General features: G+C 38.8%; 3 protein-coding genes across 7 annotated transcripts in view; 2 read left to right on the top strand and 1 right to left on the bottom strand.

Moving 5' to 3' along the window:
- Positions 1-488: 488 nt before the first annotated feature.
- tm6sf2b (transmembrane 6 superfamily member 2b) lies at positions 489-17,338 on the bottom strand. Its single transcript, XM_084722874.1, has 11 exons — positions 17,261-17,338; positions 16,901-17,028; positions 14,160-14,263; positions 9,058-9,155; positions 8,743-8,846; positions 7,267-7,349; positions 6,715-6,839; positions 6,240-6,341; positions 5,335-5,427; positions 2,468-2,587; positions 489-1,781 (listed from the first exon to the last, which is right to left on the bottom strand). Exons 2-11 carry the CDS (start codon positions 16,978-16,980, stop codon positions 1,545-1,547), a joined length of 1,146 nt encoding a protein of 381 aa, XP_084579000.1. The 5' UTR covers positions 16,981-17,028; positions 17,261-17,338; the 3' UTR covers positions 489-1,544.
- A 3,939-nt stretch (positions 17,339-21,277) lies between these two features.
- On the top strand, positions 21,278-101,115 carry sbno2b (strawberry notch homolog 2b). Of its 4 annotated transcripts, XM_084722870.1 has the most exons (32): positions 21,278-21,443; positions 37,730-37,956; positions 38,934-39,022; positions 49,734-49,851; positions 74,742-74,918; positions 77,183-77,269; positions 79,145-79,250; positions 79,398-79,558; positions 79,681-79,814; positions 79,975-80,065; positions 81,332-81,475; positions 81,577-81,694; positions 81,782-81,887; positions 82,078-82,231; positions 82,350-82,526; positions 83,439-83,536; positions 84,168-84,250; positions 84,587-84,769; positions 84,928-85,049; positions 85,685-85,816; positions 85,960-86,095; positions 87,598-87,710; positions 90,019-90,090; positions 90,256-90,364; positions 90,462-90,533; positions 90,651-90,794; positions 91,132-91,226; positions 92,802-92,894; positions 93,080-93,211; positions 94,452-94,528; positions 94,845-95,035; positions 96,054-101,115. In XM_084722870.1, the coding sequence occupies exons 2-32, from the start codon at positions 37,849-37,851 to the stop codon at positions 97,232-97,234; spliced, it is 4,803 nt and encodes a 1,600-aa protein (XP_084578996.1). In that variant the 5' UTR covers positions 21,278-21,443; positions 37,730-37,848; the 3' UTR covers positions 97,235-101,115. The 4 variants fall into 4 exon arrangements, with proteins under 4 accessions (XP_084578996.1, XP_084578997.1, XP_084578998.1 ...); XM_084722871.1 differs by lacking the exon at positions 77,183-77,269; XM_084722872.1 differs by lacking the exons at positions 21,278-21,443; positions 37,730-37,956; positions 38,934-39,022 and adding an exon at positions 47,454-47,571.
- Positions 101,116-107,235: 6,120 nt separating this feature from the next.
- The window catches only part of tjp3 (tight junction protein 3), a 20,265-nt gene continuing 14,485 nt past the window's right edge, over positions 107,236-113,015 (top strand). The window contains exons 1-2 of one of the 2 annotated variants that reach the window (XM_084722868.1): positions 107,236-107,348; positions 112,737-112,793. In XM_084722868.1, coding sequence (XP_084578994.1) covers positions 107,265-107,348; positions 112,737-112,793 — 141 coding nt within the window. In that variant the 5' untranslated portion in view covers positions 107,236-107,264. Of the gene's footprint in view, positions 107,349-108,808; positions 109,156-112,736; positions 112,794-113,015 lie in introns of those variants that run through there. The other variant, XM_084722869.1, reaches the window with a different exon arrangement.

Raw genomic sequence — 113,015 nt, 5'->3', positions numbered from 1 at the left:
CAGTGGAACTGGAAAAAAAAAGTCAAAGAGGCTGGTCATACCTTGTATTAAAGTCTCTGTAAAGGAAAAAGGGAGTTTTTCTTCTAAATAGATTATATATGTTAGAACACAGTTGCTGAAAATATGTGAAGAGATTGAGAACTCTATATTCAATTGTGGAGTTAGACAGGTAAAGTGTTCACGATTTCTATGTTCAGGATTTTTTGGGGGGCAGACCTGAGACATGGCTTGTTGACGTGCTGGAGCCATGGTCCCCCAGCACTATATTAGGTCAGCTCGCCTTAGTTGCAAGAACCCAACACAGAAGGGAAAAAAAAAAACTTCTGAAAAAAAAGTCTCTGTCTTCGGACTCTGGTGGCTCACACATGTCTGGACAAGTCCAATAAATCTGCTAGACTGAGCGTCCATGTGAGATAGCTGAGATAGCGGAGTGGGTACGCCCCCAGCGTTTCAGAGGAGAGAAAACTGCTCATTTTTTCATGACATAATTCTATATACTTTTTTTAATCATTCAAATTTAGCTGGGTGGTTAATAACACGTTTCTGTGGCGTGACAAACTTTTATTGTTGCTTTACAAGATCTTTAACATGCATCGTGAGGGATCCAGTCACAAGTGGACAACTTCTAGTTCATGAATTCACACCTTTTTTTAGTTCAGCCACACTCAACTCCTGTGTCAGCCTACATGAGATGTGCTGTCACCAAGAAAGTCTGCAATGACAGAGTCAGAACAAGTAAAAGTGTGCTTTCCAGTGCACCACAGAGAATCTCTATTGTCTGCTCTTCACAGCAACACAATGGGAAAAAGGAAAAAACTACTTAATATATTGCATTTGATCCCAACTTTACACTCTTTACGACTGATTAAGAATTTGCCCTAGCATTTTCACTTCCCGTTCAGTATGGATCACCCAGGATGTATGTTAATACCAGGTATAAATGGATTCAAATGATCATCAAACTCATAAGAATATGTGAATATCTACAACAATATGTGCCAAGTCATCCATTAGATATCGAGATATTGAGAAAGTGGGGATCCTAAAAGTCATTTGGGATTTATCTTCTTGGCTCTGTGGATATGTCTTCAATTTTGTGCCAATATTTCCAATAGATGTTGACATATAAGGAAAAGTAAAAACTTTGACCCACTTGTGGCCCTAGAGTAAAGGTCAAATGATAACCAAAGTCATTGGGATTCATTGTCAGAATCAAAATTCATGTCAATCTATAAAGTAGCTTTTTAGATATTTTAATTTGGATCAAAATGGTGGACCAACGTACCATCACCATCCCAAGATCCATGGCTAAAAATATTGTTATACAAACCAAATTCACTGACCAATCAGCTGTTTCGCTGTTTATACATCACATAATGAATCAAAGCACTGAAAGCAAACATTCAAATAACCACTAAACCAAAATATGTTGAGCAAAATAATTGTATTATGGCATCTTGAAATATGGCATTTGAAATAAAACAGCTCCTCATGAATCATCAGATAAGCAATTAACTTCAAAGGTCAGACAAGATTAAGAGTGACTATTTGTCTTTGTACTTGGTGTCTTTCTCCTCACTGTTTGGCAGACCTGTCTGCCCAGGGAAGGGGGCAATCTTCAGGAAGAAATAGGGGTTACTTTGAACCCGCAAGGCCACCAGGATGGGAGTGGCTGCGTAGAGCAAGTTAGCTGTCAGCACACACCAGAATGCATCATTTGGGATACGAAATGGAGCTGTGGTACGAGAGTGGAGGGACCCCCCGATGTGGGCCCACTGGCACTGGAAGGAGACACAGACAGCAAGACAGAATTCAGACTGTGTTGTCATAATACAGCATATCAGCACTGACACTTCCACTACTGTCTGTTTTGTTCTATTTTTACACTGATGGCAGGTCATTTGAAACCTGTTTCTTTCCACAAACTCTCCAGAGGAACGAGTTTCCTTGAATCGTTCTTCCATAGTCATTAGTCTGCTGTTAAAATATACAAAAAATGATCCTAAAAGAGAAGATAAAGCGCTGCACAGGAGATGCAAAGACACTGGCTGTTTAGAAAACAGGGAGGGTAGAATCTGCAACCTTTTATGAGCAGTAAAAGAAGGCTTTAATCAAGTGCTTCCTCATAGTTCGTGGTCCCAGTCCTTCTGTCTGATTAGTATGGAGAAAGCACCACCAGTTTGTTTATTACAGAAAATATGCTTCAAAGGATAAATGTGGTCCAGGTAATTATTAGCAGGATGAGAGCTCACTACAAGAAGTTTAATTGCAGTGACACGTGTCAGACCTCTTTGTTCTGAACCTAAACTGCTGATGAAAACTTTAATCAATCAGAGGCAGCAATTATCGCAACGACTTCATGAAACGCAACGAGCTGTCAGTGCAGCCTGCCTCGCTATACAACACCTGTATCCTGAACTATGAATTCAGAGCCAGTTTCACACACTGATTGTCTACGAGGTATTACCTGGATCACAGCGCCAGCGAAGAACATGGTCCAGTCCGACATCCATGTGCACCCGGGCTTGAGGAGTCCGTAAACAAATGCACCCAACAGAGGCAGGCCATAGAAGAACAAGTGCAGCATCTGTAAGAACAAAACATTACCTAAATGTTTGAACAGTTTTCCTCCACATTTTGTATGATCTGTATTTGATAGCATGCAGTAATTCAGTGGTTCCACAGTTGTATCTAGTAGGTGATTTGCTGGTGTACATTAGAGTTTACTCCAGTGAATAGGGATTATGGATCCAGAGTATAATGCAGAAAGACTCTCCCCTCCATCACTGTCAATCTGTGTTGTTGTTGGGTCCCGACCAACACTCCAGCAGACGATTAATACAGTACATCCTGATTTTCCTCTGGCCTACACTGCACTTCACCTACTCACGCTGAATACAGAAGAGGGCTGCTTTGAATGTGGAAACAGAAACACCCTCAGAATAATTTGCTGAATAAAGTTGCACTTTTTTTTGGAAAATCCTTGAAAAGTGTAGCAAAAGTAAAGAAAAGGTTAAAGGTACTGTGTGGAATTTTCAAAAAATCCTAGTTATTTATGGTACTCATGCAAGCCCGAGGAAGTGCACTGGACTTTAAAGGAAATTTGAAATAGTGGCCCAGAAAGACGTTTTCCCTTAATATTACACTGTAAAACAAGCGGCTATAAAAAGTTGGATAAAAAGGGTCACAACCCCTGCGAAATGACTTGTTTCTGTGTCAGGATGTGATGCATTATGTCCCGCAATATTGGAAAAGTCTAGAAGAGCTGTGTGATAAAAAATCATTTTATCCACATGCAAGTTAACAACAGAGGGAGGAAGGAATGAGTTATCCTTCTTAACACATCCATGGCACTCGCATGTGTGCTTGCACTCCATAAGTACAAGGGGCATCGGCCATAAGAGTGACAACCCACGAGACTGAACGTGATGGTCTGGCATCACTTTGATAGATGAGGTAAATAAAGTTTAGCTCATATTGTGCTAGTTGTTTGGTGACGTTAGTGGACTCAGTTTGTTCTTCTAAATAGAAATCAGCCCACACACTGTTTTAGGCAACTGGAAGTTAGAAAGGTCTCATTTTTAAAGTTACTGTTGGCTCACATATCAGCAATACAGTGATTAAAACATGTGAACTGCTTCACATAGTGACTTTTATTAAGTAGTAATGGTAAAATATTGATAGTTTTCAAAAGTAAATGTACTCAGCTTTCCCCTTCTAGAGCATTAAATCATTAAAGTCTCCCGGCACTCAAAAATATGTTTCTCGTCCTGTTCCTACAGTTGGATATTTGAGCCTCAGAAACAGAATCAGAAATACTTTATTGATCCTCGGTGGAGATTGGGTTACTGCACAGAATGATGTATGTGCAGTGTATGGCAGCACCTGCATCTGCAGAGACCCCGCCCTCTGCTCGGGACATTTTACCAATCCAAAACATTGGTATTTCACCTTCTGGGTGTGAGACTCAACAGTCAAATCTCACTGGTGCATTTAAAATGCATCAATAACATCTTAAATGTCTGTAAGGGATCATTAAAGTTTTATGACCATTATTACTTTAGCATTTTGATGCTCCAGGTGTTCCTGAATCCAACAACATCTAGCTAACAGTAAATCAACGTCATCATATCAGCTTAATTTAATCTCATGTTGAATGAAGCAATTCATTCAGCAAAGTGACAAGTACCAGCAGTCATAAGATAAATGTAGTGGAGTAAAAAGTACAACATTCTCATCCGAAGAATGAGTTTTCACAAAATGGAAACTCTTGCATAGCCTCTGTGTCCCTAAATTGTTCCTAAGTGCACTGCTGGAGTATTTTGCTCAAATTTGCACCCTCAGCACAAATTACTACTTCCACACAAGGGTCATTATAGAGACCGTCTTGACCTTCAACTTAAAACATTTGGCGCATGAAAGCCAGTTTAAAACCCTCAAATTATACCACTGAACAGTTTCTTTTCATTCTCGGACTGAGGTCTAGATGAATTCTAATGAGTTCAGCCCAGGGCCTGAAAGCCAATCATATATGCCCTTCAGTCTTTTGTTGAAATGTCTTTTTAGTGCTGCCACAGTAATCTGCCACATATTATTCATCATCATCAATGAATAAAGAGGTCAGCCACTGCAGAAACAGTGTAACCCTGGTGCAACAAATCAAACTCATTTCATTTCTTCACACACACACACACACACACACACACACACACACTAGTACCCAACCCAACACACACACACAAACACAGATCTGTAAAGGACACAGAACGAGACATACTTTCACATGCTGCACACACACCCTCCTCCCACCCAGTGAGATGCTGATGGGGGGCTTTGGGCGAGGGATTAGCTTATCAAGTTCTCAGCATGCGGTTCGTCTGTCTGATCAATGACTCGCAATTGTGCCTGGACTGCAGCCCCGACAAGGTCTTTGGATAACCTATTGACAAAGCTGTGTACGCTGAACAAAACACAGCAAAACCCACAGCCACAAAGGGTCAGCGGGAGAAAATAAAAAGGAGAGCAGATCCTCCGCCAGTCACACTAATAATCTGTTATCCATCTTACACAAATGAAAGAGAGACAAAGATGCGCTGGCCTCTCAACCCTCGCTCATTGTGGCTGTAATGATGAAAAATGGCTCTGTAATCAGCCGTGAGCTGAAAGAGAGGAGGCGATAAGGGCAAGCTTCCAGCACACTCAGAGTGATATCCATGAAAGCAGAGGTCCATTATGTGGCTGGTTATTTAAAGCAGGCCGCAGAGCAGCGTTCAGGTGCTGCCGCAGCAGACACAGAAGCTGAGTGTGGAGGCAGACACAGACAAAAGTACTCGCCATGACTCTGGGGTAGCCCACAGGATCCTTCAGGTAGGGCTCATAGTGCCTCAGGTAGGTGGAGCAGGCTTCAAGTGGAGAATCCAGAGCCACCTAGGTGAACAAAATGACAAAAACACCTCATGAGTGTTAATTAGAATGACAGAAAATAGTTCAACATATTGGGAAACATGCTAATTTGCTTTCTTGCTGAGAGTTAGATGAGAAGATTAATACCTCTCTTATATCTGTACAGTGGATATATGAATAGCCAGCTGGCTAGCTTAGCTTAAATGCACAATATGTAAGTTATTCTATCAGGAAATAGGAAGAAGAAATAGTAACGCTGGATCCTGGGAGTTGGTGTCTCGTTGTTAAGATATCCACCATTACCATTGAAAAACTGTCTGAGTCAGGCAGACAGACATATAGCTTTAAAACAAAGACTGGATCAGAAGCAGTTTGCCTGGCTGTCTCCAAAGGTAACAAAATCTACTTACCTCCACCTCTAAAACCCTCTAAATGAACTAAAACATGTCTTTTTCACTCTTTGGCTTTTATATACATCAGTGTGTCAATTGGTGAGTTTTACCGTACAGATACAGTAGTATCAGCTCTTGGCAATGTTTCTCAAAGTCTTGAACTATTCCTTTATTTGAATATAAAATATATGCCACATTCATTATTATTAATCCAAATACACAATTCATATATCATTGCCCTCCAAAGCCAGAACCTTTTTAAAGCATAAATACTTAATGTTTCTCCTCAGGCTCAATTAAGTGAATGTATTGCTTGTTAAAGCAAAATAAGACATACCATTTACAACCTCAATACTCCCTGGACAAACTACTCTGCATGAGCACGATCACAGGCTACACGAGTCTCATAACTGCTATTAAACTCTGTCCGTGATGTTCACTCACTAAGCCTCTGAGGACAGTGAAGGCCATGGCTGCTAACAGGAGCACCACCAGGACCAGATCCAAGGGACGCCAGATCAGCTTCATGCTCTGAGCATGCTGGGCCTGTGGGGATATACCGACACAATGAAGCCCACAGTAAACTGCAGAGCTGGATGAGGCTGTGGTTTCACAGCATAATCTTACTCTCACTTTAATGAGTGTAGACCGAGTAGAATCAATAAATGTATGAATGAGGCTTCGCTCTGCAGATTTTCATGCAGCCTTAAAAACACTATATAAGGCAATTTAATCATATTTTCTAATGAGATAATCCAAAAGTAACGGAAAGGAATCAAGGTACATTACCTTAATATTGTGATATTTGGGTTTCATTACTGACTACATTTTTTAATTGGTAATTAATGACCGACACTATGACAACACTACTTCTCCAAACCTCTGCAATCATATCAAGATCTAACCATTCATGACTTACATTGTATCCACCAATTAGAGGTCTGTCCTTGGCCCTAGTGAATAGTGTGACTGCTCCAATTACAGGCATCAAAAGGAAGAGAAAGTTGAGCCAGAAGGCAGGGCGTATTTCTGACCCATATTTACCTGCCATGAAGAAAATGAGAGAGACATTTATCATTTTTTGTTCTAATCCATACAAAGACGCACTGTGAACATCTCGGTGTAAATCTGTAATTAAATCTGCAAATAAAACCTCCACAGGGCTCTCCAGGCAAAGGCATACAGTACAGTATGTCTATGATAAGACAACAGAGAGAACAACACTTTGCCTGTAGACGAGTCTGATCCTGTGACACTTATGTATGCAGTTTGAAATGCCAACAACAGATGCTTTAAGTCTGTTTTTCAGCTTTGTTCTGTGGGTTGTGACGGCAGGCGAGGCACGGGGCTTGTGTGCATTTTGTTGGCAGGCTGAACTGTGACACTGATGGTACACGGCAGTGCAGATGTTCTGTTGATTAAAGCTTGTCATCACCGAACCGGTGGAGGGGGAATAGAAGATGAGGTTCACCTGCCACTATGCCGACAATGAACACGCTCATGTTGGCACACAGAGAGCCAGCCCAGAACAAGCCCAGGGTACGGTACGCTTTCCTGGGGGAAAAAAAATGAAAGACAAGGGTGATTTTACTATATTGAAGAATTCTGATAAACCAAGAGTTGGTCAGCCACACGGCTCTGAAATGGTAGAACTTCTTACACATCTCCCAGCGGTAAAAAACTGACATTGTTTAAAAGAGGATTTCATTTCCATGATAGCACATGCCCCAAGGCAGTGCTCGCTCTGAACTCTTGAACTCACTGACTGCACTTTATGACTAACTCACTCTAGAGGACTCTCTGTATTCTAAAAATACTGTTTTATTCAGGTCATTGTGAGGATTTTATGTGATAAATGTACCTACTGAATCTGGATTTATTTTTTTTCTGAGAGAAAATCAAATATATATAAAAATAGCAGATATGAAGCCATATTATTGTTACATTCAAGATTTAGATGCAGCTTCCACATCCTCCAAAACAATCATAGAGGAAATACTCGAATCTTTTACTTAGGTACACTGTAAAAATAAATTATTTGTTTTAACTTTAAAACGTTAGTGTACAGGCTACCTTGATTATAAAAGAACTTTTCTACTGAAACAAACTTGATATTTGACATTTTCATCTCACTTTGAAGAGTCAGTTCTTCATTTCACCCTCAGGAGAGTTTTAAGTCTCAAACAGTGCATACTGGGAAGTTTGCTAATATGTTGATTATGTTTCTTTAGAAAATTAATTTGATGAGTTGATTGAACTCTGTACAGTACATTTATTCAACTCATCATTTCAAGTCAAAAGACCTCATCTTAGACAAACTTATGTTAATAATGAGTTAATAAGTTGATTCCACTAAATTCCTGCATGATGTTTTTTACAGTGTACCAGCACAGTACAAGTACTCCATTACAAATGAAGGTTATTCATTTACGTGAAAGTACAGACGTATTATAAGCAAAATGTACTTGCATCAAAAGTAAAAGTACTTGTTCTGTGTAATACTGATGAATTAATGCACCAGTAGCAGCCAGTGGAGCAAGTTTTATCTACCTCATACAGTGAAATTTAGTAGTTTAGCCCAGAGGTTCCCAACCTAGGGGTCAGGCCCTTCAAAAGGTCACAAGATAAATCTGAGGGGTTGTGACACAATTAAAGGGGTCAGGAAATAGAGTTCTGATACACATATTTCTGTTAAGATTTTGGACTTCTTTCTAATATTTTATTTGATATAATATTTGCTTTCCTTTGCCTCTTCAGAAAATACAAACCCCTATCAGTTTTTAATGTGAACATCTTGCTGACCTGTATGTTAATGTGGACTCCTAACTCATGACTCAGTGTCTTTCAGACGTCTTCCTCAGACCTAACTCATATTCTACTCTCTGTGTAGTCACTAAAGGCCAACATTTAGTGATGGAGAGCGACTTGACTCGATGACTTGACCCACCTGTCTGTTATCCTGCTGATCATCACCAGGTACATAATGAAGTGTGCTATTCCGTCCCAGTAACACATCATGATGGCATAGGCTGTTCCCAGGTAGGGCTCTCCCTAAAACACAAACATTACATGGTTGGTATACTAATGACAGACAGCAGGTTAAAATGAAGCTGCTTTGATTTAGTTTTGTTTATATTATTGTCTCCACTGTTGCCTGCAAACTCTTTGAGAAGTGTTTTAACGCCACAAACAGATATGGTTATGTTTGTGTACCAAGAACAAGTTATCATCCGCATTTTAGATGTGAGAATAATAAACTTACTGTCTTTTGGTAGAATTCCATGAAGCCAGAGAGAATGCCGTCATACTCCAAGGCACTCACCAGGTCAATGACACAAGTAAAGGAAAATTCAGCAAAAACTGCAAAGACGAGAAACAGTACAGGGAAATAAACACTTCTACCTGACACTGAACACGGTAAAAATGCCTAATTTTGAAAGTCATTTTGTTTTAAGGGGGTGTTTATGTAAACCCTTACATACATGGGTGGGGGCTGACAATATCAGCCCACCACGCTAAAGGTTCAGTAAGTGATTCTGGATGAAGATGGTTGATTGTTGAGTCTTATTCCCTGTTCACATACTGACATTTTGGGAATGAGACTCACCTGTGATCGGCCAAAGTCGACCGTCAGGGGCCTGAAAACAGAGCCAAGAGGAGGACCAGAAGTCTAGTTTTCTCTCAAGCAACTTGAATTACATTATGCTTAAAGGTTATTATTGAAGTTTAGCCCAATGACTCAAAAAAATAAACTGTCCTCCCCAGCTTTAAGCTTTGTCAGCTTTGAACAAACATCATTTAGAAGCTACTGTGATTCTGAAAGTTTTGTAATTACTCAGTCTGCTTTGTCTACATGGAATAATATAGTGAATTAGCAAAGAATGGTACAATGGAAAACCTTGTTTCTGCTAGACGTCAGTCTAACTTCCAGTCTTTTCCCAGCTTTTTGTTTCACTTTTTTTTGTGTTCAAAATACTTTCTTTCAACTGGCTGGTCATTGATTTATGGGGCAGCGTGGGGAGAAAATGAAGTCTAGAGCAGTAAGGTAGACTGGAGGCGTATTTATATTGAATCCATGGTGAACAGCCTTTTTCTATCCTCAGGTTAAAAGCCTGAAGTCCAAATTTTAAATGTGGAGTTACACAAACATACGTTGGCAGTGAACCATGCTAATATGCTTAACTAAAAACCCTGACCACACATGCTGTTATAGACCCTTTTATTAAAGGTTCACTGCGTGTTTCACTACAAAACAACTGTGGATATACCAGTAACCTCCTTTCCAAATTCAAAGACTTTCTTTACAAGTGACTGGCGTGATGTTACCCTTTGATAAGGGTGTCACTGTGTGTGCTAAGAGGGCAGGTGGTGAACAATACAAAGACCACAACACGTCTGCTTATCAAAAGCTTATCAAGCTCCAGCTTGTTGGAGACTTGAAGCAGATGATCATACGAGAGGCTGGGTGGCTCGGACCATAACAAGCCATCGTCGGTGTGCAGTACAGCATGAAATTCAACATCACATTATAATTGTGGAGTATAACAACCAGCTCGGGTACACACAGGCTGCCTATGATAAACTGCTAAAGGACATAACATGCCCATTTGACTGTTAATTGGACTCAGCATGTGTGGTAAACAAAATGAAGCAACGGACCTTTTCTCCGTGGTTACAGCTATGCACACCATTTGTGGAGGTATGACTGTTTGTGGACATTCAGTGAATACACTGACTGACTCTGCCGATTATTCTAGATGTCAAAATCTGTTGTTTGTATAGAAACAAAACATGGTTCTCTTCTGCTAATTTTGAAAGACCATTGTACAATCCTCAATTCTGTCTGTGCTTTATTATGGTGATGTTGTATATCTGCATGCTTCTCCCTCCAACTTAAAGCCTGATTTCCCAATAATTATGTAATTAATTTCTCAGCCACCATTTCATCTTACACATTTCATCTCCTTAACAAACAGAGGGGAGCAGGATTGCATGTTGTTTATTTATAAGACTCTAATGCAAAAAAAGTTACTGGACATTTAAAGATTAGCTGTACTTCTTGTTCACATTGAACTTGGAAAAAGTGGGTTCAAATACCATGCAGGATACAAATAGAATGAGCTCCAAACAATATTCAGTGACACTGTCTTATTTCATTGGAACATTTTTAAGGAGTGATAAGTGACACCTGAGCATTCAAAAATAAGTACTGCAGCTCAAATAGCGAGTTGGCGCCATAGACGATAGATTAACTAGGTTGAAGCCTATCGTTTCCCCCTCGTGCCCAAACTCGAAGTTCAGGCAGGTTGCAGGGACACAACTTACACAAGTCCAAAATGAGCACAAGACAAGTGATGATGAGAAGTTGATCGGTTGTTTATAACTGTCAATTGTCTGTCAATGTAAAGCTAAACCCGTCATTCTGAAAGCAAAAGCCCACTGCTCTGAAAATACAAACTCTGGAGCTTTAGTTCAATGACAGCCTGCTTTACGCCCACCAGACCCCATTAACATATTGCTCAATTTAACCATACTAAACATTAACTCCTTCTAAAAGATTATTAATGGTTTCTTATGACTCATAAATTAATACTAACTTATTTGGTGAACAATCAGCATTAATTTTAACTCTTTGTAAAGTGAATACAAGAGAAATAAAATGTGAAACAAAAACACTCATTCCACATCAGAATAGAAAGTGAAACATGTTTCCTTAATCTCTGATGATACATCATGGTAATTTTGTGATTTAGACAAGTAAATATATTGGTTTACATATTTGTCCTTTAAAAGGTTGTACCTTCGTACTTGCAAACACACTTGTAAATATTCTTCTCAACTGTATAATATGTATCTGTGAATTTAAATGCTTCTGTTTATGCTTAAATTATTTGTTTTTTGTACACAAGCCTCTCTTGAAAAGGGATCACAAGACTCTCTGTTCAGATAAAGGACTAAATAAAACTTTGAAAACAATTTGTGATGAACAGAAACAGAGATAAAGGAGCATCCACACGAGGATTGGACCAAGCACTGGCCTGCATCAGTGATTTACAGCTGGAATCAGTTCATAGGGAACAGCTGTAAAAGCCATTACAGTGATTTACTGTCCGGACTTTGCAGAATGTCATTATAAAGTGAATCACTGTGTGACACAGGCATCTCACTGCAGGTCCCACGGCTTAAAACTGCTGTTTCACATCCCTCCTATCTGTCCTTCACATACTCTTTAAACACGGATGCACTTATTACACGCGTACGCACACACTCACATTTTGTCTCTCCTGTGTACCAGTGTCTCTATAATCCTCAAGACAACCAGGTTTATCTCTAACATCTAACAGGTGAGATAGCAGGGGGATTACAGCTCTCTATTATTGAGAAGAGCCTGCTGCAGCATTGGCCCTCATTGTTGTGGTTCTCCTATACAACACTGGTACAGCCTTGGGCACTGACTACCGTATCACCTGGTTTCTGGCATAGCCCCTGGCATCAGCTGTGGGGATGTGTTTGCAGGGAAACCATTGGCTAGAAATGGAGAACATAATTTGACCGATAGCTATACACATAAAAGGAACAGTATGACACAAATCAATGCAGAAAAGCTAATTAACGGTGTGTGGAAGACGCACAAGCTGCTACTTTTAATGAATACAAACACTGCTGACTGGATTTTAAAAGGCATTTTGAGGTAACTTTGTAGTGATTCAAAACAAATAAACATTTCCAGTCAAACAAACTTGATATTAATTCAGGTGTACTTGAGAAAACATCGTCAATAAGCTTAAGATATTAAATTCAAACCAACAACTCCTCAGTCACTCTGACAAACATTTCAAACAAATTTCATTTTCTTTTGAATTTTCTTAGTTTGAAATGATTAAATTTTGGTCAGTTACTGAACTCAATACTAACCATCATGATTTTGCTGTTTTCCTTATTATGAAAACAAACAGCCACGACTTATCTTAAAGTGTTTTATCATCACCAAACTGTGTCATGCACTTTTTTATATTGGTGTAATAACACTGTATGTGTTGCACATTGAGACTTTTGCACTTTGTTGACATCTTGTTGAATCTATAGTTAACCAAAATAACATTTTGGTCCTTAATATGCATGTTGTCCAGATTTGTTTAGAGAAAAAGATTTAAATTATACAGTATATCAATAGTCTAGCTTTTTATGTAATTAATGCATGTGTTGGTCCAAAAACTGTGTGACTGTAAAAAAATAATAAAATAAAGTCTAAAAACATCAGTTTTGAGTCTTTTTCCCCCAGACAACTAAAAAATGTAATTGTTTGGAAAGTATTTTATTTCTATTTAATAACCACAAATGGCATACCTGGGTTACTATTTAAAAAACTACTTTTCCTGAAACTATACTGGCAGCATTTTACTTTTAGGTAAAGCAAATAATTGAGCTGGAAAATTGGAAACTCTTTGGTTGACTTGCCTTAAATTTAAGTTTCATTAATGCTAACTGCTGATTACTGATTACTTGTTGACTTGATCTGAAAAACTTAATTAATTTGTATGTTACCAACTGGTGTATATTTGTTGGTCCAACAATTCTCATTTTTCAGTGGAGACCCACTGCAAGTTTTTATCATATATGTTTTTTTAAACTATAACAAAGAAGGTCCTCGGGACAGTTTTATCCCTCAAACAATGTATCCTGGGAAGTCTGCTAATATGCTGATCATGTTTCTTGAGAAACTTAATTTAATGTATTGGATGAACTGTGCAGAACATTCATTCAACTCGTCATTTTAAGTAAAAAGGCTTCAAGTAAAAAATAAAACCTTCATGTTTTGTTCTGAAAATAAACTGTACATTTTAAGCTGAATTTAGCTGAGTAAATAAACCTTGTATGTTTATGTTAAGTTATTAAGAAATACCTGTGAGATGTTTTAAAGTGAATGTCCTTGTGGCGTTCACAGTGAGTCAGTAGGCGTATGAATGGTTTTACACAGCAGCAGTGACTGCGGAGTGATTTTGCTTCAAGGTCAATCAAGAACTCAAAGCTGAAAAGAATAACTAGAAGCGTACAAATGTCAAGAAGGTCCTTAGCTTGCAGAGGGTATAGGGTCAGTCATGCCTCAGAAAAGTCTGGTTAAGCTTTGCTCTGAGCCTGATCAGTCTAAGCTGCTTTCAACATATCAGGTGAAATCACATTCAGCACAGTTCATGTTTTCATTACGACGAGGCGTGTAGCAACTGAAAGTTCTGGAAACCCTTTTGTGGGATTTTGAATCGGCTCCGGCAAAATGCATTGTAGTGATTAACCTCTGTACGTAGTAAGTGTATGTGGAAACACATTGCAAGTGAGTTGGGAAATGCACATATTTGTGTTAATTACCAAAGAATAAGACATCTTTAGGCGGGTTGCCACGAGTGATGAGGAAGTAAAAAAGAAACACCACCACCAGCACAGCAACGCCGATCTCCAAGATCACATAAGGCCTGTGAGAGAAGAGAAATTCAACTGTTATCTAAGAAAATAACAACACATTGCCCAGGTTTTTAACACAGTCTCGCTGCTGACACTGCACTTTTAGACATCTCCCTCTGATTTTCTGCTTCATTCTCTTTGCTAATTAGTTTCTCCCGTGGAAGTTGTTTCCGCAGTGCTAAATTAGTAAACGATGATGAATGGGAAGTCAGCGAGAATGATAATCACACAGCACACCACAGTTAGCACTGAGAGAAATAATGCCGAAGTGTGAGGGGAGATCTGTGTGATAGATTCACTGCACCCAGAGAGAGAAAGGCCACTGCTGATGTGCAGGCTGGAGTTTCCTAGTAAGATAGTAGTGTCACGTTGAATGTACTCTACTGATATCCTGCCATCTCAGGTTGTTTGAAAAAAAAAAAAACAGCATAAACAGGAGCCTGATATTTTATTTAATCTCAGAGTGTTAGTGTACTCCTGACTTTGAGGAATCATTCTGTCCCGACATGAAAATTCAGATTCAGTGTTGCTGGTATTGATCTGAAAAAAAAAAACTCTGGAGCAAAAGTTCTCAAAATGAGATTAAGCCTCTTTTTCATTGTGTATGTATCGGATGACTTGTTTTTTCGAAATTCATAATTAGCATGCTAGTCTGATTGGATTGTCCTTTTTTCGCAAACAAAGTTACAGAACGATTTATTAAAGCTATATTGTTTACCAGCATATACATTACAGCAACTCTACAACTCAAATGAAACTATGGTTTAACTTTATTTTGCACCAAAATTATAAAATAACTTAAAGCTAGGAAAGATTACATTTATCTGTACTCTAAACCTATATTAAATTTAATTTTGTTGCAACAAATCTTTAAACTCCCACTTCAAATGTGATCCAGTGTTAACTTTAAACTTACACTTGATGAGGTTTAACTTTTAAATTGGCTGCATTTTGAGAAAAATAATTCTCTGTTGAGCTGTTGTGGGTCAGCTAACAAGGCTAACAGCTTTAGATAGCTAGCAAACAATGTCATGTTTTGTTCACTTTTTAGCTTGCCAGCAAACTTTTTTCATGTTTAGCTAGCTACCAATCACTCTAACATTTTAAATCATTATTAATATTATTATTATTATCATTATTATTATTAGCAAACAGTACATTTGTACAAACAGCACAATACGGAGGAAAGTTAACAGTATCCCAGTTCTTTTACTTACTAGGGCCCAACAGCACTCAAATTTGTTTTTGATTTATTTATTTCAAAATGTGTTAGCAAGCATCTCCATATTGATTCATTTTGGTTTGCATCACTAAACTTGAATTAAGTTCGAATTCTGCTTAATTTTAAGTCTTAAACTTAGTTTTGCTAAACTCTGATACGAACTTATCTTCAATTAAATTAATCGCTGTTGGGGCAACCCAGTGTAGAACTGCACTGCAATGTCCCACCTCTCACACCGCTATAATGGTGCCTACCAGAGGCTTAAAAGCAAAGCTTTACAAAGGCACAATCAATCATAGATAGAGGTGTGTGAAGCAGCAAGCTAAGGCCATGTTAGTTCAGCACTGCCCTCCATGTTTGCTGGTCAAAGGTACCGCTGCCTTGCACTGGAAAAGATTAATGTGCGTGGGGTATCTCCTAGTAAACAACATTACATCCTTGGAAAACTCACAATGTGTGCTCACAGAAGGAAAACAAATGCTGCAAGAGCAAAGGGAAGCTCCCTTGCTACCTCTCCAATTCAACAGTACAGGAAGATTTATGCACACAATACTGTTTGTTTGCAGAGTGGGAGAGCACAAGGCATATTGTATGTCAAGAGCAATTTATCAAACTCTTCTGCGCAGTCTTTATTGATTGTCAATGTCCACACGCTCAAAAAAAAAGGAGCCAGCAGAGATATTCACACAGGAGGAGTGTAAAAGTCTGTCGAAAATGAGAAATATCTTGTGGTAAAAAGTGTGAAGGGAGAGTGGAATGTTTATTTTACCACTAGCTCAGCTTTTAGTGTATGCAATCATCAGCTGTTTGCAGTACTATGAAGGGAGTATACCAATAAACAGGCAAAGCAGATAAGCCTTGAATAAGAAAATCAGCCCTTACAGCTTAGACAGTGATTATCTTCAGCATCATGACAGATTATCTCCAAAAATACTGCTCACATTGCCTCCTTTTTGCTCTCGGTTCATTCTCTTGCTCCTCCAAGAAATGCCGGGTTTAATATTTTTGACATTGCACACAACTAAAGATGCAACTGGCAAATACACTCTGAAAATCATGGAATTAGTGTTCAGCACGGTCAAGGATTTATGAGGTAGTCACAGACTAAATACAGACAGAAACATATCTTGAGTTTTAAGCTTACAGTGTGCTCTAGTGGCGGTAAAGTATACTGTCTGGTCTATTCAATGATACAGGATCAGCTGCAATATTACACATTTAAATTCTTGTAATTCTATTAGAATTACAATAAAAATTGTATGTGAACATATGCTATTATAGTCAATAACTGTATGTGTTATGGTGGTTGTAATATTGTTGTATAAAAGTTATTACAATTCTATAGCAATAAAAGAAAATCAAAAAAGTGTGAACCTGTATATAGGTCATGAGCAGAAATGCAATAAGAAATCGGTAAATGACTTACTCTTGAAAATCAGGAATGGTGTTCATGGCATAAAGAATGCCGAGGGCAGAAAATGAAAATAAAAAGACTAAGGTCTCCATCTCTTCAAAAGCTGTTCAACCTCCCTCCCTGCAGGATCCGCAACACTGCTGAAAACACAACACATGTATCAGTCCATACAATCCGCTCCAGCAACAGCAACACCAACATTTGATCAAATCGACTTTAAATGATATCAAGACATTAATGTATTTATGAGAAGTGGGTCAAATAAAAATAACGTAATAGTAAATAGTAAATGATATGAAAGTCATGAAATAAAACCTCAAACCAGATCTGTAATTTTGAATGGAAAGGAGAAGCAGCGGAGCAGGTTCTTACCGTCTGGCTACCCTTTCGGTGGATTAATCAAATTACAGCTGGCCTGAGGCACCCATGGCCTTTACTGGGAAAATAATGAAGTGGAGACAAAGAAGCTTTTGGGGGGAAAGTTACGCAATTTGGTTTTGTCAGAGATTTACATAAGTCGTATTACAGAATAGGCCTGCATTCCTTTTTATTCAGCAATACACTTTCAAGTTATACTCACTCCTGTTCTACTGAGCCCTTAATTTTGCGTCTTATGAAATGTGTGCATTGTGTGCTTTCTACCAACGTTTTACAATGTTGTGTGGATGTGACAGTATTACATTACCTTTATGGAGTTAGTTGCCATGAGTGAATTGCAAATTAATTGTTGTCATGAGGTCTTTCTTCCTCTAATTATTTAAAGTTATGGACACTTCTTGGCCTAATATGAATGCAGGGGTTCTCAAAGTGCAGCCCACCACCCAATGGCAGCCCTCAGAAACATTTTATGCAGCCCCCCAAACCTGACAAGAAAGGTATGCATTATATTTTAATCATCCCTGGTCCATCTTCAAGTACTGTGTCAAACTCTGACCCCCGAACAAGCGTTTGTCAGAATAACAATGATGAGTGACAACTTGTAGAAAGGTTCTGGTTGCAGGCAACTAGAGGAACCGTGTGAGTGAATTACAGTCTGTTGTCAAGACTAATGCGTTTAGGTAAAGTTAGCAAATCTGGGGGACAACTCAACTGTCTAATGTTGAAGTGAGATGAAAAGGTGACCCAAAAAAAGCCCTGTATGGTTGAGGAGAAAAGACGTTTGAGGGACCTCAGGTGACAGATAAAGTGATCTGCCTTATCTCCAAACAGGTGTATGTGGTAATCAAGGAATGAAATGTTGAAATCCATCATGAGATCTATATGTACAATAATTTGATGGGGGTTTTTTCCTGTGTGGTTTTCAGTCATGCTGGCACCCTAAACTGGTACTCAGTAATCATCACTGTGAGAACGGCTGGTCAAATTATTCCATCCAGCAAAAGTTATTAATACTTCCTAATACATGAAAATATCCATCAATCTAAAGACATTTCAGGAAACCCAGAAAGCCAACAAATGCAGATGGGTAACTTCCCCATAACTGAGACTGACCACCAGTCTGAATTTTATGACACAAATATTTTCGTTCTTCTAAAAAGGAAGTCTTCGACGTGCCTTTTGGCTTGTCCTAAGAACCCACAGTCCCTGAGCTGTACTATTCATAGTAACAAACTTATGACGAACAGCAGCTGAATAGGCAAAAAAAAAAATGTGTGAGTTGTAACATTCCTGTCGTTCTGTCAAGGACACAATTATTGTAGCTTTCTCAATCAACAGAATTGCTCAATTGGAGGCAAATCCTCATCGTAACGGCTCTACTTTGTGTGTTTTTTGTTCAGCTCCTGGAATTACAGCTTACTACTTATATTCTTCAATTACTTTGCTCAAACAGCCATGACTTCAAGGTCCAGTTCACTTCAAACCAAGTGTTTGCAGTATGATTCCAGCAGGGCGCGCCAAATTCAAACTAAAAGAACAGACTGCTTATCAATTGGGGGAAATGCAGCTGTGAAATGACAGTTTTGAGATATATGATTTTTTTTTTTTTTCTATAAAATATTATCAGAATTGTCACATTGTTTTAGAAATTAGTAAATCACAGGTACCTGCTGCCATTGAGTTGAACCCATTCTGATACAGCGAAGTGACTAAAGCTCAAGAACAATGTTGTCTCAAAGTGATGAGCTAATATGCATTATGAAGGTTCAACTAAAATGTGCCAGCATGCATTTATTCTGTTTTTACATCCTGTATCATCAACCAGCACCTTGCTGAGATGAGACAATACAACAATATCAAAACGGGGAAAACAATGCACAACCGAGCTGCCAGGGTCTGTCACGAACAGTACCTTGAATCTGAGCATAAACATCATGCACACACACACCGCCCCTTTGCTTCCCACCACCCTCCTTTGTTGGGAAAAGGGGGGACTGTTATACCAGGAAAGCAGTGGCAGTGTGAGTTTGCTGGAAACAACTGGAGCTCTTCCAGCTCTGTCGTTCAATAACGTGAAATGGACAGATGGATACCAAAATGAGACGGCGACCTGCAGGAGGAAAAAAAAAGAAATATGCTTTTATACAATATCTGTCTGCAGGGAAGTGCTCCAAGTGATTTGAATGAAATACCACATATGAAACAATAACAAAACATATCTGGTTTCAGTTGAGTAGAGACTCATACACTCGAATGATACAGAAGACAACAAATATTAGATTTAATATTTTAAAATGGACCACTTTTTTACAGTAATTGTAGCTTTGATTATTACTATGGTATATAGTTATTGCAGTAGCAGCAGCAGTAGTATTTCAAGTATTTTGGTCTAAATTTAGGCCCTGGTCTCTTAAAGGGAGAGAGAAACAATTGCAAAAAAGTCCAAAGATGATTAGTAAAAGAAGTTATATACTAATTAATTCATGACAATTAAGTTTTTCATTGGTTGATGTTTTTGAATGAATGAATCTGAGGAAAAGTTGTGAATCTGATGGTATTTCGCAGATTATTCATTTTACACCACCTCATATTCAGACTGAAACATTTAACTAAAGTAACTTAGAGTTTAAAAAGAAACAAACAAATGGACTTTCAACTTGAATAGTCAATTTTTCCTCTCTGTTGCAGCTTTATATGATCTATTAAGAAGTACACGGATATTAGTAATAATTAACGTGGAAAGAATGATTCAGATGTGATAGAGTTTACTGGTATAGTATGTCACAGAAACTTTACACAAGGCTGTATGGTATTAATCCATACTGTAAACCAGTGATACTCTACTGACCCCTGACAGAGGACCAAGTGGCCCTCTAAGCATTTTCTAACAAATTGATTCACACTGAAGGGACAGATATACTACTTTTGTTGGATGTAATAAATCAGGCTGTTTGTAATGGAGAAGGCTGATCATTGCACGATGGCCTTTCAGACTGTGCAAATGATGAGACACAAACTATGCAGGAGAAGACAGATATTAATTGAAAAAAATTAAAAATTCATACATATATATATTTTTTTATTCTATTAGATTAAAATGGCTATTAATTTAATTAATTACAATTCTTTAAAAAATATATTCAGTTGATTAAATAAAAGCAAGACAGAAGTGTGTATCTCACACTACCACAGTTTTAATATGCCATTCATTCTGTTCCTGGTTAGAGAAGTTTATATTTATGGTTCTGGGCTGGTTAAATGCATAGATCATACAGGCAGTCGCAGAGGAACCAAAACAAATTATCGTCTGGGTCAGCAAAATGACTTGTAAAATACATGGTTACATAAATCATTCCAATATTTCAGCAATTGCATGATGGAGGACGTTCCAGCCATGTTTAATGCTGTATTAGCACTTTCAAGTGTTACCAAAGCATTAACAATTAAAATACAGTTGTAGTTATTAAATGCATTAAAATATATAACCTGTCAATCCTTACATCAAGTTTAATTACTGGTTTAGTTTAAGTTAGTTAATCTTAAAATGAAGAATTTCATAAACAGTTGTGTTTATTTATTTAATCTGATAAATAACGTTATTATTAATGTTTGATTATTAACTGGCTCCTAGCTTCCTGTCCTTTTGCAAAAAGGACCCCTGACAGAAGCCAGGTGAGTATGTGGATACCAACCTAAACTGAGTTTGCCTTGAATTTTCGTTTGTAGAATAGATTTATCTTAAATATACAAACTGTCAACTACTAAATAAGTAGCATAAAGTATAAGAATTATATTTTACTAGGCAAATTATTACATTACTAATCAGACGTTTATAATCTTATTGTTATTATCAGGTTGTTATTTAGTGTGTTGACATCATTTGTATTTATTTATTCTAAACTGAAGCAGTTGCTCAGGTGTGTAACTGTGATGATGAACTATTTCAGGCCTGGCTGTTTTCTGCTTGCGATCATGAAGCGGCACTGTGCGTGACGACAGCGGCGGAAATATTTTTTCGCTATTCAAAATGGCACCGTCTCAATCAGGAAGTGGAGAAAACAACTAAGAAGAATAAGTTGGATAAAATTCCTTATTTCTGTTACTTTGACGCGAGTCTTCGTTCAAAAGCAGCCCCTTTGCCCGGGGTTTTGGATTGAGAATAAGTAACACGTTGACGGTAAGTGTAATTCGAGGATATTGTGAAAAGGCAGACGACACATCGGCAGTTAGAGCCTTATAACAAGATGCGTTCAGGGTAGCCTCTCCTAGGCGCGCACGTTTTTCACGACGGGCTATGCCGGTTCTGAGTCGGCTGTCTTGAGTTAAACGTTGTCAGAGGAGACCTTATCGGTAAACTTCGAATGAGTTCAGGCCAAATTAAGTTACGGTGTCCGGAACGAACAAAAAGAGACTAGTATCATCGATATCTCTGTATTCTTGACGAGTCACGTTACTTGCTGGTTAGCCAATATCAAATGAATAGCTTATTACCAAGTAAGGAGCTAGCTTTGTTAGCTACTGGCCTTTCTCACCGGTGGCAAAGTATAATATAATAATACATTTTAAGTGCTATACAGATTTTTTTAAAATCACTGTATTATACTTCGCCACCGTCAAGAAATGGCAGCAGCTAATGTTAACAAAGTTATCTGACCTAATTTCTTAGTAATAAGCTACTCCTTTGATATTAGCTAACCAACAAGTAGCCTTATGTGGCTGATCAAAAATTGTCATGCTAACGTTACATTTGAAAGAGTAACATGTTTCTTTATGTGCTTGCTACCCAAACTAAAATTAATCTTTTCCACTATAGAGCCAGAACATTGCCCAGGATTTTCTTCAGCAAGCCAGATAGCAACGTTATTCCATTAACATACGCAGGCAATGTACAAATCGAACATACCCAAAATGAGAAAACGACTGTGGCTATGCTAAGCTAGCTAGCACGATTAGCTATCCGAAGTATGTTTTCTATCAGCAATCCAGTGCCGGATCTCGCTATATTTTGCCGCCAGTTATGACTGACCGAGACATTAAGGTGGAAATGCTTTGTGGTTAGCGTTAGCTTTCTTGCTAGCGCTTGTTAAACGTATCGTTTGTCGTTCGGCAAGCTAACAGTAGTGGCACATACACTGTACGTAGAGCTTTGGCTGCCTTCCTTTGTGCTGTGCGGGGATCACTGTGCCCCTGTACCTTTCTTCAGAAGAAGCCACAACTCAGCTTACTGTGGTACTGATTGTGTGAAAACGTTGCACAAACTCCGCGTTTGTGCATATACCTGATGCATTTCATTGTAATGCATAAACATGCACACACGAGGAAATATTTGAAGATGAATGTAACGTGTTAGTATAATGTCAATGCTCCGTGAGTTAGTTGAAAATGAATGTAGTCTTCCAAAAACTTTCGGAGATTCCGCCCCAGTTTGTGCCTGCCAGTAATATTAGTTTCATAAAAGAGACAGGAAAAGTTCAAATCAGCGAAGTAGTTGTGGGCTTTTTCTTAGTAACTTAAACTTTGGTCGGTTACGCAGATAGTGACGTAATGTAAGCGTTGTACGTAATAAGCTGCATGTGTACCAGCTTATTAACTAAATGTTTATCAAGAAAGAAGTGACTACACTATGTGAAATTAAGTACTCTGCACTAAGCAACTGTACTACTACGATGTGACTTGTATGCAACAATCTGAATTAGCTTTTTTTGGCCAACTATGTAGACATAAACGGAATTAGACTCCAGTTTGTGGGCTGCAACAAATAATTACTGTCATAGTCGAGTAATCAGGCGATTATTTTCTTGACTAATAGTTGTTTGTTTTTAAATGTCAGAAAATGGTGAGAAATGTCAATCATTGTTTCCCAAAAGGTTAAGATCACACCCTCAAATGTCCTTTGTTTTGTTTTACTCACAACCCAAATATATCAAGTTTATTGTCATAGAGGAGTAAATAAACTAAAAAATATTAACATTTTAAAAGCTGAAATCAGAGAATTTTGACCCCTTTTTGGTCTTTTTCTTTCAATTAATTGATTATCAAAATAGTTGGGGATTCATTTAATGACTAAATGGAAAAATAGGTGTATTTATAAATATATATACAAAATGCACCAATGACCAACAGTATAAATGAAAAAAAAAACACTATATACAAGTCAAGTATTATGTAAGTAAACATACTGCAAAAGAAACAGCCTAAATATTGAATGCATATACTCATACTGGATGATTACAGTTTGTGCTGCCTATGTATACATGTCTGTATGTCTACATATAGTTTATACAGCATGCAGGATTTATTTTGACAGTGCATGGTGATATGCACACGTTAGGATTGTCACAAAATCAGATTTTCACTACATGATTATTGCAGCCCAAAAAGTCTGTAATTATGATATCTTAAGAAAATTTGAAAAGAAAAAAAAATCAGATGAATCACACTCAGGAGAGAGACTTGTGTGCCATCACTGTAACTGATTTATCGAGAATGCAGTATGTTGAAGACACAGTCAGTTATCTATAGGATATTATATATGTGTATTATTAACATGATGAATCAATATTTCATTATTTATTATATTTATCACAGTCATTGTCGATATAGGCATAGTGCAACATGCCTAGTACATCTTAAAAACAAAACAGTGCATTTTAACTGTAAAAATATAAGCTATAATGGAAGTAAGTGCCCGTTTTGGTGTGCTATGTGACTTATTTATCATCATAGTGATGGCCTATGTGACACTGTTCTTGTGTCTGGTTGAAGTATCAGTTTAGAATCAACATGTCACTGGTGTTTTCTGGAATTTCATAGCTTCTGTGATCTCAGATAGAAAATAAACATTCGATCTAAAATGTTTGCTTATTATGCGACAGAAGCCAAAGTTACTGGGATATTTAGGGGTGACTCAGAACACTGTACCAGTGCAGGAGGAAATGAAAATAGCTCTCATCAAGCTGTCCCCTCTAGTTCTTTTTCTTTCCTGCAATTTTCACTCTTTAGTTTCCAGTGTGTCTGATGCCTGCAGCTATTCAGGCTGCACGCAAGCCTTGACATAGTAAGTTGTAGTGGTGGCTGGTTAGTTTTCTAAATATGTCACTCCCAATATGTTGATGGATACCTTTTTGGTAACTATGAACTGAATGACATACTAAGTTCCTGTCTTATACTTGAGTGGCCTTTACCCAAGTGACATTCTCAATGGTCTGGGTGTCTCCCTCCCAAAGAAAGGTTTTAATTGCAAAGGTCAGGCTGGTGACCTATCTGATTGCCAATCCGAAATACAGGCTAACAACCACAAAATAAGCTACTTAACTTGGTGGTCAGCCATATGTGTGTGTTGCCCAGCTTCCCTTTTCTAAATTCCCACTGTGTGAGACAGTTGATGGCTGTCTGCCCTGCAGGGACTCTGAGGGTCTCAACACACCTGATCTGTTGATACTGTGTTCAGAGCCTAGAGGAACTGTAAGGATGATACACAGAGAACATGGGGGTGTTCCACAAAGCAGGATTAGCAAGTTGGTCAAATAACTTTGAAAGGTGTTAGGACATATCCTCAGGGATGTTCGTTTTCATGTGTAATGTCCAGGTTTTATTTAAAGGTCCAGTGTGTAAGATCTACGGGGATTTATTGATAGAATGTGACATAAATCAAATATATTTGTAAGTATGTTTTCATCAGTGTATAGTCCCCTAAAAATCAGAGTTGTTGTGTTTTCATTACCTTAGAATGAGCTGTTAATATCTACAGAGGGTGTCGGTTCTCTTTCATGGAGTCTGCCATGTTGCACTGCTGTGTTTCTTTCTACAGTAGCCCAGAACAAAGAAACCAAACACTGGTTTTAGACAGGGATGTTCCTAACAACGATAAAACTGAAATTTAAATTTAGACTAGTTGACTAATAGTAGGAAAACACTCAAGGTTGGTAAATAACATTTTGCCATATGTGGCTAATGTTAGCAGTGCTAGCAACAGCAGCCTGCTCTCCTTGCAGATTAACTTCCACATGCATGTGCAATAAATGGTTACACATTGCTGTGGTCCTGTGGTCTTATGCCAGTTTATTCTGACACAGCCTACATACACCTTACTTTTATTTTCTAGATCAAAATACAGCCAAACCACCCTGGTCTTTTTTTATGAGATGTCACCCCTCTCTCCACCATGCAGGTTAACAATCGAAGCAGTGGCAGGTGGCTGTATAAAATCTAAGACACAACAGATAACCAGTGTTGTACGTTAATGGAATAGTATGTTAAACTGCTATAATTAGTTTAACTGAGTAGTATTTCTGGTACAAACTGGTGAGGGTATCAACGTTTAATTGACTAGACGACTGATCACGGACATCCCTAGTCTTTCCCATAGGGCCCACAGAGCCTTTCATGTTGTTTTTGTGAGTTTCATGGCAAGTAGTTTCTCCTGCACACTGGGAAGGGAACTATGAGGCGATGTGTGTGTAATTAACACCAGGCATTGGCTTACTCTTTTGGGGGAGATTAGTATTTGAAAAGCTCCCTGGTTGAGTGAACTGTGATCCATGGTTCAACTGTGGCTCATACCCTCTGCTCTCTGACTTGGCCTCCATTCTCTGTCTGTCTTCATCTTTGCTAGCCCTTTTTTCTCCCCTCCCCAATTGGTGCCAGTGATAAATCTCATTTATGGCCCATGGGCTGATTAGAGTGAGAGTGAAAAATGTGGAGTGGAGGAGGGGAATCAGGCTAGGTAATACGTTTGATTCAGTCCCTGCTTTCCTGGAATCTGGCCTTCATTAGATAATAGTTCATGTATTAAACATAACATGAATGTTTGGTCAGAAGAGAGACAAAGAACAAGTGACAGTTGTTGGGAATATGTAGCCATACTGGCCACTTCTATACTGTGACAAGAAACAAATGGGTCCTTTATGCAGGGCTTTTTGAGTATCCCATGTCCCAACTAGTATCCAGACCTGTAGGCTATGTGGAGCTCTCCCAAGCCACATAAGAGCTGTGTAAGAGATGACTGAAATGCAGGAGAGCATGCCACACTCTGGAATTCCTCACTGTTTTGCCTTATGGTTTTCTGTGGAAAAACTGTGTCAACATCCTTCTTAGAAAAGCAAACAATGATTTCAAAATGGGACTCATCCAGGAAGGAAATATGAGAGAAATATTAGTGTCCATGCTGATAGATGGCTGAATACCTGGCGTGTCATTGTTTCTGTGATCAGCCTAGATTTACAACCAGCCCCATAAACAGGAAAGGAGAAAACAAACAGTTATTTTAAGGCTGATATACAACCTGGACTGTTTGGTGTAGCATAATGTGGTAGAGTGGTCATATATGACACATTTTACACCCAAAGACAACTACTGTTTCCCAAGACAGGGCTTCCCTGCTTGCGTGAAAATCTTACAGCAGACTTGATGACCCAAGATAAGAATGTTCAACGTGTCCTGTCCCATATTGACCCTATTTAATGCTTTGGTTACACTACATGACTTTAAAAGTCATCAGATCGTTGTGCTGTTCACACTACACAGCGTTCTGTCTTTAATCAGGAATGTTGAAGTCGTCATAGTCTGGTCAAGGTCCAGGAGGATCTGTCTGGTCTCCAACTATGTTTTGTCATGCAATCACACACTAGAAGGGACATAACATTATTAATACTAAGGCATCAGTGTGCAGCATCTTACTGTTGTTGATAGGGTTGGGACAAGTCATCAATCACTCTACCATTGTAACATTGTGAGTTAGAAGCCTTCTGTATTTGCGATAGGATAGATGTGTCTTCTTTCAGTCATGCTGCTATTGTTTTCATACCTTAGCTTCCTCAGTATAGCTAGCAGGCTAAATTTGTTTCAGTGTTAACACAACTAAGTTAGGACACGTGACACAGAGACGCAGACCCTTTTAAACCGGGCACGGGGATCTATCTCTCTGAGTAAGACAACTGGAGGTTGCCATGAGAGCAACAGTGGGATGTGGCAGTGACTACAGTGGTCAGTGGGTGAGCAAGACAGCTTTTTCGTTATGCAACAGCAAATGTCCTGCCTTTCCCAAAAAAACCCAAAACAGTAGACATTGGTAGACATTGCCCAACCATAATTGTTGACTGGCATAGCCAGGCCTATCTCCGCATTGCTGCTGTAGGTGGAGCTAGTTTGAAGTACTTGATAACTTTATAACAACTACTACTGTTGTATAACTAGGTTTTGTTCCAGTTTTTCTATATTTGGGCTTTTCTGGCTGCTGCTCTGGTGTTGTTCTGTCTCTCCTTCTTGATTCTGCGGTCAATGGCTGTAGTTGTTTCATGGCTCACTGACCTTTCCCTGACATGACCAGATATTAAACCCGGGCGATATCTTTTGGGCATTTGCACAGCATTAGAGAGGTCTCGCTCGTGGATTGCATCATTTAACAGTTCATATGTAGCAACTGTCACTCAAGGGAGCATGCACCACTTTGCCTGTGATCTGAAGGCTGAAAAATCAAGGCTAAAATTCTGTTGTGTGAACTTTTCTTAACTGGGCAACATGGGGCCCTTCTTCCCTGATGTTTAGCCCGTGTTCAGTGTTAAAGTATTAGAGGTATATTTATATATAGTGGAGATGATTTATGATCCATAACCTAACTTCAAAGTTTTTGTGCCAAACTTCTATACGAGTAAGATCAAGGTCAGAAATAAACTTTTTAAAATGTGAACATCCACTCAAAAACAAAAAAATCATCGTATTGTTTGTGAAATCTACCTGTCATGTACTTAACCAGCATTTTGGCTGGTGCCAATTTCTCACCCTGACAGTGACACATGTACCTTTCTCTGCTCTGAGCAGTGGAACAAAACACATAACCAGAGTGAGTTCTTTGTCATGTGGGTGCTTCAAAACTAGTCTGAAGCCCTCTGCTTGACCACAGATGTTGTGGAAATCAGTTTACTGTCACAACAGTTAAGTAGAGGTTAGAAGAAGTCACAGTAAAACTCAGACCACAGCCATATTATCACTACCCACTCATAGTCCCTGCTTGGTGTGAGGGCTGAGTGTCACCAGATATGATCAAATTACATAATACTATGGACAAACCAGGCTAACACTGAGGAAGATTCAAGTTTGCCAATTGATTTTCTTAACCTTTTTTTTCTTTGTGTTTCTTGGCATCTCCTGTCTTTGTCCGTTAGCCTGTTTTAATTTCGAAATGCTGTTCTAGATTGTCCATTCGCCAACGATGCAGGATACCCCAAGGCCTATGGTTTGGTCGTCAATTTTATTACGTTGTCAATATAATATGAGAAAATTTTTGCCACTGTTGTTTTCTAAAGGACTGACAATAAATTGACCCCCCAGGATATTTATTTTAAATGTGTATGTTAAGGAGAGAAAACATGTTGTCGTTAAAAGACCAGACACCAGGCAGCCCTCTGTCGATGAGCCTGAGTTTCTCCCAGCCCATGCAATGTCATTTCGACTGTAGCCCAAATCTTGACCTGCTTTGTCCTACTTTTATATGTATTTGCTCTGTTGGCAGCCAGGTTTATTTATTTATCTTAACTCACCTTTGTCCATAAAGAGTGGTTCAGTTATTCTGCCACAACATGGTCCAGTTGGATTTATGTGTGTGCGGGTTTTTCTCAAATGAGGTAACTGTCAGTTTTTTCCTCAACCCATCCCTCACAGTTAGTGAGACAGTTTTCAGATTTATGAGAAGATTAACTGTATTTGAAGAGTGCTCGCAAGCATTACCACACTTAATGGAATAGAATAATGCAGTACTACACTTATATTTCTTATTAAAGTTGTTTTGTTTGTCCTGTCATCCAGTGGGCATTATGTGTTTGTTGTTCTTTTACAGATTTTTTTTTTACATTTGCACTAATTGGTTTTTCAGCTCTTGTTGTTTTGTCGTCCGCCTAATTATTTTTGCATATTTTTCCAAGAATGGATTGTGTCTGTCTTACAAATTTTCTGCATGGCTTACTGGCTTGCAGTGGTGTTATTGGTTGAAGCGTACGATAGCAGCTTCAATCAATACCAGACAGATGAACTGAACTGAACTGAGCGGAAGTTAGCATAGCAGAGTGGCACAGACAGACAGACAGACACAGACAGGCTCCCTGACTCTGTGCATGTGGTGCAATATTCTTGTGCTTGCCAGAAAAAGTGAGGTCAATCTGAGTGGAGTAGAGTGCTGTCTGGATTTTAATAGCGGTAAGGCAGAGTTCAGAAAACTGAAACACTTGTATTGGCAACTTCTTTTACAAAATTTCACTCTCCTGTGTAATTTTTTTTTTCAGCAGAGGATACAATAATATGAGACTTTTGGAGACTTAAATTTGTAGAGCACGAGCTATGTAGATTTGGAGACAAAGGGTCCGCTTCAGTTTCCATTTCAGGATAAGCTTCAGTGCTTGAGAATGCCTCCTGTCTGTACACGATCATGATATTTGGACAGTTGGATGATGTAATTCCTGTTTGTAAGACCACAACAGTCATGAATACTATGTATCAAGCTCTCCAGGTCAGCAGTCCAAATTTTGCTTCCCTCTGCTAAGTTGTTTGCTTGTGACATGTGCATCTGATAGCTTTTGCCTGCTGTTATGACCGACTCTCTGAATAACCATGTCTGCGAGGGGTGGGGAGTGGGTGGAGATTAAGAGTTAGGGAGCCAACTGCACACAATCAGCAGCAGAGTCCATCTGAGGGTCACACTGGGTGAGAAGCAACAGCCACCGCCACCAGCCCGCTCTTACAGGAGGGAGGGAGGCAGAAGAATGAACATAAGGAAAATGGGGACATGGAGACACAGAATGGGCTACCACATGGCAAGAGAGGGATTGTGATGGAAATAGCAAAGCAAAAGGCTGTCACTAGAAAGAAGGAAGAAGCTGGTGTGGTGATGGAAATGGTGAAGTAGACAATATCATTGTGAGAACATGGGGTCGTGATGGAGACAGTATTGTGTGGGAGGGTGACAGAAATGGTCCACATTTTTAGAATCGAAAGGGTCGATATGAGTAGACTGCAGCGCAAAGGTGGGAAGTATCTGATGTAGTAAGATAAAGCAAACTCTACTACAAGAAAAGGAGGGGAATTGAGGAGCAGCGTTCTTGTGAGGGCTTTTGTTTCTTCATTTAAAGGCAACATTCCTTTTACTGAGCAGAAAAATGCATATTTTGTCATTTTGACATGTTTGTTTTTCTGACGCCACTTAAAACCAGGAGGGGTGATTATCGAGTACACAGCATATGTTTCCCCTTTGTAAGTTAGCACTGTCTTTTCAAAATACAAAAATATTAAATTATTTGTTATCTTACCAGTACTGACAATGAGAAAATATATACTTTTTACTTAAATTTTGCTATGCCCAGCTTTTTCCACTATACAAATTTGTTTAGGCAAACTCACTTATTGTCTGATCATCTAACTGGTTGAACCAGAGCAGTAAGGCGTAAAGAGTGCACACAGCTAGCATGTGTCATCATCCTTCTATCCTGAGGAAATGAGATGACAGAGGAAAACGGGCAAAAAGGCAGCTAAGTAGATCGCTCTCTCTCTGATCTAGTCAGTCTTTGATCTATTTCTGGTGGGTGCTGGTGGCAGAAGTAGAGGGATTTGCTCCTAAATGAGAGTCATGAAGCCACTGCAAACCATTGTTTATAATCGTTTTCTACTTCTCTGCTCTTTGCAACACTCTACTGTAGTGCCAAACTCTTGTCTGCCCTCACCTTTCTCTACTCTTTGCTCCCTGGCCCTCTCTCCCAGCCTGTCTCTTTCTTCATTTACCACAACAAAGGCATCCTCTGAACCGTGAGGGCTTGATTAAGTTCCCCCTTTATGGATAAATCACTTTAATGTCTCATTCAGCTGGTGTTTGTGGGCACAAAGATATTCATCATCATGGCAAAATGGTGCTGAATAGCCACTTGGAGTGGGTTGATGAGAATCTAATTAAGATTAATCGTTATCCCTTTGTAAGTAGCTAAATCTTTGAACTTATTTCAGTCAGACCAATACATTCAAATGACTGCCCGTTTGTTCAGCGTGTTCCTGTGTCCTGTCCCAGTCCAGAGAGCCTCTTTGATAAATATTTGAACGGGCGAAATGCAATAACAACAGGCTGTTAAAACCCAATTTGTTTCCATTTCCCGGCTTTTGATAAGACAGCAGATTCGGTTACACAGTCATTCGATCATTATTCTCTATCCAGTGTCCTACCCGCTCTCTGGGCTGTCCACGGCCCCTTTATGGCAATGTCTGTAATACTGAATGGAAATTCTGTTTGTGGGCAGGGGAACAGATTGGTAACTAATGTCTATGTCCTTCCATGTTTGTGCTTAAGGGTATGTGTCGTGTGTTTGTGCACGTGCGCACAGAGGCACATATAGGCCTTTTGTGTTGAAAAAGGTGCTAATTAATAATGTAGGCTGTTTTGAATGACGAAGCGCAGTGTTTCCCTGGGAAGTAACTTGTTCCTCTTATGAATATTTCATCACAGTAGCTAATGAATCCAGCCAGTCAAGGCAATCATAACCAACTAACAGCCCCCTTGCTGCTCTGGTGTAGGGCAGCTGGGCCGTGATCATTTCTAACCTGATTACTGGTGATGCTGATGGACTCAGATTGGTGATGAGTGAGTGTTGTGCATTGGACTGAATGATTGTCTTCAGCCAGCTTGTTAGCAGTGATGAGAGATACAAACTACAGCAGGAGAATGACAGATGCCAACAGATGGCTCTCACATGTAAAACTTTTGTGCACAAGGTATGGACTCTCACTGCACATGCAAGATCCAAAATTAAATTTTGGCTTACCTGCCAATGACCAGAAAAGTGCATCAGGCATTATGTACTAAAAAGAATTACCTTGTTTTGTTAAGATGCCAACACTCACAAAAAACGCAGACCCTAGTGACTTTTCTCTTTGTCTTTCTCTTTGTCTCCATGTTTTATTTTTTGGTGGCAGAACAAAATGTTATGTTATGAATGTGTTGTTGCATCTCTAATAACGTGTGACAATTTTGTTTCTTACAGAAAAACAGAGACAGACATTGTGTGGTCACAGTAGCCGGTACACACGAAAATCACGGCAATGTAAACCTACGTGACTCCAAATTATTTGCTGGATACCCAGTCATCTCCACCAAGCACAGAAGGTTCCTGCCTTTAGCTTGTGTTAATTTTTGACATATACATGCATGATATTCAGAACTTCATATTGTCTCTCCAACTCTTTTTTGTCCATGTTCCTTTATTCATGGCCTTTCCACTCATAGACTTGTCATAGATTCATACACAACTCAATGCGAAACATGCGGTCAATTCAGAAAGCTTCATTAGCCACTAAAATGCAGCTTTGCCACATGGAACCAGTTTTGAGAATGTAGATGAAGCAGAGCTGTTTGTTGAAGGATTTTCTCAGTGCCTTAAGAAGGATTTAGGACAGGGTCCAAAGAAAGGCAATGAGACGAGTGTGACTAGAAGTAAAGGAATGCATGTGAGAGGTGATGAGGCCACGTTTGTCAACAAGATAGAGAGATGAGGCTCCAATACTGGACCTTTTTTTTTTTGTAATACCACAAAACTGAAGTGTGGGGGGTACTTGATGATAAAATGATATGAAAATTTAATATCACAATTATAGTGAGCAAAATTATCACAATTATCAGTACTACTGCAGTGTTGTTAAAATGTTCTGAAAATGTTCAAAAAGTACTGATACACATAATGAAAACACGGTAATCAAGCACAGTTGTAATAATAAATTATAATATATAAATTCCCTAATTCTGGGGACACAAAAAAGTGGGATAGTGACCATGCTCCTATCTTGATCTTGGCAAAAAATATTTTTCACACTATCATACATTTCATTTTAGCAATACACTTTCCATTGCATTTAAAGGGACACGTGTCCATACCTGTATTTTATAGCTAGTGCATGCATGTTTTTATGATGTAAATGCCAACAATTACATGCCATGTGTACATATGCACAAATAATTTGGTGTGTGCTGATGGAAGTATGATTGTATATCAACACTCCACATGTGAGTGTGTGATGGCACACGCGCCAGGCAGTGTGGTGGGTCCCCTCGTGAGCGTTAATCGTGACTTAGCAGCTTAAGGAAGTCACACTTCCCTAGATGATCCCCATGTGCTCTGGCCGCCACTGATACTCACTGAAGGCCAGCAGTACACAACCAGGCAGCCCTTCCCACCACAGACTGCTTTTTACCTCCGACCTGACGTACTTGCAAGCAAATGCTGGATGCTATAACTAGCAACACACATAGTAAACACACATCTTGTGTTTTTGAAGTGACAGAGGCCTGCTGCCCGTTAACCTCTGTGTGTCTGGCTGACAGACAGGCACAGTGACTCACAAACAGAACCAAGTGGCCACATCACTGGAATTACAGTTTCTAACATGACTAAATCTCCATGTTTGCAGTCCTTCTGCATTGATTAATCAGTTTTTGTATTTTGGTATGTTTAGTGTATAGTGTATGGGCACGTCTCAGTTTGGAAAGATCTTACAAAATGCTGCCTTGAAATGGCCTAATCTCCCTTGTTGTGCGCTTTTGCACCAGGCCACCCACAGAGAGGGAGATGGAGGGCGAGGAGACACACATGGGAGGGGGGTTGTACAAAAACCAGCAGTAACCTTTGAAGTAATTAACAGATTTAACAGATTACACTGCAAAAGAGCTGTTCTCTTTCCGTCTGTTTGTCTGTAGTGCTTTGTAACAAAGATTTTGTGTGTTAGTTTGAAATAGCTTTATTCTCTTCAGCATACAGGACATACATGTTTTGTTTTCAAACAGACTATAAATCCAGATACTGTCAGTATAAACACATTTTAAAATAACCAAGCAGGGTTATAAAAATGACTTGTGTGTGTGCTTTTAATGAATGAACTCCTTGTGTCCTCTGTGCTGCTGTGGGCATGTTTTGTTCTTTTGGGTTTTTTCCCTCCCATATCTCCAACCCTTTTGTCCCTACTGCTTTTCTTCATCACCTCCCTCTTCCTCTCTGCAGTGGTTATGAGTGGTAGGGGGTTTCGCTGTTTTCCAGTAATGAGAGTCCTTACAGGAAGAAGATATCTGGGACTACTCTTAGAATGATCAGTATTGATTATCCTCAGAGGCTGCAGGAGGGGTGGGGGGTGAGGGAACAGGGGCCAGCAAAATACGGATATTTTTCTGTTGCTAAGAGACAGCAACTGGCACAGTACTGGTGGGTGACATGGCAGCGGGTGGTAGGGGAAATGGGGTATAAGGCATTATGGTAAGAAACTATGGACAATTTCTTCTATATAATTGTGATGTTGAACAATGTTTTTGTAGAGAGAAGAACATGTATTTGTGGTAAAGGTGATGACCTTTTTTTATTTTTGACATGAATCTTGAAAATAATCAGCTGATTAATTGATAATAAAAACAATTAATAGTTGCTGAACATGCAGTCAGACTGCTGGCACAGAATAATCTCTGGATGTACTCGTACAGAGACTTGACTCTATAACTGTAGTTTCATATACATCACTGCCAAACCACATGATTGAATAGAATAAAACAGAATTAAATTAAGTAAAGTAGCAAATTTAGTTTCAGTTTAGTTTCTCTCTATTGCTCACCCACTTACATGCACAATTTCTCTTTCTGTTGCTTTTGCTCTATTTTTCTTCCTCTCTGTGCTGTTTTTTATAGGCTATCAGTTAACATAAATACTGAGCAATGTTACACCCAGGTGAGCCCAGATCGATGGAGGGTTTCATACTACACATTGACCCTTCAAATTGAATGTGAATTTGACATGTGTCACCTGTGCCCTGCATGTTGGGCTGAAAGAAGTATAAGAATGTCAAGATCACTGACATATATAAAGATGGATTAACTTGACAGCTCCCCAAAAATGCAAACATCTTGACCGCTGCCTGGCGGCTGGCTGCAGTATAAGTCATAAATCCCTCCTTCCTCATGTTAGCCAAGGGAACACGGCCCAAATTAAAATATCATTTTTTTTTTCTCCAAAATGGTTTGTGTCATTTCAGGTAGTTCTTATCACACTGGTGTATGTTCAAGTGTCCATTTTACTGATAAAATTGTTTTAATGAGTTATTTGATGCTATAAAAAAATACATTTGGCTTCATTTTTCTACCAAGGGAGGAAGTAGAGACACATTGTCTGTATTTATTTAAAGTCAGTGGTCTAGACCTTTGACCCAGATGAACTGGCAAGATGCCTAAGAACTTTTGATGCATCCAAGGTTTCAGTGTCCTTAGGGTGTTGCATAGAGAACAATTCTGCAACACTAAAGGGGCCACACAGGGTCCTAATTCACACTCCCTGACTGCCCAGGGCTGCCTCGCTTATCCTTTCCCTGTCTTCATCTGGATCTCTGGAGGCTATCCACACATATTCAAAAAATATCTAATATCTTTTTGCCTGAGACCTCCTACCTAGAAAGTTTGCCAGCTGTTCTTTTGCGGCTTCCCCACATTTGCTTCACCCTTATCCAGACAGAATCACGATGGCAGCCTGCGGGTAAAATGGCTTCCCTTTGTGTGTATTGGCTATGCTAGTAGTGAATATGTTAGGTCAGGTCTCTGTCTTTCTCACAGACAGTCGCATGCACACACCCAGACACACAAAGGCCCCCTTATATAGACCCTCATAAACTCTATTAGGATTTATTACCTCAGTTTTGTCCCTAGTGAACACGTCTGCCCTGTGCCAGATTAGGGGCAAACTGGAGGAAGGGAGAGGGGAAAGAAGGTAACATTTTGATTAGTTTGGGGCAGAAAGGAGTGTTACTGACATTACACAGACACGCATTGTGGAGCACTGAGAGATGGGAATGATTCAGCAGTCAAAATTGGTCAGATTTGTGGGATAAGCGTTCAGTCTGGAAGCAACATAATTGAATTAGGCTTTTTTCTTACATAATGCATTTAGAACAAGTAGTTTACAAGTTGTATTTCCATGGACCCAAGAGAAGCAGATCTATTGTCTGAGCACGTGCGTAGGTGTGGGTGGGTGAGAGACAAGAAGAGGGAGATAGGAGCCGGGGGGAGAGACCTTCGGCCTGTGTCCATCCAGAGTCCAGACAGTCTGGTTTTGCTGGTCTCACCTGTCATTATATTGAACAGGAGAAGCTTGAGCTGTAAAACACACCAGGGTTTGACAGTAACCATGGCTCAATGGCCCATGGCCACAAAATGTTACTCTATGGCCTCCAAATATTTAATGTAGGTGACCCCTCGTGATCACCTAATTTTATCCTACACACTGCGAACCATCAGCAACACATTAAGTTTCACAAACATCCCAATTCCCTTGTGCCTTTTAGCTTACATTTGGACTACCTAAAATCTACTTTAGGAGCTTGGTGACCTGTGGGTCAGTACTTAAAAATAATATCTGTCCCTCCACACACTTACATAGCTGTGTGTGACAGAACGGTTCTTGTGCTGCCTGATTACACTTTATGAATGCAAAAAAATGAATAATTTTGTGCAACTTAAATGCATCAACATTTAGTCTAGGGTTTCAGCTTATAAACTAGCACAAAATAAAACAGTCAGTACCAAAAAGGAGTTAAGTGCTTGTCATAATATTGACTGGATATTATGCCAGATACCAACTTGACAATCAATTGCTATCCCCTCAAATAGATCTGTTCGGTCTGTTGAGGACCCCCTGCCATCATTTTAATTGGTCCTCAGTGAACCTTCAGCCATGTCAGATGACAACAAGTTAATGAGGGCTGTCAGTCAATAAATATAAGCCCACACTGAAGTATGAATAAGATATGGATTCAGTTTCTGTGGCGATGAAGGTAACTAGAATCCGTCTTCAAAAGCAAACAGCCAGTTGTTTGTCTAATTTGCTTCATTTGATAAAAGTTATTGATTTAATGAACACCGTAAAACATTTATTCTCATTTCATAATTTTTTTTATATAGTGTGAACTCTTTTGGAGTGAATGTGTTGTGAAATGAACTGTACCCATTTATATTTCTATGGTGAAATCATTTGCTGTGTTTTTGTTTGTTCTGTGTAAACTGTTGAAGTGCTGTACAACATTTTAAATTCAGCCTTTAATAGTTTATATAAAAAGGTAATGCTATCTACTTTTGATTTTAGGCCAAAGTTACAGTTCTTTGAATGTGTATTCTTTAAAGACTGCCGTGCAGGTGGAACATTTTGCAAAGTTTTAATGAGAATGTGCACTAAAAGAAGTGAGATTAGCCACGTTTTGATATTTATTGGTGCTGTTGCCTTTGTAGTTTCCCTTACTGATTTTCGATTAAATAAGTCATTGAAGTCTTGCCTTTGCCCAGACTTCAATGACTTATTTATTTTCTCCTCATGCTTTTATACACATCCAACATTTTGATGTGATATTGACCACCATGATTGCTGGAAAAATTATCTGCAATTCTTCTAATGTCTCCTTTCACTTCTCTCCCTTCCTCAGGCCATGGGGAGCATTTGCCCTTATTAGAAGTACTATCTCGGACGCAGCCAGCACGTGGGTGGCAGTCGGAGGGTACGTAGCCTAAGTCAGCTGGTGGTCATGTGTGAAGCTGTGGTCTGATGCCCATCCTCCCCTCAGCGTTGGCCATGGACGGGGAGAACTACCTGCATCCAGAGGGCCCTCAGCTGGACAGCAGCTTGTTCTCTGTGGCCTCCTCAAACATGGAGGTATGATCTGGAGTTTTATTTGCATTTATTTAGACCTCATTCGCAAATTCAATTCACTTACATGGGTCATTTTTTTCTTGTAGTTGTGTCCATGGGCCTGCACTATATCCAATTTTTTTCTTCTACAGAGGTCCACTAAATTTCTTAAGTGTTACTTTACTACTACTAATACTTTCCTCATGCTTTCTCTGCTATCTTATATCCTGCACACTCCACCTGTACCTAAACCAAAAGACATATATTTATATCTGAGCACTGCTGTATACAGCTTTTGCATGGCAAAACACTTATCTAGAAATTTGTGAGAAAGGAAGTGATCCTATCTGTGGTATTAATTTCCAGAATTCTAAGTTATTTGTGGATCCCATGTAGATGAGATCAAATGTTGTCACAAAGTTTTCTCATGTGATATCTTGGCATGTTTGGTTTGTGCCAGGTTTTTAAGTTATGCGCCCTTTGAAAAATGTTGTTTTTGATGATAAATTAAATTTGGACAAACCCAGTTTCAGTTTTAACTGGAAATAATCACTACCAAAGAAGTCCCATTAGTCTTCGAGCACCACCAATAAAATTCCATTCAACTTCACTGTAATGGGGTAGCTACAGAAATTCCAGGGAATTTCTCAAAACCTCAGTTCATAAAAGGGATACATAATGAAAATGTTTATCGTGATTTGGCTGAACTGACAATTTAAGGGCTTATCTAGTTACAATGAAACAAGATGAAGTTTTTGTACTCTGTCATCTGCACACCTCGTAGATCACATATAAGTTTGATGTTGATATGAGAATCCAATACTGAAATTTAAACATAAATAAAATTTGATACAGGTAAATTTTTGTGGATGAATGCAAAGATTCAATGTGGTTCATGTTTTTGCATTATGAGAAAGCTCTATTTCACTTAAGGTGTCCCTTGTATATTTCTGTATTTCTCTGCTTTTTTTGTAGTGTGATGATTTTTTGTTTTCTTTCAGAGTTCAATATACTCCTCCCCTGGTTCCTGGGGATCCTTCTCTCAGCAGGCTGGATACAGCATACACTGCCCTATGCAATCTGGAAACCAGTAAGTTCATACAGTACTGTGCATTATGATGAGTTGAAAATGACCATTTATCAACTGAAAACATCAGAAGTGAAGACAGTGTAACTTTTTGCATTGTGCACTAGTTAATGCATTGTGACTGAAGTTGCGACTGAGGGCTATAAACTGTCAAAATTAGGCAATAACTACCCACAGACATTTCACATGAGCTAACAAAATGTCCCATCAGCCCTGGGACTTTCAAGCATTATACACTTAATATGTTGTTATTATGAGTGCGGTATTTGTGTTGAGGGTGTCTTATGAATATTTTGCTAATGGTGTGTATATTTGACTAATCCATTATTGCCCAAGACAGCCACATCCACATGGCAAACAAATGTACTTCCCCTTTATTTGCAGATCTTTTTAATAGAGCATATACAAGACTGTGTAATAATTAAAATCATTAAAAGCAGGGATCTTCAGGGACAGTCTGTGACTATGAGCCTCCTCAGACAAAGCTTGGAAACAGGTGCCCCCTCACCCCCTGTTAATTTATTCGGTTAGTTTCATTCAATTCCTGCATGGCTGTAGGTTTATAATTATGTTATTTGATCCCATAAACCCTCAACAATTGAGCCAAGGTGGCCTAAGATTGCTATTGGACTTCAAACTACACCAAATGCATAAAAAAAACATCTGTTCAAAGTTTTTGTTAGTTTCTGATGCTGAAAGTGGGAAAAACTATAAAATCCCCTAAAACTACTGTATCTCTGGACTATCTCTTTAACCAAATCACATGATTTATTTTTGGTGACTAATTTCTCATTTCCATTCACTCAGCCCCTCTGAAACTGTTTGGAGCCCCTATGGAAAGGCTCATCCCCCGCTTTGAAAACCTCTGATTAAACAGAATATATAAGAATATATGTTATACAGGACAGATAACATAAATTCACTGTTGTGCATTATAAAATATAAAAGATTAAACAAAAATTAGTAGAGTCACTAAGTATTTATTTTTATTCTGAAATGTAATTCTGAAATAGAAGTATAACTGTGTGGGTTAGTGTTTGAACTGGAATGTGCGTGATCTTTCTTGACTCTTAATTGAGTACATTTGAGGACAGGGTTGTGTCCAGTAATTAATATATAAATGTGTTTAAATGTGTTTCAACAGGGCCTAAAGGATGTTTCAGACAATTATTTTCAAATCGTATGTGTAGTGATCGTGAATTATAAATTATTATTGGAGCCCATTATTGCATTCCTGACACCTGAAATGACTTAACATGCATCACTTTTAAAATGATGCTCCACAACCAGCTCAAGTCATTGGGTCTCCTTTATCAGGCCTTCATTTCCTGTAGTGGGTGGCCTGGTGTCAGCTGTGCTGGGGTGTTTAATCTCAACATCTTGCAACTCTGTTCTGTTGTTATGACCTCACCACTAAAGGAGAGGTGTTTGTGTCTTTCCTCTCCCATAAGGCGTGTGTGTTTGAGAATGTGTAATTCAGTGGCTGTGCAACACCTTGTCTACACCGGCTATTTACCGTAAGCAGCACCTCAACAGAGCAGAGGCAGCTGCAGTCCCCGGCGGTGTCTACACTACATCCGTTGAGCCACAGGATAGCTGTCACAAACCAATATACATTCAGTGTAGCTGAAATACACAGCTGAGCCATCTTTGTGATCAGCACACATTTTCTTGGATGGCTTTGGTGTAGCGGGACTTGCAGAATGTTGGTTTGACCTTTGCTCAGTTTCAGTGAACAGGTGTTTCTATTAAGGTTGGAAATGTATTTATTGTTATTGACATTTAAACAGCATGTCAGCAACTCCAAAACCCCACGTGCAGTGAATGGGATCAGGGATCAATATTCAAAATCTGTACCTTCAGCTTCCCTCCTCAGGACCTGTTAACATTTGAGGGGAAATGCCTCTATGGCTGTGATGTGAATGAAAGCAGAAACATTGCAGGGATAACTATGTAAAGTGTTACATCACAGTGCAGGGAGGACAGAAAGAGACCAGAGAAATATGACTATGTGGCTATATGGCAACATATTTCTGGTACTCACAGCTGAATTTACTGACACAGTGAAAAAAAAAAAAATTTTTTAACAGTATTATACAAATTTAGCTTTATAGTGAAAGAGCAGTTTCACTGGTCATTACTGAAGGCTCTATACTGCAGGAAATGACACTTCTAGATTATTTTTTTTGTGTCATACCTCCGCTTGCCTATCACTAAACTTGAACCTACACTTTTAACTATAATGAGGCACCCAGTATGACTGTCATCTACTGGACTGTCTCTTGCCTCTATTCCAGCATTGCCGTGGCATATGTATAAAAAGTTGCAAGGCTGAAATGTTTGGGAATAGAGATGCTTCGAACAAATGCCTCATAACCGGAACCAGATTGACCAGCCATGACTGATGACTTGCCAGTCATTTAACCATCCACTTGAGTTTTTTCACTGCAAAGCATTACAATAGCTAGCTGTTGTGCCACGTCAGTCAGCTACATTGTTTTGATTCCATCTGCTTCCACATGAGATCAGGTGGGATCACATTTCCGATGAGATCACAAGACACTGTACTCCTGGCACTATAATCTCAATAATATCCTTTGAGTGTGTGATGCACTATTATTTTCAAATTTTGGCATAGGGAAAGAAGCAAGGGACAAAAAGAGGAGAGGATGTAAGCACAGAGGCAAATAAAATGTGAGAGAAAACAGTAGGAGAGAAGAGGAGAGGTCAAAAGGTGGACAAAGGAAATGTTGAAGAGGGAGGGAGAAAAGAGGACAGGGCCTGGCATTAACCTGGGGCACTTTTGTAGAAAATGTAATTATTTAATAGACAATATTAGACTTAGACTTGCGGATTTAATTTTCCAATCAAGAAAAATAAAAAAAAAAGTTTGTGTCAATTATAGGCCAGGGAAAGAAAACGGAACGAACGAAATGAACGGAAATAATCTTATATCATTTTACTGGTATGCTTAGTCTCGTGTGATCAAAGTTGTGATTAAAGGTTTGAGTGGGCCGCAGAAGATTTTTAGATTGGGCTGTAGCATTCTTAAGTTTGGGGATGGAATCATTTTGATAATATGACGACACAGTTTTATCTCAGTTGTGTTTCTTTCCTTGCGTCAGAAAGTCCTTCCATGATAACTATCAGTGTCTTTAAAGATTGTTAACGTCAGCATGGTATTGTTTTCACCACTGCCGACATCTGTTTGCAAACATATTACCGCATGTGCACATGGGTTTGTATATCTACATAGAGTATGTGTTTTATAATTCAGTGGATAAGGACTTTGCAAAGATTTTAAAAATACAATTTCATGTTCTTAGTGGCCAAGCTTCTAAAATGACTTAAGGTTAGTCATCACCAAACCTGTGTTATATTACACAACTCAGAAACTGTTTGCTCAAGTCATCATGTTTCATATTGTTATTGCTGCTTGTGCAGCGTTTCGTTGAAAGTGTGCAAGTAAGATGACGTGAGAGTACCGTCTGTTGTTTTCAGTTCCACTCAGCGTAGAATCTTTTGACATCAAGATGGTTTTAAAACACCTGTGTCTCATTCTCGGTCTTACCATATACACATATCATGATAAAAATCATGATGTGTCTGTGGTTTATAGCAAGAATGGTGTCATTGAATGTTGTCTTTGGATTTCAAGGCCCTCATCCAGCCAAAGCAATGCCCTGTGGTTTGAAAAGGTGTTAATGCAACATTATTCTGTGTCAATACATATTTTAGTACATGGTTACAAAGAGTGACCTCATGGTGGTTCTTAAGAAGGACTCTGGAGTTTAATTCTTAAGAACAGGGACAGTAAGCATGAGTGTACTAGGTGTTTTTTGTCTGTGCTCTCAATTTTCTCAAGTAAACAGGACAGCTATCTAAAAGCTCCAGTGTTTGCATTTCTTCCTAGTCCTGTTTTCTTCACTCAGTTCAGTGCTTCTGATATTGAGTCAGGCTCTTTTTCACATGACCCTGTCTTCGCTCCTCTTTTCCTCAAAGATCTACAGGCCACAGAGCAGGCTGCTGCTCAGTATGATTGACTTGCACTCTATGGTCAGGATGTAATTGATTGAACTTGAAAGCCTTTAGTTGCCTGCTCACATGGCCATTGAGAACAAACAGAGGAGTGAATAGATCACACGGCACCAGTGAGGAAAAAATGTCAATGGTCCAGGGCCGTGATTGCACAGATCGATGCACTGACTGATGAGCATCACTCAGCTCAGCACAGCAGAAACTATTCTTATGAGTAGTGATAAAAATGTCACTGGGACTCTTAGCAGGGGCATAGACATCGTAACAGCATAGGCCTAGGTGATATAGCTGAAAAGTCTATCATGATAGTGACATTTCATATGTAGATAATTATTGATCATCTAGCTCCTGACTCACAACATGTCGTGTACTCCAAAGGATGGAAGCGGCTAAGGTGATAAAAGAAGTTTGTTGTATTACCGGTCTTAGTTGGGATTGTATTCCTGCAGTTTTCATATATCAGTGGTCTGATAGATGTCCATCCATCCATATCCTGGGGTTCTGGATGCAGTGGCATCTGGCCGAGCATGATATCAACATCAACTTTATTTTTTCAAGACACACTCATGTAAACCTCAAAATTCTTTATTCATGTTTTGGTCATCTTTCCACTTCCAATACTACTAATACACAGAGAAGAAATAGACTATAGTTTAATTCTGATGAGATGATTAATGCCAGTGAGACAAAATAAAGATTAATCAGTGATTATGACCCCATCTGTCATCTGTTGGCCTTTCCTTTACCTCAGTGACTCTTATTTCCAGCCACATGAAGGCAGCAGGTGTCTGTTCCATTTGTATTCTCTAATTCATGATGTGCACTGTCAAGCCACAGTCACACATGGCAGATCTGCTGGTTAAATTTTGGGTAACCGCCACCAAAATAACTCTGTGTGCTTATGTCAACATCAGACTTGGTGGTTATGATTAATTATGCTGTAGAGTTTGCACTGATTGCCAGCGTGAAAACAGTTCACACAGTTGCATCAATTACAACTTCTCTCCTCAGTAATAACCCCTTCAGGACCGTTTGTTCCTACCAGTCCTTCTCCTTGTGTCTCCATCCAAAAGCACAGCATAACCAGTGACAATTACATGGACCATCTTTCTTTTAAGAAGTCTGGCCAAAGTATCACCCTGAGCTCCCCATTTACAGCCCAATATAGACCACCAGATTACCAGAAGTGGCCTGGCTGCAAGTCACACAGTGCTGCTGGGTTCACAGAGCCCACAAAGAGGCCATAGTGTTAACATTTTTAGATTTTAAGCTTCACACAGGTTGTATTTGTTATAGGACCACAGAACTGAATACAACTGCATTAGGAAGTCTGTGTATATGACCATGGTGTATCAGGCTGCTGATATCATTATGTTGTAGTTGATTATTATTTACCCATACATGGATTATTTAGTTCATGAACTGTCTAAAATATGTTGAGGTTTCTTGTTATTCTCTAATTTGTTTTTGTTTGGGTTTTTTTTTTTGTTGTGTTTTGTTTTGTTTTGTTTTTTTTTTACAAGCAATTTAAAGAGAGAAACTGTTTTGAATCTTTTTTAGCAAACAGCAGTAATAGTTTGTGGTAATATGTGGTTAGGTCTGTCACACACAGCTGAGTCTGTGTTTGTTTACAGTTGAAAAATAAGAAACAGACTACTGATCTGCTGCTATTTTTATGTCTTGTTTATTTCTGATTGTCTATGAACAGCTCTTAAGTCATTAGTCTTGAGGACTCAGATTGTGGGCAGCTTTCATGGCTCTGTGAAGTAGGGCAATAATATCTTGCTTGATACTGGACATTATTTCCCTACTGTAGACCACATTTCAAAGACCACCCTTCTTTTACCATTTTCTTTTTGACGCAGTGATATCCAAACTTTAGACTCTGGTTTAACTTGCTCCCTCTTATTCACTGCCTTCACTCAGACTGGAGAATTTCCCCAGTGCAATGACTCCAAGTTCACTTACTGCCCAATGTTAATAGCATGAGAATTACATTTCATGACTGTACTGGCAGCATAGAGGAGTTCCTCCAAGGAATCTTAGCAGTTGGTTATTGTTGTTGTCATTGTTTACTGTATAGTCTCAGAGCGTCTTTGATAAACATCTGTGTCTTTCAGTGGAAGTAGCTCTCGGTCATCATTCCTTAGGGCGAAACTTGCTGAGCCTTTGTCTTTTAATAAATACTGTTAATTTCTGTTTAAATTATTTTAAAAAATGGCACAGTGTTGCTGCTAAGGATGGATATCAAGAGCCAGTACTAAATTGGTACAGGTACCCTGCATGGAGGTGATATAATCGTTATCATTGTTGTATAGACATGCTCAGGTTACAAAACTTTGGCATACAGGACACTGATGGGAAAAACTTTGCTGACACTGATTTAGGTGGTATTGGAGGCATTTCCAATACTGGTATTGGTATCAGAAAAACACTATTTGTTGGTGAATAAATGCTTCAGATCCCCTAGAATCAAGCCAAGTTCCCTGAAATCTGCTGAAGGGGTTAGCTCAGAAGTTGGCAACAACTGCAAACCAGGGTCATTTAAGGTGGATTGACCTTTAAGGTGGACCAGCTATTCTCGTTTTAATAGCAAGCCAACCCTCCAAATTTTAATTTTGCTGTGAATGTAGCAGTGCAGTGTGTCCACAGTTTAGACTGTTTGTTGGTGACAAAATGTTACAACCACTCAAGACCCAACTCAGTTAGCCCTGAAGTTAGCAACAACTTTGGTACAGGCTCCCTTAAAGTGGTCTGACCTTAAAGGTGGACCAGGCCAGCTAATCTCATTTTCGTAAGACGTCTCCTTTGCTCAGGAGATGACCACAGCCCTTAACAGTGGTTATCAGTTACCCCAGTTAAAAAACTGCCATATATTTATTTTTTGCATTACGGAAGGATGTATTGATAAGAGTATTTATTGGTATTGATAAGCAATGTTGGTACACCATTACTCATCCCTAGCTGTTGCATACTTGAATACAAGGACATTACAGCCATTAGTCTATATATTTATATTATATAAAAGACTTTGAGGTGTTACTGGTTGAAGCTTTTTTCACTTGTTTGTTGCTGTTTTCTAAATCAATAAAACTTTTTGCAAGTTCTACTGTGGTGGAGGTGTCAGTGTGTTGAAAGAATGCTGCCAAGTTGCTAGTTAAGTGTGCTTTGAAGAACAGTATGAACTGCAACATAAAACTTTTTTACTGACCAGCATTATGTTTGAAACATACAGTAGTTCAGATGCTTTAAGTTCTGATTATGAAGTTGCCAACAAATTAAGTTGTCAAATAAAGTCATTACAACACAATAATAAACAGCATTTTAGCCAGCTGTTAGAGAATATTTTTGTAGTGCAGTGTAGTGTAGTTTGTAGAGTGTCTAAATATGGCATTGCGGTGTGCCTGCCCAGTCTGTTTTAGCCTCAAATAAGACATTATTAAACAATAACATGGTTCAAATGATGTCCTGTACACTCTTACAGGCTGCGTAGTATGGGAAGGCTACATGTACAAACAGTAAGTCAATCAGCTTCTTTTGGCTTGGAGCCTCTAACCAGCTTTGTGTTGTTGGAAAGCAGCTGATGCCGGGCCTGCCAAGACTTCTGCTGTAATAATATCACTGTCATATCAGCGTTGGCTGAAGGGCCAGGAAGGGGATTTCCAGTGTGGATGATTGTTACCATTCACAGTGATCTTTCTGAGAACTGAACCAGTATGATCTCATTACCTTTTTTTTTCTAATTCAGGTTTACCACATATCATGATTATAATACTTAATTTGTTCTTTTTTTCCCAAACTATAGGGTTAAAGTTCACTGTCAACCTCTTATTTGTTTAATTACAGAAAACTGAGCCAAAGCAAATTTCATTAAAAAGTGATTTTTAACTTTCCAGCTGTGAAATTGTGATCCCTATTTCTTTTTTAACAGTAAAAACCCTAATAAGGCATGCAGTGTAAACCTCCACACAGTGATATTTGCTGAAAGATGACTTTGTAAACAGATATTTGCCAAAAATATTACTTTTGAACATGGACACTGTTAAATATTGAATTTTGCTCAAAATCACAGGAGCCATGTTTTTCATAGACTGGCTTCTCTACACTGGAAAAGGGCTGCCCTTTTATCCTCTTGGTGTGTTTTGAACTTAAATCAATCAGTCTCACTGATCTCTGGCCTGTGGTAGAGGACACCGAGCCAAATCCTGTGAATAGCTTTGGCCAAGCTCAATCCCTCTGAGCCTGAGCCCTGGCACATGATTGGATGAGAGTGACATGGGATGGTGCAGTTACAGTTCCACCTTAACAAAGATTTAGTTTTGCTTTCATTTTGACTGTGCGTCCACCACTATCAGAAGAGTTGTCTGTTGCGTTATGATGACTTATACTCAGCAAGAAACTGAAAACGTCTCATACTGGGAGTACAAGGTCTGTGGACGGCGTCTGATATTAACATTGGGCTGAGGGAGAATGGTTGGTTTAAATGAAAGTCAAACCTTGGATCTTCAGAGTGGGTAGGACCTGTTGTTATTCTCTGTTTCTTGATTTTCTGTAGATGTTTATCTCTTGCCCTCTCTCTCCCCCCCCCCCCACTGTACTTAAGCCTAGAACTCTGTCTGCCTGTGTGACTGAAGATATGTGTGTCTGTGTTCTTGTATCTTTGGCAGTATAAGTTACTACTTTGTCTTTGAGCACTTTAATGAAGATTTTTCAGTTAATTCAATCGTAGACACTTTGATTTTGAGATACAAGAGCACATAGCTTCACTCCATCTAGATCATTCCATGATTAAAAGTTCAGACTGTCGTTAACAAACAAAACTGAAGGTGTTTTCACCTTTTAAGTTTGTGTGATGTGTTGGAAGTGTGAAAAACAGGATGAATGCAGTAGTATGATGTTAGATATTCTATAGTATTATAGCGCTTGATTACTCTAAAGAGATCTAAAGAGAACTCTGTGTTCTGTTCTGTTCTGACTAGTACACTTGACCACTTGAACACATGAGGTTTCAGTGCCCCTTTCATTTCTCTACTGGAACTGCTTATCACACAGTAATACAAGACCGGTTGGACTTTGCAACTGTAAGAAGTAAATAAAGTTATCTCTATAAACTGTGATACAATGCTAGTATAAAGACGATACTCAGTACTTTCAATAAAATGACAAAAAGAAAAAAGTCCTAGGCACACAAAATAATAAAATAGATTTTTTTTTTTTTTTTTTTTTATTAACATCCTAAACACAGAGACTAAACTGAGGAACTGACTTTTATTTTTATAGCTTCGGTGCCTTCGAAACAGTCTAATGTTAGAACAGGTCAGGGCCATTTTTTTGGGAGTTAATTAAGATTAATTAAGTGGTTAAATTCAAAGTAAGGCAGTTAAATTCAAAATAAAGTGGTTAAATTCAACTTTTTATCTCTTTATTAAAAATAGGTCATTAAAAATTCTCAGTAATTATCAATGTAGATTGAAATGAAACATTTTATTTTGTAGCTATATGGCTCAGTACAAGTTCCTGCTGTTGTCAGCAAACAAAAATGAAAGTGTTTCCACCTGTTAAGTTTGTGTTTATGTGTTTGAATTAGGGTTGGGCCGGAATGATATCATCATACACAACCCTCTAGGAAAAAGAAAAGAAAATTAGAAGAAGCTTTTGCTGCTGTACATTGCACTACCACTCCATTTTGTGTTTATTATTTTTCTTTTTAACTTCAACTAAGTTACATACTGAGAGGAACATCTTTTCAGACCTAGCAATCATCGTCCATTACGATGTTTCGCTTTGGACACTATCATATGCCAGTTTGGTAGACATCACCCAACCCTAGTTATAATTGCTTAAAATATGATGTAATGCAGTAGTATAAGGTTAAATCTTAATGTTTTAGTATTATTTAAGTATTACAGTGTAACATTATCGTCTTTAGACCGTCTGTTCTGGCTGGTACATTTGACTACTTGATCTCATGAGGTTTCAGTGCCCCTTTCATTTCTCTATTGAAGCAGAGAAAATTTAAAATTGTCAGCACTTTTCTTAATCATTAGTAACATTAACAATTAATTAATCGATTAATTATTTAGAAAAAAACATAAATTTTGCTTATACCGAATAATAACAAATGCATTTTTCCCCCTAAATCAAAACTTTATTTCCACAGCAGTATATTACATATTGTCTGACAGCATCACATAGATAATGAAATTCAGAGCACCACATTCAGATCTTTATGTGGTAGTAGATCAATTAAATTATACTTGATTGATCAAATTCTTAAAGACAATTAATCAACCATTAAGTAATCGTTATTATGCCTAGCTTATATATATGTAATAAAAGACTGTATGGTTGTTCCTGGCAGCTGTAATGAGTAAGTTTGTGTAACTGAATGAGAGCGAACAAAACAGAAAAGCATGTGCAAGTTGTATTTGAATAAGCAGCAGTTAAAGAATAACTGTTACCAAGTAAACAAGGGCTGCATGATATAGTGAAAAAAAATCACATTGCAATTATTTTGACAGATATTGTGATTATGATATGATTCACAGTAGGTGGGAGTTAGTTTTTTGCATCACAGTTTTCATTTTCACTGAAAATGCATTTGGCTATATTGCAGCTGTGACAATATTTCAATAAATTGTGCAGCCCTAAACTAAACGCCTTCTTCTCCTTCCAGGCAATACCACTTGAACAGCAGCACTACCACCACCACTCCGGATGTGCACATGGACATGTACTCTGGATTCCCTGACGTGGACTTCCTCAACCTCCCTCGGAATGGAGATTTCTCCCAGGTTTGTTTCATATATATCTGCTGCACAAGTCAGCATACTTTTACATGCGTAAATAACTCTGAATTGTGCCTAGCTTTTGTCTGTCCCTGTCCTTCTTTTACTTGCTTATCAGAGGGAAGGACCGTGAATCCCACCCGCTTCTTTCATCCTGTGTTTCATGTGTATTCAGCTCTACCTAATTTACCATAGTGCAGCCTGATTAAAGGCCAGTGTTGTCTAGACAACTGCAGCAGGACCTGCCCCATTCCTGTCAAGGCATGTCATTAATAAGACACTGTAATTTAACGCTCCTCCACACGTCCACACTGCATCTTCAGAAATCACTGCTAGATAAACCCAGAATCTCTTTGTAATTTTCAGTTGTGCTTGAAATGAGTCCACAGAGTGTTCTTGTGAATGATTTGAGTGTCTTTGGGATTATCCCCAACCTGGGGAGATACAGTTTTAAGTATAAAGACATTCATTTCTTTGACGATGACGGTGAAGCAAAGGTGCAGGTTTCTACTCACCCATATATTTACCTCACCATTCCCCAGATGGTTACTATCCATCATTTGCATTTTCTATTTCTGTGCACTTTTGTGTCTATCCAGCCAATTCCTTATGGTTAGAATCCTATGAATAGGAGCCAATTGTACTGACACAGACCAGTGAGTTTCTAATCTGATGCCTATTTGGGTTGAGTTGATGAGTGCCATTATAGAACCATATTAAAAATATGCAATGATGATGAGTTCTAAAAAAGGGCAGTCATAGGTTACCGGGCAGACTAGTAGCATCCCCCTTATGATTAGTGTGTCTGACAGGAGAAAGTGCAGAGTTACCAGGGTTTGTCTTGGTTAAACAGGCCAAAGCAGTAAATAATAAGGGTTGAGGTAAGTGGCAAGAGCAATGGCAAGTGAAAATGCATTTCTTAATTTGACTGTGCATTTTTAAGGCTATTTACGGATTAGTACAATCATTCTATATCTGCTTAAACTGTTGTTGACGCCTATTTTATGTCTCCACGTGTCTCCTCGTGTATGTCTTGTTCAAAGCCCAGAGGTAGATTTAAATTAAACATTACTTACTGTGGTTTTAATAAACAATGTTGACAGTGAGGTCAGTGGATTATCCAAAGCCCATTGATTCTGGAAAAACAACTTTGTGTTAAGTTTTTCTGTTTTTGTTTGAGCACAACAAATTAAATTCCAAAAAACTAAGACAAATATCTTCTAATCTCAGTAGATAAAACCAAAACTACTACTACTGTATTTGCATAGTATGTGTTTTTGCACTTAGGGTGAGTTGGCCCTTCTAAATTGAAAAAAGAACTGAACTGACATCTTATACAATTACATTCGACACAAACCCAATCAGTATGTAGTTTATTTTCTATAAATAAATTGACTCATGCAAATTGCTAGATAATGAAACCCAGTAAATGGGGAGCAGAACTGAAAGCTCTGACAAATGATGAGAAAAATTATGTTGTTTCTTTCTGGTTGCTATATTATATTAATACATCTAATGCAGCATCACAAGACTACAATAAATTCTACTTTTAATTAATTTAAATACAGACGGGAATGGCACTTGTGAGGTAAAGTGCTTTAGGTACTACAAATGAGACAATTTGACATTGAGCAATGTGTTTTTCATAATCTGCTGTGCGCAGAAGATGAGTTGAGTTTGTCTCTCTGGAGGCTCTAGAGCCTTACAGCCTGGGGGCTGAGAAAAGCTCAAGGCTATATTTTACTCTTGAGTCAATTTGATGTTAAGTGAGATTCTGCCAAATTACAGGTGCACATTAACATGTGGCTGGCACAGGAACACTTGCGAGTTCTGTACAGTAGTGTTTGGAGATTGTTATCCTGCATCATCAGGACCTATGTTGGGAAATCAAATTTGGGTGACTGACAGAAATTTATGCAGCACTTGAATGGTTCTGATGCATCTATTTATATTCTTTGGTGTCACACACAGCTTGTGAACAAGTAGCTGATTTTAAGCATTGTGGGTATTATTAGACAGCAAATCAACCGCATGTTATGAATAATGACTAACAGGTGGGGACATGACGAAAAGGAAGCATCCTGTACATTAATGTGTCAGAGATTATAACTATGGGATCGCTGTCACACACTTTTTATTGGACTTAATGGGTTGTCAACGTACACAGAGTATGATAAAAGCAGCATTTGACTTATTAATCACAGAAAACACCTGCACCAATGTGCATACATTTTATGATGGTTATTAAATGATTTGCTTAAATATACATAGCCTATACCTGACTTATAAGATAAGATTGCTTCACAAGATATCTTAGAACTCGCAGGCAGTAAATGGATTTATTTGTAGTTAAGCTTTTGAAATCATCATTAAATCGCGTATCTGCTATCATACGATCCTGTGGCTGGTTAGTTTGCTTTCACATCACAAAAAACTGCACCAGTCCCATCTTTTCAAGCAGTCTCGATCCAGTTGTTTGATCCATGCCACAGATTTCACACCAGCTCAAACAAACCACACTAACTGGGCAAATGCTCCAGGGTCCATTTTAACCAGACCAAGCAAGTTAGGTGTGAAAGCACCCTAAATTTTGATTTAATTTTTTTTTTCATCAGTGATCACTTCAGTTAAAAATCATCATATTATTATCATATTAGTGGTTTGCAAGCTATTGTGTCCCTTTTGAGACCGTATGAGACTTGTTTGTAAATGTAATATGAAACTTCTTTCTACCACCTGGTGGTAATCTAACCATACATGTCTGTTAACATGTACTACAGTTGAAAACTACACAAACAGCTTAAAGAGAAACACAAGTAGACACAAAAATGACACACAAGAGTTTCACTTCCATGTTTTTGTCCAGGTGTGGTTGAATGAGTGTGATCTTTCTGTGGCAAATATGATGCTTGAAGTTATATGAAAATTATTTGTAGCAGTATTTTAAGCTGGGGGGATTTCAAGAGCAAAGTCTACACATATGAAGGCCTTTACAAACAAGAAAGTGATGTGTCATCCACGTCACGTGTGTTGCAGTGCGTGCATGGATTTTGTGATTCACGTGGGGTTTCCCTAGTTTTCCATCAGCGTGTGTTAGCCTGTCTGGCGATCGCTTTCCCCTTACAAGTAATTATGAGGGTTCGTGGTTATGTGATACATGTTAGATCTACATTTAGAAAATGTATAGCTGCACAGTTGTCATTTTTATGTGGTTTAGTTAAAATGAGCTCTCTCGTCATTGGTGCATTCATGAGCAGCAAGTTTGGTTTCCTGGCAGTGGAGACGTGGAATGTTATGGTGCCCTGTGTGAGTGTGAGAGACATTTTGTGCTTGTGTTGTGCTTTCTCAGCTGTCCTCTCTGGTTTTGGACACTCCCTGCCATGTGAGGCATGCAGAGAAAATGTAAGTCATGGGGTCATCATGACTAATTCTCTACCTCACCCTCAGCCCCCTTTTTCATCCTCCACTTTTCTCCCCCTCTCTGTTGCCATGGCAATGCGACTATGCCTATTTTCCCCCCTGTTCCTCCACAATCACAGGGCAGGATTTCTTGTTTTTTTTTTTTTTTTTTTTTTTTGCACTGTTGAACCATGACAGCGCAGGAGACATTCAGGCATGTGTGACTGGGTGGAATTGTTGACATGATTGTTGAGTTTGTCAGGTGACTGCCATGTTTATCTCAGCCATTTCCCTGTTTCAGTTACAGCTAAAGAGTCATTAGTGAAATCTCTTTTGGTTTGCTTGGCTTCCCACTGTGTTACAGTTTGTTTATGCAGTTCACAGAGCTCTGTTGGAATATCCTCATATTGTAGGGAAGCATGCTGTTGGAGCATGTAGACAGGATGTCTATCTCTAGATTGCTGGTAACTTGAAAACAAGAGCCAAATGTTTGTTTGCATTAGAATTAATAGACTGCCCTTTGAGACTTGATATCCATCATAGATTATCAGTTAATTAAAATATATCATGAGCCAATAACTGAAACACAATATATGGCCACTGTACAATGAGGTGGATGAAGTTGAATCTGAATTAAAGGGTAACTTCAGCATTTTTCAGAGGTGCTTGTTTGTTTTCACAATCTAACACATCTGAATTAAGGATTTAGGTGTTTTTGGGTTTGGGTTTCTGTCAGGTTTGAATGTAGATGACATTGATTATATTAAAATTACAGTTTTGCAAACGGAGTCTGCTTAGTTTGGCGAGGGCAATAACATGACCGTTGCTAATTAAACAAAACATGTCTTAGTCTTTTTTAAAAAGGTCTATCTCTGTAGCAATCCTTTCCATAATGTTGTCAGACACCTAAAATAGAAATCTCAGCCTGTCAGTCGCAAAAACTAATGCTTTTAATGAACGTCTTTTAATGCACAGTTGTCCAGAGGGATTACGTTGTAGCTTAAATTTTTGCTTCTGCTGCATCACTCTCCCTTAATAGTGGACCAGTTTAAAAAACTGTTGTCCCCAGTAGTCACTTAGATGCAAGAGCATAGGGAAATAGGGTCTGCATTGAAAAATAATAAAGTTACCCTTTATTTGCAGGCAGGGCCATCCTTTCTCTCTACTCTTTACTCTGATAACTCCATCAATACGAACTGTGCACATACCAATAGAGCTAATTAAAAAAAGAGCTGTAACTTGGACAAAGTGCTACCATAAATACCATATACCATAAAAACCTCACCAGCACTTGGCTTTTAAAGAAGGTGAATCTTAAACTCATTCACCGTGGTTTGAAGGAGAATCAGACTCTTTACCACAGTGATACATGCATACCTGTAGGTTTAGGTTGGGTCATTTGTAGATCTAAAGCACATGAACCTTTATGCAGAGCATCAGAATGAAAACAAGATTTACTGGAAGACAAAAAAAAAAAAAACAACTCATTCACTAACCACTCTGGCTAACCTCAAAGAGTGAGCAGCACTCTGCAAGCACACACATCAACACACCTACTGTAATCTCTACACATACTGTACATACACACACTAAGGCACGTTTAGGCATATTCACAGTCTCTTGCTACATACTCTTGTTCTTTGTCTTTGTGGTTCCTCTCACTATTACACACACACTCATGTGCACGATGCACTTCTAGGAAGACTTCATTAAGTTTGCGTTTACAGCTCTTTTCGGTTTTGCTTTTGGTAGAATGGGAAACACTTAACACTTAATTTGCTTAATACATCATACTCAAAACCCTAAACATGTCTTTAAACCACCCTACCCATAGGGACCAATGGGTAGGTAGACCAGCTGGATTTTTAAGGTCCTTTGTCAAAGGCAAGAGAGGGACTGTCTGCCCCCTTACCATACTGTTTTATGTATTTAAAGTGGGAGAAAATCTCAGAGCAGCCATGTGAGCAAAAGAAGAACATGTGTCTGTACACAGAAAGATCTCAGATCTCAGTTTGGGTTGAAAAATGCAAACCACAGAGGCTGCATAAGGTTCACTGATTCCAGAGTTACATTCAGTTGTGCATTTACATCTGAACCTTACCTTACTGACCCTATAACTGACAGATATTAATGCACCATGCTAAAAAGAAATCTGAAAAGTGCTCTGCCTCAGGTTTTTTTTTATTGGCATAGAAGATTATCTTGTTTTTCTCGACTTTCTTGCGGCCAGCCAATCATGATATGAATCGGTTTCTTTTTCTCAGTTACTTCCTTGTGAGAGACACTTACACTTTGTCATTTGGCTGGCCTAGTTTAAAGGAATAAGTCAAAGGTTAATTTGAAGGGTTGTTAATAGGTGCTATGTTTTCCTTGAGGAGTGTGTGCTCCATCTGATCCACTTTTGTTTTGCATTCACTTTGGATGATTCAACCTCTATCTATCCTGTATTTTAGAAGAACTTTATAATTCATTGTAAATTCTCTATAAATTATTTACAATTTAGGCCGACTGCATTTGTAGTCACACAATGTGTCAGTGTACAGGTGTGGTGTTGATAATATGCTAACACTTTGCAAAAGATATTAGTGATACAGCAAAACACAGCTAGAGGAAAACAATTTCATGCAACAGAGGAAGTTCATTTAACACAACAAAGTATTTCCTGCAGAATGAAACAGGTGCTGTATGCAGTAGTAATCATAACGGCTCAGGATAAGACTAGCACGCCCAACTTAATACGTCAACTTCATTTTCGCCATGTAAACAGCTTAGTAGGAACCTTATCTTTTTTGGACAAGGGCTATTGTTATTGTCAATTATTGATTATGATTGTTTGATTTGCTGTTGCAAAACAGCAGGAGTGCACATGTGCATGTGACGATGAGACCTTATGTTGAAAAGCCTTGATTTTATGCCAGCTGTATTTATGTGTGAAATCAGGCATGGATCCTTCTTTAGGCTCTGATGCAATAAGGTGTGTCTGTTTTTGTGTGTTTGTGTACTCAAAAGAAGCTCATCAATGATTCATGTCTCCCTGATGACCCTCTACGTCCCACTAACACACACGCGCACACACGCACACGCACACACACACACACATACACACACACACACACACACACACACACACACACACACACACACACACACACACACACACACACACACACAAACAAACACACATTATTCAGAGGATTCCCACTCATACTATGATGACACCATGGACAGGCGCCACTCCGTCTCTGAGAGTCTGACTCCCCTTCAGATGGACATTACAGTACCTTACCATGCAGGCTTGATATCACATATTCCTGGAAGCTGGGTGTGCAAATGGATAAATCACATTATTTCTGTTTTTAAATACGACATTCTCTTCATTTATGACTGTCTCTTAAACAGTTAACATTGCTTTCCTATCAAATGTTATGACAGTCTTTGATCAGCATCATGGATTTGTGGATATAAACCATTTGCCATCAGATTCCCAGAATATTCTTTTTTCAGCAGTTGCGCCCCTAGTTCCAGTAATGGGAATGAGCATTTATGATGAGATATTGTGTGTAATTGTGCACAGATAGAGGTATTGTCTGACGCCTAAAAGACTCTTTGGCAAGGCAGAGTTGCAGCTTGCACTTGACTTGTTAAAACATTCCTGACCTCTTTTGGCAATCTATGTGAAAGCCATAAATATGAATGTCAAATCTCTTTCAAGATTGATGAACACAACAGATTTGAAATAATGGGGAAATGTTTTGACAGGCTAACTGGCAAGTTAAATCTCACAAGTGACACATTGCCCACAATGAGCTCATTAGACAACTTTCTTTGCTTCCTTTTTATTAGCCTGTACACCTCTAAGATGCACTCTAAGATGCACTCTAAAAAGAAATTCAGGGGAACATTTACTACCACATAATTAAATGCTTGGTTGCAAGATATGTATTATTATTTATTCATTTAGATAAACCTTATAAGTTTCAGACATCATTTTGATTATGCTGACATCATAATGTTGTTAATTATGTCAGCTTATTTTTGTGTGTAATTTAGACTCAGGAAAATCTAATTGGAGCAACTTAAGTTTTCTGAAGAGTTGTCAATTTAAAAGCTTGTGATGACAATTAGGATAATTACATCTACAAAACCTTTTACATAACATGGAAAAACTTGTTGGAGCAGCTTAATTTTTATGAGTAGTCGACATAAAAACTTGTGAAATGCTAAGTAAGTGGAAAGTAAAAATATATTTGATTATAAAGGAAAATCTAATTCCTCTGACTTGAAGTAGTTTGTTGGTTGAACTTAATTTCATCAGAAGCTGTCAACTTACTATTGTGTGTAATCTGTACCCAAGAAAATCTAATTGGAGCAACTTCATTTTATGAATATTGTCATCCTAAAAAGAAAAACATTAAAAAAAAAAAAAAAAAACTTAAAGTGCATAACTCTTACAAAATACTTTTAAATAACATGGAAAAACTATTTGAAGCAGCTTACTTTTTATGAGTAATCAACTTAAAAACTGAAATGCTGTCATAATCCATAAGGACTGATGCAAACTGTTGCATTTAAGTTTTTTGTTGAGCCAAAACATCTGTTTTTCTGAGAAGTAATTCAGGGGAACATTTACAATTAATTAAATGCTTGGAGTTAAATATTCTTATTTACTGTTGCAGACATTATTTTGATGAGTTGTGTTTACATAATAGTGTTGGTAATTATGTCAACTTAATATATGTAGAAATTAAACTCAAGAAAATCTAATTGGAACAGCTTAATTATTTTAGATGGTTGTCAACTTAAAATCTTGTGTTTATAGTCATGGCATTATGGGAGCCAAAACATTTGTCTTTAGACTAAGATCATTATATTAATCAGTAATCATTACTAGAACATAAGCCTTGAAACTGAGCCTGTGCAGACAAATAAAAAGACAAAGAGCAGAGGGTGAAGTAAGACAGGCAGCCAGGCAGGGAGTCAGTCTCTAAATATAATAATCATTAAATAGTGGCTCAGGCCCATTAAACATAGCGGTAAGCAGCGGGGTGTGAGGAGCAGCCAGGTCCAGAGCGCAATACTGTTTACACTACAAATGCGGTTGAGTTACACCATGTACAGTAAAATGGGCCCGACTGCCAGTAACTCTAGTCACTTACCAACAAAAGCATCATTTCCTGAAAGCTCCTCCCTCCTCCCTCCCTCTGCTCCCCACCTCTCCCCTCCCCTCCCCTGTTCTGTGCTCTCACTCACTCTCCAACCACCTTTTTGAGCTCTGAGGAACTAGTCCACAATCACTATGACTAAGCCCTCTATGCAAATACCTCACTGTCCTGGCGAAGAAGCAGGAAGCATGTTTTAGACTTGTCTCTGTTTGTGAGAGAAACAAGAGTTTGTATGTGTGGGCTCATTGGCCAGAGCGTACCTGCTGCGGTAGAGGCAGATGTGTGTGTTGAACGAGAGAGGAACTGTGAAAGGGCTAGTGACAGTCCACTGTTGGGTGGGAGTGCACCAGCTGTAGGGTTGAATACCAACACTTTGATCAACACATGGAAGAGGCTGTCGCATTCAGGGATTCAAGGTGAAACAGGAGTGTATGTCTGTGTGTGTTTTATCCCCCCATACTGCAGCGTTTGGACCCATGTCTCTCATGCAGATCTGGACTAAATTGTATTCACAGCTGGGACGGCCGCTTCCCAAGGTACTGGTACTGTTTGCTTCTTTTTTGTATATTTTACACTCACTCAAGTCTGTTGTTTTAAACGACTTGTTGTTTGTTGAAAGCTATTTTATTTTTCATGTAATGTGTGAAGAGTTTTTATTGTCCTTATCAGGAACTTCTAGATAAGCAAGCACGTTGTTTCCCACATATGGCTATGTTTTTTATTTTAACTTCCTTGAATGAATTTTTAAAGTACTTCCGTATAATTACAACATTACACTTCTGTCTATTCTGTGTCTGCAGCTTGGAATTTGTTTATTATGAAACTAGCATATTAAAAGTTATAGAAAGTAGTGGAAGCTGACAGATTTTAACTGTGTGAAAACCACTTAAAAAGTTCTGAAATTACCAATTATCATTGAAAGCTGGTTTCCTGTAAAAGGACTGGGCCATATGCTAGTGTGAGGGCATTTTCTATAGAAATCTCCTTTGGCTTTTGTTTTAGAGTAGGGCTAGGCTTAATTCGTATAGGGCCAGGCAAGATATCTATATTTTATCAATATGGTGCAAAGAGACTAAATATTTTCCTAGATTTTAGATATCGTTAGATCATGATATGGCATATTGTCTTTTCCTGGTTCTAAAAAGCTTTATTACAGTAAAGTGATGTAAAAAGTGATGTAATAAACTGATCTAGCTGTTTTATTATTTTCTTATGTTTTGTGTTAAGATTTTGCAAAAGCACCAGTAGTCATCCCTACAATATTGCCACAATATCAATAAATATCCAGATCGGGGTATTTGGTCAAATTTGATTTTGTCCATATTGCTCAGCCCTAAATTCTATTACAAAAATAAATAATAAATAATAACCTGCTAGTAACAATAACTCATGTGTTGTTTATTGAAGGAGAAAAATGCCAAAGAACGTTCCCTCAGTTTAGGATTTGGGCTCACTGTCAAAAGCTGGCCTGCAAGTCAGGATGTGAATTTTCTTTTCTGGCACTGGCAGGCCAGAGTTGCCAGTCAGTCACACGGTGTGTGTTTTAGGCTCTCATTCCCAGCCAGGAACTATGACAAATGATTGTCTGCCTCACTCCTTGCTGTCTTCCAGTAAGTGCTAGAACCTGATATCTTCTCAGGCTAAATAGCACTCTTGTCTGTTTTCTGGATGGCTATTGAATATGCTCTTTGTTGTACTGCACTGTAAATAGAATTGCATTGTTTTTCTAATTTATCATTAATTAGACTACACAGTGTTGGTGGAAATGTCACTCATATTAGTCCAATGATTTTTTTGGCGCAAGACTTGGTGAACCGTCTTCCAATGAATTTCTGGTTATGTTGATTGACTAATCTGACGACATCAGCATTTCTTCACTGACAGAAATGTGACAAATTACACAATCGGTGGTTTCAAGTAGTCTCTGCTTTAAACAACAATGTTTTTGTATTATTTTCTGTGAAATTAATAGATGAACATTAGCTCATACTATTTATGATCCTGTTGCCTGGGCCCATTTGCTTTTTTTAGTTTCTCTTTGGCAAGCTAACTAAGGTATCTCTGTCCACAGCATCTGTAGTTAATACCTACTATGTAAATATCATTATTAGTGTGTGCTGAAGGAATGGAGTGATAAACCACAATAAAATTCCTGACCGTTAGTATTATCATTTCAGATTTTAATTGTCATTACTGTTCAGCATCAACCAAAGTTAGCGGTAGTCTTTGACATTGCAAAGGTAATGATGTCATCTCAATTAAATGATGCCGGTGTGCATATCAGTACTTTTTGAATATTTTCAATACATTTTAACAAAACCACAATAATGCTGATAATGACGACCATTTTTGTCACTAAAATTGTGCTATAAAAAATTCATTCTGTTTCATCTCTGGTGTACTACTCATCTTATGTCACAAAATCTAAAAATAAAAACAAAATACTTAGGGTCACATATGAACATTGAATATAAACATGTTTTTTGATCATTGCTCCTGTTTAGAGATACTTTCTGAATGTGCTTCTAATCTAAGTGAAGGCAAAGAAAATTCACAGTCCTCCTTCCATGCAAAAATTTCTTCCAAAGTTTATCTGAAGCTAATCTGAGGCTTCAACAGACTAAGTTAGTGCGTTTCTCTCAAATCCACATGCTTTTAGTGCAAAATTCCTAAGTAGTTTTATAAAACAGAATTGGAAAAATTGTGAACCTGTCCTCTAAGGCCAGGGGTGCAGCAGGGCAGCATCTTGGTGGGCACATGTTGTCAGTTTCCTGGTATTGCGTGAAACCTCAAGCATGACCTAGGCTGCAGCTTACGGGAAGTGAATAAACAATGAAGGTGAGGATGAGTGAGAGCATGGGGGGTGGACTGATGATGAGTAGTGGAGAGAATGCTGAGTGTTGCAAAGACAAATTAAATGTTGCTGCCTTGTTTATCTCACATGGCATCTTAACCCTTTTGTGATGTGTCCACAACATTGAAACCGAACTCAAAAGCATTGCGTCAAGTGAGTCACGCATCAGTGGCAATTAAAACTGCAACAGTTGTATAACTCAATGTGCAACAGGATTATTTTCTAGCTAATGATTACTGGCCAATCCTAAATCTTGTAGGATACAAGGTGTGGTAAATCTGGCAGGTCTAACAGTATAAACTAAAACAGGACAGCCGCTGCGGAGGAAGAAAATGTTAGAGTACAGGTGTCACGAATCATCTAGTTGTACTGTTAACAAGTGATCTCAGCTTGTTTGCGTCAGTGGCCAACTGTAGTCATGGCAAAATGGGAAACTTCCACTTAGCAGTCCTTTTTAATTCTTTATTGCTGACCTTTTTTTCCTTTAAAATTTCAAAACATAATCAGCTGATTGTTTTTCAAAATTCTAAACTTAAGTCAAACTGTGTCACCAACAAGAACTATTAAGCCACATTTTTAAACTTGAAAAATAACAGTGATAATAATAATAATAATTATAATAATAATAATGCTTCACTAAATTCACGTGCAAACCACTTTGGCATTTTCCCACTAGAAACATGTAACTACAGCCTCCAAAATAGTCTTAAAGGTGAATCAACTCTTTGATGAATCTTTGATACAGTCTCAAATCACTCAAAATTTGGGAAGCTTTGTAGAGGTGGGATTTCCTGCAGGGTTGCTGTATTGGATTAAGAGTGGAATACCAGCTTTTCTGTTTAGAGTTTCTCCTTGAGCCTGCATGCAGAGCGCTTCGGCTTCATCCCAAAGTCCAAAGACATGCAGGTTTCATGGCTCTAGAATTTGCCTGTAAGTGTGAATGTGATTGTCTGTGTATGTGTGTAGCCCTGTGACATACTGATGACCTGTCTATCACGTACCCGCCTCTCACTCAACTGATTCATTTATGACAAGGACCTGAAATATTGAAAGTGAATCCTTTTTCCTATTGAAAAAATCATTGCATATCATATACTTCTATTTTTTCTGCCCTTGTTCCTGCCTGTCTCTAAACTGTTGGCTGTCAAATAAAGGTAAAAATGCTTTGATGAATAAATAAATAGATCAAGATTCAGTACGTCTATAGTGTACATGAAAGGCAGTCATAGAAGTGCTCATTAATTTTTTTTTTAAAAGAAGTCAAGACTAAATTTTACTGTCTTGGTAAGATTATATACTACTCATACACATTCCCTTTCTTACCCAAAGTCTGAAAACATTTGGTAAATATATGATTTTGGTGGTTCTCTCAACCTGAGATCGTTTTCAGGATATTCAAGATAAAAACTTTTTTAAGTTTGTCTGTCAGCCAACAGTTGAAATAGTCAGCGTGCCTATGGTTGTAAAAGAGTATATTTCCCTTCCAAGTAAGTAGTTGATTCTTGGCTGAGAATCAAGATAGCAACTTACAGGTATCAAGCCCACTATCACACCACCCTGAGTCACAGCGTGATGATGGTCTGCTGACCACAGGTGTGTGAAAGTGTGGGCGTGTGACACGCACAAGACAAAAGAGGTGGCAGGTTTTTAAGGTAATACGAGAACCTGTGAATATACACCACAGATGTTTGATTTCATACAACTGCAAAGTTTTGTGTCATCTAGTACTGGTTACCCACGTAGAGAAAATAGAAATAGGATATAGATAAAGTCTCATTTCTTGTCTCATTTCTTGTAACTTGTCATATATTGAGAGCTAAGGCCAGCAAAAGTACTTCAAAGTACTTTCAATACCATGTGTTTAAAATGACACAATACTAATATTCAATAGTATCAAAAGTGCCAAAGCTATTAAAAAAAATCATGAATCATAAAAGTGCTCATCCAAGACTTCAGTTTAATCCAGTCTTTATTGTCTGCCTGAATTCTGACAGTGTTTAGTGTCGTACTTTTTTTTTCTTAGGGCCTTTTTCTTTATACCATGGTATCAAGTATTGTTTTGTTTGTTTTTTTTAATACTACTATTGTTTCAAAGTTCAAATTCCCGGTATCATGACAATTCTCATGAGAACCTTCACTTTGAACTTTGTTTAGGCTGTGCTGTGTAATACAAATTTACTCATGTATATCAACATGAAAATAAGTACTCAAAATTCTTAAAGGCCTCTCTTAGAAACATCTGTTTCTGTTTTCATCCTCTGAAGATAATGTAATCTTCTTAACTGTGCATCAGATTGTTTTATTCAGAATTTGAGAATATCTTCAGCCATTCTCTTGGCAGTGTGCTCTAGGGGCTGTTACAAATGACATTGTTTGCCCCTGTTGCAAGTGTTGTGTGGTATGTTGAAATTTCTGCATGACTGAGACGTCATCTTGCGTCAGCACCTCCCCTCACATCCACTTTTCTCAGCACTGAGGATGCAGGCTCACACATGCATTAGTTTTTCTCACACATAAACACAATTCACAAACGCATGGCTTGAGAGCGTGTGAGTCACTTTTCGTGTGTTTTGTTTCTTAATATTTTCGTAATTTCACAAGAAACCTGCCAGAAGCCCACCACATTTTTTGGAATGCGTGTCTGTCTTTTTTTCTACAACTCTAACTATCATTTCAAGATGTAGTTCTCAACTATTGAGACATGCCTCAGGGAGTGCCAAGTCATCCTCATGGCAAATTTCCGTGGGTGACGTCCTCTTGGCACTACCCCAGATATGTAGCAGATAATGTCAATTTCACTGCTTCTCTCTTTTTCTGGCTCTTTCCTCATGTCATTTTCTGATTTTCTCAACCTCTGCTAGAATTGTTTGCTGGCAGACCTTGTGTATCATAGAGCCTTGTTACCCCTGTAAGTTTTCTAGTAGTCAGCTCAGTGTTAGCTTCAGCCTCTCCTACACAGAAAACACGACTAGAAGAACAGTTCTTTGAAGCTGCTCTGTCATTTGGCTGCTAGCTGGGACACTTGACATGGCATCCTTTTATTTTCCAGAACATATGAAAACACTGGAAAATTCCAGGAGGCTTGTAAGCAGCGAGTTGTCCCTGGCTCGCTTTACCCAGACTTGGCACAACATGAAGGTTTGCCTGTCAGGAGGTTGCTGGACCGAGTCTGCCTTTTCGATTGGCCTAGGGTAGTCGGTCGCGGATAGGCTGTCTTTGGGCTAGACAAGGATGGCAAAAATCATTTTCTTTTGACCCTGCATCTATACAAATGTACATACAATAAAATGTGATCATCTGTCTTATTATTTCTCACCCTGTGCCCTCAAAATAACATTTGGAAATTTGTTTTCAGCACAGTTGCCAAGGAGAATCAACTTGAGTGTCAGAAACGTAATTTAACTAGAAAAATTATTAGCTTAAATATTATTGTATGATGCGTTTTAACATCAGTTTTGGCTTGGTGGGTGTCTAAAGTGGAGCTCTCTGTGGTCAGTGGAATAGTTTAATCTGTGGTGAGCAGTTATAAAGACTTAGTCATCTGTGAAGGAATATGTGTTTAAATGTATTTTTGGCTGATGGTTGTCAGACTAAAGGGTCTTATAGACCAAAACAAAATGTAAAACTTTATATGTGTGCTCATAAAAGTACAATTCCTTATTCACAAATTGGAATAGATTCTTTCAGTATGTTTTTTTCTGTCCACCCCCGCCTTACGGCTTGTGCCCAGAGAAAAAAAATTATGTAAAGATGACACAGCATAGCCATTGTATCACACTTGATACTATATATTTTAAAAGAAGGAAAATATTAATAACAGTTGTCAAGGTATAAAACCAATGATCTGTTGGTTGTTACAAATCAAGACATGATAGCTTAACAATGGCATAGCTGTCAGTGGGGGAAAAAAGGTTAAATCGATAAATCAAATAAAATTGTGACCTTAAAATATAAAGTTAAACTGAATCATAGATTGGGAGAATCGTGACACCTGTTGTCATGTCTAGAAAGAATCCCCAGACCTCATGATCTTGTTGTTGTTTTTGTCCCTAAACCCACCCAGATCTTAACACAGCACTGTCATATTATAAAATAATTCATAAAACAGTGTGCAAAAGAAAGAAACAACACATACAAATTTCACGAGAGTTTTGTAAATATTGAATTCCCTTCTAGACGAAACCCACAAATTAGCTCCTCAATCGAAGCTCTGTTCAGTTTAATACTGAATTTAAAAGAGGTCTAGCTGCCACCATCCTTCTCAATAGCAAGTCAATCACAGAGCTGGTTTGTCAGAAAGTCGGTGTCTGCTTCAAGTCTGTGAAAAGGTCAAGGAAGAGGAAAAGCTTAGAGATGTCCTATTAAAGTCACAGCTCAACTGATATTTCAGGGATGTACAACATGCAGACAGCTTGGCATAACATAATGCAGACAGAAAGAGTGACACCAGTGGTGGCTTTTCAGTTCCTGGCCCCAGACCCGCCACATGAAAAGACATGCGCACGCACACACACACAGAGGTACACACACTGGCCATCAATCAGGCTCTGTTGACTCCATGGACAAGGTCAACAGCTGACCCCAGATGGGAGAGCCTGGAGTGGGGGTTGTTTTAGTCAGCTGATCATGAGGGTGGGGTAGGTGATTTAATAACCATCCGTCCCACCAGCCCAACCACACACAAGCCACAGATACAACTGTAGCAGTGTTTCTTCTTGGCTCACCGACCTAGTTGTGCTATCTTACACTGTCATTTTGCACTACCAACATTAGAAACAAGAGCCGTGGCATTTTATTAGCATTTTTAGCCCTCAGATTCCTGATTGTGATTTGACTCACACCGCCAACTTGCCGCACATACCTACTACTATTGTTACAGCAAGATATTTAGACTGAGGAAGGATTTACAGCTGTACAGAATAATAAAGAGAGGCTTGAAGGACCCAGTGGGTAAAATGTCACCTCAGTTAGCATACACAACACTGGGGTCCGGGGACCAATAGGGGTTCTTTAGAGGGTTTTAGGGAAATTTGGAACAAGAAGGGAAGAAATAGTGTCAGCTGTGTTGATTGATTGTAATTTATACTTATGGTTGTTTGATCATTGAAGACTTTATTATCTTCAAACCTAAAAAAAAAAATACTCAGGGTCTTTGGTCTGATGTGTATCTGTTGTGGGGGACCTTGACATGGAAAGGTTTGGGAACTCCTGTGCTAGTGAACAGTAGCAGGCATAAATTGATGTGTAGATTTTGTGACATTTGGTGCATGATGGTGTTTGTAATATAATGTGAGTCCTCCTTTATCAGTGTGACAGTGATAATATCTCCTGAAAAACATGTTGAGCCACTTGCACCTTAACGTCAGTGAAAAGTAAGTAGAGTTGCAACTAAAGATATTTCACAATTTATCAATTAATCGTTTAGTCTAAAATCACAATTTCCCAGAGCTTAAAGCAGCATCTTCTGATTGCTTGTTTTGTCCAACCAACAGTTGATACTCAAAGACTCCTTACATTTACAAGCCTACACCACTGGAAAAATTACTGACACAATTAATTGAGGATGATTAAGTTAAATAGATCCTCTTCCTGTTGCACAATTCTGTGGGAAAACAAAACTAGGATAGGTGGCAGAGATGGGATGGGAAGCATGGGGGTGGGGTTAAAAAGTGGGAGAGAATTAGCAAGAGATGACAGAAATGTATGGGTGAGATGGTAGGGTCATTTGAGGCGTGTGTTTGTGTACATATGTGGGTGTGTGGGGTAAGTGGGCGGCCAGGCTGACTTGTTTCCTGGCCTTGGAAAAGCAGCCAAGCTGGCAGTGTGTAGGTGGGGAAAGCCCTGGGCCTGCCTGCCTGCCTGCCTGCCTGCCTGGGGCCTCAGCCTGGCCTTGTGCTGAGGCAGGTTATTGAGTTTAACAGGATGTGGCCCAGGACTATATACTGTAGTTCTTACCTGAAGTTTGCTTTTTGATTGTAGGGGTACATTTTATCCTCTCATATGAAATAATAACATAAACAAAAGGGAAACTTAGGTTGTTTTGAGAAATAGTCAACCATTAGCTTGGTCATGAAAATCAAAAATAACTTGGGGTCTTAAAAGGTGGGAAATCCTTTAGGAATCAAATCCTTGTTGTTACAACAATGGCACCATGTCAACTGTTGTCAACATTATCAACATGACAAAAAAAAAGTGGTGAGAAGTAGCATCTGGTATCACCATGTGTGTTACAGGAGGCATGTGGCTGTTCTTCCGAACAACACTGGGAATAACAGTGATAAGAGCTACAATACATATGATTTGGGCATAGAAAAAGGGTTAAAAAAAATCTATTAACCAACAAAACTGAGTCACATCCTAGTCGAGTTTAGACAACCATCATTAATTTGATTTGAGAGGCTGTGACTGTAACAGTGGAGCTTATCTGGAAACACAAGCTGCCTCTACTGGACTTATTCTTTTAAGGACATGTGGTTAAGAAAGATTCTTATCTGAAATTCTTTAAACATATTGTAATCCAAGTGGTACACACCTATCATTGATAGGATTTCTGATTAGAAACCATTTTTCCTTTAATAGAAAGGACCAACATTTACAGACAAAGATGTGAATTATTGTTTAAAAAGTTATACAAAAGATAGGGCTGTGCAACTTCCTTGTATGGTAGCTCCTGAGCTTATCGTAGGGGCTGTGTCGTAACCAGTGTCACTGTCATCATTATATCAGGAACAAGTGTTCCTCACTCGTCCACAGGCAACTGTTGACGTTGTACGAGCAGCACAGATAAATGTGTTTTCACCGTTGCTATAACTGCTGCTGTTTATTTTTGCCTGAATCATGGATTCACTGGGATTTTTTGTAAGGATGATGGTATTGTTGTGTGATACTGTGTCAGATTACTCATCAAACTTTAAATTCATCAGTTGTAATGCACAATGAACCCATTCCAGCTGTTTGTGGGCAGTTTGTGCCTAGAACTGTATTTTTCCATTTCTGATTGATAACCACCACCTTCAACCATAACCATCAAGTAGCTCAACAGCTCTGTAGGCGTCTTGTGAACTAAAGAGGCTTGTTGCTGACGATTTTCACTGCTGTGTGCCTTCATTAATCATCGCCAGGCAGGCAGACAACTGTCATTATCCTTACACTCAAATGCAATTTACTGCCTCTGTGGACACATTGCGTGATGTAGACAGTACAAGCATATGTGTGTTAAGTCTCTACATAGAGCCTTTCACAGTAAGTCCATAGAGTGCTTCAGAAATGAGACCAATATATCGGTCGACCAGTATTAATGGCCCGATATGTGCCTATCACAGCTATATTGGTCTATATTGGTATCAGCATGTATGTTGTCCAATATGCATATGATATATATGTTAGGATTTTTTTTTTAACAAAACATAATGCAGATTGATTTCTATTTGTTAGCTTTGTATGCAGCTTTTTATGTATATTAGATAGTTGTTCTTAATTTAGGGTGTATATACATACACATATCTCTGTTGCTGTTTTTTCTTTTTAATTTATAGTTCTTAAAAAATACCAATTAAAGTTTCATCATCCTGATATCATTTTTGACATTAAGGTTTATTGTTGAGTTGTAAAATATCCTGCCTCCATTACATGGCTTTGTTACAAGTGTTAAGTACTGTTGAGGGATCATCGCAAAAATGTGTGTTTATGTATATATTGTATAATCTGTATGTTATATTCTGTATAAAGAACATCAGCTGTTATATTGATATTGAAATTCTTTACTCCCTAATATTTGCATTGCCCCCCAAAATCCAGTTCTAGTCCTAAAACCTCGTAACAAGTTAGCATATTAGCACTTCCCGTTCCTTCGTCTCAAAGTCAGTGGGTTTTTTTAATGTGCTTTCGGTTTGATGCCTTTAAAAAGGTGTGTGGTTACACTTGAAGTCCACCTCCATTTATGTTGTAAGCAACATAAAATGCTTTGCAAGAAGTAATAAATTGTGTCTGATGTCTTTTTTGCAAAACAAGTTCAAATACCTTGTTGAAATGGCTTATATACAGCTCTAGACCTTTCCTCATTTTGTATTCAAGGTTTCATGAATATATAACTTGTCCCCACCCTCTCCACACACCCCAGCCCCCACCCCCCTTTGAAAAAGCTGCACCTGGCTTCTTCTCTGTTTTGTTAGCTAATCACTGTAACTACAGTAGCTACATCCGGCTTCTCCTGTGATATGATAATGATATGTATAGTGCCACCCCCTCTATTAACGGGATTGGTCCCTTAGGTTTATGACGTCAGTTAACAAGCCTGAGTGAATCTGTTTTTTGAGACTGCCCTTGCTCACGGCAGTTTCAGATGTAATTTGAATGTTGTTGGGGACATTGAAAGCCATTACGCTGAACAGTAGTCATTTAGTGGTGACGTTGAAATCATGTGACTGTGGTGTAGCTTCTTTGTAGCCTAATGTCAGCTTTTTACTGCTTGTGATTGCATTTATGCTTCAAAAATCAAAAAGATGGGGCTCATTTATGAAGACTGCTGAACAAAATGTGTATGTATCATAAACTTTTGTTCATCGCAGAGTTTATTTTCTACACTAATCCCTTTGAAAAATCCCATTGACTTTTTGTGGAGGGAAACAGAGCAATGCTAACTTCCGGGTTGGCCTACAAAAATATGTCATTCCTGCAGCACTCTATTTGACTACAAGGTTGTTTAATCCAAGTAATAGACTAGTGGTCAATATTTGCGCATGGTTTTATCTTTACTGTGTGTGTTTTAAGGGGAGAATATATTGGGCCATTGATAGCAAAGGAGAAACTGACATGGAAGAGGAACATGTGAAAGGCGAACGAACAAGAGGGTGGACAAATGGGCTTTCACATGTTCCTCTGTGTACATGTACACACATACACACAAACACGTGTTTTTTTTTTCCTTACCTATCCCCAGAAATTACAATAGCTTTTAAGTAGATTTAATTCCCTGAAAGCAATTTTGAAAGAAACACTTGCACTCTGAGACACACGCACACATGCACACATACACACATACACATTAAGATATTTTTTATTTCACAGCAGAGAAAAACAGAGCCAGAGAGAAGGAGAGAGGCAGGATTAGTAGTTATATGGTTGTGTGGCTGTGTGCTGTGGAAGGAGCCAGATTATCATCAGAGCAGTTGGAATTCAAGCCTTATCTCAGCTTGGCAGGGCCCAGTCTCAGGAACAGTAGATGAACTAGCCCTGGGTACGGGCCTGCCGGGGGACAAACACTACTGCCTCTGTTACGCTCTGCTTAACAACTCGATTAGCATGGCACTGAGGTCGGCCATGTCTTGATTTGCACCACCAAACCTGCTGCAGTCTTCTGTGATCCCTCTGTACCAGGACTGATGGTCCCTTTTAATAACAACACTGCATCAGCACAGTGGATTCTGTTACATGAATTTACACGATGGGGAAAATCTAGAAGTCGCATGGTAATGTAACACAGAGCAATGACCCGCAGGTCTAAATCACATATTTGCAGAACAAATTGGTCTAGGGTTAGTTTCATCTTGAGCTTGAATTAATCCTTTGTGATGCAGCAACACACTGAAGTAATTAAAGAAGAAATCTGTAATATATTTACTGTAACTTATCATAAAAATGACTGATAAGCCATCAAATTGAGGAAGCATGCTATGTTGAAATACTGGCTTAAGCAACAACACTACAGCTGTGTTGTCTTCCTTTGAAATTCTATTCCGTGTGGGAGTAGCTGTTTTAGTTTTAGTTTCACTTCTGTTTGTGAGTCCTTAGAAGTCATTAATAATCTTAGTAAAGTAAATGTTTATAAATTATAATTACAATTAAATTGAGAAAAATATTAATGTAGTCCGGCAGTCAGTGATACAGGCAGTCAAACTCCTGAGTGTGTACTTTTAGAGCAGTGAGCTTTTGTTTTCAGGATAATGTGCTTAGCTTTACATTGACAGACAAAGTGTAGGACTCATTCTCACTTATTAGTGTCAAACTGGAATGCTTCGCTCGTCTTTTGCTTCTGCATTGTGTCTACAGCTTACCTGAGCTTCCTCAAGTCTGGGGAGGAGGGGACGGGTGAAACAACCCACTTCAACGATAGATTGTATATGAAATAATATTTAATTGATTAATATTTAATATACCCTGTATGGCTCCAGCTCGTTATTTGGACTTCAGTGCTCATTTTTGGAAGTGCAATTGTTATATATTTTTCCTTAAAGCTGTGTTTTCATTTCAAATCAGATAAAGTTGTTTTGTTTTGTTTTGTTTTTTTCATTTTTAAAAATCAAATCTTAAGATGTTTGTAACACAACTCTTCTACAAAATCTTTTCATCAAATGTTGTGATTTACTCTGCTGCAAGAAAAAAAAAACAATACTGATTTTTTTCCATGGTGAAATACATGTGTCTGTGTGCTTATCTGTGTGTTTCCACAATTCGCTTCTGTGGAATTATGCCTCTGGTGACACAGTGTCCCTTTTCCGAGCCTTGTTGTTTACTCATCTATCCTCAGTAAGACGTTCCAAGAAAGGCGGGGGGAGACAAGGGGTGAGACAGTGTAGGATGGCACAGAAAGACAAACAGGTGAGAGGATAGACAAAGAAAATGAAGAAAGGAAACAAGGTAGTAACTGACAGATTATGTGTTAGGGAGTGGTAGTAATACTTTACACGGACCCTCTCTGCTTCTACCATTCTGTCACCTCAGAAAGGGCTGTTGCTCCGCTGGGCAGACCCTGCTTTCAGAGCTCATGCCCGATCTTGTCCCTAGGAAGCACACACTCACAGACATACACACAGAGAAAAGAAAGTAAAAGGTAGAATGGGAGAGACAATGAGAAAGGCATAATCATAGAGCTCCCAGCAAACAGTGATAAGCTGAGTGCTCTACCCTGGAAAAAAATTTTCTGTCCAACATACAAACGGCTACATGTTACGCTTAGCGAGTTGTTTCTCTAACGTCAGATGGCAAAAATATGCATGTGTCTGTGTCTGCCTGCTGTTTAGTGTTTACCACCCTCACTAGGCCCCATTCCCACATGATGTAGTCATATTAGCACTAAGAGCTCTATGTCTTGTCTTCTCACGGCGTGAAACTTTTTCAGCTGAACTGTGAGTAAACAGGCAGCTATGACAGTAGACCACACCACTCCTCAGCATTGATCACTAGCAGCATACTGCATCACAACTAATCATCTGTCTCTGTTTCAGGACAGTTTTTACTTTGGGTTTTCACAGCAGAGACTCTTCCTTTGTCTAAATGTCATTTTCAGTCATAATGGCACGTTGTGCTTGAACTCCACTTGTCACCACTTGTGGCTATACAGTATTTTTGACTGAAATAACCTGCTATAAAGTAATATCCAAACTTCTCCAGTCCAAGGATACCAGCATTCAATCCTTTGTGTACCTAGATCTAGAAAGTATTGTGTTACAGTAGCATGGGATTTTTTTGAAATTCTACCCAGCCCTAGTAGTCGAGTAGTCTATTGATTATTCCACTGATCTATAATCGGATAAGAAATACTCTTGTCTTGTCTGTCAAGTCTCTTAAACTCAACAACTACTGTAATTGGTTTCCCTTTTAGAAAAATCCACATTTTTAGAATACAATACATTATACTACTAATACTACACTCTGTTCTCAATTGCATTAGTGTAATACCAGAGGTGGCAAAAGTACATACATTCTTTACTTGCATAGAAGAGATAGATATAATAGATCTGTGTGTTTAAAAAAAATAGTTTAAGTAGAAATACTGATTCAACTTCTTTACTTGAGTAAAATTAAAAAAAATACAGGCTCTAAAATGTACTCAAAGTAAAAAAAAAAAAAAAAAGGAAGCCCTCTGAAAGACATTTTTACTGGCTGCTTCTGTGCAAAACTAACTGAACCTCACCTTTTCTCCATGGTCAAGTCTCCCTCTCTTGTCTTTGTCTTTTACATAGTTTTTGTCTGGTTACATCTGTCCTGCATGATATGCACTGATGGTTACACCAAGGAATTATCTTTTCTCTTTCTGCTATCTTTTTTGTTATTGTCCCATCCATATACGTAGGCTGAAATCAGTCTTGCTGGGAAGGCACAATGTAATGATGCAAAATAAAAACAATCATTAATTCCCCTAAAATGCATTCAAACTAAAGCCTGTTTTGCAAATGCAAGGAGAAGTACAGAGATTTGTGTTATAATGTAGGGAGTAAGAGTAAAAAGTTGTCAGAAAAATAAATACTCAATTAAAGTACAGACACTTGAAAACTCTACTTAAATACAGTAACATAATATTGTACTTAGTTACTTCCCAGTTCTGTATAATACATATGATAGATAATTATACACTATACAGTGTTATAATACTGTACACACACATTGCAGTCTCGCTCAATGTCCCACCCACAGCACTATCTAATTCGTAACACTTAAGAAGTAATCGCCAGTCAACACTGAAGGCTGTGTCACAGACAGGAAATTTCCCAAACTGTGGAGCTGTCCCTTAAAAGTGAGGTAAGCAATGAAATGAGCTTGAGGTGAATAAGCAAGTTGGACCTTCAGATAGCATTCAAGTCTGTGTCATGGTCCTCTGGAGGGTGTAGTAGGAACATGTGGGTGTGGGAACTTCCACACATGGTCCAGAGAGTATAAATATACAGGCATACAGTCACGCGTCACACTGAGAACTACACGCAGACAAACGCGACCTACTATACTGAGATCCATACTCCCATTTCCAAAAACAGCTTCTTCACCTTCAGCGTGTTGTTGTCTGCATGATTTGTTCCCCCTCATCATCACTCAGTCCCTATCTCCCCACATCCATGTTTATAAGTCTCAGGGGGCCCAGGGGTGCCTGTGAGAGGCTAGTTAAAGAGCATGGCATGCTAATGGCTTGGGAAGGATATGAATAGAGGGGCGACTGGAAGGCAGCCATGGCTGAAATGACACACACACACACACACATACACAGACACAAGCAGTCTCATTATGCCTGCCCCTCGCTTTCTTTTTTACGTGCTCGCTCTCCCACATCTGTGTCTGATTAGATTTTTAGGCTACTCGTGTGACTCCCAAAAGAGTGCAGCATTGGCTGAAATCCAGAGTGAATGTGTCACCTTCATTATCCGTGGTTCACTCCCATCCATACCTGTCTCGGACCTTTTTTTTCCTTTGGTTTACACTTATTATTTTTCTGCTGCGCAACCTGTGTGCTGTGGCTGAAATTGGATATATAATTAGGATTTATAGCACCCCTTTATTTTCCCATGAGGCTTGCTAGTAAAAAGAGTATTTAGAAACGGTGTTTGGTGTTTGTTGCATACATTTGTTTTGATTTTGGAATCTACATGTCACTTTCTCAAAGTTCAATGCTAGAGATAAAGATAAATAACTTCAGAAAAAAATAGCTGCTCTGCCCCTTATTTTCCCTGTTTTAGAAGATACACTTAATATGTCCTCTCTTTCTCTGCCTTCAGGACCTGTCCTGCATTGATGACCTCTCCACAAACTCTCTGTTCTCCTCTCCGCCTGACTCACTGTCGGAGTATGCTGATGCCCAGCCCTTCATCAGCACAGACAACCTGGACACAGTGCCCACGCTCTGGGACGTCAACACTAGTACCACCACCACACCAGCACAGAGCCAGCTAGAGGTCAGTAGCAAACCCTCAGACACACATGTGTCGATACCAGAAGCACCACTCCAGAAGCTCATATTACAGCTATTATGTAAGACAAATGTATCACACATGTATGTCTGTCTTGGGGGACATGGACACCAATGAGCAGCAAGTGCTGGTGCTGCTCTGGCTCACTGCCACATTAAACTCTCAGGTGGGACTTTCAGGGTGCTGCTGGGTCTGTATATATTGTGCTGAAAATGCAGAAAAGGCCAAATTCTGTTTCAACACAGGCATCAGTGCAATCTATACAGTGAAAACTATTGTTTTCTTTTCAATCAATCAATCAATCAATCAGAATTTACTGTATTTGTATAGCATTTTTAATACAGGCTAGTGCAATTCAAAGTGCCTAATACATGACTGACAAACTGATAATAAGACAGAACAAGTGAAGACTGTAATACAGTGAACAAAAAAATAAGAACAAAACAATACACATAATAATAAGATAATAGATAATTTGAATAATTTATTCAACATTTGTTATTGTATTAATATTTAATATGTTATCCACCCATGTTTAATCCATTTAAGCCAGTTTGCATCAAGTTGGCCTGTTATCTCCTTGTGAAGTAACAATTACCATCATCGGTTACTGAATGTTTCAACCATGACTTATGCTCTGCTTCCTCAAATAATCTGTTTATCCATTAGACAAGTAATGATTCACTGACACTACAAAATCAATAAGTCTTTTCTTGGCTTTTACACAGATATCATTCTCTGCTCCATTTGCCTTCTCCACATTAGTTTGACACAATAACTAGCTGTGTGCTCCATCAAAATGATAGTATCTTACAACCTCACACAGCGGTTTATAAGAATTACATTCTTATCACATAAGTCTGGCAAAGTCCACCACTCTTCCAATCTTTCACTCTTTGGTAATTTATAACATCCTGAGAGCAGAAACAAATAGTGTCATCACAGAAACAGGACCAACTGGCAAAATAAGCCTGTGAAAAACACTTATAACACTGTGAATACGTTGACCTTTACTGTGCCAAGAATATTGTGCACACTAGTGGTGTCACAGTATGCCAGTATTGACAATAACTGTGTAATTGAAAAATGAAATATTGAGATCATGGCAGCAATATACATATCACAACGTCATGCAAATAATCTAGTGTTTCTTAAACAGACTGTATTCCCTTTTGTTTATTTCTGACTGCCTTTTCATTATCCATTAAGTGTAAATGCCTTGTTTGTGTGCTTTTGCACAGTTATGGTTACAGACTCTCTCACCTACTCCCTTGCACTTATATTTTTAATGTAATTTGTTTTCAAATTTCAAATTTATTTTCAAATTTTCTATAGATATCACAATAATATTGTTATTGTGAATTTCTTTGGTTACAATAGTGAAAATGATGTTGTGACAGCCCTAAGACGCACACTTTTGTCCAGATTTTTTTTTCCCACCTGCAAATGAAAATCCATCACACTTACTATTCTCACAGTGTAAACAGTAAAATAGATTGAGTAAATGTAGCCAGCTATTTTATAATTGCAGGCAGAGCACTTCTGGACTTTGCCTCTTGTCTAGATGTGCATCTACAATGTGGCAGAAATATTGAAAGTCTTTAATTTCAGAAACATGCTTTTGCTTGATATCTCTCACACCAGTTGATTTTGTTCACTGTTGTCCCAATGGTATAAAAACAAAACTTCTTCCAAATAAGCTAAAGCCACAGAGATGAATATGAGACTGTAAATGATGACATTTGTTTTCGTTGCACTGTTCCTTCAAAGTAACTCATAGAACTTCAGTATATCATGGTGTCCACTTCGGTGATCTGAGGAGAGCCACTTCTCAAGTGTTGTTCCTCTGTCCCTGCTGACATTGCTGTTGAGTCCTTTTTGAATAAGTCAGGTCCAAGGATATCTTTTTGATATGAATCAGTACATTTATTTCTCCTGCCTTCTGAAAGCCTTTTATGTTTTCCCTTTTCATTTTGCCCTCATTTTCATCCATTATGTTTCCAGACACACACAGCTTTATCTGCCTTTTGTTGTTGTTGTCGCTGGCTTTTCACCACCAGACAACAAATTACATTTTGTTGAGTGCTACTCAGTCAGACATCCATGTCGAGAGCCCACATGCTCTCCTGTCATACAGGCAGCACACACATGCAGTGATTATTCATGTTTTTTTTCTTTAATCTTTTCTCATGCACTTAGCACTGTTTTTATTTGTGTTTCTATTTCCTTATTTTATGTTTTGTTGACAGCTGAATGGCACCGGCAGGTTTCATGGCTTGGCCAGTTTGGATGATATAACTGCTATTATCAGCACCCCACCTTTAGGAGGATTCCAGGTAGCACACCAACCACTCTAATCTGATGTTGAACTGGATAAGACTAACCACTGCACAGTAGGGGTGCAACGGATCAAAAAACTCATGGTTCGGATTGTATCACGGTTTTGAGTTACGGTTCGGATAATTTTTCAGATCAGCAAAAAAGAAAGTGGTGGGATTAGGGTTAAATTATTTTAAAAATGCACTTGTCTTTGATCTTTGTCTGTCTGTAATTATCACCATAGTTATGTAATGTAATAATAATGATAATAGTAATGATAATGGTAATAATAAAAACTTCAAACTTATACAGTGCTGTACTATGTATATACTATACATATATTAAATCATTATACACTGTACATTATAATACACAACTACGCTCTGTAGTCTGGCTCAATGTCCCGCCTACAGCACAGCACATCTGATTGGTTAGAAGTCATGAGTAATCAATCAATCAGCAGACACACTGTGTCACAGACGGGGCAAGACAGAGCTGCACCAGTGAGCAGAGAGGAGCTGTGTAGAAGTTAAGACAGCTGATATCACCAAAATTTCAATAAACATCACAGTTTTATGATCTGTTTCTTTGGTGATAGCAGAGTTACATCAGTAAAAAACGTTATGGTCTGGATTTCACTCAAGGCGATGTGATGGCTTTTAAATCAGTCGCTCTTCACAGAGATGCGCTGCACACAGCAGCATCTGTCCTGTCTGTTCACTGCAACTCTGCATTGAGATTTCAGGTATTATAACTTATACAAAAAATAACAGTGACAGTAAAACAATGATGCTCACATGTAGTCCACGGATCACACGTGCCGAACCGTAGAGGGCGATCCGTACGGAACGCGGTTCAACTGTGATCCGTTGCACCCCTACTGCACAGATAGTTGGATGTCACATATCTAATGTGCAGCTGTTATTACTCTGTGTCATCCAATACAAGATAACACTTAGATTGTTTTACATAGCAAAAAACATGCAACTAATTAAAGACTTTAGGCCCAAATTTTGGCAGATGAAGTTAGTCACACGTGTTGAGTGAAACTGTAGTGCTTGTGCCTTCTTTGGCAAGTCTGTATTACCACAGATGTTGAAAGTGTTGCTGCACATTGCATGTGCTGGACATTCTGCAAATGCACCTAGCATAAAGAACAGATTATTCCATATAATGCATTGTCTTTTTAAATATGACAACAATAGAGGCAGTGTAATGTTAACCTGTCTATCAAAATTGGGCCCTTTTGCATTTCCAGTTTCTCAGATAACGTAATCTGACTTTGCCTGAGTATGTAAAGCAGTCTTTTGTCAACATGTTTCAAAGCTCTCTTTCATTCTGCTTCAACTGGTTTTATGCACCTTTCTGTTTCATTTGAGACTTTACTGCAGAGGTGGGAAGAGTATGAAAGAACTACTTCAGTAGCAAGAAAAAACACTAACTCACTACTCTCTTTTCCCTCAAGTCTTTTATTTGATATGGATATTGGTGGAATTATTTTAACTACAGTTGGTCTTCCTCAGGGTAAAGTAAAGAAGTGAACATATAACCTGTATTAATTTGTGATACAGTAACCTGCCACATGTACACCAGGACAGTAAAAACTAAAAACATATGCTGCATTACAGTTTCTCATAAAAGTTACCTAAGTACCTGTAACAGAGTAAATATAACTCATTCCTACTCACCTCTGCTTTACCTCTGCACTGGTTTACATTCCTTGATGAGGAACTCTACATGTGCTGTACTAACTTTTCACTATCTGCTCACCTGCCTCTGACTTTCAGCCAAACTCTCTTTTCTTCCGCATCTCAACCTAACTTAAAACAAGAAGTGTAACTCCCAAATGTGGCTACTCTTAATGTCAGTATTTATATTTATTGTTTTTCCAGGCTCAGAGAACCCAGCCGCCACCAGATGAAGAAGAGGATGCTGAAGAAGAGGAGACAGAGGAACTAGGACATGTAGACACATATGCTGAGTACAAACCTTCCAAATGTAGGTCACTAGACTGAATGCCAACATCCAGTTATTTATTAATGCATCTACATTAAATATGGCAAGACTTTCATGCAGTTTGTTATTAACGTGTTTGAAAAATGTGTCCCTTTTTTAAACTGCTGTTCTGTTTCTTCCTCTCTTCAGCCACTATAGGAATTTCTCATCCTGACATAGTGGTGGAGACCAACACGCTCTCCAGTGTCCCTCCTCCTGACATCACATACACTCTGTCTATCCCTGAGTCAACTATTAACTCTGGCCTGCTGTCCGCTCTGCAGCTAGAGGCCATCATCTACGCCTGCCAGGTACACACAGGGTCACATACACACAGCACATGAAGCACTTTTTCATTCTGGTACTATGAATGATTAATGTGTTGATTGTGCAGGCATTTTTGTTCATGTGTTTGCTCTTTGTGCGCCTTCAGCAACACGAGGTTATCCTCCAGAACAACCAGAGGGCTGGCTTCCTGATCGGAGATGGGGCAGGGGTTGGGAAGGGACGCACTGTGGCAGGAATCATCCTGGAGAACTACCTTAAGGGAAGGAAGAAAGCACTATGGTAAGGGAGAAGCCAAAGAAAAACTGTTTCATTGGGTTTCAATAATTGCTTTATATGATTGTGTCTTGTATCCAGTTGTATGCCAGGATACACTGAGCATGTAGCAGCTAGTTTGTGTTCAAGCAGACTGAATTACTGACTTCCGTGTTCCTGCCCTCAGGTTCAGCATATCCAATGACCTGAAATTTGATGCAGAGAGGGATCTCAAAGACATAGATGCACCGAATATTCCTGTGCATGCCTTAAATAAGGTAAGTCCAAGTACAATCGGACAAGCTGAGAAAATGACTTTTTTGTTGGCTGTTTAAATTCTTAGAAAAAAGAAGCAATATTTGCCGATATCACAAATTCTGCAACAATATGATATTAATTCGATTAGATTATGAGGCCTGCGATGAGACAATATAATATGCTCATTTAGCACAAACAGTTAGATAGATTATTCTGTTTTGTATGAGCAGTCAGTTATTGTGCTTTTTTTGACTTACATGTAATCCCTGCTGTGAAATTTTAACAGTTTTGTTATTGTGGCTGAGATTAACTGGCTCAGTCCCAGCAGCAGCACAACCCAGCCAGAAGTCATAACTTATACTTAACTGTCTTTACAAATGACAAAAGAGAAGCAATACAGCAACGTAAGTGTGTATATATCTCTCTCTATTTATTGTCAGGAATGCTCATGTTTAGTTACAGCTACTCTTTGAGCCCACAGCAACACACTATCCACCTGATCTCAAGTTTGAAACGCAGCTGAGGACAAGGGGGAAAAAACTCCCTGCAGCAACAAAGTTGTCTGCACAAAGAAATTCAACTCAGTTAAACCGTCTCAAGCATTGTTACATCTTCATAAAAACTGTGATACAGACATGCAGCATGGGAAATTCAAAATAAAGGCTATCTTAAAGGTGAAAATATGGATAGATGTTTTTCACTTTGCATGGATCATATTGGATTAGGGATGGCTTGATACCACTTTTTCATGTTTGATACTGATGTTGATAACCTTGAGTATCTGCTAATACTGATTCTGTCCAAATCTGATAGTTTTTTTTTTTTTGGCCTAAAACTTAGCTGGTAATAATACCTTTAATGTAGTAATACCTGTTAATGGATACACTGAGTTTAACCAAGCTATCCAAAACATCATGCTCAAAGACTGAGTTATGCAATACCACTGCTTCATTTTACTTCAACTTTTTCAAATTGAATTTTTAGCTGCATTGTTGACTGGTCAGCACCCTTCATACATTTTAATATTAAAATAAATGTGATATTTAGGCTGATGGATCAGATTATAATTTTTCTTCTTACAATATTGGATCCAGTGATTTTGGCCACTACTGGACCAAAACCAAGTGCAGGATTGGCTCATCTCTAGATTGGATCATTGATCATTAAATTGATGTATTGATGCAGATTGATGGATTGCTACAGCATTTGTATTTGGTGACTGTGTGTCTCTGTACTTTTTCAAACATATCTCACAAATACCACTCTACTCTGATTTGTTATTTTAGATAAAATATGGAGACACAGCTACCTCAGAAGGAGTCCTCTTTGCAACTTACTCTGCGCTGATTGGAGAGAGCCAGGCAGGAGGGCAGCACCGGACGAGAATTAAACAGATCCTAGACTGGTGCAAGCCAGACTTTGATGGAGTTGTATCCTTTCATCTTAACAACCTCACATGTAACAGTTTTCTCACACAAATTGGCATTTCTTGTCTGCACTGCTGTTTACCCTTGACCCTCCCCCATTACAGATTATTTTTGATGAATGCCACAAAGCCAAAAATGCCACATCTACAAAGATGGGCAAGGCAGTGCTTGACCTGCAAAACAAACTGCCACGGGCCAGAGTGGTGTATGCCAGTGCCACAGGTAGGCTAGCACACATGAACCACACATAATCATACAAATAATACAATTCAAAAAAAGATTTTAAAGTATGTCTTTTTGTCATTGCAGGTGCCTCTGAGCCAAAGAACATGATCTACATGAGCCGCCTGGGAATCTGGGGTGAGGGCACGCCCTTCAGAACCTTTGATGACTTCCTGCACGCCATTGAGAAAAGGTTTGTAGGATGACACCTTGCAGAATTTCACTCAGAAGCTTTGTGTTTGCTAAGATCCTTTCAGTCAATGTGGATACATGTCTCCAAATCACTGTGCTCGCTGGAAAATGCCTTACAATCAGTTTGAGGAGGTTTCTGCTTGACCTGTGATTGAATAATTTTGAATAAAGCATATTCCATGTGTATGCAGAGGTGTCGGTGCCATGGAGATTGTTGCCATGGACATGAAGGTGAGCGGGATGTACATTGCAAGACAGCTGAGTTTCTCAGGGGTGTCTTTCCGCATTGAGGAAATCCTACTGGACAATGACTTCAAACTTGTCTATAACAAAGCTGCCAAACTGGTGAGCATCATGCTTCTCACAAATGAGGATTAAGTGGCTGTGTCTGTTATTTGTGTGTGTAATGAAAAAAAAATACTCTACTTGAAAGAAATGATTAACTTCTGGAATCTGTGTCCAGTGGGCAGAGGCGTTGCAGGTGTTTATGCGAGCAGCTGATGAGCTGGGTCTGGTCAGCAGGAAGTCTCTGTGGGGGCAGTTCTGGTCGTCTCACCAGCGCTTCTTCAAATACCTCTGTATCGCTGCCAAGGTCCGCTGTCTGGTGGAGCTGGCCCAAAAAGAGCTGGAGGCCGGAAAGGTCAGCATAGCACACTCTGGAACACTGAGTCATATAGTATGTATAATGCTGAAGATGATAAATGACCCAGAGGAAGATTCAAGCAGGAACTGAAATTCTATGCATAAGCATAAGTATGGAGAAGTGATGAAGGATTACAAGTGCAGAATACTGGTTTGTGTAAATTAACGCTATTTTGACTTTTGCCAGTACTTTGTTACCTGCATAGGAAGAGCAGAGATTATTCCTTGGATCTACATGCATCACTAAAGGGATAGTTCGGATTATTTGTAGTTGTATGAGGTATTTATCAATTGTCATTGTGTTACCTACAGTAGATATAACCAGCGACATACCCAATTTGGAGAAGGAAGCTAAGCAATGTGTTACTGTGGACAGGGTTGCAGCAACACATATTTTAGCCAGCTACCGCAAAGTCCCACCTAAAACAATCTATATTATTTTAAGTGTGTGCTAAATTTAGAATATTTTCACCACTTTACTGCCTCAATCAATTAGTGTGTTTCTGCTACTGTATAACTTAGATGAATTCAAACTAACCCTTTAAAACACCAAAGCCACACAATAACACAAACAAACTAACCAATCGAATGAAGCCGTAGACCCACAACTCCTGTGTTCAGCAAGTCTTGAGGCTTTGGCTAGAACTGTATTTGGCTTATATAATGGTGGTTTCCTGTCAGAAGAGGTTGTCTGAAAACAAGCTAAAGCAGTAAAAATCTTCAAAATATAGTGTACATTTATAAATAATGATAGAAATACCTCTCCTACCTCTTTTTTCCACTTACCTGAGTGCAGTTTGGTTGTTACAAAACTCCACATGGATGTTATTATGTGTGCCAGGAATGACTCTTCAGGTAACACAGTTTACCTGTTCAGTTGTTGATGTGTATTGGTTCCTCTCCACCACAGTGCATCGTTATCGGGCTGCAGTCTACCGGAGAGTCCCGCACCAGAGAAGTCCTGGACGAGAATGATGGGCATCTCGACAGATTTGTCTCAGCAGCAGAGTGAGTGAAGGAATATTTTCTTTGTTGAGATCTTTTGCTTCTGTGCTAATAGGCTTGTTTGAAAGAATACTGACTAAAATGACAAAATGTTTCACAGACTCACAGCAGCAAAGTTTGTAAAGAACCTTACCTTTGTGAGACCTTTAACCCTATTTGGAAGGGTAATTGTGTGCTGGGAGCCATATCACTCTGTGGGTTTCTTCCATTTCACTTTCTTGGTTCATTAAACTGCCAAATGATTTGCCAATCTTGGGGAGAACACGTTCTCACCACATAATTGATAAGTATTTGGGCCATGCAGTTTATCCTCAATTAAACAAGACAATCTAATTTAGTTAGTTATTAGCAGCTATATTATTTTCATTTTATTTGAATGTCCTCCAAGAAAAACAAGAAGGGATGGTACAGGTGCTGAGTGCTTTGAACTTGTTTGACCCTAAACCTCTCATAGCAGACATGCCTGAATGTCTGAGCATATTAGATCACACACAACATGTTCATCTGCCTGCCAACGCCTGACAGATATAATGAGGTCCAATCAAGAATGTACAGACTGTCTAACCGCCACAACTGCCCCGTGTTTTCCTGATTGCCTTCCTTTCTCTCTTTCCTTTCTTTCTCTTTCCTTTAGGGGAGTATTCCAGTCTCTCGTAACAAAACATTTCCCGTCAGAGAAGCAGAGGAGGGAGAAGGCACCAGGAAATAAGAGAAAACGTAAGTGAGGAGGATGCATTTGTGACACCATGACAGTATGTGTGCCCCTAAATAGTATTAGAACAGTTCCCATATTATATTTTTCACTCTTAGTGTATGTACCCAGCTCTCAGCTGACGTGTCAGGCTTTTTCCCTGCAGTCTAATTTAACAGTTAACACTGTGTTTCAGTGTATTTATCTACATCTGTATGTTTTGTCTGCCTGGTTTGCATACTGTCTGGCAACCCTGATTAACCCTTTTCCTTGCAGTCTGCGTCTATTTTGTGGCCTCTCGCCAAATGATTTGACAAGCTGTACTTCCTATTTCTCACTATCATGTTGTTGCTTCTAATCAGGGAAGCCGAGAGGTCGCCAGCCCAAGGTACCCAAGCACACTGTGGACAGTGGTGGTGTGATCAACATCAGTGATGACAGCAGTAGTGACTCTGATGGCATGGACACGGACTCCAACTCTTCACCAGACTCCCTGCTAGATAATGATGATGTCATCTTTGTGAACCACACTAGCTGCCAGACAGGTAGGACAGTGACTTTTTTTCTACGAGTGTTTTGACAGCAGGTGTGATGTGTGAGTTCAACTAAAGGAGGTTATTCTAGCCTTTGCAGAAGTATCCAGATGAGTTATTTTTGCCCGTTGAGGATACATGGTTAACATCCGTCTGTTTTCTATTCACAGCCAGGATAGAGGAGATGAAGCAGGGCCTCCTCACCAAAATATCCATACTGGGAAAAGAACTACCTCTCAACACCCTGGACGAGCTCATTGATAAGTTTGGAGGACCAGATAAAGTCTCAGAGGTACAAGCCTTAGACTATCAACTAAAAACTTGGATATGAGGTTAAATGGATAGTTCACATTATTTGAAGTCAAGTTGTATGAGGTAGTTATCGATAGAGGACCAGCACAGAAGCTAAGCAATGAACTGCTGTAGACAGGTTCAGCAACAAAACATATTTTAGCCACTCAGAAAGGTCCACATGAAAAAAATAAATAATTTTAAGTGTCCCCTATATTTAAAATATTGCTTTATTTTGCCTGCAGACAGCCTTTTTTGAAGGGTAACCGTTGTTTTAAAAGGTCAGCTCAGATTCAAAAAAAGTAATTCAGGAATACAAACAAAAAACTAACATATCAAGGCAGCGGTAGACCTGAATTTCCCATGTTCTGCAAGGTAAAATGACTGATTTCACTCATGGAATATGGTTGGTATATTTTGTTCGTTTTGTATAATGGTTTCTATAATTCCTCATACAACCCTACGTTAAATGATCTGAAGTATCCATTTAAATGGTTATGTTGGGCTTTGCACGTTCTTCATTTGTCACCACTTATCAGTGCTCAGACATAAACTCCAAAAATAAACATTGATATTTAAGCAGAATTTCTTTCAAAACATTATTCACTGACATTGTGGTGAATACTTTTTCTGCAGATGACTGGTCGTAAGGGCCGTGTGGTGCGGCGCCCTGATGGCAGCGTCCGTTATGAGTCACGAGCTGAGCAGGGTCTCACCATCGACCACATTAACATCAAGGAGAAAGATCGCTTTATGAGTGGAGAGAAGGTCGGTTACACCAGTCAAATAGATACATTTCCTGCATAAAAAACAATCTATCTTAAAGAAATTTACCACTTTGTAAACATTCAGTAAGGTCAATAAGGTTCAATAAGATCTCCACCAATAATCCAAACCTCTTTACTTTCCAGTTGGTAGCTATCATCTCAGAAGCGGCCAGCTCGGGGATTTCCCTGCAGGCAGACAAGCGAGTGAAAAACCAGAGGCGAAGGGTCCACATGACCCTGGAGCTGCCGTGGAGTGCAGACAGGGCCATTCAGCAATTTGGTGAGTCACGACATGTAATCATACAACGGGCCTTTCAAAGGTAAACAGGAGTAAATGCTTGAGAATAGAACTTAAAAAAAGACACATTTCTTCTTTCCCATTAAAAACAACTGAGTTACAGAAGAGGAGGAAGAGAATATCATGTAATAGCTATATCATGTAACTGACAGGGAATGTTTTTGTAGATAAAATTTTGAGTCTGTCAAGCAAATTTAAAAGTTTCTGTTGTTTGTTGGACATATAAGTCAGCATTATTCTCCCTTTTCATTACTGAACAACAAATAACAGCTTGAGTTACCCAATATTTGGCTTAATTTTAGTTTTTATCAATGAGATGATAGGGGTTTTTTGTACATCATATTTAGTATGTCTTTGTGTGAGTGTGACTCACCCTTTGTCCTTCCTGTGTCCTGGGGTATTCCCTAGTGTGAGTTTTAAATACAAGTTTGTTACAAGGAACAAGTAACATAAATTCTCTGCATTGTCTGTTCATTGGTTATTTTTGTATGCTTGAAGTCACTCTTTCACAAACCAAGAAGAACCAGAATTGTTTGCAATAATTATCAAACCGCTTTAGCAATTCTTTCCATTAACAGCCTTCCTGCTTGTGTGAAACATGTAGCTTAATTCTTGTTTGGCAGGTTTAAATTCACACACACACACACACACACACTCACATTGTACAAAACAAGCAGGCAGTCATACTGAAAGAGATTCTATAGAAGTCTCCTGAACTTCCATAGAAAAAAATTGCTGAATGTTTTTGTGGTTGTTCAAGCAGGCAATACTCTCTCAAGAGTGTAAAGGTCAGGTTTCACTGTTATTTGATGTTGCAGATTTTAGCATGCCACCAAGAATATCCCCTTCTTACTTTTCTGTTCTGAATTATTTATCCCCTCTGTCAGCATTTGCAGCTTGTGTTAAGATGAAATCCCAAACTTGTTTTTGTTAATGTAATGAAAAATACCCTTTAAACCTTTTACTGTAAATCACATCCCGTGTCATATTTCCTCCTGTAAAACAAAATATGACGTGTGCTTACGCAGGCCAAAAACAACCTATTTCAACCAAAATATCATGACATCCACCCATCAATCAATCTTAAACTTTTAGCAGCATAGAGCTAGGATTCATCAGTTGCTTAGTTGACAACAGCATGGTATTTTAGGTTCTGACACATGCACTTCTCAATGTTTGAATCAGATTCCTCCCAGTGTTATGTTCTGCCTGTCTACCTGTTTCATTTGGGAATATGTCATGGAAGCTACATTATCTCCAAATGCTTTTTCATCTGGGCTTTACAAATTCATATTTTTGTCTGTCTGCCTGTGGATATCAATTAAACTGTAGCTGGAGAGTTGCATACAACCTGACATAAACATAAGTTAGTGTGAAAAAAATTTCATATCTTAAAACATGTTACTGATGTGTATGTTAAATCCTGTACACTGTTTTAGTTGTATAAATTCTGTCTTACGATCATCTGTTTCTTGTCTTTCCAGGTCGCACCCATCGGTCCAACCAGGTGACAGCCCCAGAGTACATCTTCCTCATCTCAGAGTTGGCTGGAGAGAGACGTTTTGCCTCCATTGTGGCTAAGAGACTAGAGAGCCTAGTAAGTATCAGAGCCTAAAATGTGTTTGTGTGGATGTGTATGTTTTTCATTTTTCCCCTATTTTGAATGAAGACTGTCCCATGGGAAAATAATCTTTTTCATCTTGTTGTCTTATGGAGTGTGAGAAGAATTGCTCCAGTGTAAACGGATAGCATCTGTGTTTTTTGTTTATTGATTGTTGTGTTCTGGGTTGCCATCGTCTGCCATTTGCGCCCTCACCCTGCCCTCACCCTCTGTCCTTCCTGTTTGCTGGGGTATTCCCTCTTCTGGAACCTCTCTACAGAGTGTCTTTTATTGCTGGTTCGCTTGAAGTTACATCAACTCCTCTCCACAAACCTCAAGAGATTCTGGGTCTTTCCCTTCTCTAGCTCAATAACGGAAAACTGAACAAGCAGAAAAAAGCAAAGCAGCTTGTCTGGATAATTTATAAGTCGAGGTTTATTTTCCATAATTATCAATGCATTTCAGTGCTAGCAGTCATTTATTTCCATAGTGACACAGCATGACAGTTCTTTTGGGAAAAGGGCAAGGAGTGTGCAATGGGACGGCAGTTCCAGGAAGTCCTTCTTGTGTTTGCCAGCTGCGTTCGGTAAATCTGCATCAAGAATAGGTCACATCTCGCCCGCCTGCCTGAATCCAATGCAACACACGCTCAGAGTCGCTGTTTTTTAGATGGCTGAATACCTCCAGAACCGGCTGACTCCAGATTAGCAGTGAAGTCATATTTGGCTAAGACATCCTTTTGTTTTGGTATCTCAAGGCATTTTTCTGTGTGGGCAGACCCTGCAGCTGGATACGAGACTGGGTTGCTGTTGACTTTGCTTCTTCTGAATTTTCCTTAACCTCGGTTGCAGATCTTTTGTACCCGTAAAAGTACTTTTTAAAATGTTTTTTATACAAAGGAAGGAATAATTTAATGTAATACAGTTTCCGAATTTACAACTGGGGACTATCAATTAAGAATTAGTTGTAGACTGTATTTCACAAAGTTTATCAAGTTTCCCCTAATTCAACAACTTGCAAAACTCTGACTCTGACTGAAAACTGTGATTTTTTTTAAGGGAGGCTGGGGCTGATTTGTAGCCACCACAAACTGCTCAGGCACAGTTTTGGGTATGGAGCAGTCATTCCCAAAGACTGGTTTGTGTGATCACAGGACATTTTATTTGGGTCTCCAAATAAATAAAAGACCATTGATGAAATTCTGCAAATTCAAGCTTTATGTCTGCAGTATACCTTGTATAAAGCATTTAAAATATGTGTATTGCTTTACTGATGAGAGATAAAAATGAGAGCCTCTTAATTCTGCCACTTATTTTGTCTCATTGATGAAAAAGCTAAAATGTCCTATATTCTTTTCCCTATGAGATGAAATAATAACCAATAGATGGCCTGTTAACTTGGCCTAAATGCATTTATTTCCTATTTATAAAGTATATAACATGTATACTTTCAATAACAGGTGTCAAGATAATGTACAATGATCTGGAAATGGCAGTAAATATGATCAGGAATGTTCATTTATGCACAAATGAGCTTTTCCCAGGATTTACTGATAAGGTCACGATGGTATTGTCATTTTTAAAAAGTGGGTCCCCATAAAAAACAATGCTTCAGAGGACAGAGATCATATTTCAATAAAGATAATGGAAAAACATACCAGGTATAAACGCAAAGGCACGATCGGGTTGTTTATTATCTGGATGACGTATCTGGATATAGATAACATTTTAATACCAGGTGTAAATGGGGTGTAAACATTACTTCATCTAAGAGTGTCACCTATTCATGTGAGACTACTGTCACACGTTAAAGTCCTGGTTATTTGTCTGGAATTTTTAACTGTATGTTGGTATCATTAACCACTGGTAAAAGGTGTATCAGACATATAGATATTTTTGCTAATCATATAAGGTGGTGCTTGTGGTGTTTGCAGCAACACTTTTGTGAAATAGTACAATAACACTCACTCCACAGTCATGTTCAGTACTGTCTCCTGTACTTACAAAAGCAGAATTTATGAATGAAAGGGCTAGTAGTCCTTGCTGCTATCTACTGAAAAGTTGTAATAATTGGAGTAATAGTGATAATAATAATAATGTAGTTATCATTTTGTTATTCATTATAAAAGATAAGGTTCTTCCTCTCATAAGGCTGAGCATTGGATAATGATGTTGTGTAATGATGATCAACAGTAAATATTATCCCTCATCACTGTGTCTGTCTGTATTAGTGTGATGATGCTCTGAAGCTGTGAAACTAATACCACTAATTCTAATAATAATACCGTTGCTAATCCACTTTGCAGGGTGCATTAACCCACGGAGACAGAAGAGCCACAGAATCCAGAGACTTGAGCAAGTACAACTTTGAGAACAAGGTAGGCAAATAGAAGAACTCCTGATCTGTAAAAATGTGTGTTTTGGGGTTTTTTTCTGTACATTTCACTTCTCTTATATTAGCGGTTAAATTTGCATTGCTAAGTTTCTGAATGAATCTTCTGAGTGAACTTGATTATACCGATAACATGCCCCATGTCTTGCAGTATGGTACCAAGGCTCTAGATAAAATCACCAAAGCAATCCTTGGCCACATAGAGAACAAGGTGCCCCCTCCCAAAGGCTACCCTGTGGGTGACGCCATGTTCTTCAGAGGTATGTTTGATCTTTGGTTGACTGGTAGTGTGTGTAAACAAAGACCGACATTTACTGGGATTCAGCAGTAAAACTCTGATGTTTTTCTTTATTTCAGACATGAAACTTGGAATGATGGATGTGGGCATCTTCTGTAAGGAGCCTCGCTTTGGGATCAGTACTGAGAAAGGTAGAGTACCAAGCAGCCATGTAGGCATACTTTATGCCAGTATACTTAAAGGGATAGTTTGTATTATTTGAAGTGCATAAGTACCTCATACAATCCCACTTTGTATCTTTTTTCCAGACTGCAGCATCACCAAGTTCTTAAATCGCATCCTGGGCCTTGAGGTCCACAAGCAGAACTATCTCTTCCAGTACTTCACTGACAACTTTGACTACCTAATCGAGAAGGATAAGAAGGAGGGCAAATATGACATGGGAATATTAGGTATGGAGGTCAAGTGTTGGTTTTTAGGTTCTTGCATACAGTAAATACACAATTTGTGATCAAGAATGTAAATGTAACATAGTCCCAACCACCAAAGTAAAAATGTAAGATTACTTTTTGGAATATACTGACAAGCTGTAAAACACTTTATAACAATGAAAGTTGTTTATCAGTTACATTAGGAATTTTGTGTAACACTGACAATAGTTGCTGTTCCTTTCTTCAGTTGTCTGTCATCATATCGTAGGTTGGATTTGAGGAGCCCTTCAGGCACTGATTTAAGAAGAAATATAGTGCCTCATCTTCTAAGGCACTTGTTATTTTGTGTTTCTGACAGACCTTGCTCCAGGTAATGATGAGATCTATGAGGAGAAGCAGGAAACTTTCCTGACAGTTGGAAACCCTCAGGATGGACAGGTTGTTCTCTATAAGGTAGGCACAGCATAACCTCCTCTCATTTATATCCTTAGATCATTACTGTGGGAAAAATACCAGCATTGTATATCTTTTTTCAAGCAGTATGTTTACTGAGATTTCCCTTTTTCCCTATAACAAAAGATACAGTACAATCAATACAAACAGCATTAGATATCAGTTCCTCTCACCCGCCTCAAACTTCAGATGTGACGTTAATTATGAACACTGAAAACCTCGTTATTGTGCCTTTACATGACACCCAAAACATTCCAAAAAATTCAATCTAGCAGTGCTTGTTGACTCCCAAGTTCAAGGCAGCAAAGCAACAGTTCAGATTTGTATGAGTTGTTGTTTGACACAAGCCCAGATTGGAGAAGCAGAGAGCAACAAAATGTATTTTAGCCTCTTAAAAGTAGGATCACTAGGCTTTATCTGAGCTGTTCTTGAATGCAACACAAGGACAGAAAAATAGTTGATTGAGTCTCATTCCCAGGATGTCAAATACAAGTGTTTTGGGGTAATAAAATGTCCTGAGCACAGCAAGAAATTGAGAAAACAAGAAAATACAGGCTGTGGACAGGGTCTCTGTATATGCAGCCACCACTACACACTTCAAGTGGGTTATAAATGAAGATTGAAAGGGATTATGTTAATATGAGTCTATACTTTTTTTTTTTTTTTTGGAAAATGTTGCATATTATGCCACTCAATATATCACTTCATCAGAGAGAAATCACCTTTATGTAAGGCAAATATCGCTCTCTCTATATAAGCCACACTGCATAGGCGAAATCATTTTATTTTACCTCACAGAACATGGGAGTTGCTGGTCTACCACTGCCTTGATTGGTTAATTTGTTTGACTTTGGTGAATCCAAACTACCCAGTAAAGAACAATAACAGACAAAAAACAAAAAAAAACATCGGGGCAGTGGTAAACCAGCAACTTCTGAGGTAAAATTACTGTTTCTGCTTGAGGGGTACGGTGGCTTATATTACAGCAGTTTCCTGTCAGAAAAGGCTGTTTCAAAACAAGGTAAAGCAGTGAAAATAATCTAAATATAGCATAGGTTTAATTATCCCTTAAAGATTTTTATGACGTGGTATGAATTGTGCACAGTTTTTGCATAAAAGAGATCTTGTACAACCGTGGAATCTGTTCCACATAACCTGCGCTCCCAGAGGTAACTCAAGTAGCTACCTCTGCACTCTATAAGTTTGATTGATGTCACTTTGTGAGCAGAAACACTGTGATCATACAGGCTCAGCCCGGGGCTGAGGAGTCTTTGTCGACACTAGTGGGAGGTGGAAACAGGATAATTACTGGTCTCTTCTGCTTTTAGCTGTCGGCTGCAGGCTAACCCGCATTTGACATTTTGAAGTTGGCAGCCGGGCAGACTGCTGCACAGCTACGACCAGTTTAGCCAGTATTGCAGAGAGAGTGTCAGGGACATGCATGACTGTGATGAATTTTATTTACTGTTGTATAACTGTTCTGTGTGACTGTGATTTTTTTAAAATATATGTTACATTATGTTAATGTACTTTCATGGCACCTGCTTTAGTGTCTGATCCTTTTTGCCCCTGTAGATCAGTGTAGACAGAGGGATGCCCTGGGATGAGGCCTACAACAGGTCACTGAAGCTCAGTGGTTCTGATGAGGGATTCTACCTGTCCCAAAAGGTGAGTCCATGTTATGATTGTAAGAAAACTAAACCTGAGGTAAGAGGCACTGCATACATGTATAGAATTTTTCACTTAATACAGACCTCACTACATAGAAATGTGAAGACACAATGGATGTCCGCTGAAATTATTATTTTATTTGCTGAGACATATAATTCACTCTCTGTGTGGCCTCTCCACAGCTGCGAGGTAACCACCCATGTGTGCTGCTGGCTGAGCAAGGAAGAGGCAAGAACTTCATTGTCTATAAGCCCAACATTGGCAAGCAGACCCACCCAGAGAGTCTGGACAACCTGCATCAGCGTTACCGGAAGGTAACTGGCTCATTTGTCTGTTGATTAGGGCTGGGCATCGGTACTCAATACTTTTAAGGTATCGACTGAAATAATTCGGTACCAAGTAGTATTGAAACTTCTCCAGTTCAAAAATACCTGCATTTAATCCTGTTTGTATCCAGATGTGGAAAAAATGACTTATGGTTTTGCCCGCAGCTTATCTCACAAGCATTCTTCGATTTAATGTCTGTACATTAGTGCCTATTAACTGAAACATTTTTTAAGTTTTCTTAATATTTATGTTTCCATTAACGGTCATCTTTGAATTTGCTTATATCATCACAAACATTGTCTTTTTAGTTTAGTTTTGTTTGTTTTTAATGGCAATTAAAATGTCAAGTATTACAGAACATGTTTTTGATTTTGGGGAAGGTTTGACCAAAGACAGAGCTGGACATTTTCAGGACTGATACTTCCTTCTTCATCTGGTTTTACCATTTGAAGTATATATGGAGTCTGATGCCCCCTTGTGGCCACAGAATAGTACTGAACCAGACTATGTTCAAGATACTCTTCAACCGAACAATGGCTATATTTTACTGTCTCCTAAATTCATCAAAACAACCTGATCAGAGCAAGAATAAAAAGTATATTTCAGTGGGAATGATAAAGTTCCTTTATAGTTTCCCTTCCCTACATGACCAACTGGATGATGATTGATGGCCTGTCATCATAAGCCTACTGAACACAATAATCCTCTTCTCTTTGGCACAGTAAAAGGTTGTAAATGTAATAAAAGCATCATATAAATTTTGTCAGAAGTTAAAACCTTCCCTTTATTGCTTTCTGTGATATTTAAAGATGTATTTGTAAAGGGTGGGTCCATTATTATGGAGCGTTATTCTTAGGCATTAATATAGTTCTGTAGCTTGCCAGTAGTGCTCCTCATGTATACAAGTCCATAAAAATCCAAATTTGGTAAAAGTACATATGTTTCAGTGTCAAAATGCTTTTTTCCCCAAGACCATTTAAAAATGTTCTCCCACATGACCTGACATAGATTTCTGCAGGGTGACGTTTCTATATAAAAAACCCTCAAGCTGAGGGAGGGGAGGGCATCACCTACGTCACTTCTTTTTTGCTAATAGCTGAGTCGGAGTTTCCACCTAGAAAAAAACACAGATACCCTGCCCCTCTAAAAATGTGTTATGGTGTTGTATCAAACCATGGATAGGATAAATCCTTTGCTGATTTCAGTGTTGTGCATTTCCTTTTCCAGGTGACCCCAGAGGAAGCTAGGGACAGCTGGGAGAACCAGTTCACCTTCTCCTTCAAGAAGTGTAGCCATGCCAACTGGTAAGCAGGAATCTACAGTGTCCCTTGGGATTAATGGCTCAAGACATGCAATCAGGCTAGTGCTTATTAGGATTCAGTCTGAGTGGTTTTAGGGTCAGATGCCATTCCCGAGGATTTGCAGATCACCTGAGAACTAGTCATGAAGAAATAACCTGCAACTCTCACATGTGCCTTTATCACCGGATGACCAGTGAACCGTATTAAAAATGCTGAGCAGTCCCTCAACCTGCCACATAGTTTTTCTTATTTGCAAGAAACTTATGTGCTCTTTGTATGCATAAAATATCTGACTTTTTCTTTTCTGTACGTTCTGTAGGAATGGCAAGTGTAAGAAAATTGAGGAAGGCCAGGAGTGTCTGCAGGGCATGCGTCTCCGTCAGTACCACATGTTGTGTGGTGCTCTGTTGCGTGTGTGGAAGCGCGTATCCGATGTTGTGTCTGACATCACCAACTCCAGCATCCTGCAGATCGTCCGCCTTAAAACCAAGCAGCATAACAAGCAAGTCGGTCAGTATCCCCCCCCCCCGGCACAAGTGATATTCACAAAGATAACATGGTGCTTGAAAAGTTAAAATGTGAATTGCCTGACGTCACTGAGTGGTTTTGATGGTAAATTCTGACAAAAGTGCTGACACTTCTATAAGACAGATTGAGGAAATGAAATTGTTGCTTGTTTTCGTTATTTTCCTCTCATGAACTCCTGTGAGGACCTCACTGACGCTAAGTGGCACTTATGAAATTACTGGGACACAAACAGAACATGTTGCAATTCAGCTTGACATCTATGAAAACCCAACAGTGTGAGGAAGCTCACTGGAGATTCAGAGTCTGGTTTATTTTCTCTGCACGACAGATTTTATAAAGATATGAAAGAAAGTGGACTGTAGATACATATCATTATAATCTGTTTACCGTTGTTGTGAACCCTATGAAAACCAACCGTGGTCAGTAAGGGCTGAGTGGCTGAGGCAGTCATTCTTTTTGCAGGGAAAAGCAAAGACATCATCATGTTTGCACTCATGATGATGCCATTGCGTTATTTTGCATGTGATATAAAACATAGTAACAAACTGTAGCACCAGAGGATAACCTCGGTATGAGTTAAGCGCAGGTGCTAATTTTTTTGCATGATCCTGTTTAAATCGATCTGAAACAAAAACCATAAAAGCTAGAGTGTGCATTATCTTCTGTCTTTTGCATCATCACGTTGTACACGCTGTGATGATGCCATTATGTTGCATTACATGCAGTAACAAAATGTGGCAAGACAAGGTGCCACCGTGAATTGGTGTCAGCAGAAAGGCAGGTTGATAGTTTCTGTCTGAGATAAAATGAAGAATACAGGATCAAGTAATATCAATGTTTGCATTGGGAGCCCAGTTATTGCAGAGATCAATACACGTGTTGTGATATCACCTTTAAATGAAACGGTCATTGTATGAAGAAAGATTTGGATCATCATGTTTTGAAAAGTGTATTTACCAGACTGATATCTGACTTGAGCGTCCTCCTCATCTCTCTCAAGGTATCAAGATCCCAGAGAACTGCGTGGCCCGTGTGCGCGAGGAACTGGTGCTCATGGATGAGGAGGTGAAGAGGAGACGAAAGGAGAGGGAGCAGCAGGAGAGGGAGCACCGACTAGCAGAGGAACACAGGCGTAAGATGGAGCAGGGGAACAAACACCTCCTTGCAAATCTATACAACCAGAAACCCATGGTCAACCAGACGCTGGTTCAGTCCTTTGCCCAAAATCCGATACTCAAACAGAAACTGAACCAAATCGCTCCCCAGAGGACACAAACGGGCAGCGTCTCTCAGCTGCAGAGACTGCAAACACAAACCCAGTCCACTTTACAGCAGCAGCCCTCCCAGAACATACCCATGCTGCCCTTGCAGAGAAACCCCAGCCAAACGCAGCTAAGGACCCACAACTGGAACAACAGCTCCACCACCTCCACCTCCACCACCAACCAGGGCGCTCTGCCCAGCATGGCGACACTCACCTCCAATCTGTCACCGTTTTACCCTGCAACCTTTTTACCCTCTTTCCCACAACTGAAGAACCCATCTCAGTCACTCAATCAGACGTCGCTACACTCTGACATCTTGGACCTGACTGTGAGCTCGCCGTCCCCCTCCCCAGACACCACGGAGGGTGGCCTCAATCTGGACAGTCTGACAAGACAGTCAGCATTCGAAGATGACTTTAATCTGGAGTCTCTGATTTCTCAGAGTACAACAAATGCCCAGCAGCCTCTTTTGCTACAACAGCAGCAGCAGCAACAGCAGAATCACAACCTGCTGCCCAATAACAACCAAGACTTTTTAGATTTTCTCGACTTTGCCCCGTCTCCCCAGATGCCTGCGCAGAAAGCCAGCCCTTCGTCCTCTACCTCCTCCAGCTCCTCCTCCACGCCCTCAACCTCTTCTGTGTCAAACAACCTGGTCTCTCACGTCCCTGCCGGCCTCAACCTCCCGTCATCGTCCTCCTCTTCTCTCTTCTCCAGCCCGTCCTCGTCCTCCTCTCTGTTTTCCAACTCTTCCTCTCATTTCTCTTCCCCCTATCTCCTTCCACAGTCAGACTCTCTTTTCCTATCCAATGGCCACTGCAACACCACCGCCCTTGACGCCCGCGAGGCTCTACACAGCATGCTTCAGGCTGGGCCGGACCGGAAGTCTGTCATTCAGTATCGGCAACAAGACTAAGAGCTCATCTGGACTTTTCCTTTTGTTTTTTGTTTTTTTGGTTTTGTTTTTTTTTTTGTTCTTTTTGTCTGGTCTTAAAGGGACGGTTCACACCAAAATCAAAAAATAGATATTTTCCTCTTATCTGTAGTGTTATTTGTCCATTTAGATAGTTCTGGTGTCAGCTGCAGAGTTTTGGAGATCTCACCACAGATGTCTGCATTCTCTCTAATATAATGGAATTAGGGCTTAACAATTTTTAAAAAAATATCTAATTTCAGTTATCTTGACTCATTGCCACTTCGATATCTTATTGCGATATTCTATTCATTATAACAACAAAGATTAAAGATGATTGTTGTATTCAATTTAAGGCCACGTCTATAAAAAGTCAGAATATAGTGGAAAATGTCCATCCCAGTTTTTCAGAGTTCAACATCATGTCTTTAAATGTCTTACTTTGTCTGACCAAGGTCTTGGGTGTAAAACAATGTCTTCAACTTAATGTAGACTCTGGCCCCTGCAGTGGAAACAGCAAAGGTTCCTTGTCCCTGGGAAAAGTTCCCGTGGTGGAAATGTGGCTACTGGTGTTGAGTTTTTCAAGTGTAGTTTTTTGAGCACCACAAGCCATAAGTGCCATCTAGTTCCATTACATCAGAGAGAAGGCAGACGTCTTCACAGCTGATACCGAAAAATATGTCATTTTGATTTTGTGGGTGACCTTTCCTTTAAAGCAGATAGTGTCCTGTTCGCTGCTGTCTGTGATCGCACCCTTGGACCTACTCCCCTCTCCCCTCAGGGCCTATAGTCACGTCACTGCCTGTCCTGCGCTCGGCTCACCCTTCTCTCTTATCCACCTGTAGCATTCACCTGCTTGAGGCCGCTGAGGCAACAGCGGGCTCGATCAATATCAGAATTCTGCACCAAAGTGTGTCCACCACAGTGAAAGGCAGCTGTAAAACAAAAAAAAGTGAAAACAAAGCATGTGATTAACTGTATTTTAATGAACACGTGAGCTGTCAAAACAAAAGCTCTGTCATCATCGAGGTGTGGAAAATCCTTAATAAACCTCCCGCTGCTGATTTTACGAGGTATGATTGGTGAAGTTGCTGGAAGCTCTAAATGCCTTTCACCAGTTAAAATTTTTAGACTTTGCATCTTTAGTCTTTGCTTTACTGTTACTTCACTTCATGGCTGTTTGTCTTGACTGAAAACAAGGCTGTATGCAAGGCTTGGTTTGAGTGAAACGAGAGATAGTATTGAACTGGAAGGATGAGGAAAAAAAACATGAAATCTTTTAGCTTAGCCATGAAATGCCTCAGTTTTATTTTTGTTTTCTTCTTCTTCATGCTCCCTTGTGTTTCTCTCCCTGCTTGTATGAACACTAGTGTGAGGAAAAAGGGAGAGGAAGAGCAGTCTGCTGTTGCAAACAGTGCCTTTGGAGAAATCTATAAATGCAGTCTTTAAAAATCCATGTAGCCTAATGTATAGATTTGTACTCTTGAGCATTGGTTTTAATTTAAATATATTTGTATTTAACTTCTATCCCCCTCAGTCAGTCAGTCAGTCGGTTGTTTGTGTTACACTATGCTGGTGGGTTGCTTTCAGGAAGAAGCCTATTAAGCCTGTATGTGCTCGTATGATCGTCTGTGTAGTGGACGTCCTTTCTTTCTGTGTCCTCCTGTCTCTGTTGATACGACAACGTGCTACGAGGTCAGTATGGCACGGATTATTGAGCAGCATGGGTAAAAATTGTGTCCAAAATATTTTATCAACCCCTTTTTGTTAAAGCTGACGATAACATTTAGTGATGTGACTCCTGGTTTGATTTGATTTTGAATTTCTCAGGAAAGTCTCGAGTGCGTTGTTGTTATGTTTTTTGTGTCATTTTGACCAACACATATGAAAATTTGTCTTTAATTACAGCAGATAACAATGGATTTCAAGTTTTTATTGTCTTGAGGCCTGAAAAAGAAAATCCTGTTGTTTGCTCATGAAATTTGTTTCAATTTCAGTCGTCAAGGCGATAAAAACATGTGAAACGTGTAGCCTTGTGATGTTCACTGTGTATGATACTTCATATTTAAAAAACCTGTGAGATCTGGCCATCTTTGTGTGAAAAAGATGCACTGTAGTTGGTTCGTGACAAAAAAAAAGCCGGGATAAGTTCAAGTGATTAAAAAGCAATAAATCCATATTCTGCATTTGTTATAAGACATAAATGCCTATGTACTGTTTACGCTCAACAGGCAAAGCTTTGTGGTTACTTTTGCATGGTATGAATCTTCTTATTTCTGTTGTGCTTCATAGTCTTTTAGTTAAACAGATTCTGAGATGCATACAACCTTTTGTATAGTAAGTTTTCACGGGATGAGCGCAATGCGTTCTTGATGTTTTAGTCATCGTTATTATAAAAGTTATTGTTATTTATATTTAAGGGATATTTAGATTTTAGATATGTTATCCTGCTTATTAGAGTAGTTAAAGAAATGTTTGGTCAGGGAAGTTTCTAGTTTTCAAGATTACTATAAAACAAATTCTATTATAACCTGCCACCAAATAAGATTGCACTGTTCTGTACTGCTGTACAGTGTCTGGATTTATTTCTGCTCATTTCAGTTTTTGCTTTTTCTCAAGTCGAATCGTTTCTCCAACTTGTAGACCTTTGCCGGGCCTTCAGTTTGCAGAGAGATACCAAAGTGTTCCACAGACAGACACCCCTAGAGTTACTGGCTCTATAAGATATCAGAACTTTTATTATCAATCTCAGGAAGAAACCTACAAGAGGTGTAACGGCGGGGAGTTAGCAGAAATATATCATTTTCCCCCTTCTAACAGTGGTGAAACTAACCAATACATGTGCTATTATTTTTCTTAACTCTGTGCTGTGACTCTTGCTGTATTTATGTTTTAGACTTAATGTGATGGGTTTTGTCGTTTGTCCTTGTGAACATGTCGGTGATTTTAAATGTTTATGCCTTCTTAGGGCAAAGATCAAAGGCTGTTTCTTTTTTAAGGAACATTATTTTTGTTGTCATTTGTGTTGCAGTTGTTGGACATTTAATTCATGTTAAAGCTGACAGATTTTTGGATCGATTCACACCTGGGTTATACTGAAACGTGCAATTGATCTGTCCAAGCCTTTACCCCTCCCTCAGATGTTTAGGTTGAGACTGACTCAGTATCCCAGATTCTTCACGACGCTTCCTTTTTAATTCGCAGCATCTTTCTTTAGCATGTTTTCCTCATTAATTTTGCTTTTAATATTCCATATCAGGCACATTCCGAGACATCAGTCTGCAAAAGATTTGCCTTCGATTTTGTGTTTCATAGCTACACAAATAAAGCTTTGTGCATTTGAGGGATATGGACCGCATTTTTAGGAAGAAAAAGCTTTTTAATAGTGTAGTTAGGCCTTTTATCATTTATTACCATTTTTGCACTAAGAATGGCATAATCAAGTTACTGTTTTCTTGTTGGTTATGATTGAGCATTTTGCAAGCTTGTTGTGTTTCTGATCTTTAATGGATAGCTCTGTGTATACTGTAACCATCTTTTCTCGTTTCTCCACCGTTTGCATATTATATGTTATCAATGTTATATCACTCTCAAATAATTTATTGCTAACAAAAAATGAAACAAAAAACATGCTACTGATTGTATGTATTTTTAAACAAAGCCTATTTTTTCTGTAAAAACAAAAAAGAAACTGTGTTCAGCACTTTTATTCTGGGTTGTGCTTTTGTTTTCTATATATTTATAATTTAGATCCAAATGTATATATTGTAAAATTTGTGCCTTTCGACTAATTCTTTAAAAAGGTTTTCTACTCATTTAAGGAAGGACTATATGAAATTGCAATCTTAACTTTGTAAACAAATAAAAACTTGAAGATTGCTGAATTGCTGAGTCTTTTGTTCATCTGTGAAAAGGAGTTTGTCCTAACTCCCAGAGGACAAGGGTGGGCGCATTGTGTATTGATACTAACTGATACAACATCTTGATTGAAGTATCAATACTAGTGTCGATAGCATCTGTACTAATGATGCTTCACATTCTGGACATACAAACATTTTTCTTACTGCTGCAACATTAGCATCTCTGCTGCTGTTGTGTGCATGTAAGCAGTGATCATTCTGAACATTTCTTTGTTTACTGTTGAAAACTGTTTAAACATGCATGTAATTAAGCAATTAACAGAGTATTAAAGAGAAATGCCTCATGCTTGGCAAATTATTTTGTGGTAATATGTTCAGAAGTTGAATAGTAGTAATTTATGATAGATTTCACTTACATTATACGTTATACTAACTACAAACTAAATGTGGTGGTATTGTTCACTCCCAAGAGATAGCAAGTGTGGCATCACTCCTCTTTTATTTATTTAAACAAGTAATATCAAGAAAATAAATAGCACAGAGGTAAAAAAGTAACTATTACTCTTCAAACATCTGTATGTGTCGTTATAGATTGAGCAGCCTGGCAGTAGAGCAGATAAAATCACTTTCACCTTTACGTGCTGCAAGATCAAAGTGATGAACATATGTGAAAAATTCTAATCTGGTGAAATTTAATTTTTTAACTGGTGATTTAAGTAGCTGGGTGGCATGGTGGTGCAGTGGTTAGCACTGCCACCTCACAGCAAGAAGGTCCTGAGTTCGATCCCCCAGCTCCCCGGCTGGGGCAGGGCCTTTCTGTGCGGAGTTTGCATGTTCTCCCCATGTCTGCGTGGGTTCTCTCCTGGTTCTCCAGCTTTCTCCCACAGTCCAAAGACATGCATGCTAGGTTAATTGGTGACTCTAAATTGTCTGTAGGTGTGAGTGTGAGTGGTTGTCTGTCTATGCGTCAGCCCTGTGATGAACTGGCGACTTGTCCAGGGTGAGCCCCGCCTCCCGCCCAATGTCAGTTGGGATAGGCTCTAGCAGCCTGCGACCCTTACAGACTAAGCGGTTACAGAAAATGAATGAATGAATGAATAATTTAAGTAGATTTTGATGTGAATACATTTGTATTCCATTTAAGAATAGAAATATATATATAAGCATAGAGAAATTACATGAAACATAGAAAGTATAAATAAGTATATAAAAATAGGGGCATTATATCACATGTAGTGTGGTACAATAACAACTGTGTACATAAACAATAATGCTGAACATTGGGTCTATAAATAAGTGTTAATGAACAGAGAATTGCACAGTGGAATTAGGTCAGTATTACACTACTGAAGATCTAAATTACTATTATTTTATGGGGTTATAGCTGCTGATGGATGAAGTCCAAGGGCCAGTCCATTGACTCAAGAGTGTCTGACACTCAGAGGGAGGGGTTGAAAAGCCACAGGCAGATTATTTCCACACCGTGGCACTTTTACATGAGAAAAAAATCTGAATACTTCTGTGAGTCAAAAGTCAGTGTGAAAAACATCTTCACTTTGAACATGTCATAAGTTATATATTTTTGGTAGGTGGCGGTTGGACCAGGTATGATGAGAGACATGCTATTTTGAGAGCAATTACTTTTACTTGTTATACTTGTAAAAATGTGTTCATGTCCCACGTTGCCCCAGTATAACAATAGGGCACAGAGGGAAATACAAAATTCGAGGAAGTAAACTGTTATAAAAATAAAGTTTATGGTTTAAGTTAAGGCTGCCTATTGTACTTCTCATGTTTGTGAAGCAAAACAAGCCATATATGTATATATACATATATTTATTTATTTATTTATTTATTTATTTATTTATTTATTTTATTTTATTTATTTTTTTATTTTTTTATTGGGCTAGCCTGATAGAATTGTCAATTAAAATTAAGACTTCAAAGGTGTGTTAAAGGTCTGTTATCTCAACCAAAACTGGGCGGAGGATTAATTTATGAAGAGGACCGACTTCCGTGTGGTGACGCTACACTGGCGTGATGACGTCGTGAAACTCACCTGTACGTCCAGGCGTCGACGCCACCCCTCCGCACTTGCCTTCAGGAAGATTTAAGAGAAACTTTTCAAACTAGCGGGAGAGTCAACGCGAACACGAGAGACTTTCAGGAAGATTTGCGGAGGGGATTTTTAAAGTTTGACGAGTCGATAAACAGAGTTCAGCCCGCAGAGTGACGCAGTTTACAGGTGAGTCAGTGTTCATGTTAGCGTGTCAGATGTTTCCTGGTGCTCAGGTGAAAGCATGGCTGTCAGTCAGTATCACACTGACGAGAGGAAGGAGAAGCTGAATACACACATGTTAACAACTGCAACATTTTACAGAAATAATTTAAAACGTTATATTTCTTTAAATTAGGAAGCAATAATCTCATTTAAAAGGATTTAGCTGATAGCCAAGCAGCTAGCTTTGAGCATTTACAGACATAGCTTATAGCTGGATATCTACAGGACTAAAGGCCATAACTTCATGAATTATTCCTTCATTATGAGCTGTCTGTGGTCAGTTACAGGCCAGAAAGTCAGCTGTGGTTGTTATCATTGTGTGAGCTTTGATAAATAACATATTTTGGTCTGTGGTTTACAGAATGGTATTTGATGCATTCACTCATCTACTATGGCAATGTTGTTTATTCTCTTTTGTATATGTGTGTGTGTGTGTGTGTGTGTGTGTGTGTGTTTGTGTGTGTGTGTGTGTGTGTGTGTGTGTGTGTGTGTGTGTGTGTGTTGGTGGGTTGGAAGCTGTCAGCAGCTGTAAGCTCCACTCTCCTCTTCCTCCTCACCTTACTGGTTCTGCCACACATGCAAGTTTCAACCTGCTTGTCAGACAGTTTCACAATAGTTTCGCCTCTGCATTCCCAAACAGCTGCGTCTTCCTTTCCATTGACTCCAATCAGTGTATTTACTGATACACAGTTTGATTAAGATTGAGTCGGTGTATTTTGAATATGGACTTGATGTTTTGGAAAACTGAATTACAAGATCTGAGTCCAAGATTTGGGCTCTAACTCTCTGTCTGGATTTCCGTTCATTGCAATCAAGCTGCCTTGAAGAGAGCTTTGTCTCTTTGTGTGGGTAATATGGATAAAACTCTCTACTGTACTTCACCATATTGATGCCATGGTTAACATCTAATATTGTTATAAAACTGTCCTTCTCATTGATTTGCAACATTGCCCACAATGACTTAATGCACCCAGAGACACTGAGGGGACAGAGAAGGGCTGTACAGTTGATGAAAATATTATCAAAATTGCGATGTGACCAAGTGCACCAGGCAAATTGCAGAAGCTGCAATTTTGTTTAATAAAGATAAAATGTGTGACAAAACAGCATTATAATGAAGAGATGCCCTGACCTACACATCTTCTCCAGATGTATGAACATCACACACATGTATGAACATGTTTGTTTGGCAGCAATATATCATACCAGCAATATGATTTTTTTTTACCGTACAGTCCTCGAGGAAAGATGCCTCAGTGTGAACAATGGTAAAATTTCTGAACAACATGCTCCCTAACCCTCTAGGTAGCTTTACATTACAAATGGTGCACTTTAATGGTTATTTTATTACATTTCACAGTCCAGATGGATTAATCTTAAATGACACCAAGCACAATAGACTACCTTTTGTATTTAATTCTCCTTTATTAGGTCTTTTTAAACATTGTTATTAAGAAGGTTTTTTGCACTGATTTTGAATTGCTCGAGTGGCTCAAAGTGCATCTGTGAGTCAATTTTCCTTTGTGTGTGTGTGTGTGTGTATTTCCACATAACCTTAGTGAAGACATCTGTATGTGAGTGCAGGTAGCTATAAAGTGGGTGTTTGCAGTACTTAAACACTGTTGACAGTACATGCCATGAGTAACTACACTGTGAGTGGAAGCTACAAAGCTGTGTCCTGTGTAATTACAGCCGCTCTGTAAACCTCTGGAGTATTTGTCCTTCAGATCTCCATACTTACACAGGGAAGCTTTGCCATTCCTCATTAACCACCATTAACCACTGTATGTTGAAGTCTATTGGAGGCTTTATGTCTGTCACTAACATATACTGGACCATCTTGTTTGCATGATACACTGTGGAAGAATTCCAGTTATGTGTCACACTAAAACTAGGTCTCTGTGTTCACAGTGAAATAAGCTCTTGGCTAACCTGTGCTGGAGGTGCTAGTTTGCATGTTGGAAGGCCAACAGGAGTGGCTTTAAAGGGGTAGTTTAGTTTGTTTGAAGTGGGTGTGTATGAGGTACTTATCAATAGTCAGCAGCAAAATGTGTTGTAGCCACTTAAAAAAAAATCAATATCGGTTTAAGTGTACACCGTATTTATAATATTTTCACTGCTTTACTTTGCTGCCATACTGCCTTTTCGGATGGGAAACCACTGTTATATAAGCTGATTAGTTAGTTCATTTGTGTGACATCCCACAATAACACAGTCAAACTAACATACTGAAGCAGCGTTAGACCAGCAGCTCCAGTGCTCCACGAGGTAAAATTACTGGAGTCTGGTGGCTTTGCAGAGAGCAATATTTGACTCATATAATGGTGGTTTCTGTTGGCAAAGTAAAGCAGTGAATATAATTTATAATTTAGATTTTTTTGTTCAGTTGGTTAAATATAAGCAGTGGTGGAAAAAGTACTGAATATCTGTTTTCAAATACAAGTACTGTTACATTATATTACTTGACTGTTAGTAAAACATAAAAACATACAAAAAATACTTAAGTGAAAGTACAAAGTATCCTTCTCAAAAACTACTCAGTATTTTGTTTTTTGTCCATATGCCATGATTTTCATTGGCCTGTTTAGGCTTATTGGCAACAGAAATGCAGATGAATGAATGACGTCTTGAAAAACTATTCATAAAAGAACCCCACTTAATTACAGAAACTTGAGTAGATATTATTACGTACTTACACCCCTGAAAATATGTGCAGACCCTGGTCTGTAGGAAATACAGTGACTATGGACATGTACGTCATACAACCCAACCTCAAAAAATCCAATCTATCACTTTGAAATGAAAGAAACAGCCTCTCTCAGCGACTCTATTGCTGAGCACATGTAGTAACACATGAATGAGTGAATATTTACCGACTAAAGGAGGCACACCTTCCCTAAGTGTTTGTTTTAGTAACGGTAGTGGCTGTCTGCCGTTCTCTGTTTTCTTCAGACTCATTAATAATTCAGCTCTGGTGTTCTGGATGACCGAGGCCAGCTGTTCCACCTGGCTGAACATAACCCGAGGATCTTGCATCTGTTATGTGGCGACCACTTATTTTCAAACTTACAAATTTGTTGCTGTCAGTTTATGATGAATGTTCTCTGATTGTGCATTTGATAAGCTGTTATATAAGCTGATATTGTTATCACTTTCTGTATGTTCAGCCACAGAAAGTCCCTCCTCCTACATTAGTCATGTACCGAGACTGTAGTGTTGACCGTGCAGGGCACTGATTACCAGCGTCAGACAAATGTTAACCCTGAAGGACAGATGCCATCACAGCTCTCTGTGTTGCCACAGTGCCTTTTCCTGCTCTCTCAAACAGCTCAGGGCCTGCGCAGGAACCCAGGAAACTTTGCTCAGAGCAAGCAGACCTATAGTGTAGCAAACACCCCGTCAATTATTAACAGCCCAGTGCTCTCATTCCCCCGCGGTAACCATAGCACCCAGCAGACTGAAACTCAGCCAGCAGCCTGGGACCTGCTGCTGCTGCTGCTGCTGTGTGGGAAAGACTACTAGTTAACCAAGACACTCACACATACCACTGACAGTGGGAGCAAGTGGACCTATTAGACTTTATGAACCCGTCAGAAAGGGAATAATAATAACACAGATCATTACTCTGGAGGGATGGACACATGGCCTACCTGTGGGGAGCAGAGGAGTGTTACTGTGTTGCTTGTTTTTTCATTTTCTAGATTTTAAATTGAATACTTTGAGGTGTCCTCTGGCTGTGGCCTCTTTCTGTGGATTGTTTGCCCTTTGGAGACCTGCAGCAGTGAGACTACATGGTCAACACACAGGCTACATTTTTTGTGTGTCTGTATCAGTCAGACCGAAGTGACTGAGTCAGGCAGCAGGTGTTTTTTTTTTCAAACCAATTATCATCATGAATCTGACGCAGCGAATGAAACTACTGAAGCACTTTGGCTCTGTGCCCCCGGAGCCTCCACCGCCGCTGCTGGTGGTGCCTGTAAGTGGATGGATTGTACTGTAGCAACAACCTTTATTCAACCTCTTAATATTTTGTCTTGTTTTGTCATAATCCATGTTTGCAGTTTGCAGTTACTCTTTACATTTCATCTGTGTATTTTAATCTTCGTCACCCCACCACTAGATCCTTTGGCAGGTTTATTATTACAAATATACTGTAAGTTTTCTGGCTACACTTTCTTTAGTCCACAGAACTAACTTAAGTTCAGATTAGGGCTGCACAATTCATTGCAATATTATCTAAATCACAACATGGCCAAGTGCAGTATCTAAATTGCAGAACCAGAACCACCTCGCACTTTTTTGAAAAAGGAAAAATGTGCGATAAAGAATTATAACCTGAAAACATGTTTGTTTGGCACAGATGCCAACAAATATCACATCATCACATTTTAAATAGTTTTTGTTGTTTTTGTTTTGTTTTTGTTTTTTTTTAGTAAAAATGAAAATTGTGATGTTAAAGTTATAACTGTGTCGCATATTCCAACAGTCAGAATAATTCCTTGAACCAGTGAGCTTAATGTGTCACTTATTTAGGTGTGTGTGTTACATGTTTTGAAGTGTAGATTTTCTGTCAATTTGGCTTCATCAAACATAGTATAGACTTTTTTTTTAGCTGCTCATCAGATTTATGAGAAATCTTAAGACAAAATTTTGATAACTTATCCTTTCAAATTAGTCATTATTGGACATTTTATTGATTAAGTGGTAGGCTTGTCATGACTACTTTTACTGGACATTTACTTACTTTGCTGCTTGATATATTATCAGAGAAATAATTGCAATAAATTATATTATTATCATTTTAAGACCTATATAATGATAGTATAATAGCATAATAATGCAAGTACACCCTTTTCCAAACAGCAGTGAACTTTTATTGCTTTAGAATATTCAGACCCTGGAAATGATTTACCCAGGTATTATAATGGTAAGAAAAACTCTGCTGTTTGTATTCTGGCATCATATTGGCTTTTTTTTTTTTCAATTTTATTAATTGAAAAAAAATAGAAAGAAAAATGGTTAATTGATTATGAAAATAAATCTTATTTGCAGCCCTACAAATATGGCATGTTGGATTACAAGGGATTGTATATAAAGTTTTGCATAAGACATGAACACTATAATCCTAGCTGAGGGTTGGAATTAGCAGTGGCAGAAATGTCATTTTATGTGTAGAATATTTTTTGTCTGACTTGAAAGCAGCCAAATGTGGAAATTCAAGACTATATACAAAGAAATACATGTTATTGACCCCCTGAACCACAAAGTTATATTTTTAACATATGGAGGTAGCTAATATTCATAAGTGTAGACTGATGCGGGCCTGCATGCCTCTCTGTGATTACAGTACCTGTCACATTTAAGATATCTGTGTTTGGGGGTTTGCTTAAGGCAGTGCAGCTCCACCTGTTTATTGAAGGGCACTAGAGAGCGGCTGTGAGAGTGGGCAAAGTCTGGGTGGGGGAGGAGCGCTCCAGGTGAGGTCTCTCCTAGATTTTTTTTTTTTTTTTTTTCTTCTCTCCTGGCTGAGAGAGAGTAACACGATAGTCGGTCACATCAGGAATAATTTCAGCAGGAGGAGATCAGATTTCCATCCTCCACACAGAGCTGATCAGAGGGGGAAGGACCTGGAGCCGGAGAACTGTTGGATCTGTGATTGTTTTACTTTTGGCATTGCCATATGGAATATACATAAAGAGCTGGCTGTTCATTGAGCGCCGCAGGTGTTTTGTTCAGCTTGGAGATCCCAGTGGGAAATGGAAGTAAGGTTCAAAGACCAAGTGGTAAGTGGAGAGGGAGGAACACAAAGCATTACGGTATCCCGCTGCCTGAAAGTACCTAACACGAAGCTGCTGAAGATCAACAAAGGACATAAGTTATTATGAGTCACCGGCTAAATGTTCCTTAGAGCTGGCGAGGTGAAAATCTAAAGGAAGGGCTGCAGGTTGTGGCCTTAAACCAAGCTCACATCAGTACACATCAATAAATCACTTTCTGCTGATTTATTTATTTTTGGCTAAATTCAATAAGAATTTTTTTACAGAAGCTTTTGCAGTACAACTATATGACATAAATGAAACAAGCATCACTCTGCTTTGCTTAAAGCCTGATTTGTTTTTAGGAAACTATTTTTAGGAAATTTCTTCGACTGAGGACTGATAGCATGGCTTCCATTTGCATATTTCCTTTATTTAACTTCACTTATGGATGATGAGTATCACATACGTGTCAGTTGTGAGATTTTGATTTTCTGTTGAATATTGACAGCCTGAGTTAAAGTTTAACTGCTGTGCTGTGATTCAGCTGATCTTATTGAAAATAGGTCCACTCAGCAGAACTTATGAGCTGCAACAGTATTTTGACAAATTTTGACATGAAGTTATTTTGCTCTTTGCTCATCATTAGATTCAGTCGTCTGCTACTTCTGAGTTATAATCCTTTAAAGCTGCAGTGCTCATTTAATAGTTGATGTTGTCAACTATGAAATTAATTTAATTTAATGAATTGCCAGCTATTTTGATAATCAATTAATATTTTGAATCCTTTTTTTAGAAAAAAAAAAAAGTCTAAATTTTCGGATTTCAGCTTGTCAAATGTAAATATTTTCTTTTTTTACTCCTCTCTGACAGTAAACTGAATATTTTCTAATATCCATTTATGCATGTCAACTTAGGCTTTTGGGGAAACATGATCAACATTGTTAATCTATTTTCTGATATTTTATAGACCCAACAACTAATTGATTAATAAGAAAATGATCTTCAGATTAATTGGTAATGAAAATACTGATCCTTGTTTGACTTGTGTAACTGCAGTGAAATTACAAATAAAACTGTAACGCCTTCAGGTTTCACTGTCAGTTTAGATTAAAATTATAGTTTGACATGCTGTACGAAAATCCAGAGCCAGCTTTTATTTGAACAATCAGGTCAGTTGCTGTATGTTTTTTTTTTTCCCCTCCGTCAGGTTTATGATTAACTTGTTCAAACAAACAGCCTACTGTTCACAGGTCACACACTGTACACCTGCGCTCGTGGTTACCTCCACCAGCCAGTTTAAGATTTTTGTGGTAATCATAAAAGATTTCTTTCCCTAAATGATTAGAGTTTTTTTTTTTTTGTGCAAGGCATAATATGTAACATGTCTGCATTAAAATGCCTAAAATGATTAGTCACACTGTATATTTTGTTTCCAACAATGTTCAAAACCTGAGAAATTAGTAATTTTATTCAAGCTAACTTTTCATTTGGTCTCCTCATCTTTGGTCTTCTTAACCTAAAGGAAAATACAGGAAACACTGGATGATGATGTTAGAGAGTGAGGGAGGAATTCAGCAAACACAACTAAACAATGTGAATAAAACTTAAATCATCCAAACATAACTTCTGCCTGAGTAACATGACATAGATTTTCTTCAGCGATGGCGGTTGTTTGACAATGAAGACAGCAACTCCCATGATCCTACGCTACATCACAACATCAAACTACGTCTTTACTCATTGTTTTGATGTGAGACAGGCCCCCTAGTGGCAGAACTTACATACTGTGCAGTTACACTAAGACTGACTTCAGTGAATTCATCTTGTATTTTCATGTTTTGGGGTGTGACAGGACGTTGGCTACTTGGCTGGTGGCTCAGTGAGTTGCTTGAAGTTGTAAATCTCATTTGCCTGTGTTAACACACGTCACTGCCTTGCCCTCGCTGTGTGGCCTGCATGTGTTTGAATAAACTCCATGCTGTTTTTATCATTTGACTCCAACAGTATGTGTGTGTCTCTGACAAGAGCAGCTGGCTTTACCTGTTCTTACTGATATACAGCAGGCGACTTCCTCACTCTGTGAAATATAGTCCATGGTCAGCCAGTGCATTGTCTTTGTTTGGTTTTGAAAACAGCTAATATGTGGAAAATGACAAACACGAGAGGCATGTTGTCATGTTAGTGCAGCATGCAAACGTCTGTGGTTTGTGGTGTTTTAGTGGCTTGTGTATTTTTGATAGACATGTAGAAGAGTGTAGAGTACAGAGGACGGTTTGTGTGACAGTGGGAAGACTTACAGTGCAGTTGTGACGTCTTTTCTCTGGTGGTTTCATTCACCATACAACACATTCTCAGATGGCATTAATGACTCTCAGGAGACATAGCGGACGATCAATTATCAGCACGTTATTTTTCAAATCTGATTGTTGATCACAGCACTAACTGTCTGTTAATTAGGCTGCTATATTCTGCTGTGAAGCTTAATCAAAAATAATAAATAATCATTGTTAATGATAGTTGATTATATTATTTATTAATAATCTGAATCTGCAAAGTAGCTAACTAAAGTTATCAAGTATGATATTTGCCTCTGAAATGCAGTTCTAAAGTTTCTAAATTCTGACTCTATTATTTTATTTTTTTTTACTTCAAATACATATCAGCTCCAAATATCATTTGTGGGTCTCCCTTATTATTTATAATATGTATTGGGTCTTTATATTGTTTCAAATAACCAAGATCTCCAAAGTGTCTTCATATAACCTGGTGGTTTAGAAAATGTTCACTATCTGTACAAATGCTCCACGATCACCAGCCTCCAGGGCCGAGTGATTTGACTGTTTACAGACAGACAAACAGAAATGTGCGCTGTAGAACAGGCACAATGTGTCTGTGCTACTTAAATAAGATATAGATATATATATTTGTCCCTAGAACTACCACAATTAGTTGATTAATCAATTAGAAAATTAATGGTAATAGATTTTTTTTTAAATGCGAAATATTTGCTGGTTCCAGCTTCTACATATCTATGAATGAATATTTTGGGTTTTTGGACTGTTGGTTAGATAAGACCAGAACATCAACTAATGATAATTTTCATTATCAAGTAATCTGTTGATAATTTTCTCGATTAATCGATTAGTGGTTTGTTCCAGAAAATGTCAAAATGGTGAAAAATGTAAATCAGACAAGACATTTGAAGATTATTAATTGACTTATCAAGAAAATAATTGTCTGATTAATCCATAATAAAATAACTGTCAGTTACAGGCCCACTCGTCTCGATACAATGTTTTTTTTATTATCGTACAGTTACTGAGTGAGTCCAGGGTATGTTCAGCATATTCTTAAGAACACACACACAAACAGCAGGTAGCCCCTCCTCCATACCGGTCAGGCAGGATTGAGACAGGTGAGAGCATGCTGAGATCAGGTTGAGTCGTACACACACACTCTTCCTGCTCAGCTCAGGCTCAACTGTCCTCATGTAATCACCTGGCTTATCTATTATGATTAATAATTTATGATTTCATATGACATTTTAATATTCCTTATCTAAATTTATTCTCATCATTGTTGTGTTTGTTTATCTTTCTTTACAGAAACCAGGCATGGAGGAGCTGACAATATGGGAGCAACATACAATAACCCTAAACAAAGTAAGTGGGAGTTACATCAAAATATGACAAGCTTGAAATAATGTGCATTTCAGATGTGTTATGATGAATGTGTCTTCCTGTTCCACATGTGAAAAAACTTACATGAAATTCGCAAGAAACCAAAGCAAATTTGAGGTGCAGACCACTGTATTTTTTTTTTTTTTGCATCAGTGCTGTTTGCTCTGGCTGCACAGATACAGAAGTGAAAGTCGAGCCTTGATG

This window comes from Lutjanus erythropterus, chromosome 7, assembly GCF_056507025.1.
Source record: "Lutjanus erythropterus isolate fLutEry1 chromosome 7, fLutEry1.hap2, whole genome shotgun sequence".
Taxonomy (NCBI): Eukaryota; Metazoa; Chordata; class Actinopteri; order Lutjaniformes; family Lutjanidae; genus Lutjanus; species Lutjanus erythropterus.
Note: the sequence above shows the minus strand (reverse complement) of the source record. Positions and strands in the feature narration are given on the sequence as shown.

Excerpts from the sequence above, each read along its gene's own strand:
- tm6sf2b (XM_084722874.1), bottom strand. The coding sequence starts at position 16,980 with ATGGAGACCTTAGTCTTTTTATTTTCATTTTCTGCCCTCGGCATTCTT. Across the intron at positions 8,847-9,057 it reads TGGAATTCTACCAAAAGACA|GGAGAGCCCTACCTGGGAAC; the intron begins GTAAGTTTATTA and ends TTTGTGTTTTAG. Across the intron at positions 6,342-6,714 it reads CTCTAATTGGTGGATACAAT|GCCCAGCATGCTCAGAGCAT; the intron begins GTAAGTCATGAA and ends ATATCCCCACAG.
- sbno2b (XM_084722870.1), top strand. The coding sequence starts at position 37,849 with ATGCCCATCCTCCCCTCAGCGTTGGCCATGGACGGGGAGAACTACCTG. Across the intron at positions 79,559-79,680 it reads CCATCATCTACGCCTGCCAG|CAACACGAGGTTATCCTCCA; the intron begins GTACACACAGGG and ends GTGCGCCTTCAG. Across the intron at positions 81,888-82,077 it reads CTGCACGCCATTGAGAAAAG|AGGTGTCGGTGCCATGGAGA; the intron begins GTTTGTAGGATG and ends ATGTGTATGCAG.